This window comes from Carassius auratus, chromosome 32 (genome assembly GCF_003368295.1).
Source record: "Carassius auratus strain Wakin chromosome 32, ASM336829v1, whole genome shotgun sequence".
NCBI classification, from domain to species: Eukaryota; Metazoa; Chordata; class Actinopteri; order Cypriniformes; family Cyprinidae; genus Carassius; species Carassius auratus.
The window spans coordinates 1,249,784-1,371,679 of NC_039274.1; the positions used below are offsets into that span (position 1 = coordinate 1,249,784).

The following is a 121,896-nucleotide window of genomic DNA, read 5'->3' on the forward strand; positions in this document are numbered from 1 at the left end:
CATCCACATCCAGTACCAGACTTTCAGACCTTCCATAAGCTGGTATGTATTCTTAATTATTTGATCGGACTACAAAAAGTGTAGATTTTTTTTTTACACAGAATTATAAATACGAAATAACTTTCTTTTTGATAACACTCAATGAATTAAACATGCATTTACTGAGGTCATGTAACATAACATACTATTGTTAATAACTATAATGGTAAGTAAGGGTGAGGAAGCAAGTGCAAGTAAAATAGAAATAGGATTTATTGACCGAGTCCAATGAAGAGAGAAGAGTGGCAGGAACAACAGGTATGTGGAGATGTCTGACGGTGATCCGGGAAGTGTCGATCAGTAGAGGCAGCAGAAGAGCATGACACAGGAACTGAGAAGAGCAGTCCGTGGTGGTGAGGAGTGGATGGGGTTCCAGAGGTGCGAAGATCCAATGATGAGATGAAACAGAGAAGAAACAGGAACGAGAAACAGGCATGCGATCGGGAAACTTCAAACAATGCTTTGACAAACACAAGACGAAAGACAGGGCAATAAGTAGGGATCGGGTAATGAGTGGTAGTTGAGGCAGATTAACAATTAACCGAGTTCCCCACATGAAGCGATCAGTCCTGACCAGAGACACACAAAACTCCACCCACATAGTGCAAACCCGAGACTACGGTTTACCAACCATGAAAATAACATATACAATTAAACTGTGGTATGCACAGTAAATACAATACAATATGTTAGTATTAAACCACATTGGGTGAAAAATACTCCTCTCTCATCATGTCTCTTTTCCTTTCAAACCACCACAGAGCCATTACATTCCATTTGAATATGCAGCATGTGTGTGAGAGAGGGAAGTGTGAATGGGTGTCAGGGCAGCAGTCAGAGCTTCTGGCCATGTGCCAGCATGGGATAGTAGGTGTTCCTGTGCCAGCTGGCAGGCCTCTCCTCCCATCTGTGGAGGTGCAGCAAGTGTGCAGTGATGTCAGCTAGCGCTCTGCTCAGCCCAGACCAGAATTACAAAGGGAACCTCCAGCTGGACCAGACAGATCTTAGAAATGCTACTGCAGGGCAAGACGCTCAGCATTTATTTAAGTAGCATTGGGGAATGTGTGTTACATGTGTATGGAAACAGGTTAGATTTTTTGCAGTAAAAATGAAGTAACATGGTACTTTTGGACCTTACAAAATGACAAAGTTCCTCCAATTACAAACAAAAAAAGCTGTTGACACTGAATGTGGAAAAATAACTATACAGGGGTGTTATGGCTATAAAATAATAACAATAAAAATCTGCAAGCGTAGGTTTAGCCTAAGTGTAGGGCTACTGTTCTAGGGTGCATTTCCTTAAAGCACTGAAAGCCAACTGTGTAACAACTCGGAGGCAGGATGCAAATGCAAGGAGATTTAATGACAAGATATTAAATATTATTGGTCAGACAAACAGACAACAAAGCACAAAAAACAAATGGAGAGTGGCAATGATCACAAGCTCTGATAGTGGGTGATGCAGGGACATTGGTGGACAAGTGATGATCCTCGGTGACCCAGTGCTGTAATCCCAGTGAAGGTGCTTGTGATTCCTGTGCAGGGAACAAGAAGGCATGACGAAGAACAACAGGGGGAATCCACGATCCATGCGACAAATATAACCCAGTAATTTAAGACGATTTATTTTTTAGGTCCAGGGTCACATTTCAAGGAGCTCTTCGGCCTGAAGATTGCTACTGTCTGTACAAACCAACTTTTTTTTAGTAAATTAATCTCAAAAGGGAAATGTATATAAATAATTATAATTAATTATGATTAATTACAATTATTAATATGAGCTGCCAGTCGTAACTGTAGCAGAATTGAATTGCCATCAACTAATCTGTTCATCCTGCAAACATTTAGTGTAATTTCATATAAACTCTAAGAAAGGATATTTTCGTGGCCACAAAAAAACAACCTTCTTACGGTAGCATAATAATGCATTAGAGCATGTAGCAAGGATCAAATAGTAAAAGGATAATTAATGTGCAAGCAGAATCAGAAACTCGTGTAATTTGTGCATAAGAGTTTTATTAACTAAACACCAACACAAACAGAGAATAAAGCTATAAAAAGAGTCAGTTAACCACCTAAGTAAAACCATCAGCGCCGTTTTAGAGAGGGGTCTACAGCTTATACTAAACCTCTGTTTAGTTTAATAGTTGAAAGTCTTGATGGTTTGGAGGTTTGGTGATGCAGAAGTCACAATCACCTTCTTCTGGGTTTGAAGAGTGATGAATTCCAAATATGTTCTGACTCGATGGTGATTGGGAGTTTCTTCCCAGTGGAAAGTGAAAAAGAACTAAGAGAAACATCAGCTGAGATCCTATGATCTTTGGTGAATGGAAAGTCAAAGCCGAAGGCCTAACACATGCTTAGGGGTCCAAGAGAGTCCTAGCTCATCCTCCTCATCCTCTTAGGATCTAAAAGAACTGCAGACTGAAGGTGGGTCACTGATGTGGCCTTAAAGGCCTTAAAGGTCTGAGAAGATTCATGCTCGAAGAATGGGCTTTGTCCAATGAGAAAAGCTGAAATTCCCAGCGGAAGGTTCAAAATATGGGAGAGTTTTATTTGTGTGATGACATGGTAATTTGCAAATGGAAGCCCTTTTTACTACAAGCCCTTATTGACTCTGGTTTCGCGGGGAACTTCATCACCCCAAATTTCAACTCAAGAGAAAACCCTGTGCTCAACCACATTCACACCATCCTGGGAACACTGCTGGGCCGTGGACGCATCAGTTACCGCTCACCCACAGTCATGCTCTACTAAAACTGTCTCATCTATTTTGAGACATTCCACATCTCCGCCTAGATCTCAACTCTTCACTTCCTGCAGGACTGTAAACCTTGGATCCACCACTGCTGAAAGTCCAGGCCACCACACACTTACCACCACATTGGTCATTGGACTGCACTATTGACCTACTGCCTGGGGCAGTTTTACCCAAGGGTAAGATCTGCCCACTTTCCATCTTGGTACCAAAGGCTATGGAGGAATATATTAATGAGGCTCTCTCTCTCTCTCTCTCTCTCCAAAAAAAAAAAAAATGCCCATCCACTTCTCCAGCTGCTTCCAGCTTATTCTTCGTCTGAAAAAGGATGGAGGCTTGTGGCCCTGCATTGATTTACCATGTGTCAAACTCTCAGACCATTAATTACAGATACCCACTTCCTCTTGTACCTGCCGCCCTCATGCAGCTCCATGGAGATCTTCTCCAAACTGGACCTGTGTAGCGCATATAAATGGAAGACCACTTTTTATAACACCACCAGGCCACTATGAAAATCAGATCATGCTGCATGGCCTTTTAATTTGCCCTCTGTGTTCCAGGGGCTCATGAATGAGGTGTTCTTCCATCAGTTTGTTATTGGTGTATTGGTGACATCCTTATCTACTCCCGGAACCTGGCCAGACATCACCATGTGAAACAGGTCCTGATGAAGCTTAGGAAATATCATCTTTACATCAATTTGGATAAATATGAGATGATCCATCATGGCATGGTAAGTCATTGACCATCATGGCATTCACATGGTTACAGGCTGTAACGGATTGGCCTCAACACCTCCATCAAATAACTCCACAGATTTCTAAGATTTGCTCACTTGTATTGTTGGTTCATTGCCAACTTCAGCCAGATCTGTGCTCCTTCTGAAAAATAAGCCCAAGTCTCCATCCTGGACACCCGCTACCGTCCAAGGCTTTCAACAGCTCAGATAAGCCTTCTGCACCATTTCTACTCTGGCCCATTCTGATCCAGAACTTCCATTCCCTGTAGAAGTCAATACCTCTACAATCAGGGTAGGAGAAGTACTTTCCCAATAGCAAAGAGAGCCTCCTGTCCTCCATCCATGCACCTGCTTGTCCAAAAAACTATTCCTGGTGGAACAGAAATACAGCATTGGCAAATGTGAGCTCTTGGCTACTTAAACTAGCCTTGGAGAAATGGTGTCTCTGGCTGGAGGGAGCCTAGCATCATTTTGAGGTCATTATTGATTACCGCAACATGGAATACCTCTATGATGCTAAGCATCTTAACCCTAGACAAGGCTGCTGGGCCTTGTTCTCCACAATTCAATTTTATTGTCACTTACTGACCACGATCGAAATACCAAATGGCTGATGAACTCTCCCACATCCATCAGTCTGATCAGCAACTTATCTTTTGAAAATCATATTTCCAAGGTTACAAAAACAGCATTCTTCCACCTTAGAAATATTGCCAAGCTACGAATGCTTCTGATGCAGAAAAAGCTATTTCTTGCATTCATGACCTCTAGACTATTGTAGTGCACTGCTAGGTGGTTGTCCTGAATCCCCAATAAACAAGCTACAGGTAGTTCAGAATTCAGCATCTAGAGTCCTTACAAGGTCAAGAAATATGATCATATACTGACTGCCTATTAAGTTCTGTATCAGTTACAAAATATTATTACTTACATATAAGACCTTTAATGGTTTAGCTCTTCTGTATCTAACTAGTGTTGTACCACGCTACAATTCATCATGCTACCTAAGGTTGCAAAACTTTTGGTAGTACCTAGGATAGCAAATTCCACTAAAGGAGGTAGAGCTTTTTCACAGTTGGCTCCCAAACTCTGGAATAGCCTTCCTGATAACGTTCAGGGTTCAGACACCCTCTGTTAAAAATCTAAATTAAAGACACATCTCTTTGACCAAGCATTCAAATAATGTATCTCATAATCTTGTACTGAAGTTATATCTGATCAAATGCACATTATTATTCTTTAGCTTGGGTTAAACAAATAAATTTTTTCTAATGCTAATTATGTCTCTATTTCTTTCTCTGTTATTGCCTATTTACACAAGCTTCAGTCTGAATCCAGCACACCTGGGAAGAGATGATACCAACCATTCAGAGGACCTCAGATGATGCCAACCCTGAAACAACATACAGGGCTGGGTTTCCCGATAATGATTTATCTTATCCCTTAAGAATGTTTTCTACGAGTAATGTTATGATCATTCGTTATTGTTTCACATGCGTTTCCCAAAAATGCACGTAAAGGAATCGCACATATCTGTGCTTTAAATGCTACTTGGAGTTGTTATCCGTTTGACAAGTGCTGAAATGTCACCTTGTAGAATGGCTCTTAATTGTAGTACACAATCGTTTATTGATGTTAACCTAATGCTGCATTCCAGACTGACAACTTGGATATAATAACAATAATACAATACAATATTACATTATATTATAGTGTATAATATTATACTTTACATAATAATATATAATATACTTTATATACAGTACAGAGAGAGAGAGAGAGAGAGAGAGAGAGAGAGAGAGATGTTATTTCCGGGTCTAATATATAGTTGGTTTTCGTGCACTTGTTTTCGTGCAGCTAGTCATTGACTTTCGTGCACTGGTTTTCATGCAGCTAGTCAGTGAAGCATTCCCCACATTACTCCTTTTATTTGTTTTCATTTGTTTATTTAATTTAAATGTGTATTTCTATATTTTTCTGCCATTTTTTATAATCTCATTTGTGAATTAATAAAAAAATAAAGAAAACTAGTCATAAAGTGTACAATAAAGCACAATCAAATCCTTATATTATAATCACATTACACTTGAATCAAGTTCTTCTTACGATGCACTTAGGGCTTTATGATTACTTCAGAGCACCTGTAGATCTATGATGATTTTCAATTGCTTCTTAAGTTACGATGCTTTTGGGAAACACAACGTAATATTAAGATCAGTTGTACAATTGTTTTTACGAACCTCTTAGGCTTACGCAGCTTTTGGGAAACTCAGCCCATAACTACCACATTTTGGCATAATTTTTATTGCAGCATATAATAGCATATAATAATTCCCTCTAAGTCCTTCACTTGGTTCTTCCCCCTTAGGATCTAGTGAACCTGACAAACCTCCTCCTCTGACAATGAATAACTCCTCTACCGTGTCAACACCATCTTGGATTTCCAGGGACAAAGTAGGTGTCTAGAGCACCTGGTTGACTGGGGAGGATATGGTCCGGAAGAAAGATCCTGGGTGGGTTTTAGGTTTACTTCATTTACACATTTGCATAATTTCCAATATTATTGTGTACAGAAGTTTACAGCATGTGATGAGTGGGGCAGGGCTGATAGCTATGGGAATGGAGCGAGGCTGGTGGAGTAAATGATCATTAGCGTCACCTGCGCTACTCACCTGTCTTGAGTCTCATGGAGGAGCACCAGAAGGATAAAAGGAGGAGTAACGATAGTGAAGGATGAAAGAGAACCAGGCCTAGACCATTTATGTTGTTATTCTATGCAGCAGTCGACCTTGAGGGGCTGCCGCTTTTACTTTCGTTTTGTGTTCGTTCATTTGTTAATTAAAGTTTTATGTTGAAATGTTCACCGGTTCCCGCCTTCGTATTCCCGATATACAAACTTTGTTATTCAGCATTTCACCAGTATTCTGATTAAGAATCAGAAAGATTTTGGATTTAAAAAAAATAGTTTGAGGGTTTGAATTAATTTATTATAACTTTTTTACATTATTATAATATGAATTGAATATATTATTACATTTACTAATGCAAAATGTAAAATATTTACTTGCAGATCAAGTGACCATTAACTGATACCAGAGAACTGTAAACATGGAAATCTTTGAGATATTGACCACTAATCTCAGTGGGTACTTCAATTTAATATTTTGCATCTAACGAATTTGGCTGACAAAACATTTTGGGAACCCCTTATGTAATGCATTTCTTTCAAAAGTGACACCCTCAACATTGTACACTATACCACAATCAAGTCATCAAGTTGCAGTAGCTTTACAGTAGCAATAATAGCTTTTAGACAACCTTTACTATACTACAATTTTAGGGGACAGGGAAACATACAGCACAAGAATCCATAAATAATTGAACTGATTCTCAAGAGCCCATGCAGCACCACAAAACTGGACAAAGACATGAAGCCACCTACAGATCATTACTAGAACATAACCGTCACCAAACGTGTGACTTTGTTGTATCTATGAGATTTTCAGTCATATATACTTTGAGAGGTCGTACACTTAAACATTTTGAGTGTGTACAGAGGAAGGAAGCTTCAGCACACTAGCTGCAAATTGCCTGGTGTGCTGTGCATGCTGAAATCTGTAAACACATCAACACACATGCATACACAGTATTGTCTTTGGCAGCCGTATTGGGCTGTTTGTGTTCCTATGAGCATCTGTCCTTGAATGTAGATGGGATGCTTATGTGTGATGTGCTTCTATGTGTCTGCATATGTGTATGCGTGTGTGGCTGAGGTGTTTACTGCTCTTTAAAAGCAGCAGTGGGTGCAGAGAGATTAATAAACAGAAGGTAATGGCAGAAGGAGTCTATATTTATTTTTTATCTTAAATGGTGCTTGTTTGTCAGGCTGAATGAATATTGAGTGTGAAATTGCGATCATGGGCAACACATGCCAGTGCTCAGCCTTATCTCTGTGCTGCAGGCAGACACAACTGCTTTATCGCCCTTCTGCAGGAGCGCTACCTCTCTCGGGCGCTCTCCAAACCGCCACATTCCCTTTGTGTCAGCCTGGAGAAGCCTGTTTACCTTTCAGTGGCTTGATATTCCTATTAGAGCTACTCCTATTTACTCGTTTCCTTTATGCCGTATGCAGTCTCTCATCTTTTTCGTCTTTCTTCTTTTTCTTTTTTTTTCTCACTCACTCCTTCTTGTTCTCCCGCTTCAACCTCCTAACACACCACTTGGTGGCTTGTTTTGTTTTGTCTCTCTGAAGGGACCCCAGTGCAGCCTTTCATATTGCTTCATGTCTTGTCTGTCTGTCTGTCTGTTTGATGGCTGAATACATGGCATTATGACTTCAGGAACGTTGCTTCATGTCAGCCTTTAATAATATTCAAGCAAACCAAAATTAACAAATGAACATTGTCTCTCATTGTTCAGCAGTTTTGTTCCTCATTAAACTGTCAAGTTTAGGGAATCTCTGGCCACTGTGGCAGGCTGAGGGGAAAACAGAAACAATAGGAGTAGTTTCAGGCCTCAGAGAGACATTTATTTTAAATAAAATGAACACAAAATGTTAAAAGGGGAGAATGTATTGTTTGTAAGAATGGGGATTTGCTGCAGCCAAATATACTAATGTGTTTTAATCAAATTATATTTAAGTCTTTTGTTTTAATAAATGTGTGTGTATTTGTTTATTTAGCATTTTAAGTGGGCAGTGTTAATTGCGATATAACATTTTTACAAAATACAGATGGATGCCAACAGTTTAACTGTTTAGTTCAGGTTTTTTTGTGTGTGGATTTATTAGAAATTTTGTCACAATCTTCAAATCCTAGTGGTTTTAAAACATGCTTCATTTTATTTATGTAAAATACTAATACTATATATTTATATATATATATATATATATATATATATATATATATATATATATATATACATATATATATATATATATATATATATATATTGAGAGAGAGAGAGAGAGAGAGATATAGATATAGATATAAAGTGAAACTAAAGTGCTTTGTGCTTACAAAGCACTTTATAATCAAACTGCATTGCTGGTCTCTAAGATGGGCTGATCAAAATAAACCCGGAAATCTAACACCATGTCTAGAACTGTTCATTTAGTTGATTAGTAAAAATAAGCATTTATGAAAGTCCTAATTCAAAGGCAAAAATATTTGAAATGTTTAGGCAGATGCATGAATATTAGAGTTAACAGAATTTCTAAAGGCTGGATTGTGTAATTTTAGGAGGAACAGTAACTCTGGTTGTCAGAGGTGCTCAAAAGGGTTTATTTATTTATTTATTTTTGTGTGTGTGTCTGAGCTCTCTGGAGACTTAATAGGACATGTGCGCCCCAGGACCAGCAACACAAACCCCACTTGTAAAGTCTCTCTGTGGCTGAGATCACAGATTTCTGCAGCCCTTTGTACAAACAGAAAGGGAGTCAGACTGAGAGGAAGTATAGAGCCATGGAGAGGTTTATAACGATAATATTGTTAAGTATTACTGTAATTTAAAAGTTTTCTAATATATGCCAAATGTGTTGATTCCTGTAATGGCAAAATCCATTCCTCGATTATTTACACTACCACTCGAAACTGTGAGGTGAGTAATATTTAAAAAAAATAAATAATAATAATACAAACATACAATACATAGTAGTCTATTAAAGTCTATTTAACAAACATGCATTAATTAAATTGGTCCAAAGAGGAAGTAAAGACATTTAAAATGTTGTAAAAGTTTTCTATTCCTAAAGGTTCTTTGGAATTTTCTATTCATCAAATATCCTTTCAATTATATTATATTATATTATATTATATTATATTATATTATATTATATTATATTATATTATATTATATTATATTATATTATATTATATTATATTATATTTTTGCATTTCAGTTCAAGTGAAGAACAGGAGAATTAGATTCCTATCCAACAAAAGTATTTGCTAACAGTGTATTTTTTTTATTTATTTTTTTTATTTTTTATCTCTGGACTTATGATATATGATTATTTAATATTTTTTTTACTTAAATTAAAATGAGAAAAAAAATGAGAAAGAAAGAAATTGCTTAGAATTTTTTTTAATTATTATTTATTTTTATAAGAAGATTGATCATCTTGATACAATGCCAATATTGATGGTGTTAATACTTGTTAATAAAAGTTCGATCTACCCAACCATTAAGGTCGTGCGTTAAAGTGAATTTAGCAAAGTATTGAGTTCTTTCTTACTAAACCGTCTTCAGATCAAAGAAATCATGCAAGAACTTGTGCGACATTCATGCTGCAAGTGTGTTGAGGCAGTGATGGCATGTCAGCAGTGTGTGTTAGAATGCTGTGCTCTATCTGTTAGTGTGAAGGGTATTCAGATTCCTCTGGCACTGGGCCTGGTTGGCTGCGGTCTGACTGGCTGTTGTTTTTATCTGGCTTCTTCACACCAGGCCTGACTCAGGGCACACAGCCATTGATAAGTGAAACAAACACAGCCTGTGCTTAGCAACACTGAGCATCATGGCTAGAAGGAGCCTGATAACCAAACAGCCAGAAGAGCGGCCTTCGTGGACCCCACAGGGCAGACACTCACACTGCCTCACAGACAGGGCCACAAGGAAGGAGGATGTAAGCCCTGAAATAGTGAGACATAAGAGGATATGTCTATGCCTTTCATACAAATTCTCCAAGCAATCTTAAAACATGCTGCTTATGACAATCAAAACACCAGCAGCATATACAGAGAATTTATTAACTAATCCTGAATGAATGTATGAAATGAAGGTATTAAACAAATGAAGGCATCTAAAAGTATCTCAATATAAATTTGAAGCATTGCAATGATGCAAAGTATAAATAATTCAATAAATAAAAATAAAATAATTACGCTACCAGTCAAAAGATCTGAATAAATACAATTTTGTGCTCTTCAAAGAAGTCTTTTATGATTATCAAGGCGGCATTTATTTATTTTTTTCAGTAAAAACAGTAATATTGTGAAATATTTTTACAATTTAAAATTCAGTTGCCATTAATTTAGCCTTCAGTGTCACAGGATCCTTCAGAAATTATTTTTGAATATGCTGACTTGTTGCAATTATTGACAATTATTATTAGTTATCAATTATTATCATTTTCATATCATCATTATTATTAATCAATGTTAGAAAGCAGTTGCGCTACCTTACATTTTTGTAAAAATTGTTTTTTTTCAACTTAAGCAGAATTTAAGTTTTATATTCATTGCCATTTTAGATTGTTATTTCATTGTGCTTAGCATTATACTGTGCAATATTCAGTAATATTGCATTATTTATTCTGTAATTTCCTGTTTATTACTCTTTATCTGCTTTGTATAGAGACCTATATAAAAGTGATGTGACTATTTCAATAGAAAAAAAAACAAAAAGTTATTTATATAAGTATATACAGTATACTGCATATACATAAAGACCAACTTAAATGAAAAAAGATTATAAAAAAAAAAACCTTAGATAATGCAATTTTCAAAGGAAAAGCTCTAGTAAGTGTACATTAAGATACGTTAAAAGTGCTAATTAAATCTCAGTTCAACTGCTCATGTACTGTAATGTCAAAGAAAAGCATTCCACATCTCTGTCTGGTAGCTAAAAAGAGTGACTCAACACTTTTCAAAGTTCTTAATGTCAGACTGGCTGACTAGGTTCAGTGAAAAACTAAAAAGTATTATTTCACTCACTCTCTCTCTCTCTCTCTCTCTGTCTGTCTCTGTTAGTCAACAGTTTTCAGACAAGGCTTTAATCCAAGGCTTTAAATGTTACAGACATTTAAATACCCATACAGTCAACAGTGACTGCGTCACTGGTTATGTAGTGACCCCAAAATGTTAACCAAATCAACAAATCAAATCTTACATTGCCTTCTTAAAAGCCACTATCCTTCTAGGTTCCGGATTTGCACAATCTGAATATTCACTCAACCAACTCATGAGGTGCAAGTTTTTAGATGATGTCAGAGGAGTTTCCATGGACACCGCTCTTCTGTCATCCAAAAGATCTACAGTAGTCCAACACTCAACTAACCCTTTAATCTATAAATATATTGTATATCCACCATTTTACACAAAATTTAAACACAAAATTAAATTAAAAACATCTACGCAGAGGCTTTCAATTACATTTAAAATGAATATCTAAGTCTAAAAGAAGAAGGAAATTAGCAAGAGGTCACAATCCCATAAAACTGGTGATGGGACGATGGGATGGAAAGTTCTGCAGGTGATCAACTGACGATGCGCATTAAAGAACAGGGATGCAGCCAGACCATATCCATAATGATCAATACAATCTACCAAGAGCATCAAAAACTAACATATGCACATATAGGCTTGCAAACTAACAATAACACAGGTGCAAAATGGGTAAAGACATATTTTGTGGGATGTTAAATAATGGAGCAAATTCCAGTTAATTGATTACTGCAAATTTCAGTAAATGATATTGCATGATTTATTTAAAAACTGTCCTCCCATAAATTTTGCTTCTGAAAGGGAAACCTCCACAAATGCTTATGCAATAAAGTTAGCTGCAAAAATAAAAATATTCACGCCTTTTCATAGCAAATTTTTAGGGGCCAAGCACCGAAGGTGCTTAGGCACCTATTGTATCCGTAAGCGTAGTTGTTTTTCTTTTGCAGCAAGTCTATGGCAGCCCTTAGAACCGCTTGCAGGAAAGTTGTGAAATTTGGCACACTGATAGATGACATCAAGAAACGTTACCATAGCAAATTGGGAGTATCTCACTCAAACTCTGTAGCGCCACCACTTGTCTAAACTATTAAAAATGTTATGTCTAACTCCTCCGTTGGTCCAATTTTCAGCAAATTTGGCTTGGATCATCTTCAGACCAAGCTGGCAAAAGGTTATGGATTTCGTGTTGATACACAAAACAGTTTCCATTCAGTGCATGAACGTGATATTGTGATAAAAGTTCATTATTTTCTATAATATAATGATACAAATTAAACTTTCATATATTTTAGATTCATCGCACACCAACTGAAATATTTCAGGTCTTTTATTGTTTTAATACTGATGATTTTGGTATACAGCTCATAAAAACTCAAAATTCCTATCTCAAAAAATTTGCATATTTCATCCGACCAATAAAAGAAAAGTGTTAATACAAAAAAAGTCAACCTTCAAATAATTATGTTCAGTTACGCACTCAATACTTGGTCGGGAATCCTTTTGCAGAAATGACTGCTTCAATGCGTCGTGGCATGGAGGCAATCAGCCTGTGGCACTGCTGAGGTGTTATGGAGGCCCAGGATGCTTCGATAGCGGCCTTAAGCTCATCCAGAGTGTTGGGTCTCCCGTCTCTCAACGTTCTCTTCACAACATCCCACAGATTCTCTATGGGGTTCAGGTCAGGAGAGTTGGCAGGCCAATTGACCACAGTAATACCATGGTCAGTAAACAATTTACCAGTAGTTTTGGCACTGTGAGCAGGTGTCAGGTCGTGCTGAAAAACAAAATCTTCATCTCCATAAAGCTTTTCAGCAGATGGAAGCATGAAGTGCTCCAAAATCTCCTGATAGCTAGCTGCATTGACCCTGCCCTTGATAAAACACAGTTGACCAACACCAGCAGCTGACATGGCACCCCAGACCATCACTGACTGTGGGTACTTGACACTGGACTTCAGGCATTTTGGCATTTCCTTCTACCCAGTCTTCCTCCAGACTCTGGCACCTTGATTTCCGAATGACATGCAAAATTTGCTTTCTTCCGAAAAAAGTACTTTGGACCACTGAGCAACAGTCCAGTGCTGCTTCTCTGTAGCCCATTTCCTGCACACACCTGTGCACGGTGGCTCTGGATGTTTCTACTCCAGACTCAGTCCACTGCTTCCGCAGGTTCCCCAAGGTCTGGAATCAGTACTTCTCCACAATCTTCCTCAGGGTCCGGTCACCTCTTCCCGTTGTGCAGTGTTTTTTGCCACACTTTTTCCTTCCCACAGACTTCCCACTGAGGTGCCTTGATACAGCACTCTGGGAACAGCCTATTCGTTCAGAAATTTCTTTCTGTGTCTTACCCTCTCGCTTGAGGGTGTCAATGATGGCCTTCTGGACAGCAGTCAGGTCGGCAGTCTTACCCATGATTGCGGTTTTTATTAACGAACCAGGCTGGGAGTTTTTAAAAGCCTCAGGAATCTTTTGCAGGTGTTTAGAGATAATTAGTTGATTCAGATGATTAGGTTAATAGCTCGTTTAGAGAACCTTTTCATGATATGCTAATATTTTGAGATAGGAATTTTGGGTTTTCATGAGCTGTATGCCAAAATCATCAGTATTAAAACAATAAAAGACCTGAAATATTTCAGTTGGTGTGCAATGAATCTAAAATATATGAAAGTTTAATTTTTATCATTACATTATGGAAAATAATGAACTTTTATCACAATATGCTAATTTTTTGAGAAGGACCTGTATATACCAGTTGGGTGCATACAACATTATAAGGGTTAATCCGTTCATAAAACTTCCACCTTCAGTAAGTGTATTTCTCTCTCTTGGTGGGCTGTCATCATTCCATGGCACTATGGATGGCACACAGCTGTGGGAAACCTCTCAGCAGGGACACATCATTTCCATCTGTCCCCTACCCAGGGTGGTGCATATCTAGAGCAGCACAGCGGCTGTGCATGCTCTGAGAAAGTAGGGGGTGAGTGTATAGAACAACAGAAAGAAACCACATTATGCACCTGTTCCAAATTTTCCAACTTGTACAATTTGTCATGGTCATTTTGTGCCGCTAAAGGAATTTTACTCACCTGCACCTTGTTTAAATGGAGTTGCACTTAGAAGGGGACACAGGCAGAATTTGCAAAAGAAAATCTCCAGCTGCTTCATAGAAATATGAATGACACCTGTTAACTGCATTTTGGCTGGTGTACCTTGTAAGGGAATGCACATCTCAACATCTGCTTGACTATCGACAGATGAAATGATAGATGCTTTGCTACACACTCACAGAAAATAGCGTATGGACATCATCCAAGAATAGTATCAACACTGAGTGAAAGTGTGTGTTATGTAAATGGCTGTTTGGGAGTTTGTGTATGTCAGACGACACACTCAATTTAGCAGGTGTGCTTCGACAGACTTGAATTTGCGCCAAGCCGGCGGTGAAAAAACACAGAGAAAGAGGGAGAGCGACAGAGATAGAGAGGCCATGCATCTGTGTGATGTGCTGACAGATGGGGACGGTTTAACTTCTAGAGTTCGGTTAAGATCCCAAGCTTCCTTGGGCTTGTCTGTGCCAAGCAGGTGCACACAAAAATACCAGAGAGGAAGAAAATTGCAGCTGCTTTTCTCAGTGGTTGTTAAGGAGTCATTCATAAAAGCTACCTTCCATTTGAGAGCCTGCCAAGGCCAAGAGTGCAGGTATTCTTTAATGGACACTCCATGTCTTGACCATAAGAATGGCTATATACATAAACAGAAGCACTTACCAAGAGAGAGACCCTTTAACAGGGCAACAAGGTCATTACCTTTATCTGCCACTTTATCTCTATTTATCTTATTCTTTAATAGCAAGGTTGTCTACTGACACATTGGATGAACAGCGGCTCATTTCTAGACTTCTGGCTATTTGCATCAAGTCTGGTCCACACCGCAATTTATTTACTGCAAGACCTGGCACTTGCCCTTTACATGATATTTACAAGCAGGTAAATATGAAATTGGATACAATCCTGAGAGCAATGCAGAATTTTTGTGCGTGCTCAGTGTGCTCTTGTTTACTTAAACAAAACTCTTGAACATCTGTCAAAAATCCTATCCAAACAGTTATTGTTTCTCATGGGTACATCTGTAGAAATCAATTTGCATGGCAAATCAGTGATAAAGTTCATTAGATGGCGATTTATTCGTGGAGTATGAGTGAGTTCCTGAGTTTGTGATCCTACAAACCTGGGAACATATTGTCAGTTAAATTATTGTCAGCTATAAATAAGTTTTACAAAATAAAAAATATAAATAAAATGTACAGAATTAATAAATTCATATATTTATCTATTTGATTATAAATGTTAACTTTTTTAAAAAAGAAAGAAAATGTATATGCTTTAGTTTAAATGGTTTTCGGTTTCAAAAGGAAGGATTTCATTTTACAATGTAGAAATTAGTAGAAATAAGTTAAAGCAAACTCTTAGGTCCCCATAAGAGGCGAACGCCATCTGAATAGGGCTAAAGATCCTCTGTTATGAACTCTGTAACTTTGTGAAATTAAAATATCGCTTCTTCTTTGTAAGTTTTAATTATATCAGACTTGGACCTTGGTTTCCAGCTTTGAAACTTTGTGTCTTTGTTTCTCAATGAACTGATCAAACCAGTGTTTACAAAAATTGTGTGAAGCCAGCCAATCAGGTCGGCGTTTGCTGTTTTGAGAAAGATTCTTGAATTTTTTTTTTTTTTTTTAAGTGGTGTTTGCATTATACAATCTGTGAACTACAGTACAATATCAGATGCCCAGACAACCCTAGACTGTCAGGGTTACTGAGGTAGAGGACCCAGATGCAGAATGAACAAGGGGGGTTTATTGACAAACTAGACAAGTACAATGGGGGGGGGGGGCGGCTTGAACAGTCCATACAGTAGGAGAGGGCATACAACAGTGAAAGTCCAACAGGAAGGGATACTGGGGCAATGACTGGATAGCTGAGGGTGACCACTGGAACCAGCATATAGGGAGGCAGCAGCTAGGACCACTGCTGGGAGTTGGCAAGACCAAACATAATGTAGATGACCAGGCGAGAGACAAAGGAGCAGAGAATTGCAGCTTGAAGATCACTTGCCAGAACCGATACAGCTGCAAGGGTGAGGGAACCAGTGGTCAGGGTACCACAGACGGCCAGGCAGGACTGGAGGGGGAGAACACAACAGACAGACAACACAAGACCGGACAAAACAACTAGCAAACAAAACAGGGAACAAGAAATTCCTTCCCAAAAAAAACAAGAAAAAAGTAAGAAGTAAATAAATAAATACCAAGAAACTAAGGGAAAACACAAATAAAAGTTTAGGCCCTTACAGGAAAAAGCTGAGGGAAAAACTAAACTAGAGATTTGAATCTAGCAAAAGACTAGAAGGATAACTCACGGGTAATAGGTGAAAATAAGCTTAAACTAAAAAGGAACTAAAAGAGAAGACCTGGGGAAAAAATAACTCTTGGAGAAACAAGTAGCTGGGCTCCACAGGAAAGTCCAAAAGGCAAAAAACTAGATTTGACAAGAAAAACTTGAAACTGCAAAACACACGTAGTCAAACATTCAATCAAAAATGAACCGGCAGCTACAAGAGGAAAGAGAGCACAATAAGAAGCATACAGCGACATGAGGAACAGGTGACAACACTCTGACTAATGAGGACTAAACAAGGGGGCGTGACCCGGGAAAACAAGGAGGTGGGACAAGAGGAGCACGTGGCAGACACAAGAGACACAACCATGTGCTCAGGCACAAAATAAACAAAGACACCTTGAACAAAGACAGTACAAACAAGGCTGACAGGGCAGGATCCTGACATAGACAACCATTTACAGAGATCCTTACAGCTCCTTTACTTTCAGAAGTCTTCCCATGAAAACATTGATCTTCAATAATGTATAGAATAACAACATTATTAGACAGAAGTGGGTTTCCTTGCTGGAAAACTATAAACCTTGGTCATTTGTATTTTTCCCTGTAACATAGCAGGGTATATTTAGAGCCTTCTCTTTTTAAAATACACTCACTTCCCGCTAGCTCAACATGTGCACTAACGGAAAACTGTATTATTGTGTCATTGAGCTCAGTCGCTTGGTTAAAATCCTAATTAAGCTCTCCCCTGTGCTCTTGCTGTATCTATTTGCTGAGGAGAGCCTGTATGCCGCTGATATGCGGATCTCTCTGACATGACTAGTCTAGTCTGGTGCTGCAGAGGGCTGGGAGCAGCAGCCGCTAGCTGAGATAAGGGCATGCTAGCTGCCTGCATAACGTTCCCTTCTATCCTGACCTTATCACCGAGAGCAAAGCAGGTCTGGGTCACGCCACAGCCACCATCACACCAGTGCAGAGGAAGACAGGGCCACAGAGATTATAGAGAAATCATTATCTTCCTTTGTCCCAAAACTTATTTAATACCTGACAACATCTGAGGACTAAGAGATACACTCACACTTAAAAGATAAACACACAAATATACACTAATATATACAGTATACTAACATACTCATATACAGGAGCATCTAAAAAACATTTTGAATATCATGGAAAAGTTCTTTATTTTTTGTAATTTAATTAAAAAAAGCAAACTTTCTTATATTCTAGATTCATTGCTAATCACAAACTGAAATATTTAAAGAGTTTTTTTTGTTTTTTTTTTTGCTTGTTTGTTTGTGTGTTTTTCTGATGGTTATGACTCACAGCTTAGGAAAATAAAAAAATTCTGTATCTCAAAAACATGCAGCGTGGCAAGAAGATGATCAGCTTGTGGCACTGCTGAGGCATTACTGAAGCCCAGGTTGCTTTGATAGCAGTCTTCAGCTCCTCTGTATTGTTTGTCAGATGTTACTTCTCTTCCTCTTCACAATACCTCATAGATTCTCTGTGAGTTTCAGGTGAGGCATGTTGGCTAGCCAATCTAGCACAGTAATATCATGGTCATTAAACCACTTGGAATTGGTTTTGGCACTGTGGGCATGTTCTAAAGTCCTGCTGCAAAATGAAACCAGCATCTCCATAAAGACTGTCAGCAGATGGAGACATAAAGTGCTCCAAAATATCCTGGTTGTTGGCTGCATTGAGTTTGGACTTGATAAAACACAATGGACCAACAACAGCAGACGTCACAACACCCCAAATCATCTCTGACTTGGTGAAACTTCACACTGGACTTTGGATTCTGTGCCTCTCCAGTCTTCCGCCAGACTCCAGACCTTGATTTCCAAATGAAATGCTAAATTTACTTCAAGAGGACTTTGGACAACTGAGACACAGTCCAGTTCTTTTTCTCCTTACCCAATTTGAAATATTTCAGAAATTTTCTTCTGGTTCAGGAGTAGCTTGGTTCTAGGGATGTGACAGCTGTAGCCCTTTTGCTGAAGACGTCTGAGTGTGGTGACTCTTGATGTGCTGACTCCGGCTTCAGTCCACTCCTTGTGAAGCTCTATTAAGTTCCTGAATCTGCTTTTCCTGACAATCTTCCCAAGGCTGTGGTCATCCCTGTTGCTTGTGCACCTTTTCCTACCACACTTTTTCTTTCCAGTCAACTCTCTATTAATGTATTTTGATACAGCACTCTGTGAACAGCCAGCCCTTTCACCAATGACCTTCTGTGGCTTACCCTCCTTGTGGAGGGTGTTGATGATTGTCTTCTGGACAACTGTCAAGTCTGTAGTCTTTCTCATAATTGTGGTTGCATGTTCTAAACTAGCCCAAGAGTTACCCAGTATTTACACTCAAAATTAATCAAACTAATCAAACTCAAAACGGAATATTCTAATATATTGAGATACAGATTTATTTATTTTTTTCCTAATCAGTAAGTTTTTACCGTGAGAAAAAAAACCCTCTTTATTTCAGTTTGTGTGCAATGAATCTAAAATATAAGAAAGTTTGCTTTTTTTATTCAATTACAAAAAATAAAGACATTTTTCATGATATTTTAATTTTCTGAGATGCACCTGTACTCATGCATTGCACTGAAAATGTATTGCTGGATATTCCTATTTGATATCTTCCATGAATGTAGCAATATGTTGTCTGATGTTCGGAAGATGATGTATGAAGGAACAAAATGCACTGCTGTTAGATTTGCAGAAGATGATCATACCAAATTTTATACTTCTGTCTCTGCTAACATTTGTTAAATATGTTTTACGATTTCATACATTTTATTTGCTGTGAAATCTATGTATCCATTTATCCAAGTGCCACCATGTCCATGTGAAGAAACTTCCACATCTATGCTTAACTGAGATTGAAAATCTATGCTTGAATTTCAAAGGTGGAAGCCAACTTTAAGTGCACTATCATTTTTTAGGTACTATGGAAGTATGGGAATTCATGCTTAAGACATCAAGCTTTGAAGTACAGAAGAAAGTTGCATGCAGTTTTACAACAATATACAACAGCACAGGTGCAAACACACATCTGGCCCATTCAGGTTCCAGCAGAGCAATAAACTGTGTTGTTGTGATGATTATAAATGACTATATTTAAGCCATAATGGTTCACAAGAGTCTGGCTGTACATTGAGCATATGTATCAACCTTTATCTCGATAGAAAAAGAAAAATCACAGATGAGATCTCTGATCAATATCTCAGATGTTTCTTCTAGATGGCAGTGACATTGTAACAGCAAATGTACTTTTATGCTGAAGTCTCTTAATTTTCTGTCAAAAAAAATGTTTAAGGGATCTCTAAAATGTCTCACACTGGGTTCCGATTTGAGTAACTCAAAAGTCAGAAATCTCTACAATGTAATCTGTTATTACTGCTTTATTTGGTTCCAACTCTTATTTGACTCTTATTTTAATATTGTACCATACTTTTAGTTTGTATTTTGTTCCTGTGTGTCTGTATTTCCATTTCCTGTGGTTATTTTCTTATGGTTTCATGTCAACATGTGCATATAGCCTTCATTCTTCGGTTCTTATTCAGATCTTTTCTTATTGTGAGCATGATTTATCATTAGCAAATTAAACTGTGACCCAGTAGTCTTTGATTATGCTTTTCCTGTATTCCTGTACATGCTTTTTTCTGAGTTTCTGTTACTTAAGCAGTTTTATATTTCTCCAAGACAAAATATAGTGGATACATGTGACAGAGCACTGATATGTAGATTCATTTGAAAGAGCAACCCCTGCGCGTAACAGTTTCCACTGTGAACACACAAGGAAAGTCCCTAAAGTATTTTGTGGTTTTGGGGGATAAAAATATTATATACTTAGGGCTCTGTTACAAAACTTCCACCTGCAACACATGGCCAAACTCCCGCACCCACACACATACACTATTCTCATATCCACTCTGCTGGCCACCATCTGTGTGAGTTTGGCAAAGACAGCCTGTGCATCTGTGTGCACATCCCCTTTCACTTCTGTCCTCTGAATAAGTGCGTGTGTGGAGGCCAGTGGGTCACAGCTGTGCACAAGCTTATTTCTCAGTACCAGCATTACTGCAGCGGGCCACATGCAAGGCTGCTACTCTCCAGCCTTTAGAAGAACGTATGTTAATTTTCTAAAATCTCTTCTTTTTTTCTCTCTCTCTCTCTCCATTATCTCTTCTAAGAAAGTTTTTTTAATTGTGTTGGCCAGCTGTATTACTAATACTAATTCTAAGAATTAGGGATATGAAAACTTTAAGTTTTTGAGATCATTTTCTAGTGACTAATTTATACAAGAGACATTTGACCTAAGTCAGTCAGCAACATAAGGAATAATCTGAATCTACCAACCTAAACCTCTAGCAACACATATCAATACCAGGGCAACTATCAGTGCCCTAGCCTCACATTTTCTTCCCAAAATGCAAAAATAAAAAGTTAATTGGTGGCACACCTGTGGATGCATATAAAGGCACACCTCAAACACAGAGCCTTTTTCTTTGACATCATGGGAAAATCAAGAGAAATCAACCAAGACATCAGAAAAAGAATTGTGGACCTCCACAAGTGTGGCTCATCCTTAGGTGCAATTTCAAGGTGCCTAAAGGTCCCACGTTCATCTGTTCAGACAATAATACACAAGTATAAAAAACACGGGAATGTACAACCATCATACCGCTCAGGAAGGAGATGGATTCTGAATCCCAGAGAGGAACGTTTTTTGGTGCAAACTGTGCGAATCAACTCCAGGACAACAGCAAAAGACCTTGTGAGAATGCTAGCTGAAACTGGTAAGACTATGTCATTATCCACAGTAAAACAAGTCCTGTACCACCATGAGCTAAAAGGTTACACTGGTGCACTTCACAAAATAGATGGCATCATGAGAAAATTTTTTTTTGGATATATTGAAGCAACATCTGAAGACATCATCCAGGAAGTTAAAGCTTGGGTGTAAAGGGGTCTTCCAAATGGACAATGACCCCAAGCATACCTCAAAATTAGTTACAAAGTAACTTAAGGACAACAAAGTCAAGGTATTGGAGTGGCAATCACAAAGCCCTGATCTAAATCTCATAGAAAATTTGTGGGCACCACTGAAAAGTCGAGTGCGAGCAAGAAGGTCTACAAACCTTACCCAGTAACATAAGTTCTGTCAAGAGGAGTGGGCCAAGATTCCAGCAAACTATTGTAGAAAGCTTGTGGACGGATACCCAAAATGTTTGGCCCAAGTGAAACAGTTTCAGGGCAATTCTACCAAATACTAAGGAAGTGTATGTATACTTTCGACTTTGATGAAAGTGATAAAAAAAGAATACATAAAAGTTCTCGCTCGCTTGATTCTGACATTTAACAAATGCAACAACAACAAAAAAAATGTTCATATTTATTGATCTAAAACAGAAAAAGTTTACTCTGATTTAATGTATGACAGTAAAGAAATAAAAGTTTTTGTGTTTTCTTTCAGAAGTGTATGTAAATATCTGGTTTCAACTGTGTGTGTGGGTATGTTTTGTGACATATCAGGACACAACTTTGTATAATGACATTGTATAAAACACTTATAAATCATACAGAATGTGGTTTGTTTTTTTGTTTTTTTGATAAAGTAAAAATGCACAACGTTTCCTGTTAGGGTTAGGTGTAGGGTTGGTGTAGGGAACATAGAATTTACAGTTTGTACAGTATAAAACCATTACACCTATGGGATGTCCCCACTTTACACAAAAACAAACGTGTGTGTGTGTGTGTGTGTGTTTGTGTGTGTGCGTGCGTGCGTGTGTGTATTTATTTATTTTATTTATTTTTTTATTCTGCAGATGCCAACCACATAACAGTATTATAACATAAACAGGGCTCTGAACAAAGGAAACGAAAACGAAAACTGGAAACAAACAACATTTTGGCAGGAACAGAACCATAAACAGAAACAAAATTACATTTTATAGTTCCAAACAGAATCGAAAACTTGAAATGGCCATTAACCGGTTAATAACGTTATTTTATCGTTCTATTTAATGTTTGAAATTTGCTGTCAACCAATCACGAGTTCCAGTAGTAAGGCATATGCAAATGTAACGCTTTAATGTTGCTCAGCTGTGAACTCATCATAGGTAAGTCGCAATGGCAATGCACCGCCCTTCGAGTTAATCTGAGGATAGTGTGAGATGAATTCAACAGATCACACGCACCTGCAGCGCTTCTGTGAATGGAGAAAACAGAAGATGTATAGGCTTACATTAAAAGGAATATTGGCATATACACTAAATATATTTTACTTAAATCATATTGATAGATCAACGGAACGAAAGAAAAAAATTGCTAAATTACGGTTCATTGTGACACGTTCCAAAGTTTTCAGAAAGGAAAACGAAACAGCAGAGAGTTGGCCCCTAGTTTTATGTGATAAAAGTACAAACACTATATAATAAATCATTTTAGCATCCAGATATATCGGGAATATATTAATTTGTTTTTGGATTGATGTTTGTATAGTCTAAACTTTAGATGATTTGTTTTGGAGAGAAACTAATAACTGTTTTCAGAATGTTTGTTAACATTGTGGTTTAGCCTAAAGGCATTTTAGCCTTCATTAATTCAGAAAGTAATAGGGCTAATAAAATGCGACTTGAGACAAGACTTATGCGGGGGCTTGTAAAAAGTATTGTTTTTATTATTATTTTTTTATTATTATTATTTTTTTTTTTTTACAATGCAGCAAACTTTATTCAATAACTTAAAAATACTTTAATGTCTTTAAAGAGTTGACTGATTTTTTTTGTTTGTTTGTTTGTTTGTTTAGTAGCCTGTATACTGTACATTTGGCCAAAATCTAGAAAAGAAGAAGTTGGCTGTGACTTAACTCAGCGGGTTATTGGCTAACATTACCAGATCTCTCTTTTTTCCTTTTCTTTTTGAGTAAAGAAAATGCTTTACTTTATTATTATTATTAGGCAAATTATAGGCAAATAATATATATATATATATATATATATATATATATATATATATATATTTTTTTTTTTTTTTTTTTTTTTTTTTTTTATTACGTTATTAACCGGTATTTCTTCCACCCAAACCAGTTTCGGAATGGGAATAATATCAGAGGGACGCAGGAACAGAAACTTTAAAATATTGATTCTGCTCAGAGTGAACCTATTTAATTTTAATTTTTTTATTTTTTTCGTTTTCAGGCCCTGAACATAAATATGTTAAGCATATGATTCTGTGGACTTAATCAGATGAACAAATCTGAATATAAAAAACGCCATGATGAAATGAGCAAAAACAGTATATTGCAACAGTATGTTGCAACATGCCTTCAGACTTAAGAAACATGCCTTCAGATGGGAGTCCTACAGAGATTCTCGCCCTTGAACCTGTTTGAACTTGTGTGCAGACCAGGAGGTGTTAAAAAGGAAGTCCAGGAGGAGCCCTACTGTCCAGTAGGAACAGGAAGCATGATCTGCCCGCAGACACAGCTGGTTCCTGCTAGAGGAAGCCTGGATGTGAGCTACCACAGCCACTCAGCCCTGTTTACTTTCGCCTGGGGAACCACCTGCTCACATGGGGACAGGACACACACACACACACACACAAATAGCTTTAAGCAGAATTAAATATACACATATATACACACACACACACACACACACACACACACACACACACACACACACACATATATATATATATATATATATATATATATATATATATATATATATATATATATATATATAAATATGTATATTTAATTCTGCTTAAAGCTATTTAATTCATACATTATTACAGACTCACCTTACATTTTTAGAATAATCAGCTTTATGTAGTATTGCCACAACTTTGGTCATTATGGTTGTTCCAAAAAGGAGACTTTGTTTAAACTCAATTCTGGAAACAAATGCATGTAATGTAAGGCGTATGTATACGCATTGCCCAATTTAAGTACAGTCTCAGCCCACAGTCAGGCTGACCTCGCTGCCACCCATACCACCCCTTCCTTTTTAACTGTTGCAAAGAGAGTGAAAGAGATAAAGAGAGAGTGAGAGAGAGAGAGAGAGAGAGAGAGAGAGAGAGAGAGAGGGGCTAGTGGGAGGAACATGTGCTCACTACATGTTCCCTGCTGTGACAGAGAATATCACTGTTTGTCCAGAAGCCCATACATTTTGGAGAACGATACTGGCATTGCTACCTGAGCTAAAGAGAGGAAAGGAAAAGGTTTGTGGTCAGCATTTGAAAGGAGAAGAACTTTGTTTCAGTTCTGTGAGGGCGTGAGTCTTGCATCTGGTCTTCTCACTGAATTGTGCGATTGTCCATGCTTGAAGACATTTGCGTTGGTTACGGAACTGGACAACATGACAGACTATTGAGGGTGGAACTAGCTAACTGACTGTGAGTATCCTGCGGTCCTCTGGAACTCTATAAAGGAGTTGATTTGTGGAACTCTGTCAACCAATGCATTGAAATGAGATGGCTGGAGAGATCCATGCAAAGAGACGTAATAGGTCTGGGATCAGGAGAGTGTCTTCCACTGCTCTCCATACACCCAGAGTGCCAACATTCATGCTGACCAGCCACAGTGTTACCCTGGATAAACGAGCCCTTCGGCGATTGGCCCTGCCTGCTCATATGTCTAAAAGACACTCCACAGGTAAGTGAAAGAAACACACACATTTCTAGAGACAGCATGTGCAGTGGAGTCTAGGAAAAAACTGCAAAATACAGTTGATGAGAGTGAACAATCAAAATGGCCTTTTTTCTGTGATGCTGGTCAACCAAACAACATTAAGTATTGTAGTAGAGAGGTCTGGTGGGATGCCATGCTGGCGCACAACATCCAAAACATATGCTGGTAACCCTATGCTAGCCTTTTTAGCCGGGCAAACATAAACTGGTACCTCTGGAAAAAAGGTCTTGTTTTTACTTTGTACCCTTTTTGGTGTAGTCAATAGCCGGGTAATGAAGGAGATTTTCATGTTGGGTGATAGCGGCAAACCATCCTGTGAGGAGGCAGATGTGGTGCGACTTGGGCAACAGCTGTGGCGAAATGATAACCGCAGCGGTGGAGAGATGTCAGAGCACTGGCTTCTCTCCCTTTGCTTTATCATCACACACACACACACTGCATACACACCAGTCTGAAGTGGAAAAACAGCCACCTACCACACATATAACAAGAAAGGGGAGTCTGGTCTGGTTCTCAGCCACACTAATCCACAGCTATTTGAATATGTATGCTTGGATGATATGTTGGCCAATGCTTTAGCATCTTAGCATAGCTAACAGTGCTGTATGTGTGTTAAGGGGAAATGAGGACAGAAGAATTAAATTGTTAAGAATGTTTTTCAAGCATTGACAAAGAATGATGCTCCAGATGCTCATGGAGGTGTTGTTTTAGGTGCATGTGCCCCACGAAACATGATGATCGGTAGAAGATGGATGGGTTCAGCATGGCTGCAACAGAGAATCTCAGTTCCAGAACTTAATGCGCTACAAGACAACATTTTAAGGCTTCATAGTCATATTATGCATGGAACTCAGAACTTGTAATTCTCCCTCCTCCTCTTTCCTGAAAATAACCACTAGAACATCACTCATACATCTGACTCGTAAAGTTGAGGTAGAGTACATTAAGTGCTGCAATGTTGACATTTTTGTAAGCTAACCTGGAAGTTAGCATCACCATGGTTCCTTTGACAAAATCCCAATTGATTTTTCCATTATCTTTGGATTATTGCAGAAAATAATCTCTGCGAACAACAAACGTTTATGACATTTTGTTATTTTGATAATCTGAGAAAAGGAACAAAACATTTATGAATTTTGAAGCCTAAATACAATCGGCAGAAGCAAAAAGCTAAACGTAGGATATAAATGAACTACACCACAGTCACACATCACCACCATTAAACTCCCAACAACTCCTTCAGACTTAATTAATAATAATAATAATAATACAAAATAATAAAATAAAATCCCTGAAAGTTTGTTTTGAATAGTACGCAAGAGCACATATTAACACAATTTGGCTGTGAAAGCGGATTATGAGTTGAGAACGTATATAAGAATGTCCCTGACAACCTCAGTAGTCTCATTTAACTACTTATTAGCAACTGGCTTTTTCAAGACAATTAAAAGCTTTTTAAATATAAATAAATCACAAGGGGGTATTCCTTAATGCATTTTATGTCATAGAATAATACATGAAAAAATTGTTTTTGTTACCCCCAGACCTTATTTCAAACCCATTCAAAATCACTTTAGGATGATGCAACTGGAAGAGCTGAAATACTAACTTCCGGATTTTGGATTACAAAGAAACAACATCCCTGCAGCACTCTATAATAAAAATAATACCAATGTCAAAATGTTTTGAACTCAAAGAATTCAGTGAATTTAAACTTGAATGTGGCATTGACATTGACCACACATTCTTTGATGTGTCCTTTGGTTAAATATTATTTAGCAAAATCATTCAAGCAACCATTTGACAGTGTACCACTATAGTACTTTCTAGTAGTCTGAGCATATACAGTATGTGTGAATAATGTGAGAATGCAACATGGGGAGGACAGGGGAGGGAGAGATTGAGACAAAACAAGTAAGAGAAAGAGTTAGACAGAAAGGAAAAGAGCAGTTATTCTTCCAATTTCCCCTGCACCAGCTTTGTGGTCTCTATGAGGAACAGATGTTCACATCTTGATACTGTGCATCAACCCTCTCTTCTTCCTATCTCTAGTCCCAGCACTGCAACTGCCTGAACGCACAAACCCAAAGTCAGGGTTTAACTATCAACACGCGCACCTGCGAGGGCACATCCATGAACAGATGTGCACTAGCAAATGAATACTCAACTATTTCTACAATTCACACTATTCACATTAAATTTATTTAAAGGCTTTATTACGTTTCCATACATGAGTTACAGTACATGAAGTGCACCTACCTTAATCTGCATTTGTGGGTGTCACACACTACCAAAAGAGACAGATACAAACCGACATTTTAAACTAATATCAGTGAGCCAAAAAGTGTACAGTAGCCTATAGTGGCTGTTCTTTTGCTAAATGAAAGTGCTATCGCCAAGTGAAATAAATGAATATCATGGTCACTGTGTTTCTCTACTGCATGTTTTATTACAAATCTTGCAATCATACTCACAAATAAATCACAAATTTTGAGTCATATTTACTTATCCTTGCCTGTCTATTTTCAATAGGGATAGTCCACCCAAAAAATGAAAAATTCTATCATCATTTACTCATCCTTATGTTGTTCCAAAAATATTTACAACTTTATTCTGTGGAACATAAAAGAGGATATTTTGAGAAATGTCTCTGTGTTTTTTACCATACAATGGAAGTCAAAGCGCTGTTTGGTTCCCGGCCACCTCCTAAGAGTCTTCTTGGAAGAACATATTCTTTAAAAAAACCTGAAAAAAAAAAATACTGTATGTATTTCTAGACCTTATTTACAGTACAGTATGTGACCTGTAAGCCCCCTGTCTTCCATCCCAGTCCCTCTAAATCAGAGGTCTCCAAACTTGGTCCTGGAGGGCCGATGTCCTGCAGAGTTTATCTCCAACTTGCCTCAACACACCATCCTGGAAGTTTCTAGTATACCTAATAACTAATAAGGCATTAATTAGTGGGTTCAGGTGTGTTTAATTAGGATTGGAGCTAAACTCTGCAGGGCACCGGCCCTTCAGGACATAGTTTGGAGACCCCTGCTAAAAAAATAAAATAAAAAAAAATCAATACATTTAGCTGTTAACACCACTAAACATCTGTGATTACAGTATATACGGTTATTTCACTATGAACTCTCTGTTTGATAGTTGTTAAAAATCTAAAATTTATAACATTACATATTATCTTTTCACACCTTTTCACAGTAAATGGCTGACCTGGTCATAGTTTGAGAACGTTGTGCCCAAAACATTTTTGTAGCATCAAATGCAACAGATTTTTGTAATTCTGCATTATCGAATGCAGTTCATTATCTCTTGCTCATTCTTTCTCTAACTTCCTGTCCTACCTCACGTCCTCTCTTTATCAGTGTTACCCTGTTGAGAAATGACAAGCTCTTCATGCTCATACACACATTTCACCATCGCATCTTCTTTTAATCTCTGCGATTCAGAACTCTGATAAGCAATGAAGAAACATGTTGACGACACATCTGCTTCCGCAGTGCACCTTGTTCCTTTCTCAGTGTAAAAGCAGATGACTCCATTCCTCGTTGCACTGCCTGTGGCATCCTTCTCATTAGATAAAGTCCCTCTCTGAGCAGCCGTGCTTAAAATAACTTTCATTTACTGCAGTCTGTAAGGGTGACTCAACAAGGCCGTTGAATGCCGGAGCTTCAGTGGGAGAGGACAAAGGGAGAGGACAAAAGAGCTGTGTTTCTCTAGCAGCAGCCCCGTCTTATCTCTTTCCAGCACTCTTGATGGTGACTGCAGCCACAGGAAAGGATTTATAATGTGCAAGTAAAAAAAAAAAAAGAAAAAAAAAAGATCTCCCTTGCTTTCTCTTTTGCTCTATTTCTACCTCCGCAGAGACCGTCATTTCCATATGAACACAATAAGCCCAATCAGACGGGAAAATCTCTGCCACTTCATCAGATGCAGAGGAAAAGAAAGACAGACAAGGACGTTCTTAATGTCACTAGGTGAGGGTCAGAATATGAAGGGTGGTGTAGGTATAGAGATAACTGCTCATAATGGAGAGGTGTGAAACCATCCTCAAAGTGATCACTTGGAGGAGTGTAGACAGCAGTGCTATAGTCACATCAACAAAGACCTAAATGAAGCTAGGAAGGAGGACCTGTCAGGCACTGACATTGACGGGCTGTCTATGGGCGTACACTCATGAGAGCATTGCAATGTCAGTCAAACTGCTGTCAAGACGCTAAGAAGCCCATGCTGCACCCTCTGCTCCAGTCACTGTTACACTCTAAGACCAGAAACAAATGTAACTCTGTGTAACCATGTGTATATTGTGAACGCACAGTCCCATTATACATACTTCTGTTTGCGTTACACTTTTAAAAAAATGCATTGTTTGAAAATAACAAGGCAACAGTAATATTCAAAAGCTGAAAATTTATTGGTAGGCAAGAACACCAAGAAATTGACAAAAACAAGCAAGATATAGCATGTACATACATATATGGCTGAGAAAGTCCTAAAAGAATGGCATTTTATTTTATTTTTTTAATTGCATCTATTACAGGAAACTTATCATAGATGTGCTCCCTGTGGCAACATGTTGTCCAAATGTAATGGACCATAAAACCGGGATGTAGTCCGTTTCTGGCTTCACCCATCTATTATATTTAACCCTTTCTATTCAGCCATAGTTTCACAGCAAGAGGCGTAACAGGATTGTGTAAACAGCACGTGTGGGCATGGAAGGACCTGACAGGGTAGGACATGCAGGGCTATAACTCCCCAGCAGGGAAGAGAGACATAAACACTACATCAAGACCCAGGACAACCAGTGATCCATCTTCTAGACAACCAGGAACTTATAAAAGGAAATATAAAAGAATTAGATGAACAAAGTTTGAACCATATCGAAAAATGACTTCGGTATCTTGCCAATCTGAACACAGACATTGCTGAGATCTTCTTGAGATCTCTTTTGAAACTCTCTAGGACATGGAATTCAATCAATCTTTTTCTCAGTAGACAAATGCAAGAAGCAGGGGACTAAACTAAGCCTCAGTTTATTACTCTTGTTTTGCTCAGGCGAGCATAACTATGACTAGTGTTCATACTTTTTTTGTGGACAATGTAATCACTGGGGGGATATATATATGTGTGTGTGTGTGACTGGGTTGGTCTCTTTATTGCAAAAAAACAATCAAGAACCACACAGACTGCTGTAGGTATAAAAATAAAAATTTTTAAAATGTGTTGCTTTCCCTTCAAATACTTTTAATATTAGCTGTCATGTTTCATCAAGTATATATATATATATATATATATATATATATATATATATATATATATATATATATATATATATATATATATATATAGTTAGTTAGTTAGTTAGTTAGTTAGTTTTATAATATTGGGAATAGTCTCAAAATATCAATTTAATACTTCAACACTGTATGCTTGTTAATAAGGGCCTTGAGTCTCTCAGACCTCTCAGAACTTGTGGATTAAGTGCAAGGTCAGAACACTTTCCTGACAGATTTTTTTGTAAACCAATTAAAATGGCATGTTTGTCAGCAGAAGTATATCAGTAATGATGATGTATTTGGCTGCATATTTAGAGAATGAGAGCCTAAGAATAAGCTCTTCCCAGTGCTGTGGTCCATTACTGATTAGAGGGAAGGATAAAATCTAATGTAATGAAATGTAAAGATTTTCAACAAATTATGCAGCCACTATTTTCTGGGATTATAAATAGAAATCGTATAATTAAAAAAAGTGTTTTGCTGTCACAAATAATTTTGCTCGTTGTCTCTTACAAAAATAATCACTTGACTAGTGTCATCCCTCATGGAGCATCTAGTTTTTCAATTATTAGCCCCAAGATCAGTGGTTCACAGAGGAATCCAAAGTTGTTGTTTTTTTAAGCTAAAATTTAAAAATGCAGCCCATTTGTGTGTTTGTGTGTGTGTGTGTGTGTGTCTGTGTGTGTGTGTGTGTGTGTGTGTGTGTGTGTGTGTGTGTGTGTGTGTGTATGTGTGTGTGTGTGTGTTTAGATGAATACATTTATTAATGTCCATTTTTTATCAGTGTATAACTCAATGTTTTACGCGGAACACAGCACTTAATATTTCTTTTGGTGTCTATAAAATGCATTCAAATTTGTTGTAGACCATTAGACATGATGTTACACTGCATTGAAAGCCCGTTTGATTCCAGATTTCTTAAAAGGAAACTTCATACAAAAAAACAATGGCTAACAAGGCAGTAAGGCTGCTTTAGGTTAAAGCAAAGCCAGGGTGTATGCACAGGAGACAGATCCTCACGTTTCACACTTGATAAATTTAAGACATTTGCCCTTGCAAGAAAAGTACAGACTGACACATCCATACATGTAGCCAAATTGCATTTGGCTGTAGAAAAATCCTCAAATATCTGGGCAGATATTTCTTTTCCACACCAGAGCTGACCACATATCAGTACGGTGGATTAAGAATAATGGGTATAGCAGAGAACTCAAGTCATGAAGAATATCTTAAATATCTGTGAACTGGGTATTAGCTGTCATGAGAGAAAGAGAGGTGGAACTAGTGTAGTGAGGGCTACTCTTTTTACAGAATTCCTCAAGGCTGAGAGTTTTGATCTAGTGTAGTGTTCAATTCTATTGACATTAATTCTCTTCACACCCATACGCTAAACTCTGCTCCACTCCCACACTCCGACACACACACACATGCTTTTTCTCACACACTTCCCTTAAGTCTGTGAAGTGCATCTAAAACATTTTACTTCAATAATGTGACGTATATTTAGGTTAAACATGATAATCAGGAAAAAATATATACTGTAGGTAACATTTTGTCATTTTATCCATCATTCAAATAATAAAACAAACATTATTTGTTTTTATTTTTGCAATAACGTGCACAACTAATCTGTTGAAATACAATCATAAAGTAATTATGATCTATGCTTTAGCATTATCTAAGGGGCCACTGTAATAAAATGACTTCCATTTATTCACCATTTTCCTGGTGAAAATCTGTAACCATAACTAGTCACAGATTTATGTTCAATTTGTGATTTTCTGAGAGTGTTTTGACTGGAGGCTTCTCAGGCTGACCAGGCGAGTGGTGGGACTAAAGAAAGTATGGGGCAGCTGTCTCTGTGTACTTTCCAACACCGGTGCTTTCTCCAACAGCAGAGTAGCTCTAACCATGTTTGTTTACATGTCTTTGCATCCCGTCATTTCTAAAAGGGGTGGGGGAAAAAGGCAGATGTGCGTTTCTCATCGGCTCACCTGCTGTGACACCATCAGATCCTCCCCCTAAAACTGAGTTACAATGCCAATGAATGGCTAGCAGGTGCGGTGATGGTTAAACAGTCAAAAATGGGGGAATCAACTGAACAAAATTAAGGGAGGGAGGTTGAAGAAGAAGTCGGTCATTATTTAGCAGCAGCTGTATTTACTAGATCTTTTCCGCCAACTCCTCAGAAGGAGGAATATGTTTTGCGATGAAAACTCTGCCCGAAACCACAAGAAAAAGTCATATTCATATTCAAATACACCTGAAAATGTCTGTGGAAATGCCATCTCTTATCCATATTCATAGCTGGTGCACGCAGCTCTTTTAATCACTCAAGTAACTGCTTTGCTATTCAGTTGAATTTTACCTTAGACTTAAGCTGAAAGTTATTTGTCAAGGTCTCAGAATAAGTCATTAATGTAAATTATAATTTTATAAGCACCTAGTAAACAGTTTCAAACACAATAAGTATCAGGTCGGCTATACAGGGGCCTAATATAAATGTCAAATTAATGAATATCATTGCATTAGATGGCAAAGTATCAAAACCCATTGCCGTGTATTGCTATTTATTTTAAATGAAAAACATTTTACAAAATATTTAAAACAATAAACCAATGAATATAGCCTACAGTTCAAAATGAAGACAAAAAGTAGTTGGACACCCTGTGATTGTCAGATAAGCGGAATATATCCATGATGAACTATACCTGCTTAGACGTCTTGAAGAACTCATTTTTATCCCCTAAATATCACCTTGGTACTAGTAAAAGGATGAGTAAATGTGGTACATAGCCTAGCCTACAATACTTGAAATTACCTATACATATAGTTTTATCCCAGAAATCGATGTAAAACGACATATCGACAGTAGACCAATTACTAAAAGTAGGGACCATCCATCAACCGTCTAGCCTACACTTAGACAGATTTTTTTTTTTTTTTTTATGCAACACGATGCTCTAGAAAAATGAAATGCTCAGTTTGTAACTATGTTACAAAAACGTCATATCTTCCATCTGATTTGAATGAACTCGATCGGTCTTCGGGCACCAGCTGTCTCAGGCTGTCAATTGCCTGACGAATGCTGATATGGGGAAACAGCGGCGACTAGCGGCGTGAGCTCAAACTGCGTTTAAAAACCTGGCAAAAACACCCGGCGTTGTGGAAGGACCATCAATACTGCTCTCATGAGAATTAATATGGCATTTATATCAGAGACAGGGACAGTGCTTACGATCCCTCAAGAATTGCAGAAAATTGTGGGCACATCCTAATTATGTTAATAGCAGTCTATTTAAAATGTGATATGAATTATATTAGGAATCCTCAATATCAGAGGGAGTTATACAGCACAAGGGAGGTAGGCTGTCAGCTTGTGGTTCTGATGAGCTGTCAGAGAGAGAGAGGGGGGGGGGGGGTGCTGTAGCGAGAACGAGCGAGCGAAAGAGAGAGAGAGAGGTTAGGAGCGCAGGAGAACGCTTCTCTTCTCCAGATGGTGTTTTAAACGCAGACAGAAGGATCATTAGACAACACGCCGGCTTCCAACCACCGAAAACAACAAAAATAAACCAAAACGCGAGATGCTGCAGAGAGAAACAACGCAGAATGTGTAGCATCAGTAAGCTGGGACACGAATGATGTTTTTAATGGACCGTTTTTTCGCGTTCAGTGTGGAGGGAGTTCGCGAAGAACAGTTGGAATATTGACGGGAATATCTCCGAAACACTCTCTATCTGAATCATTATCTGAATCTGTAGACGAGGACTTTCGGGATTTACAAGAGATAATATTCACTACACTTCTACTTGGAAACATGGAGCATCAGTGGCAATATTAAAAAGGAAAAAAACATCTATCTTATAGGAGGGATCACGGACATCTACTGTGGAATACGATATTGAAACCACCAAGAACGCGTGATCTGAATTGGAGGACTTTGCCATTTTATTGTGATTTGAGAAATCGAATGGAACTTTTTTTTTCGCCCTGTGCATTTTTCTAAGAAATTTGTCAACACGTTTCAAGATTTCGACATTTTAAAGGAGCGTAATACCAAAGTCTCACTACTTTAATACTAAAGCTTTGCTGTGTTCTAGCTTTGTATGACATATTTTCGATTTCTCGAAATTGAATTACCTCATTATTTATTAGCTACTATAGCGAAACGTCAGCATCGCGTGCAATCCAGTTGAGAACTCTCTCTCAGACACTCTTTGATAAAACGTTATATATATACGATTCTTATTCATTTTGGAAAGTTGTCACTTTTTTACAGTGATATTCAAGGCGAAATAATCTCCTTTTATTTCTATTTTAATTTTTCGGGTGGATTATTTTTTTTGCTGCAAAATACCTCAGTTTGACTTCGACCTTCAAAAGTAAGTAATGCCTCTGCTTTATCTATAAACACTTTGTTCGTTTAATATTAACGTTTATTTCTCAAATAGCCTACATGTTAGACTGGACTTAAGTCTTAAGCGAAGACTATCAAATGCTTGTAGCAATATAGAAATTAAATTACCAAAGGCAACAACTTACCTGCTCTGTTTCAGTTTGTTTTTATATGCTGCATAAATGCAAAATTCAATTATATGAAATGCAAACATGATTGTTAAGATCATGTTTTGTTCTTTCAAACGAGTTATTTCATATCAAATTAGATGCTTATTTAAGATTCGGGTGGCGACTTAAACTCAACAGAAAGCCTGCTATTAGGCTATGACTAAAATTATTGTCACTAAAACGAATATAAACAAAAATAAAACATTTAATCATGCCACATTTATTACTCCATCTTTCTGTAATTATTTGTTTAGTTACGTTTTATGAAAAGAACACGCAAAATGCAACAAACATGAAGTTCATATTTTGCCAAAACAATCCCATCCTCTGAATTGGAACTAATTAGAGATGATCTAATTCAGTTAGGTCTGATCTCACAGAAATGTGCCAACACTGAGCTTTTAATTGTTTAACAATTTCTGAAGAGAAAGAGACCGTTGTTGTTTAATGTAAAATCATATTTATCTGAGAGTATTAATAATAAATGGGATTGAGTAGAAATTACAGCATATAAGCAGTCTTCAGCCTGGCAATCTCACCACCTGTTTGTCTAATAAATGGTTAGTCTATACGAGCACAAAAATGAAGATGTGATCTAGTGCATTATGATGAATTGTTCATTGCATCCTTGCCAGCACACTGATGGATGAAACCACAATATGCTCTGGTGCAGCATAACTTGCCTAAACTGTCCTTCAGTCCAGCCCCGTCAGCATCCGTTGATGTTACTGCCATAGCACTGCAAACCACCTCTTTACTCTTCAGTTGACCCCAGTGAAGATCAGCTGAATTATGAATGAACAGATGGTAGAAGTTCTCCCAACAGCTAAATGCTTAAAGGTGAAACCGCGCTGTGGCCACAAACTATCCTTAAGCATTACCACCAAATAGCCCTTTTAGCTTTTACAGACAAATGTCCCTGGTACATCCACTAAAACACCTCCACTAAGAGAAAGTCATTCAGTAATCTTGAGTGATTATTCAATTTGCTTTCATGCTTATTCATGCTTTAGTAGATTTGTATAGATGAATTAGAGTCAAATGTCTCTGAGGAGACACTGCCTTCCATTGGTTGGGTGTTGAAATGGAGAACTTATTTGATTGCTTTTGCAGTTTCTGTAATGACGAGGTTTTTTGAAGTCAGTCTTACCTGCTCACTGTCTGCACTTAACAAACCTGGGCTGCGTTTTCCAAAAGCATCGCAAGCCTAATTTGATCATAGCTCCATTAGTGACTGGTTCTTCAACCAACTTATTAGGCTTACGATGATTTTGGTAAACACAACCAATCTTAGAATGATGGCAAAGCCTAAATATATGTGCTTAAAATATTAAAACAAACTGCTAGATTAGAGAAATGACTATAGTATTTTTTCTTTTTTTTAACAAAATTCATACACATTATTTTAGTGAAAAACAATATTTTAAAAAGCTATAATGTAAAGTTGACCATGGTTCTGTAATCCAAAAACACATTGTAATTAGAAGTTGCCTTAGATATTACAAAATGAAACTTTATGATTTGCACTCAATGCAAATATAGTTTAGAAACAAAAAAATTTTGATAATTTATAAAGGTTTATACTGGTACATGCAGTCAAGAGTTTTTCGTGTGAATGGTGTCCATTTCAATGATTGTGGCATATGTCTTAAATTTGCTAGTAAATAGGACGCCCAGGAGTGTGTCCTTCTGACAGTGCCCTGCAATGGGAGCAGGGACATGGTGTGCACTGGAGGTAATTATTGTAATTTGAGTGCGGGTGCAGGTGAAGTTTGCCGTCTCGTAATTAACGAGAGGAGCAGATGGTGGTGGGCGGGAGATGGGTGCAGGCAGACGGCCGGCAAAGCAGCAGGGGGAGGGAAGAAGAGAGAGCGAGAGCACTAGGGGGGTGGGGTCAGGCACTGATCAGTAAACACAGGCACATGATCGGCCAGGTAGCCTGACTGTCACCTGCACAAAAGATGTCACTCACACAACTAACCCCGCGATATGTGCACATAACACACAGCTCTGCACATAAACGCCAATTTACCTCGTTTGGCACAAATCAATACTATGTGAAGAATTCATCGAATCATTTTTTTTTTTTTTTTTGCAGTTGCACAGTGGGTTGTGTATTTGGTGACATAAGAAGGACTTTGCATTTGACTACTTCTATGACGTATTTGCTGTATTTGGCCCAAGTGTTCAAGTGAGGATGAAGACCACAAGTCTTTGTCAAACTTTTCAAAACCTGATGGGACAGACTTAAAGTACTGTAGAAATGCAAGTGTTTACATAGCTTTATTTGAATTTTAAATACTTTGCATTTTAAAATCAATTTCTAAATGTCTGTTCAGTAGTAGCCTACCTATAACATGACAATTTTAATTTCTAATTAAGTGATAAAAATCAGTTCCAAATGTTGTACAAAATATACTAATCTATGCAGCAATAAAACTTGTAGCATTTTGTTTTACTGTCGAATTATATGTTATATCGAATTTTTTATAATATTTAACTTACATTGGAAAGGTTTCCATGACCTCTCGTGATCTTGGCAAAAAGTCTCTGGATTTATTTCATGATGCATGATAGGATACACAAATATTCAAATGGCAAATTAATATTTTGCGCTCAATTATTTACTTATCAGGCAAGTGGCCACATGATAAGCAGGAAAATTACTCTGTGTAGTCTTTATCACCCAGCTACGGAGCCCCGCACATGACACGCAGGAAAAAATATAAGGCTAAGTTGTGTGCACGATTTACTAATTCGTTCCATCAATGTACTAAAATGTGCACACTATTACTATAGCGTTCCCTCAATTTACTATTGGGTTCACTCGATTTATAAACTGTGCGCACAACTTAGTAATTTGTTCCCTCGATTTGCTAGATCGTGCGAACGATTTAGCAAATCGAGCAACGCTATAGTAATCGTGTGCACATTTTAGTAAATTGAGGGAACAAATTTGTTAATTGTGCGCACAATTAATTTATTTTTTCTTGCATTTCATGTGTGGGGCTCCGTACCCTGCAGAGGTTTCTTTTGCAAAATAATCTGCTGACTTTAACACTATCCTCATCCTTGCTGTGACCCCAGTTTGGGAGCCACTAGTGTAGGCAATTTGTGCTGTATTAAATGGTCTGTTACGATAATCTGTTTGTTTGATTACTAATGCCTGTGTAGCACGGCATTGCACACAGAGGACAAAAATGTTCAGCCTTCATGATTTATCGTCATACGTGTTAAAATTGACAAAGCATACCAAACTGAACCAAATGATATAAATGCAAAATTATGAATTCATGAATATATAACGGTATCCACGGTAAAGCAAAACATATAATATGGAACAACATAATACCGGTTGTAATGTTCATACCGGTATAGCACCCACCCCTATTTGCTATCTAGCCATCCCAGCATCTAGAGATCACACACTGATCCTAATTCCTATAATGCATTAATGTAGTTGTGCAGTCACATGAGTCCTGAGCAGGGTGGGATATCTGCAAGCTTCAGAACAAGTTTTTTTTTTTTTTTTAAGTTGCGTGTGTTGAAAGGAATGCCCTCCAGATCCACACTGGAAAAGTGCATAAAATAAAAAAATCCAATACTGCACAGTGCACACACCACAAAACCAATGTGTATGTCATAGATACAGGAAGAGATAAGGTTATGTTTTAGTGCTCAATTCTGATTCTAATTGCTCAGATCCTTTTGTTGTCATTGTTGTTTGTTTGGCTGTTCACATTATTTTAAAAATGTGGCCAATATCAGATTTGAGTGTAAACTGGTCAGTCATGAACTGACCTGCATCCCCAAAAGAACCATAACAAACATGTCACGCACGCAGTATGCTGTCATACAGAAGTAAACATGGAAGCCACAAAAACTAGAATTTATGTTTTCATTTAGAAGCTTATGTGTCACAGAAGACAGCAATTTTGTGCACAAGTGGCAAGGAGAAGTAAAGATAAGGAGTAAGAACGCAAAATTTGTAAATTATAGGTCTACTTTTCCTTGAAGTTATGCTTGTAAAGAGCCATCATCAGCGACCATATATTTACTGCTATGTAAAATTATGTGAAAGTGACTCCTATCAATACAGAATTGTCACATGAATTCCGATATGACTGTTCAGACTAAGATCGCATTGCAAAACATTGCACCTGTATCTGATTTAGGACCACATATGGAAATGGCCCATATCAGAGTTGAAAAGATCAGATTCCATGTGGTTTGTGTTGTTTACAGTGTTGAAAAAAAAAAGGAAACACAGATCTGAGTCACATGTGACTAACAAAATATAGGATTTGAGCCACTTTTCCCTGCGGGCTGAATGTACTGTAGACTAAGAGAAGAGACTCAATCAGTCCAAATTTAACAACAGATGAATGTCATATTTGATTAGCCTTCTAGCTAGATGAATTGCTGATAAAAATATCACATGAGCACAACATGGGTATTTCAGTGTGTCTTAATACTTACTCAGGAGTGAAGGCTCTATAAATCCTGCTGTTATGGCAAATTGTCCCAGCAGTCCTTCCGGTTGTCCTACCTTGGCAACCCCAGGCTCCCAGCGGGAATGCCAGTGAGAAGGAGCAGCAGGGATGGCCAAGGGGGCAATTGCCATGGTTTCTACCCTGTTTATCACTCCAGACAGTGGGAAAGATGGCGACAGTGTGGTGAGCACACGTGTTTGACATTATTGTGACCTGTTGGCCTCTCTCAGGAGAAGGAGAATGTCAGAGAGCAGAGGAGCCGGCCAACTTCCAAACATCTGGGGTAACAAAAAAACACATTTACGCCACATTGTAGGAGTGGGAAGTTCCCTCTGAGAGAGAAACCACATCACTCTCAAATACATTTACTCTACTTGCTCTTTCCTTCTCACAACTAAAGGTGTTGTCCTATCTTAATTGCACAATTGGTCAGATTTTAAAGATAAATACATGTAAAATGGAGAATTCTGTATGAACCAGTGTAGATAGACTTTTGGCATTCAGCATTAAGTCTGGTCCACACTGCAACTTATTCTGGCCAGTGCCTACCCACTTAGACAGGAAGATACTGCCTGATTGCCATGTGAATGTTTTTACTTAATTGAAAAGAAGTTCGCAAACATATCAAACGTAATAACTAGATCTTGAAGCACACATTGTCTCCCATCCAACTGTGAAAATAGCCAATCAAGTTAAAGCTTGTATTCTCATGAAATGAGAGACTGCTCATGCTGATGTTTCTAGATTGCTGGATACTCATTTCTCTGTAAAGAAAAACAGATCTGATCTGATGTGATCAAATATGGGGCATTGTAAACCACTTTGAGAAATGGCTCCCACTGATTTGGTTTGTTTTGTTTGAATGATAAGCAAACTTTTACTAAATAAGATGCTGGAAAAAAAGATTGGAGGATTTAAGGATAAATTGCCAGCGGAATTATTGCTGAGAGACAGGGTACCAGCTGGAGTAATCCCTGCTGGTAGAGGGGTTTATTAATCAAATAGTGTGGAAGTTCATATCACAGCCTCTGTCTGTGATAAAGCTAGTTCCTTACTCCCTCTCTCGCCCTCAGCCAGTAAGTTATCTCAGTTCTGAGTGGTAACTACAGATGAAGTTCAGTTATAAAGCCCTCACACACACACACATACAATTCTCCCCACAATGATGTTAAAGTATTGAGAAGGGGCTCTGGGCTGGATTGGGGCTGGAAGACGTACGATGTAGTTTATTTGCACAAATTAAAGCAGCCGTTATCTTATGGAAACAGAAGCAGAGCGCCGGACTATCCTGTCATTCTTGAAATGGGTTTGAGCTGAATTTCACTGCAGCTCCTGTCTATTACGAAGACCTTAATCTAAAGCAGGGGTCTCCTCTGATAAGTTATTGTTCCACAACCAGGGATCCACCAGAAGGAAGTTTCATTTCCATACAAAAAAAAAAAAAAGGAAAATTTTCAAAACGAATGGAATTAGAAGAAACATTTTTGTTGATACCAGAATGTTCTAGATGGAGGAGGGGTGGATACTTTCAAGAGGATGTTTCTATAAGGAAATTAACACAAATTTCTGTAGACTTTATTGAAAGTGTCTATTAAGAGGGATGAAAAAGAATGCCGAAAGCTGCATTAATCCCACTCTTGACACAGAGACAGAAAAGGAAAGTGAATTCATTTTCTTTATTATTAGGCACATGCAGTCATTTACAGTGAACCTTAAAATGTTGCCTACTGTATATAGGCAACTCACTAGGTTTTAGAACAAATACTTTATTTTATGTTCATTTATATTTATATATTTAGATTTTTTTTACCGTTTTTGTGTAATAAATGTAATTTCCTTTTTTTGTTTGTTTTAAATTGTCACTTTGTTTATGCTGCAATGTTTTGTTTATTTCATTAGATTTTATAAAATTATATTATTTTGTATTTGTCACTTGTTTAATTAATTTGTATGTTATATTACTTTAAATCTCAATATTTGGTGTAAAGATATGGTATAAAGTGGAACCTTTACGAAGGCTATAGATAAACAACGACTTTAAGGCAACGTCAAATAAGAGCGAAAAGACAGAAATGTTAGTGGCTGAAAGTGAGAAAGATTTTAAAATGAAAAGGCTTGGGTACCATATTGTATCAAAATGGTCAAAGTATTGTCCTTGGGTATCACTTTAGCAATTTCATCGAAAAAGAGAAAATTAATAAATATATGGATTTAATGTGTTTGTGTGTGTGTGTGTGTGTGCGTGTGTGTGTGTGTGTGTGTGAGTTAGGCAGGTTTTAGTCTTTTGTGCTCCACAAATCAGCAGGCTGTAATGATGCAAGAGCCAAAGCAAACAAGAGCAGTACTAGTCTACAGCTGGCCATAGCCTAAGAGAAAGATAGAGAGAGAGAGAGTGAATGCTGTGGAGAGACAGCAGCTGTCAGGCCCCGCATCTTGCACCTGTCACACAGGAAGTCAGGGCCTGCCACTATTTCCTGGATACGCCTCCTCAGCCAAACACTTCTGCTGATTTCTCAGAGGATATAAGGGACAGGGAGAGAGAGGGAGGGAAAGAGAAAGAACAAGTCAAACTAGTCAAGGAACCAGGATCAAGAAAGGAAGAGGAATAGAGTGTGTTAGTTGTGTGTGCTGTCTGCACATATTCAGTAGATCTACAACCTGACTTATATCGGGACTGTGAAATAGAAATATTTTAAAATTCAGTACTAGCACATCGCATACTGTATGGTATACGGTATTTTTTTTACTGTAAAAATCCTTTGAGAACTATGGTACAATGCTATTCACATTATATTGCTGTAGATGAGAAACACTGACCAGCAGAAACGCACCCAAGCACTCTTTGCGCTCGTTTACATTTTCATCCTTCTCCCAGGTAATAGTGTGACAGGATGTGACATCACTTCTACCGCCGTAACAGATGGTGAGCATGGTGGAATGGCATTATAGCCACTCTTGTTTTTCTTCCAGTCATGTGAGCAGGGGATCTGTGGTGTGTGTGTGTGTGTGTGTGTGCGTGTGTGCGTGTGTGTGTGTGTCCAGGCCCTGTGTGTTTTGCTTGGAACGTGTCCTCTTTGTTTGTTAGGATTGTCAAGGCGGGTCCTCTGGAGGGCTTCTGTGTCTAATTCCCCAGCCACCCCTCATGCTGCCTGTATGCAATTAACAGAGTAATTAAAAGCTTGATGAGCTAATTGGTGTTGGGTGAAGCTGCAGGTGTTTTGATTGGGGAGCTTGGTTGTGGAAGTGCGGAGAGCAAACAGATTCCTGCCATAGATCACTTTGTCTCTTTTTTCCCCCCACTATTAAAATAATACATGAGTTTAGGGAAAGCATACCTATTATAACTATTTATCAGCCTTGATGGGAAAATTGCAATTGTTCCATAATGATCATTCTTGTAGGGCCGAAGAACAAGAATGTCTTCTCATTTGTCCAAGCACCAATAAAACAGTCATGAGAATTATGACTCTCCCAGAAGAACGAAATTGTTTCATTATTTTGTTTATTTTTATATTGTTTCCTAGCTAAATTTCCAGTATGAAACAGTTTATCCACAAAACGGCTGCACAATTTGACACAATAATCGAAAATCTGAAGTTGTTGTTTCATCATTATTTTGATGTTGGATGTACAGTTATGAAGAATGGGATTTTAGTCCAGTGAGATTCTACAGCTGGTTCACAGACCCATAGAAACCTCATTGCTGGTTGCAGTCCCTTCTGTCAATTGGTGTTGCAGTGAATTTCATTTAACCACTGTGACAAGCAATGTTCAACAAAAACATTTTGCCCATAGTGACATCTTACTAGCTCAATATTTTGTTACACATAAATGTCAAACCTGGTTTGTTTGGCTTTGATTTTGTCACTGTCAGTAAAGACAGAAAAATTACTTGATGGTCAAAAGTTTCTTTATGACACATCCAATACAGTCTTTCACTTTCTTACACTTCTTTTACACATTGACTTTTTCTTGGTTGTCGTAGCTTTCCCCTCTCGCTAAAGAACTCTCTCTCTCTCTCTTTGAATATCAGTTGACAGATGTGTTGGCGTTGGCTGTAAGCTGGCATTACTCTTGGTCCCCAGGTGCCTGAGCTGAGGACGTTCCTATGTGTGTGCTTGTGAGAGTGTGTGACAGTTATTGATGTCCAGGTGTGTGAGAACAGCGACAAAATGAGAACACACTGCCTCCGCCTCACGCACAACGGTTACTTCAGGCAGCACAGGAAACAACTACAAATGCAACAAGTCCACAGAAGGGTGGAGGGACATGAGACTCAGAAGGTAGTCTTGGACTGTGAAACAGACAGATTTCTACACTTTAAAACTAAAAAACTCAGACCACTTACAAGAACCTAAACAACAAGCACCTTCTTTTGTGCTAGCCTGTTCCATATTCCTGCAGAAGTGGCCATACACTCTCGACTGGTGCCCAGTGCTGTCCTAACACACTCCAGATGGGCCGAGCTGGGGAGTTGTTCTTGGCACGTCCCGGCTCGGCTGAATGTCACAAATACTTTCCTTTATTTAGGAATGGCTAAGGCCAGGCGGCTGAGGAGAGGATAGGAGGAGCAGCTCGGCAACATCTGGATTTTATTAGCAGCCATTGGGAGAAATCTGAAAAGGAAGTTTTTTTCTCTCTTGCCTTTTGGGTAGTACTTGGCTTTCCAGAACCCTGACCACTGATAGAGCCTTCCCTGCAGAGAACAGATGGCACAGAGACTTCAATACAATTGAAGTATGAAAGAAAGAGAGACATCTACTATGCTAGCTTGAGTTTTGTATGCTGCTCCATAGCATGAGATGCTTGCACCCCATGTGTCTTAACTTGCCTGACCTTCAATACTCCTTCAGTCAGCTTTCCAAAAAGAAAATGCTGGTAGAGTTTTACCAGCAATATTCAGGATGGTTATTCTGGTCTATCAGCTGTATTGAACACACACCACACCAGCCTGGACCAACAGGGTAAGAGGAAAGAACTTACTGAAGTAGACCATGACTTTGCCAGTTAGGTTCCTGAATCAACATCCATGTTGGCCAGTGGGGTCAAGGTTTGGCAGGTTAGATTAAACAACTAGTCCATGCTAGTAGATGCCATAATGAACCATTCTGTCAGTGGGAATGCTAATGGATAGCTTTCTCCAGATGTAGCTTATTGCTGTGACTTCAAGGACAGGAAAAGATTGGGAAAAGGTTGTGGTTAATTCTAGGGTTAGAACTAAGTCTTTCTCCCAGTAAAGTTGCAAGGATGTCAATACAGCAACTCACCCTTCTTGGCTAAATCAAGGTAAACTCTCTTGAAAGTCTGTTTGAGTGGAAAATGATCTGTCGATAAACATGTTTCCTTTCGTCTGTTCATAAAGTGTTATACTCGAGCCGAGTTGAGATATTTCCCTCTTACCGCTGTGATTATGTCTGCTTCCTCATAACAGGAGTATATGAGGATCTTTTTGGAACTGCCATAAGAGAATGTGTCGCTGCACTCTTTAACACAACTGTGGTTAAACATGCACCATTTTTGGTGACCCTAACATTCTTTCCCACACACTGGACACGCTGGACATCTCTCTCACACACATACATATACAGAGTCTCAATGCCCAGGGGTCTGTTCAGCTTTTGACTAAATATGAATTTATTGCCATCTGAATGTTTGTTTTCTCAAAACATATTTGCTCAGCTGAAGACTCCTGCTTAGACTCACAAAGAGTGTGTATTTGTGTGTGTGTGATCTTTCACTCTTTTTCTATTGTATTATGAGTGAAAAAGTTGAAAATAAGTAAAGGATAAGCTCTCTTGTCCAGTATGGAGACCACATGATGCTGGCAAATCAGATATGGACAAATTTACTTTCTAACTCTGTTTCAAAACCTAATGAGCTGCCTTGCTGTCTACTACCTACATAGGCAGGTTCCTTCTAAAGGGGCATCCTAACTGGAGATTGATGTTAGCAAGAATCCATTTGTTTTTTTATTAGAAATGATTTAGATCTAGTTGAGTAACCAAATATACCTAGTTACTGTAGTTACCTCCCACTATAGTTCCCACACTAGTTCACGCTGGCTCCTACAAAGGCCATTTTAGGGGCAGACTCATGTCTGTCTTGGGACATTGTCCAGTCAGATCCAAGTCTTGTGGCAATGTCTGTTTCTTCACCATAAAATATTAGAACGTGGGCTCCATTTCAGGGGTCTACTGAGGAGCTTCGGGTGATGATGAGGAGAGATGGTGGGATGGCAGGGGAGAGGGATAGCAAATGGACAGGTCTTGAAGTGCTGGCCAGGGGTCGAGCGCTGTAATCCTGCTGTTTTGATGAGATGCCTCTGTCTGTGTGGACTCGGCAGTGGCCTGATGGGGAGCAGATGTGGGAAGGCAGGCGGTCGGGCACAGAGCCAGAGCAGCTGGGAGATATTAAAAACAAGAGCATTCCTAGAGACTGGGGGAATTACAGTGGAGTGGAGAGGAGGGGGTTAGATACAGGGACAGGGAAAAGAAGCCATGTGAAGACAGAGAGAGGGTTACCTCAAGGGGCTTTTCACTGTGTTTGAGTGAAAGGTAGCTTAGTACAGACCAATTGTTGGAACAAGTGCCTGTGTGAACAAGGAATAATGTCTCGCACACACACATTTACCCAGACATCTAAATGTTATATAGACATCTGTTGTTTTTATATAAATCTGATTATTTTGACAATAGAAAAACCTAGCCCATAATCCTTTCCCTAAAAGAGAACTTTGTCCCTTATAGGTCTATACATTTGCATCTGTCGCTTCTATAAAAAGCAAAATACATTACTTTATGAGTTATTTTATATTTGAGGATATCCCTAGAAATCCCCAAAGAGTACTTTTGCCATATTTAACTAAGATCTAGCTAAGTATGGCTAAATAGAACCCTACACATCTCACAAACTCTAAAAAGAGCAAATCACAGAAACCAGAATTCTGGGCTTGTCATTATATGATGGATTCTTGTGTGTTTGGTCCTTTTACTGAAAGCAAATGATCTCAAAAGACTCCAAAAAAAGCTTCAGAATTACAAACTGGAGCACTTTTGTGGTGCGCTTTTTCAAACTGATTATAGCACACAAAAGCAGATGGACAATGTTAGTTTAAAGTGTGCATTTTTTTTCTTCAGATATCAAGCACATGGCCAAGGCAAAAGCCCAAAGAGAATGCTTTAACATCATTACAGAATCACAGCATGGAGGATCAAATCACATATCTAGGAGGTCTGTTAAAAGTGCATTGCACTGCGAGCTAGATCTATTTGACTTATTGATCTCTCAGTATGGTTCCTCCATCTCATAGAGATATAATTGACTGTATGTGTATGCTTTTCAAGACAGGATTTTCCCCCTTAAATGGTCTCTTTATAGCTCTAAATTAAGCTCTCAGTCATTTGATTTAAATATAAATTTATCTCAGATGTTTCTTGTAAAAGAAAGTTTGCTTTGTCTAAAACGCATTTCTAAAATAGAAAATTAAATAGGCATTAAGCATGGAAAAATGTAGACCGTCTACTTCCAGATCTGGGTAAAGTCTTGAGTAAATACAACCATAAATCTATCAAAATAAACAAAAAATCACCTCTGAAATCTAATTATTTTAGTGAGGAAAATCACTCTCTGTTTGTTTTACTATCTCTTAGACTCAAGTCGGTCTTGGAGAAATAACTGAGATAAGAAAAAAATATTTTTTCTTTGCTATAGGTGCACAGATACATAGTTTTGAGCAATTCATTGTGCTGCTTTTACACATGATAAAGCTGTCATGAATTTGAATCTTATGTTCAGTTAGTACCTTACCTAAGTATTTTTGGGAATTATGGAAGCACAGATGGTCACAGAAGGGGCTGATACATGAACCTTCTAATGTATTAAAAGTGAAATCCAGTGCCCAGTGTGTGTGTGTGTGTGTGTCTGCGATGTCCTTTAGCTGGTCAGATTAATCAGTTATCTGTAATCCCAGTGTGGATACAGGCAGAGCATTGCATATTTGCCTCTCTCCCCTTGTGTTTACTTATATTTGACAGCCCCTCTGTCTAATACTCAGTCCTGTTGTTGGAGTTCATGAGACTGCAGCCAGGTCATGGCAACTTCCACAATCCACTGAGAAAGCATGCAGGAATTACCATGTGTTGCTTCACTAAGAGCAAATTAGAAAGAGTGATTATGGCCTGTTTTTTTGTCAGTTAGTTTTAAACCAGAAGCCTAGGGAGGGAAGGGATGTTATTTATCTTTTTAAAGGGGGGGTGAAATGCTCATTTTCACTCAATATCCTGTTAATCTTGAGTGCATATAGAGTAGTACTGCATCCTTCATAAATCCAAAAAGTCTTTAGTTTTATTATATTTATAAGAGAAAGATAGTCTGTACCGATTTTTCCCGGAAAAACTCGACCGGCTGGAGGCGTGACGTGTGGGCGGAGCTAAAGAATCACGAGCGCGAATAGGCTTTTGCGTTGAGAGCATGTGGAAGCTGTGACATTACCGTGAGGGAAAACCCATCATCCAAAACAAACCATGGCTTACAGTCAGATTCAGCCGTTTATTTATGATCCAGAATCAGATCCAGAGGCTGAAACTGAACGAAAGCAGCAGCAGCAACGACTCGCTCCGAGCGGGGCTCCAACCCGGGTCTCTGGCATGGCAGGGGACGCACTAACAAGGAGGCAGAGATATTTGAAGCAGTTTTACTCACCGCCTGCGGTTCCAACACACGATCGTGGCCCTTTTTCCTTGGGATTGCATCATCCTTAAGAAATAAACGATACGCAAATCCATCGTCAAACTGGGCCTTGTGAACAAGCATCTTCGAAATGCAGGGAACAAACAAAAACACTTGCACAACTCCGTTGATGCTCTGTAAAAATAAACTCCATCCACTGGTTCCTTAATGCTGGTTTTTTTTTGGTAATCTGTGCAGGGTTGTCTTGCCCTGGCAACCAAAAACACACTTCTTTTGTGACTTTTCGCGACGCTCTCGCTCTTATCAGTGAATCGCTCTGATCAGTGAAATGTCTGTGCTGCTCAGCGCGCGCTCTTCCGGCAGAAGTGCCTTAGGACCCATATAAGGAAATTCCGCTCCATCTAACGTCACACAGAGCCATACTCGAAAAAAACTTTCCGAAATTTGTGACAAACCGGAAGGAGTATTTTGGGAACAGAAATACTCCTTCAAACTTACAACTTAATTTTTGAAACTTTGTCCATGTTTAGCATGGGAATCCAACTCTTTAACAGTGTAAAAAACTCAGTATGCATGAAATAGCATTTCACCCCCTCTTTAAGCTTAAATAATGTCAAATCACAGAAATGGCTTCCTTCTTATAACTCCTCCGATATATATCTCAGTACTGTATCAGCCATTGGCCACCCTGCTCACTAGATATTGACATTGGTGTGTGTGTGTGTGTGTGTGTGTGTCTATATATATATATATATATATATATATATATATATATATATATATATATATAACAACATATTGCCTGACACCTATTGAATGCTAACATTAACATTACCTCAGGTCATGTGTGACTGATTTGTGTCCGTGTGAATGCTTGCTGGCTTGTTCTTAGTTTAATGGCCCCTCTGAGGCTGCAAGCTGCTGGACTGAGTGACAGATGGACAGGCAGTGCTTGTGGCCTTAGTAAGATCTCTCTCTACCTGTCTACATTTGGCAATGACTGGGACAGTGATGCACAGAGCAGTGCTCCGTTAGCCCCGCACGGCAGGCCAGCCAGTGCCTATTTTGGTCAGCATGGCACTAGTCCTAATACATTGTTATGTTTATTGCCCTGGGCCACCAGTCAATCTTTAAATGAGAATTAAGAGCTAATTTCTCTTTTCACACCCCGTTTGCACATATTTAATGTTATTGCTATTTTATTGTAATTGTGGTGTTCATATAATGTTTTACATTTATCAGTCTTTATTAATGTTTCAAGACAATTTCTTTGTCTCAAATGTTGGTGATTGAAAGAACCCCAAACCAAAGTTCCCATAACATTTAACAGATTGCAATTTTTCTGAGTAAAACAATAAACTATAAATCATGTCTTTTGCATAAAAAAGTGGTCCTTACCAGGTGCAACTGCAATAATCAAGATTTTGTTGGTTGCACAAATTCTATTTCTGTCACAGTGCACTAGGAATCATGAAATGTAATTGGTCTAATTTCCCATTCATTACAGGTAATTAATAAATTAATGCACCCTTCAAGTCCTCAAAGTTCCTTCTTTCAATTTTTGTTTAGCCTACTTAAAGGCAGCATACTGTAAACATCAAATATGTTATAATTAGCTGCCATTATGACTTGCCGGTTTAGAACACGGTATATGACAAAGGATTGGGAAAATACAAAATCAGCAGAAATGCTGTGCTCTTCAGGACCCTTTAGAATGTCCCATGTGTCGAAGTGGCCCCTAACCCACAGACCAGCCTCATACCTTGTCACCCTCCTGCAGCTGTCATCCCTCTAAGGTCGAGCACCAATTATCTGGCTGTTAGTAGTTTGACTACCCTGTACATTTAGTTATTTTTGCACATGACATCTCGACCAGGCGTTGGGGGATTTTCTCCGAACATGGCCTGGAGCCTCGACCAGTCAGGGTGGTGTGCTTGTTTTTCGGGAGTTCTGTCGGACTGAAGGTGACAGTGGAGAGAAGTAAGGGCAACTGATCCACAGTAAGTTATCAGCATTGAGACAAGAGCGCCTGTCAGAGAGCCTGCTGCTCAACACATGCTGCTCTACAGGTTCACACACACATCGCAACATATAGGTGAAACCTGCATATGTTTATTGTTTACTTTTATGCATTTAGTTAACCTATGCTAACAACAATTGCCATGTGTTTTTTGATACATCATTGTAATATTATGTTTTTTTGGATTCCACTGGTTTCTCAAATACCATAAAGTACTCAGTAAATACCAAAGAATATGAATTCGGAAATGATTTTTCAAGAGAAACGAGTTACAGATTTACACACAAAATCATTTCATAAGCATGAATTAGTCATAAGCATATAACATTTTATAAATAATACAGTAACACAAAGATACATCATTATACAGTAATTAAACAATCCCCCCCAAAAATAAAAAAAGTACTACCACACACAAGTTTTTTACATTTATCAGCTCTTTAAACAATATTATGGACTCTAGAATAAATAAATGAGCATTGAAGTTCTTCCCTCTGTGTTTGTGGCATCTAAACTGTCCTTCTTGGCGACAGACAATGTTGGGAAGTAGCAAATGCAAACTGTCACCAGTGTTGCTGTGTGCTAATCTCAGTACCATCTGATAGTACTTCTTTTGAAATATCTGTGCTTTAAAACATAAACACACACATACACGTTAGCTTTTTGTGTTTTATGTGTACTGTATCCTGTACAAACTTTATTGTGTGATTCTTTGATAAAAAAAAAAAAATAGATACATTTCAGGCTTTATTATCCTTGTGGGGACATTTGGTAGGACACGATGTAACGAATACCTGAACCACACATACACAAATTATATCTTATCAGTACTGACATATACATAACCTGCCTAATTCAACTGTCGTAATTCGGTGTTTTCTGGTTTGTTGGGACAGTTTTGCTTTGACACTGAAGAGAAAGCATGAACTCTGATGAACTACATTTCCATCGCATGACTGACAGCTATGAGTGTGCTACTTTACATGTGAAGATAGAACTGGGAGATCAGCATGTGATACTATGGTTAGGGACCTGGGTAGACAAAAGGATTGTCACATGACCAATGCAGGCCAGGCAGACAAGAGTGAGGAAGACTTGCCATGTTTGGTCCCTCAGCGGAGCACAGATGAGGGCCGGTGTGAACGCAGCCTTGTTGAAGTGTTCAGCACTGTGATGGACAGCAGCAGATCCAGCTGCACTTGTCACTAGCTGTCAAAAGCCTGTCCATCGCACAAGAGTGGACAACAGGCGTGGGAGCGGGTGGGGGATGGAGGACATTGATGTGGATGTCAGGGTGATAGAGGGGTGGTGGGCAGAGGGGTCCCGTCAGCAGCAGCTGAGTAGCAGAACAGGTGTGACTGGATGTTTCCAAGAGCAATGACATTTACCCTCTGCCTCAGTCTGCCAAAGCCACACTTTATCTCTATCAGCGGGAGACTGCTCAGATTTACTGCTATGAAATATTATAAGTCTGTCTGAACGACTCACTAGAAGGGTACCGCTGGAAAAAGAATGCCACACACATGATCTAGCACCGTGAACAACACAAAACATATGTGTCAAACATGATACAGTTTGAACAAGTGCCATGTAACTTTCATGTGTGTGGAAAGTAGAATTAAGTATTGGCCAGAGCTGTGGCTTGGCAGTTAGCCATAGCATTTTACATGGTGATACGGGTTTGAATGTACATGTTGTTGTTCTTATCACTGCTTGTCTATCTCACTACTTTTGCATATAATGGCAAAGTGCTAAAAGAATACAACTGTTTTATGTCATCTGCAGGTAGCACACGACAGGAGGCTGGAACGATGCCAGATTCACCTGCTGATGTCAAAACCCAGCCCAGGTCAACTCCGCCCACAATGCCACCTCCACCCCCAGCTGTCAGTCAGGCAGTCAATCGCAACGCATCATTCACACCTACAACAAGTAAGTTATCCTATAATACAAAACATGCAAATATTTGTTTTTCGAACTTGCTGCATTCATAACACTCTAAGACAACAAATTCGTCCAATTGGCCATTGTGACGTGTAAAGTGTATGTGTGAATGGCAACTTTTTATAGGTAGCTACTAGCTAACTTAATAATAACATATTTGAGGCAACTCTATCACCAGCACCATTAAAATGTACAATGGGACAGTACACTTAATAAACATCTTCATAAACATTTTATTAGAGCCCTGCCAGAACATAGAATAATTTAAAGGAGTCTCTATTAGATGAATAGTAGTAATTGTCATGTTCTGAGTATTCTTATAGCACAGAATGCACTTGTAACATGACCGAGAGTGTTTGAGAGTGTTTGTGTATGATGGGTTGAGCCATTGTCTGGGTGTGTGAGTGCTTAGGATACACAGCAAGAGATTTGTTTACTGCATACGGAGGGATTCACAGGCAGCATCAGGCTCGGCAGGGCTTGGCAGATCTCGTTACCCTATATAGCAATGACGGGCCTTGTTGTTTCACCTGTTCAATGGGTAGTAGTGTAGCCTGCTCGCCACTCTAAAACCAGAACACAAGTGTGGGGGTCACATGGTAAACCCACATGTGTCCAGCCTGGAATGGCGAGATAAAAAGGGGCACAAGCGAATATGAAAGACTGTGAGTGTGTTCTGCAACATGAAGCCATGCACACACTCACACCCAGCAGTGTGAACATGCTTCAAAACCTGAAGAAAAGCTACCCTCTGAGGTGTGTTTGTACAATCATATGCTTCCCAATGTCCCAGAGGATTATGGTCTCTAACTCAAAGCACCTCTTGCTGTGTCCACTGCTCATGTAATGTTTGTTTATCTGTGGTCATGGCCTCGGGCACAGGTAACATAAGATATAAGGCCTACTCTTAGGGAGATTGAACCAAAGAACCACTCGACCATCAGAAGGAAGAGGAAAGAGAGCAGGGATGAGATGCAGAAGTGGAGATGGAGTAGACGTCTCGATGGGACAGCCTGAGCTCAGAAAGCTGCAAATCTGCTCTCAGCTGGTGGACATGTGCACAGTCTGATTTAGACACACACCTGCTATTGGAATAAAAGTAACCCGGTTCAGGGGGCTATTTTTGGGACCTCTTTAACACGTTCCTCTTATAGTTGTGTCTTAGTGAGTGAGTGAGTGAGTGAGTGAGTGAGTGAGTGAGTGAGTGAGTGGGTGAGCAGTGGGGAGCAATAGACCGGGTGGGCGGCATGTGTGTATGTCATAGAGAGAGAGATAGTGAGATGTTGCCGATGGTCCCATTCGCGGTGTGTTTGTTCAACATAGAGGATGAAATGAAGAGTACAGAACAATGTGCTTTGTTACTGTCATAGTGTATCTGTAGTTTCAGTCTGTTTTTTGACCAATCTCAGAATGCATGTGCCCTCTTCGTGCTATGTTGAATCTTCCTGGAGAGTGCTTCCTAGGACTGATATGGAGAAAAATGAAAGCAAGAGCACAGGAGTCTGCTGTGACTTAAATGATGCTAAAACAAACAGTGGCTATCTTTCCTCAGTGCTGAACGGGAGCAGCCACTCTCCAACGGCGCTAAACGGAGCTCCCTCAACCCCCAACGGCTTCAGCAATGGACCGGCCACCTCTTCTACTGCGTCTCTGCCCACCCAGCAGCTTCCCCCTGCCTGTGGAGCCCGACAACTCTGTAAGCTTAAGCGTTTCCTCACCACACTGCAGCAGTTTGGCAACGACATCTCGCCCGAGATAGGAGAACGTGTACGCAGCCTGGTTCTGGGGCTAGTGGTGAGTGACTGATGGCTTTCTTTATCATTAACAGTATGTGCTGTCTCCTGTTCTTTTCTCCATCGGGTGTAAAATTGTTTTCTATTTCTGTCTTATCAGAACTCAACTCTAACTATTGAAGAGTTCCACTCCAAACTTCAGGAAGCCACAAACTTTCCCCTGCGTCCCTTTGTCATTCCATTTCTCAAGGTACGAACAGGCATAACAACATTCATCACATACACACAAAGTTCTTCTGCCAGTAATCTTGTGTAGCCAGACTTTTAACTATTTGGATAACGCTAGATCCACATTGCATTGTGTTCTGGCCAAGAATTGTCCACTTAGTAAGGAAGGGGCCAACTGGTTAACTATACAACAACAAACCTAACCCAGGAATAGGTAAATCACATACAACTCTGAGAGAAAAGTGGAATGGTTGCACTTTATTTTACAGTACGTGTACTTCCATGTACTTATAGTGTACTTACAGTGTATTTATCTAAGAAAGTTCTGGTAATACAAGGCAACTACATGGGGTAGGGTTAGGTTTAGGGGTAGGTTCAGGGTTAGTACCTAGTTATTACATAGTTATTGTAATTACTATAATAAGTACATAGTATGTACATGAGGAACAGGACTGTAAAATAAAGTGCTACCAGTGGAATATACAGTTACACTTAGGGGTATCTTGTTTACTTTCTAATAACAAACATCAAAGATCATCAAGATTTGAGAGCATGAACCATTCAAACTTTGTCCAGCAATCCAGAGTTTGTCTTTGGAAGCGCTCTTTATAACAGCCAGGGAATTTTGATTGCCTGCAGACTGATAAAACTGCATGCACCCTGCCTCATAAAACCAGCCAATCAAGTTGCTTTTTGAAAAATCTCTTGCCATATTTATGCAATATGCATCAGACAGTGGGTGAACAGTCTGTGGATGTGCCATCTGAAGCAGAGACTACGCCGCCGTAGTTCCTAAAAGTCTTTCTGTATCTGTATGAGGAGCTGTTCCTTATGGTGCACCATATGGGAAGGTTTGCTGGAGGAGGGTAGAGGGACTTTGAGAAATACAGGCAAAGTGACAAACAAAAAGAAGGTAGATAGATGGCAGCCAGAATCGGCACACACATAAGCAGACTCACTCTGCATTTTCCTGGCCTGACCACATACATGTTTTTCCGTACATGTGGATGAGTTAAGTCCTTTTGATAAAGCATCCTCGGCCCCTTCCAACCCCCACGCTCTGCTGTGGCTGGGCTGATCTAGTGCTCCATATGGCCATCATTTGCGATTCATTAAAATTGGCACACTTGTGTTTACCCAGAGTAGAGAGGAGTGGTGTGGGCCAAAGAAGATTTCCTGGCAGATGTTGCAGCGGGTGCCATAAGCAGCATAGCTTTCCGTTGCTCTGCTGCTGTTGTTTTTATGCTGATCCCTTTCTGTCCACAGACATTGCATAGATCCAGGGCTCAGCCAAATACACAGATTCTCTGATGCATTGTTATTCTTTCTCAAATTATTCTGCATTGATGCACACAAAAACATAATTGACTGCATATTTAATTACAAAATATTGAGTTACAAATATATTCTGCATTGTGACTCCCTGAATTAATGTCAACACATCTTTAACACGCATGTGAATACATAGACATAGATATGTAATCTCTGTGACTGGTAAACATACAACCTATTCACAAAACATATTTACAACTGCAGTGAAATACATATAGTGATAACACAGAGTTAAACTGTCAGTCCAAAGTTGGGTGCTGAAATAATGTTCTAGTACTGAAGGGGCATCAAGTCATATGCCACACTCCCCTGACCAGCTTAAAATCTAGGAATACATTACAAAGAGAAAATAATTCAAAAACACATTCACACATTTAAATCTCAAATGTCATATATGTATATAAGTTGCCATGGAGGCCCCCACCCCCCATCTTCCACTATGCTTGTGCGTGTGCTAGTGAGGTATAGACTACACAAGACATATCTCATAGTGTGAGTGTTTTATTCAAAGCAGAGCACTGTGGTACATGGCACCCAGCAATTGCTCACAGGCTGCTGTCAAAGGCCTGCAGAGTGTTGATGTTACACATCTGTATCATCAGCAAGCTGTGTAGCGTTATACTGACAGCCAGAGAGAAAAGGACAACAAGCAAGAGGCAGCAGAGTTCTCCTGCAGACCTCAGCAAGGCACAAACACATGGTGGGCCAGAGAAAGTGTCTGTTTTATTTCATCCTCGTTCTTTCTCTCGCTCTCTGAACACAAAGCCTGTAAAAAGACCAACATAGCTGGTCATCAGAATATGCTGTGTTTTAAATACTGGTCTCCACTTGGTATGCTGATGTCGCCACCAGACTAACTAAACTAAACTGCTAGAATTCTTTGGTTAACCAGCTCCATAAAAAAAAAACAATTATACTGACCTGCATAATCCAATGATTGCCCCCACCAGGAATCTTAACTTGCTTAATCATCAAGACTTACTTTATTAACTAGGAAAGCCATTCTGGTCAGGATTCACCATAAACAATAATTTCCATCATAAACCATAAGAAAGAACTGGTCAACAAGCTTCATTAACCAGTTCTGTTAGTGGTCCAGTGGCACCAAACCAGCCCTACTGATCCTGGAGATTTGTGTTTGTCTTTATAAAAAGAAAAGCTTTTCTTTCTGAACCACATTTTGTTTTCTCTCTCTTTCTGTCTGGTAGGCTAACTTGCCCTTACTGCAGAGGGAGCTTCTTCACTGTGCTCGGATTGCTAAGCAGACCCCAGCACAGTATCTGGCCCAGCACGAACAGTTGCTGCTGGATGCCAATGCCAGTTCTCCCCTGGACTCCTCTGAGATCATGCTGGAACTCAATGAGCATGGCAAGAGACGTACCCCGGACAGGTATACACACTTTAACACACACACAAACTTGTCTTTCTGTGTACCATTTTCATAACAAATACCTTAAGTCATAAATATCTACAAAGTCAAGCAAAAGGCAAAAATGTAGACAGCTATGGTAAATGTCAACACAACCTTGCCCTGGGCATACTTCTTCCTGTGTAGCTCTGAAATGCACGCACACTCAATGTAATAAGTGGAGGGTGTGGGAAGGTTAGGCCACACAGAAAGAGACTGTGAAGAGGATAGAGAGAAGGTAAAGATGTATGCGGCGTGTCTGCCAGGTGCTGCCAGTTGTCTATGGAGCAGAAACGGATGCTTTAACATCACACAAATGCGTGACATTTAGAACTCTTAACAATCAGAAAATTAATAGTGGGATTTAAAGCACCAATATTTCAGTTTGTCTCCTTTTGTTGTTTCTTCTACTCTCTCAACCACATTGTCTTCTGTTAGTTCCCCAGTAGCTGTCCATATGTCAGTGATGTGTCCAGATGGTGATCTTGCTGAACCCCTGCTTGAGCTGATCCTGGGGGAGGGATGAATAGAGAGAGAGAGAGAGAGAGAGAAAGAGATGGGTGGGGGTAGAGGAATGGGCAGTCCCCTACTGTAATCCATACACCTCCGTCTCTGAAGCCTAGGCTTACCATATCACGGCAGGAGCCCCAGCTGTTGCTTTGATTTGTGGGAAATCTGGCCTCAACTGCAGAAATGCTGCAAAAGGTTGGAAGTTTTGGGGTTGGTTCTGGAGGCGGGCATGATGGGGTGTTGAACATGCAGCCAGATTCAGATGTCCATGCCAATTGCACTCTACTCTCAAGTGCAAGAAAACAAGCTTGCACAGTCCTCGCACACACATGTATTTCATGCTCACAGAAGGGAGAGGAGCTTTAGCCCTGAATGCCTGGCTGCTGCACTCAGCTAAACAGATTATTATCAACACTGCAGCACAGGCCAGCCAGATGGCTCCAAAACGCCAGTGTCGCTGAACATCTGCCAAAGGGAGCAGCTCTCACAGTACAGCAGCTCAGGAGAGAGAGAGAAACGGGTGAGAACGGGAAAGATTAAGGGGTTGGGATTTAAGTCTGTTTCTTGGTATATTAAGGCTAGAATCCACAAATGGCTCACAGCTGGCCTCAACATTTGGACACATGAGTGGAGGGGCAGAGAGAAAGAGGGAGGTGGGATGGGTTAGACTGCAAGAATTAAAAACTATCAATAGCCCTCCTAACTCTCAAAAATGTAATTTCTACAGCATTTCCAAGCATATCTAAAATCTTTGTAACAGGACCAAAGAGATTGCAGGGGACAGGGATGGCTTGCACCCAGAGCACCTGGCCAAACGTCCATGCACAGTGAGCCCCAGTCAGCGCTTCAGCCCCAGCAGTGGTTTACCTTCTCACCCTCCCCCCAACGGCCTACCGACGCATCCACCCAATGGCCTTCCACATCCTAACCCTCCTGCCCCACAGCATTACCGTTTGGAAGACATGGCACTTGCCCACCACTACAGAGATGCTTACAGACACGCAGAGCACAGAGATGTCCGGGATCGTCACCGGCAGACAGGTCAGAGTGGTGTAGTCTGTAATAAAATAAACTAAAAAGCTACTTGAGGCCATAGTTAAGTAGTGTTGTTAACCACAATGCTTTAAACAAGAATTCAAATTCTACACAGTCACAGGTGTATTTATATACAGTACATGCAGTTTTACAACAAATTTAAATATGGCTAATCCTAACAGAGGTTATGGTTTAGACTTTTGAATTTGAGTAATATTGCCAAATGCAGAAATAATGGCAGGAATGCAGAGCATTGTAGAATTGCACTTATATGGACATGGATTCTCTATGAGTTAGTGCGTATGCTAATGTAGCACTGTGCTTGTGTTACAGCCGTGCATGGAGCACGTCAAGAGGAAGTGATTGATCATCGGCTGACAGACCGCGAGTGGGCTGAGGAATGGAAGCACCTCGATAACGTATGTGTGACCAGATGCTTGGTTTTTAATTATCTTTCATACATAAAGCAGAGAGCATAATAGTTGCTAACTCTGATGGGGGGAAACAAGTTATATTAGATTAATGTGGTTAGAATGATTTTTGTAATATGGTAGGTTCCTGTCCAAGGTGATCTAAGAACCAAAACCAACTTGACCAAGATGGTGCACCAAATCAAAAACAATGTCAACTTATGGACATAGTAAAGTGGTACAGAAGGGAAAAGGTGTAAAAGAAAAAATTGGAGAGCAACTTAGTGAAGGGGATGTTGACTGACTTAAGCTGTGCCACATTTTGATGGCACCTGATAGTAGATGACTTAGTTCAGACCTTTTCTGGATGACAGTTTGTTATGCTGTTATGCTTTGTTATGCTTTTTGCTCACCTCACCATGGCCTCTACACAGACTTACACTCAAACACATTAAATAAAAAGGCCACAGATGGAGGGAGGAACCCAGTGGAGGACGTTCCCACTGAAGAGAACAGCTGAGACACGGCTTGCAGTCTGTGAAATCAGGCTTATTCTGGACCGTATCCAAATCTGAAATAAATACAGCCAACAACATACTCAAAGAGTGAAGAATGGCATCACATGGATGAGGGGAGAAGTTTTTGTGGGTAGGTGGGTGGTTGGGGAAAATGGGAGGAAAGAGGACAAAAGTGAAAGAAGGCTGTAGAAGCATGGGGGAAGATTGAATTGTTTTGGCTTCTCCCACTGGCAGTACAGCTGTTGTAGGGCTATTGTTGCTTAACCGCTCAACCGCTCACTGCACCATTGGATTACACACACACTCAAAAAAATAGCTCACTAATGCATCAAATTCAAATAAAATATAGCATATTTTTTATTAGTAATGGCCAAAGGTGCGATATGGAATTGTTAGTGTGGACTTTAGGATGTAAGTCTTATGTTGGTTCATAATATCATTTTCTACTATTTTCCTTTCCTTTCTATAGTTGCTGAACTGTATAATGGATATGGTGGAGAAGACACGGCGTTCCCTCACCGTGCTGCGACGCTGCCAGGAGGCGGACCGCGAGGAGATGAACCACTGGATCCGTCGCTATAGCGATGTGGAGGATATGAAAAAAGGTGGGAGCTCCGCCCAGCGGCCTCCTCCTCTTCCTCCCCACCACAACTCTTCCTCCTCCAACACTCCTAACAGCAATGACACACAGCCGCTAGGTACATGCACCATTGCCGATGCAGGCACAGATGCTCGGCATGCAGCATGTCTCACACATTCTTAGCGACTGCAGACACCACCCTCATCTAAATGGTTTGCGTCAGCCAACACACCACTCAAGATGAATGCGATTTAAAACTAAATGAAGCGACTTCAAAAAAATCGGATCTGTTTTTTTTTAGGTGACCAGTCAGCATTGGGATCCTACATTTAGCCCACTTACCTTACCTTACAGTTTGTCTTTACCCTACCTTTTCTAGTCTACAGCCAGGGTCATGGTGCAGCTTATCCTTTCTGTCACAGCATTGTCCGAACCCACACCGTTCCTTAGGATTCACAGAACAGTATTTGGGTTTCTCTGTAAGAGTCATTAGTACAGTGATCTATGATTTTAATTAGGTGTCATTTAAGGGAGACATCCAAAATGTGGAGAACTGTAGGTTCCTGGTATTAGGGATGGGAAACACTGTCCTAACTAGACTCAATAAAGTTCCCAGTAATGTAATTTTTCTGTTGCCATTGAAAAGAAAAATAAATGCATGACACTGGCAGTCATAACATATTCAATGTTTATTATGCAACTATGAGGAATTTTGTACTGATTATATTTCACTGTGGAAGGGTCTATCAGTGTTATGAGACAGAAAAATTAAACACGCATCCAACAAAATTCTCAATATGATTGCTGTAATCAGGACTAAATCTTTTTTTTTTTTTTTATTACATCTGGTAGTCAACCTCCAAAAGCATGTCATGATTGTTTTGGTATTTTCCACGTCTGAAGGAGTATAAGAAGCTTTTCTCTCATCCAGGTAAACTCAAGTCGCTTTTTTCATGTTCTTTTACAGAAATTCACAGAGACTTCCTGCACCGTCCCCCATCAGGCTACCTGCCCGAGGAGATCTGGCGGAAGGCTGGTAAGTGCATTGTCTACTGTCAACTACTTCCACGGCGTGCACAAAGACATATGCACACTGGCCTGCAGGGCCTCACAGCCATAGTTATGCGAGGCCAGGAGCGGGAAAGACCATTGAATGTCATTATTGTTAAGAGCTCTCCATCTGTCACGACCATGTTCACGACCATGAAAGACAACTGCAGTTAAAGCTGCAGTGAGAATGCAGTAACCTGCCACAGTCAACAGCAGAGCAGCACAGGTAGGGCCAACAAACTTGACCCTGCCCAAAGAAAGGATGAAAGAGAAGTGAGGGAGAAGCACGGCTGGATTGTTCTTGTTATCTAGAGTCTGTTTTATTACTGTAACTAGATATAAAGTAAAAAGTTAAGGGGGCTGTACAAAAGCCTGGTTGCCATGTAGGTCACACACAATACTGATGGGGTCAGCCAGAGCACAGGTGGCGTCACTCTCCCAAAGGTCAGAGGTCAAAGGGCACTTATTAACTGTGACCCACACCAGTAACATTACAGCTGAGTAAAATCAATATACCATTACTAATTTAAAATGCTGGAATAATGCTGCTGTTGTATGCAAAACTTAGCTGCATTTTCACTGTGACAAAAGCCTTTTTAACTTCAGTTGTTTTCATACAGGTGCTACAAGTATCCCGCTCTCGCCAGCATTAAAGCAACTTCAGAACAAGCAGGGTGAGTAACAGCACCTGCATTACAAACCAACCTGCTATTTTTTACATTTTATTGCATAGATGGCCTTGTATTATTGTTTTAGTTATGTTTATTTTTACTTATTAAATTTTTTTGCAGGTGTTTCCCCTAAAGTATCTAATGTAAACAAATGAGACAATCATTGACATTGACATGTATTAATGTGGATAGTATAGCTCAGATGAATCAGACTTTGAAGTATTTGATGGAAAATGTTTGAAATCATATTTGGTGGCAGACTGAGTGTAAACCATAGTTTAAAGCATTGACAGTTCTCTTCTGAAACTTCCAGAGGTAAAATGAAAACAGATTACCAAAAGTGAGACTACTAGGATATTTTTCAAAGGAGAACATTTGAAGAAACTGCTAATTCATTTATTCATTATCCATTCATTGCTGTCTTTGTGAAATAATTGAGATATTAAAGGGGTGCCAAACATGAATTTTCTTGCCTGTGGGTGTCCAGATTGTCATGTCCTTTTGTCTTTGGTGAGGCCTGTCTTTGAAAATGCAAGAGAATAGCAGAAAGAAAGAAAAAAGACAACTGTCATATCCCTGTGGGATTAAAATGTTAATATTGCCGCCCCATGTTTTCCATTATGTGCCAATTGCTCTAGCATCTGCTCCCAAGTCTCCCTGATAAAAATTAATTACATTTGCAAACTCATTTTAGTGGTGCATGCTCCGATTCTGATTAAGCAGTTTACTGTTTTCAAAGATACAGAAAAATTGTCGAGAACCTAAAAGATGAAGAAAGAAAGCAAAGAAGTGAAGAATGAAGGCAAAGACAGGATGAAAATATGAGGAAATGTGTGTGGGAGGTGCGGAGAGTACAAACTGAATACTAACTAGTTTTCCAGCTGAGACAGTAGTGATGTAGATTTGAAAACACACACACATACACTTAGTCAGTTAGTACCCTGAGGCAGAACTCTATGGAGAATTGAATGGAGGGTGTTTTATGACAGATATTTATGACCGGGCTCCTCATAACCAGCTTTCTAGAGTAAACACACTATGGGGCAAAGTGTATAGAGCTCAGACATATGAAAAATATGGAATGTGTGTGTGTGTGTGTGTGTGTGTGTGTACCCCCTGCAGCAATACACATGCATTCACCAAGCACATCATATCCAGACAGATTTTGAAATCACCCACATACCGTCTAAACCATAGTTCCACAAAAAATAGTTATCTTCAAATCTAGTGAGCTGTGTAGTTGTGTACATAGACAGCAACTTTTTATGCAGCTTTCTAACATAACTGGAACTTTAAAAGTTACTGTTTTTTTAGACGCATAGGCAACTTCTTGTGAGAGGCGCAAGAGAATTGATTCATTTGGTGTTAGCATGTTGCTAAGCTAACAGCGTGATACTAAGTGAATCACAGAAAAAAAAATCACTCAAATATTGGGCAAAATAATTCACTTTAATTTGATTGTACAATGTTTATGATTATTTTCAGTACTGAACGCAATGCAAGTATATGTGTATAATCATTTGTAATCTTGAAATCAAGCTCACTAGGTCTTAGAGTTTATGTTACATGTTCACATTTAAAAAAGGCCAAGGAAAGACAATGGAGCTCAAGGAACCCTAATGTTCAGAGCACTAATGAGTCAGGTGTTGGATTTCTATTTTAGACAACACCCGTACACACTCACACCTGCATGTCCTAAAAACACACAGATATAAGTGCAAACACAAACATTTAGTGTCAAACTGTGTCATTTGTAGAACAAGGTTTACCAGAGGTCATTCTGGTTTCCATCTTCTATATGGAGTGACCCAGCCTCAGTAACAAAGCCATGCATTTGTGCTGTAAAAATATTGTTAGGTAAATAGGCAAGCTTGTGACTAACCTTTCGAAATGTCTACTGCCTATAAACTCCGGATATAATTATAACATTGTTTGGATCAATTATTACCGTAATAGCTTATTTTTCTGACAAAATGTTTTAAATCTTGGATGATGTACATCTGTTTGGAGAGATGGAACAAGCTGCAAGCTTTGAGTGCTTCAATAAAGAATGTTGAGAGGAACAGCAGTGGTCTACAGGGGTATAATGTCTTTCTTTATCTCTTGATATTCCCTTCTCATTTCCAGAGGAGGCAGTAAATGAAGTGAAGAGACAGGCCATGTCAGAGCTGCAGAAGGCAGTGTCAGATGCTGAGAGGAAAGCTCACGAAATGATCTCTGCTGAGCGCTCCAAGATGGAGAGAGCTCTGGCCGAGGCTAAGCGACAGGCCTCTGAGGATGCGCTGACTGTCATTAACCAGCAGGAGGACTCCAGTGAAGTAAGTACCACATGTAGCCATGTTCAGAATGGATGACAGCTACTGTATACCGCATACTGCCTACAATTGGATATTTCCTCAATTCATTTGTCACACTGAAAACAGTGTGCTCTGGATGTTCACTGCTCATTTTGGCAAAGGCAGCAGGTCAGGAAATCTACACATACAGAAAACTCACATATTACACTGTATACACTACAGTGCACATACTTAATAAGTAGTACAAGTAGTACTATATGAAAGTTTGGCATTTGGAAACATGCCCTCATATAAACATGCTACATTAAACACAATAAGCTGCTTTAGTATGTGTTAGAATGCTTTTTTTATCATGGTATGGATGTTGATATTTATTTGTTTAGCAAACATAAAACAGTTCTTGTTCGTCTTACTCCTACAGAGTTGCTGGAACTGTGGTCGCAAGGCGAGTGAGACGTGCAGTGGATGCAACACAGCGCGCTACTGTGGCTCTTTCTGCCAGCATAAGGACTGGGAGAAGCACCATCATGTATGCGGCCAGGGCCTGTCCGGACGTAACAGCGTACCACTCGGGACACCATCTACCACCACCATCTCCTCGTCCAGCATGCCCCCCACACACTCTGAGAGCACCCCTCCAGGGCCCCTGTCCCTGGTGGGCCAAACCAGCAGCAGTGGCAGTCCTAAAGAAGCCAGCTCCAGCAGCATTTCTCGCTCAACTACTCCAGCAACACCTGCCCTGATGGATTCCTCATCCCGCTGACTAATGAACCCCAAATCTTAACCCATGCCCAGCCATGTCTACTGCTGCTACAGCCTCCTTCACCCAAAACAAGCTGAGGAACCTCCACCATATTTAGCCATCCTCTACAAATGAACTACTGCAACCTGACCACACCTGCATTAAGAGCTTGTTTTCTCAATCTCCAACTCAGATTCCTTCACAAAAGGGTCTACTGCGTTTAATTTAAAATGAGCAGGGTCTGTTATACTGGATGCCAACAAGAAAGCCAGGAAAACATTACATGTTTTATTCATGTATAAGAAAATTTTAGGCATAGCCTCAGTTACCTACACCCTTTAAATGAGGTGTACTCTGTGTGAATTGGGGTGGCACCATACTCTGAACATGTCTTGACCCAGATAGGATTTAATATATGTAGGAAAGTTTCCCTCTGAGATGTCAGTAATGGACAAGAGCTTGTTGCCGCTCTGAAAATCTTCCACAGAGCTACGTCCTCACAACATGACAGATTGCATTTCCTTTTTTGGCTTTAATTAACACAAAAGAAAAGTCCAAAAATCCAAAAGAAATAATGATGGCGATAAGAAGAAGAATTAAACCTGTTAACTACCTTGCTAGCGAGCCAAGAAAATCTACACCAGACTCACCTCTCTGTACCGACATGAACCCAAATGAATTTTAAGTGAAAAAAAGAACATGATCCAAACCTTTTTACTACACTGCCAAAGTTACTAAGAAGCACTCATCTTGTAACCAAACGCAAACAACTTCACCTCCTCAGCAGTAAAGCCAGCCCAAAGCTCTAAAGTCTGTGGAGAGGTGGCATAGTGACTAGACACTCAGACCTTCACTGTGCCCACTGTGCTACTCACTCAGATCCTGGGGAACACCCAATTTAGCCTGAATCCATCACTACAGCAAGGGAGGATCGCACCTGGGATCTTTAAAGCACATCACCCAGTCCGCTGCAAAGAGAAATGACATGAAAACAAAAGAGAAGGCGAGGATGAGTAAGCGAAGAGAGACACATTGGCCTCAAAAGGAAATACGAATGGCAATGGAACTGCCAAAAACCTCATTGGATTGTACACAAAGAATGAGCCTATTCTTCTCAAACATTTTCGTTTGGTTTTCCTAAATCTCTCTGAATGCTGAGACATTTCATTTTGTCGTACCATTTCATTCACCCACGTTTTCCAAAGCATGACAAGACTGTAGGGTCTCACGAGACTGGCGTAGGCTTGGTTCTCTTTTCTCTCGCTCTTTCTACCTCCCCCATCTTCTGTATGTTCATCCCTTTTGTCTCCTGACAGAACCTCTAAGCAGATATCCATGAAGGCATCAAACGTTGCTTGTAGATATTACTTTCCGTTTCTGGATGTCTCTGTCTTCAATATCTGCTTGTGTGCGTACTCAGAATGAGGAACGCGTTCTTTCTTTGTCTTCTTTTAGGTTTCAGCCGAACATTGGACAGAAAAAGACACTCTAATGGGAGAGAAGCTGTGTTGTACCTATTGTTCGATTTGTTGTATCAATACTGATGATGAGAATCCTCATGTAGAATATTTTATATTATATGTAAGACAGTGAGAGAACAAGAGGTGCAATATGAAAAGAGAATTCAGCTACTGAATGGAACCTCAGAAACGGCCCTTAGGGCATCTTATAATATAAATATACATATAAATATATCTAAAATTACCACAGTAAATTAATGTGAATGTACATAGTATTTAAAAAGAGGTCCAAAAATGAGTTTGCCAAATAACAGAAACCTTTAAAGTATAATGTCCAGAATTTTATTTCTCTCCATTTAATATTTTCTGTCTGAATGATCATTTTACAATGTCTGTTGTAAAATTGGAGGAGGAAGTGGTGTTCACATCACTGCTCGTGTCGATAACTGCCTGAGGACTCTGCTTACGGACATGTTGGGCGAGACATTTTGTAGCCATAAAGGTGTCGAAACAAATGGCATCACATTTTTACAACACGCCAAACCACAATTGACTGACCTAGCTCACCCCTCTGAGAAGTTCCCAGAGGAGGGAAGTCGCTAGAATGTGTGTGAAACATTGCCATCCTTTGGGCCAAAGTGTCACTGCATTGGTCCAATGTGTAATTTGCACACACAAACACACATGCATGCACATACAATCACAAAACCAAACCATTGAATTTTCATTATCCAGCAAACACTATCTGGTTTTGCTTAAGTACATCAGGTTGTGATCCAACATAACCAAAACATAAACCGTATTTATTATAGTCTGGAAAATATCAATAGAAGTTGCTGTGTGCATCGAGCAAGCTCTGCTGATCCCAACATTCATGTTCCTTAAGGGTTGTTTGTGATGGCAGTAACAATGGACAAGACTACCCCTCCATGTAAAAATACTTCGAATTTTGCCACCAGCTTACACTTGCGGCCCTGTTTACAGCCTTTGTTTTGGTCAGTTATCATTTTCTGCTGTCTAATTGAATCGCCAGTTTTGTTGATTACGTGGCGTACTTCTGATATGGACCAAACTTGAAAGGCCTGTTAGTTACTCATTCTATTTTGATGTTGCTTTAGGCATGAGGTGGGTCGATGGTTTAATTTTTCACATGGCATAAGCGAATGATCTATTACCGGATTTCGAAAGTAATATATGAACTCATCCAGAAAATAACAGCAACACATGATCTCGAACCAGTGAATTACGAGAGCTTCAGTCTGATGAAGTAGGTTTCTCTCTCTCTTCCGACAATTTGAGGATTTTTCATACATCATCCTACTTTTCCTTACTAGCTACCTCCTGTACACAAATCCAAGACAGTTTGAATGAATGAAACTAGCAGACATGCAAATATATCATCCTGCTCGAGGTATACAAGACATTTCAGCATAGAAACTCAAAAACCTTTTTCTGAATGTATGTTTTGTTCACATTTTCACGTGATGGGCCGACAAAGACCTTTTTCCATGGGCTGTTATACAACATGTTAAGCCAAAAACACTCTACAGAAGTACGTAGCAATGCAAAAGCATGCACCCTTGTGTTACTGTTGTGTTACCGCGGCAGTAACAAACCTCAGTTCTCAAGGGTGTGATGAAGTTTCTTTCAAATGTCTGTGCCGTTAAATCGGATGTGTTATTATTCTGGTTGCTAAATGTTGACAGTTAAAACCTACTTAAACTAACTTGCACAGCAAAATATCTTTAAACTGTTGCTCTGCCATGACTTCAGTTTATCTGACTGTACAGTAGAAGAGTGTTTACATTCATGCACGCTATAGTGCCCCCTTTGGCAACTCTTAGAATTGTGTCATGAACTGTGTTCTGATACATTGGGAATGCAACAACGAGTGAAATTAAGCTAGCATTGTTGTAGTAGCTTAGAATGTTTTGAGCCCTGAACATAAACATATCTTATAAATATCCAAAATGATAAAAGCACAGACCAAAGCATAACTAAGCATCCATAAAAGCCGTTTGGATATTGTGTTGCCTAAAAAAAGCCTGGGTGAGCGGCAATGTCCATAAACCAAAGTGTTAAAAAAAGACCATACTGAAAGCACAAGACGACAGTATACACATCATCGGTACTATAATTCCAAGCCAGGGGAGTGCTTGTTCCTGGCATCCAAAGCATTAAATAAGATTACAAATGCTTCTCTAACATTTAAGCCAACCTTGCTTAAAGATTTCATTATGAGAATGCATGAGTGTGAGTGAGAAATAAAAAATAGAGTGAGAGATACTTTCTATTAATGATTTTGGCCATTCTGTTACTAACCAAAATCAAAAAATATGCAAAGACATCTTCCACTGTGTGCTGTAGTTCTGCTGTTATCTGGTATTCTGAAGGGCCGTCATTCTCAAAGCAAATTTGTGGATGTCTAGATTCAGTCAGCATTTGGCCTTGTCAGTGAACCCATTTGGGCAGCTGCTCCGTTCAAAGATTGATATTGGGAAAGCGAGAGAGAGAAACTACTTCCTGCACATTAAGTGAACATACTCTTAAAGTAAAATGGATTCTGAAGGTTAACTAATCAACATCTTGGTTTAAGTTATGACATCTTTATCCTGAAAAAACAAAAGCGCTTAAACCAGCCTAAGGTCGTAAGGTTTCTGGCTGGGAGACTTAAACCAGCTATGACAAGACCAGCAAACCGTTATTGACTGATTTCAGTCATTTTTAATAAAATATTCCTGCACATCAGTAATGTTGTCCAGTTTCACAATTTTTTTTTTTGTATTACTATACCATCCACTAAGTCTAACGAGAAAAAACAAACAAACAAAAACAAACACTGTACAATTAAATCCTTTTAACAGAGAACACACAAGGCTGTAGTAGAAACCTTACACTAATATAGAACTGAACATTACTTTGACTAGCAGATTAGGCCGGGCATTGAAACGCACATGATAAATGTTATAACAGCAAGATACATATTTCTGTAATAACAAAATCTTGGTTCGATACATTCAGGCAAACATGATGTACTGTACTGTGCAATACATCATTATAGGAAAAGGCATTGTTTCAATAGGAAAAGTTGGTGTGTTGAAGTTTTTTTTTTTTCTCTCTCTCTCTCTTTCAAACTCCTGTTATCATTTTCTAGATGATGTGAACTGTGCCAGGAGAGTTTTATTTATTTATTGCATGCTCTTTCCCCCTTTGCAATTCCCTCACCCTATCTTACTGTGCGCTTTGTTGGACATGTGACGGTGTAAACATTCTAAATCAGGTTATTGTCTGTGTTGGGATACGTATCTGTGTAATTAAAAAGGCAGTAAAATATGACTAGTCTCTCAATTTGTGCATTCTTAACATTTCAAATCTTTCTCCACAAAATGTCACATAAAAGCACATATACCTGTCCATTTATCAAAGGCATTCCCCAATGAGGTACAATTGAAAACATGTTTAAAAGTTTATAGATATCCGTTAAAAGTATGAAATCTCACCTATCATAAGAAGGAACATATGTCTTGGCCTCTATATCTATCAATCACATTCCTAGTCAAAGAATCACACAGGAATCCTATCAAAAGAAATTATTCCAATGCCATGAGTATGTCAAAATACAAAATGACGAAACTTAAAAGGAATACTCTATATATTCCTATGTCAGGTATTCTTTTTGACTATTTTGACTAAGGTTATTTGGTAACATTAATCTTTAAGGTTTTTTTTCTTACTGTCAACTTTCAACAACACAGTTTATACTTTTTCATCTGTAATATCAAAAAAATCCAATAAAAGGGTGGAGAAGCTCATAGCCCAAGTTGCTTGAAGTCCAGTGTTAAGTTTCCACAGTCTGTGATGATTTGGGATGCAATGTTATCTGCTGGTTTTGGTCCATTGTGTTTTTTTAAAAACCAAAGTCACTGCACCCGTTTACTAAGAAATTGTTGAGCTCTTCATGCTTCCTTCTGCTGATCAGCTTTTTGAAGATGCTGATTTTATTTTCCAGGAGGATTTGGCACCTGCCCACACTGCCAAAAGCACCAAAAGTTGGTTAAATGACCATTGTGTTGGTGTGTTTGACTGGCCAGCAAACTCACCAGACCTAATCGCCAAAGAGAATCTATGGACTATTTTCAGACGGAAAATGGGAAACAAGAGACCAAACAATGCAGATGAGCTGAAAGAGACTGTCAAAGAAACCTGGGCTTCCATACCTCCTCAGCAGTGCCACAAACTGACCACCATGCCACGCTGAATAGAGGCAGTAATTAAAGCAAAAGGAGCCCCAACAAACTATTGAGTACATGTACAGTAAATAAACATACTTTCTATTTGTTGAGAATTGGTGGGTTTTTGTTAAACGTGAGGCAAAATCATCACAATTAAAAGAACCAAAGACTTCAGTCTCTGTGCATTGAATTTATTTAATACATGAGTTTCACAATTTGAGTTGAATTACTGAAATAAACTTTTCCACAACATTCTAATTTATTGAGATGCACCTGTATATAGGCCTACCCTACTACAGTTTTTGTCAGTTTGTCAGTCTCATTGGGAATTTCTACACAAAGTCGTTGGCAATTTGGTAATGCAGCCTTAGGGATTTTTAAATGTGTTATTGCACTCAACAAATCAGTTGCTACTAAACATTTACTTATTGTGAGCCGTGTCCCGGGCACCGATCAGCGTCGCCCTGGCAACAGAGGAGATCCACCTGCACACAATCACCGCAGTCTGATCGGTCCCAGGAGAAACCGCTCAGAGGACGACTACAAAAGCTGCACCCGAGAAGACACGGGTGAGAAAGCTCTCCAACAGAAAGCCAGCTAATGTTGTATCTCTTATCTCTCCAGAAAGCGAGTGACCGACCAGCCCGCCACCTGAGCACCGGACACTGATTCCCCTTGCACTCAGTCGGCCAGAAAATAAATAAAAATAACCACACACAACTAATAAATAATGATAGTCATTTTTTATTTTTTTGGGTGAAAAAATAAATCTTTTTAAATAGTACTATATATATTTTTTTTTTTACTCTCAAGTTCATGTAGCCTAGTGTCAAAATTAATATGGTCATAGAAAAATAAATCATACAAAAATTATAAATACAGTTTAAAATTTCATCCTGCAAGAGATGTCGTGTCATCTACCAACACACTTTTTTTTTCTTTGTACATAAGGAGCTGTGTTTGTGTGAAAAATAATCTTGCTCCTTCTTGAGCTGGATACAGTTCAACTCTTGTGCTGGAAATGGACGAGTCTGACATGCAGTATGAGGTACAGACCGTTTTCCTACAGCCCTCAGGCAGGTGAGCAGCCAGCTGGCCCACACCTGAGCCCATCTGCTGGGCCTCAGTGTCTTATCACAGCCCAATGAGGCATGCCCCAGAAAGGCTGTCCTACAGCCTGGCGTGTAGTCTTATCTAAGGACATCTCTGCTTGCACAGGGACAGCCTTCTGTGACAAGTCTGAACCCTAGTTAAATGTGCCAATGACACATTTACAGAGTTTCTGGACAGTACTTGAAATTTAGATTTAAATGTGTACTATATAATATGTACAACCTAGAAGAGTGTCATCTGTCTGTTATCATGCCATGCCATTGAACCTTTCCCCTGCACAAAAGCCTGGTTATAGTGGACAAAGATTCTTCAAATTGTCCATCAAGGGGGAATTTCCCAAATAATGTATTCTTTCCATGGCATCATTGTAATACTTTCTTTTAGAAACTTTATTTTTAGGTGCATTTGGACGATTTAATTAATAAATATTCTCATTTAGGCCATTTTTACACTAGCGTTTAAAACCAACACAATTATAGCCTCGGTTACTGAATTATATGGCTTAAATATAGCACTAGCCCTGGAGCTCCCTATCATGTTTCACCTTAAATTGCGTTCATTATTAAAAATATGTTAATATTTTATAGGATTATAATTAACTTCATAATCTTGCCTTCCTCAGGATTATCTTTCAGTGTGACCCATGAGGAGAAAATAAATTGGGGAATGTAAACTTCTTATGTTCTTTAGTTTTCCTTTGCCAAGTGTAGTTATCGAAATAAGTAGAAAAGATTTGAACTTTATGACTGGTATTGTATTTTAATAATGTAATATGTAACTCAACATGTTTTAATTTATTACAATCTATCCAAATTTGTTTCACTCTATCAACATAAGTAGGTTTGTTTCAAATTACTCATTTCAATTATGGACAGTGGTTCCACACAATTAGTTCTAGTTACTTTAACACAATATTTTCTATTTAAAGTTACCCCCTTCAACAAAGCATTTTTTTTCTCTAAAATTACATGAAAAAAAGTCAGTCATTCATCTTCTTATGGGAAATCCAGGCAAGCAGTCAAGATGGGATTCTAACAAACATTACACTGGAAAACGGTACACACATCTGGACCCTGTACGGTAAGCAACACAACTGGAATGTTCCCGGACCCAGAAACATAGTAAGGACATCAGTAAAACCATCCACGTGACATCAGTGGTTCAACCATAATTTTACAAAGCTACAAGAATACTTTTTTGTGCAAACAAAATCAAAACAGCGACTTTATTCAACAATTCTTCTCCAAATCGCATCTTCCACCATTATCAACAGCACGTAAATAAATCATGCGCATGGTGCTGCTGACCTAGAACACGCATGCACTGAGCTTTGATTACACGCAGAGGAAAGCAATGTTCATGCCTCTTGTTACTCTCCATAATGGCGGCATATGTGATTTGTAGAAGAATTGTCAAATAAAATGTATTATTTTTGTTTTCTTTGTACAAAATTTTTTTTGTAGCTTTGTAAAAGTGTGGCTGAAGCATTGTTGTCACATGGACTGTTTTACTGATGTCCTTACTATGACTCTGGGAACATTTCAGTTGCATTGCAGCCTTTATGGAGGTTCAGAAATCTCTCGCATTTTCATAAAAATATTAGGGATGCATCGGTTGACCCGCCATCAATCGGAAACCGGACATTTTTGGTTAAAATACGCGATTGGTAATCGGCCGGTCTTTGGCCTTTTTTTCGGCCGATTTTTCCGGAAGTGCGTCCACGTGCTCAGACTACATCTACATGAGAGTGAGTAATTAATGACATGTTTATTTTTAGGTGACCTAGCCATTTAAACACACCTGAACCTGCTAATCAAGGTTCTTGGGAATTTTAACACAATAAATTATTACTAGAAGTTCCAGGCAGGTGAGTTAGAACTAAACTCCACACAACACTGGCTTTCCTAGAGCAGGTCTGGACACCCCTGCCTTGCATCAAAATGAATGGTTTTTGGGAGGCGAATGCATTCATAATCTGTAAGTTTATAGTAGTATTTTGTATTTATTGTATTAATAAACCTAATCTTATTCTATCTGTGTTTTGTCAATTTCCAGTGGCCAGTGAGAGAATAATGTTTTAATACAAGGTTGTGTTGAGTGCAGTTGTTCTTACCTGTGCAGTGGGCACCAAGAGGGTTTCAGTATTTGTCCAAGGACTCTTCTTCAGTATGCAAACATCTTCATAACTTTTGTAGTGCGGATCCAGTTTGGCAAAGATTGTTGATTCTGATGGGCCTAAGGTAATTCTGGATGCCTCAAATCTGTAAACACATGAAGTTCAATAAAAAATAAAAAAAATAAAAAGGTTTAACAGCAAAAACCAATTCAATTATCAAAAGATTAAGTGATTTATTTGTGTGAGTGATGAATAGTGTCATGTTTACCATTCCAAAAGGGAGGACCTGATTACATATCTGGAGCATATGTATAATGTGAACAGCTCAGAGTAGTGTCCGGTTTAAAGTCATTGTATGACCACACCGCCATGTTCATAAACAAAGCTTCAAATACTTTCACTGTGCTAAGCCAGGGCTCTCCAAACTCAGTCACATGTCATGGTTAGACATTTATTGATTATTTAGCTTTTGCAATTAGTTAAAATATACATATTCTAACAAATAAAGGCAATTACTTCCACTTTTGAAAGTCATTATGTATTACTAGTATACAATTAATTTATACAAATAAATATATTTTGCACACAAAATGAGATAAGAGAGAAACTCCTATTCGCCATTTGATTAGTTATAGGAGGAAGTAGCTGAATGACGAATCATTCTGTCTCTTAACAGCTCTTATTTTAAGCCATATGTATAATAAAAGTAAAGGTAAGTGATAGGACGTTTTATTTTTGGATAAACATTTTACTAATAAATACAATCTCTCTTAAAATACCTTATTTGGTTATGATAATCAAAACAGTTTGGTTTGATCTAGCGCAGAACTAAAACTTTAATGAAATAATTGTATGATTAGCTAGCTCCACACCGGAGAGCTGCTTTATAACAGGAAATCAAGTTATAATTCTAGCGACATTGACATTGACATTGTATTTTCATGTTTAATATTGAAAAGCTTTCTATTGCATATTGAAAAGCTATCTATTGCATAAGGACTGTTATATAAATAAACGTGACTGGACTTTTCTTTACTGGAGTGCCTGGACTCTGGAGAACCTCAGAGTTCGTGCAAACATCCACATCGCTGTAATCAAATATGTTCTTAAGAGCTGCTTTTACATCGCGGTCAGTTTTTGTTGAGTTCATGCAGTTATTGAGAGGGAGGCGTGCAGTATATATTTACATATTCATCCAAGTTTCGGATCGGATCAGTTTGCCTCAAACTGAAGTGCTATCTTCTTCTTTTGAATTGAATCAGGAGAGTGTATTACAATCTTGCGCTATAGCGCCACACTGGTCAAACTGCATTATTGGAGGCTTTCACATTAGGCCTACGAGATCAAACCACTAACGTTACTCAAAAACATTTGCCGGATTTTTTTTTTTTTTTTTTTTTTGTCGTCGACGTTGTCGATAATGTCGAGTAATTGTTTCAGCCCTAGTGTAACGTTATATATATATACTCAAGTCAATACTTTACAGAGAGTCGTGTGCTTTCACATCTCCCAACCGATTACACAATACAAGACTGCAAAACAAAAGCACCCCAAAACAGGAACTCTAAGAGAAATTAAAGACTTTGACTTAACACAAGAAAAACTTTAGATTTTCTTACCTGACTGGTACCTCTTGCTCTCCTTCGCGCCGTCATCAAATGCGTTGGAAATCGTCACTTCCGTTTTTTTAATTACGAAATTAAACACTTTACGTTAGTTTAACGATTGATAATTAAGTAAAATTGAAAATGAAACAGTTTAAGTTGATTAAGCACAATACAATTGTGTTTTGGCGGAAAACTAAATATATTTGTGTCTTTTTAACAAAACATATCTGTGTAAAACGAACAGTGCCACAAATTCAAATTTTTTTGAGTGTAGTATTACATACTTATTGTAATTACTATAATAAGTACATAGTATGTACATGGGGAACAGGACTGTAAAATAAAGTGCTACCAATATTTTAATAATGATTCCATCTTAAAGGGAAGTTCACTCAAAAATGAAAACTGTCATGTTGTTACCTGTATGCACTTCTTTCTTCTGTGGAACACAAAATATGGTATTTCAAATGTTAGTAACAGAAGTTTAAAGGTTCACTTCAACTGTATGGACAACTTCAACTGTATTGACATTTCTCAAAAGATCTTCTTTTATGTTCTACAGAAGAAAGTCAGGGGCTATTTACACAACGGAGAATGTTTTCACCCAAAAACAGGTAATTTTTTATGCATTTGGCCTGTTCGTTTGTTTTCTTTAAAAAAATACATTTAAGTTGCTTTTAATTGTAAGAATGCTTTGGTCATAATCATAGAGAGTGTCATTGCAAATGTGTGCGATTTCAAACATTTATGACATGTTTTATGATCTAGTATTCGACTGCTGGTCTTTCAAGGTCTTATTATACCTAAAATGAACCATTAAAGATGTCTTAAAATAGAGCAGAAAGACTTTATTAATTTAAGTAATGCTATTGATGGTTGCCAGCATTACAAAAAAAAATATCATATTTGTAATCTTTTTCATTAACATTATCAAAGACTAATAGATACTGTAACACATAATGTATTGTTCATTGTAAGTTCATGTTAATTAATACATTAACTAGTGTTTACCAATGACACCTTTCTGTAAAGTGTTACCTCTTAAATTGACCTTCATATGTCTTAATATGACTTTTTGGGGACATTGTCAGTGAGAAGAAATTCAGACAAGAGACCCACTTCATGTGGCTAGAGTATCTTAATTATCTGTTTTTCTTTCTCTGACGGACTGTATAGCCCTCAACTGTAAAATTTTCAAATTGAAAAAAACTTCAAAATTCAAGGCCATGCCAAGCCAACCTAAATTTTGACTTGACAAACTTTATTAATTTAGTTGATGTTAATGCTGGTTATAAATTAAATCTCTTAGGTAGTTTACAGCCACCCAAATAAAACTTTTTCTAACACCATGCTATGATATATCTAAAAATACATTTAAATATTTTCCTTGTATGGCTCTTCTGCCTTTCTTCAAAATGATTTAATATTGCTTTAATATCGTTTGTTCTTTTATGTAAATTAGGTGTCATGAACTGGAGTGTATTGTCTGAACAATACAACCAGAGTTCCGGGCATCATGTTCTCTGACCAAGTGCTCCGAAAGATCACTGTCATCAGTTTGGTTATTTTTTTTTTTTTTGAGGCACCATGCAAAAAATGGGATGCAGACACTGAAAATATACTGTATGAAGTCAACTGAACTTAAAACTACTTTATTGGCTTAAATGTTTCACATGCAGAATTGCCAAAGCAAAAGAAAAATGTCCTTGGTGACAGGAAACGGGCCAATGAATTTGGGAGTTAACTTGTTAGACACGGAGCGAAGAAGAATATTCTTGGTAGAAAGCCACACTCTTTGACCCACGACATAAACGGGAGGCTTTGACCGGTGGCGATCGGCCTTGGCCTTCATGCGCCCCCCTGCTTGGAGTAGAGTCTCACGGGCTCTAGTCCAAGTACGGCGGCACCTCTGGACGAATGCGTGAGCAGAGGGGACCGCGACCTCGGATTCCAGACTCTGAAAAATTGGTGGCTGGTAACCTAAACTACACTTAAATGGCGAGAGGCCCGTGGATGACACTGGTAGCGAATTGTGGGTGTACTCCACTACTTCTTGGCAACCAAACATCGCAATTCTCTCAAGGACCTGATTGGCTCGTTCAGACTGACCATTACCAGTAACTTACAAAATTCTTGCCAAAATTTGAATAGGAATTGGGAACCCCTGTCAGAGACCACGTCCATCGGGAGGCCATGTAACCGAAATACGTGATCTATGACTGTGACCGCTGTCTCCTTGGCTGAAGGTAATTTGGGCAAGGGGATGAAATGTGCCGCCTTCCAGAACCGGCCCACTACGGTTAAAACAACCGTCATGACAAAATCTAGAGCGATATGGGACCAGGGTCTTGAAGGGACAGGCAGTGGTCGAAGTAGCCCGTCTGGGGGTTGGTTAGATGTCTTACCAGTGGCACAGACTGAGCAGGCCAAAACAAAATCGTGAATGTTGTGAGCCATTAATGGACACAAGAATGGTTGCTTACCTAGAAAACTAGTGCGAGTCACTCCTTGATGACAAGCCACGTTGGAGCAATGACCCCATCAAAGAACGTCGGCCCGTAACCCCTCCAGAACAAACAAACGACTCGGTGGGCAACCAGGCAGAGGCGTTACCCCTTCTAAGGGGGTCTTCTAAGGGGGTCTTGACCTTCGATTCGACCTCACATACCAGAGTGAAGACGACAACTTTCTCAGGTAAAATACACTCGGGAGTGAACGTGTGTTCGGATGGATCAAAAATACGAGACAAAGAGTCAGGTTTGATGTTTTTGGACCCCGGGCGGTACAAGAGAACAAAATCAAAATGTCCGAAAAAAGAGGCCACTAAGCCTGCCTGGATTGAGTCTCTTAGCCGATCTGATGTATTTGAGATTCTTATGATCGGTCAAAACGAGAAAGAGTACCCCCAAACCCTCTAACAAATGACGCCATTCCTCCAACGCTAACTTAACTGCCAACAACTGCCTGTTACCAATGTCATAATTACATTCGGCAGGTGATAGTTGATAAGAAAAAAAATGTGTAGGGATGCATTTTGTTATCTGAGGAAGCGCGTTGTGAAAGCACTGCTCCTACTCCCACCTCTGACGTGTCGACCTCCACCACGAACTGACGTGTGGGATCAGGGGTGACAAGAATGGGAGCCAAAACGAAGTGACTTTTGAGGTTGGTGAACACTGCCTCTGTAATGTTCGACCACCTGAACGTCGTTCGGGGGGAAGTCAATGCAGTCAGAGGTGCGACTAGTTGGCTGAAGTTGCGAATGAAACGCCGGTAAAATTTGGCGAACCCCAGAAACCGCTGTAGGGCCTTACGGGAATCCGGACTTGGCCAATCTACCACAGCCTTAACCTTGTCAGGATCCATGTGCACTCCCCCACAAGAGATGATGTACCCTAGGAAGGGAACAGACTGTGCATGAAACAAGCATTTCTCCGCCTTGACAAAAAGACCATTCTCTAACAGTCTCTGGCGCACTCGTCTGACATGTTGAACGTGTTCCTGAAAAAAAAAGCCCGAAGGGCATAACCAAATATTCAAAGTGCCCCTAGGGGTATTAAAAGCGGTTCTCCATTCATCCCCCTTCCTGATGCGAACCAAATGATATGCATTGCGTAAGTCCAGTTTCGTGAAAATGGATGCTCCCTGCAACCTATCGAAAGCTGAAGACATCAACGACAAAGAATTCTTTACCGTGATGTTGTTCAGCTCTCGGTAGTCAATGCAAGGTCGCAGAGAACCATCCTTCTTCCCAACGAAAAAGATTCCCGCCCCCGCAGGAGAAGAGGAAGGCTGGATGAAGCCAGAGGCCAGAGAATCAGAAATATATTTCTCCATGGCCTGCCTCTCGGGAACTGAAGTAGAGTAAAGTTTGCCCTTAGGCAGAGTTTTACCTGGCAGTAGATCTATCGCACATTCATAGGAACGATGCGGAGGGAGAGAAGCAGCACGGGACTTACTGAATACCTCCTTCAGGTCGAGGTACTCCGCGGGCACGTTAGACAAATCCGCTGCCTTACTCTGAAACACAGAACCAGACACAGAGGGACAGGCAGACACTTAACAAGATTCATGACAGTGGTTACTCCATGTGGAAATAGTGTTAGTGCACCAGTCGACCCGGGGGTTGTGTTTGGAAAGCCACGGGTGTCCCAAAACCACTGGTGCAAGTGGTGAGTCCATGAGTAGAAATTAGATGATTTCTGTGTGATTGCCAGAGATGATACTTTCAGTGGAATGAGTAATCTGAGGAAGTTCTTGACCATTGAGTGCGTTGATGGTGATCTGGTGCGAGAGAGGAGTGATTTGGATCTGATGTTTAATAGCCCGTTTGAAGTCCATGAAATTACCCTCTGCTCCCTAATCCAGAAGTGCGTTGGTGCAGTGTGTCGAGGTTCGCCATCTCAGTCTTACCGGGAGGAGGGTCGATGGTGGTGATAAGGTCTTCTCGGCGGAGATCCCACCCGATAGCAGCCTCATACTTACTACCGGGCCTGCTCTTTTACAGGACAGGAGTGGATGAAGTGGCCCGCCTGGCCACAGTATGGACAAAGTCCCTGGGATCTCCGCCTCTCCCTCTCCTCCCTAGAAAGCCGAGCTCTCCCCACCTGCATGGGCTCGTGGTCGAATGTGGGGCTGACCACGTTCACACCACCGGCCTGGTGGTCCTCTGTGCTGGGCTGTGGATGGCTGGAGTGCGTCAACCTGGTCACGGGATTCAGATGAGCGTCAACTCTCAGAGCGAGTTCTATCAGTCTGTTCAGCGTCTCTGGTAAGTCCATGGCATAAATCTCCTTATGAACGCGGTCAGCCAGCCCATGCAGAAACATATCCCACTGCGCCTCCTCGTTCCAACGGCACTCTGCGGCCAGGGTGCGGAACGGAATGGAAAAGTAAACCAAGCCTTCTCCCTGTCGCAGTTCGGCGAGTAATCTTGGCGCCTCCTTACCAACCACTGCACGATCAAAACTCTTTTCATTTCTTGCATCTCGTTACAGAGTGCCTGTAACGAGATGCAGCAGTTGTGTCCGTTCTCCCACACTGCCATTCCCCAAAGCGTTAAATACAAAAGGTTAATACAAATACTATCTTTGTCTGTTCGCTCTGCAAATTGCATGGCTGTAAGGCGAAATGCATGGAACATCTCGTGAGGAATGCTCTGCAAAATTCAGGCTCACCGGAATATCCCTCTGGTGTGGGTAGGCGTGGCTCTGGTCCCTCTGCTGCTGCAGGCGCTGGTGGTGGGGGAACGGGCGGCATGGGGAGCACAGTGGGAGTCCATAGTAGTTGTACCTGTTGGGTGACACCTGCTTCACGAGTGCTTAAACCGCACGACCTGTGCCTGAGATGTTCTCCTCTTGTTGGTCCATATGTGAGATGCTGTGAGTGATGAAGTCCTTGAGCTGGGACGTGCTTGCTGCATCCATGGTCTGGTCAGATCGTTCTGTGCTGAAATAACAGGAGGATGCAAGATGCAAGTAAGCTCAGTTTATTGAATGTAGGTCAGATGCAAAGACACAGGTCGGGGACAAACACTCAGGTGGCAATCGAAGCAGGGACGAGATGGCGATCCAGTGGTGGTACAGTGAAGAGCGGGACGCCTACGTTGACTATACTATATTACAATCAAATTTAATCTAATCTTGACAAACTATATATCGTTGGAAAGGTCCAAGACTCCCAAATATATATTATACCAATATTTTTTGTTAAAAATTATGTAGGAAAAGTAATTGATTAATTTATGACAAGAGTGCACCCTCAGAAATCTACATTACAAAAGGAGCTTTGACCTTTGTTTAAAAAAAAGACTTCCTCGTTGCCTTTTTCTCTATCACATTTTAGAAATCATCAGACGTTATATATAACTTGAAAACATAAAATCTCAAAATTCATTTTAAAATCAGACATTGCATTACCATGTAAATGGCACATCAAAATCATGTTACAAAATATTTTCAGACATGAAATATAAAAATTTAGGTGTGTATCATGCACATTCAAGTCTATCTTCAAAAACATGACTGACAGTTATCAGGTTAATGACGGCTGGTGACACTAATCAACGCAATGAGTAACCACACCCACAAAATTACACTAACGCAGACACATCAGTATGAGACAGCCGATTCATGAACCGTGACATGGAAGACCCATTTTCAGTGTCTGGCTGAGAGAAGGAGGTTCTCATCCAAGATTTTACAGTACATAGCCACGTCCATTTACCCCTAAATGCAGTGAAGTCGTGCAGTGAACAGTTCGGTTCAGATGCTATGTGTCAGTCTGCTTCATGCTAAATCACATATGTGCAGTATCATCAGCTCCTCGGTTCTGGAATCAAACGCGTCTGACAGAAACGGTTCTTGACTCGAGAACGAGTCAATCTTTTGATCGTTATCTGGCTCTGCTCGGTGTTCATCTTCATTTCTCTCTTCACAGCAGTTCAGTCAGTGTACTGCTTGAGTACATGAATTACTCCGGGATATTGGATTATTTTAATTCAGAGGGAGTATCAGCCACGTTAAAAAAGTTAACAGTTTTAAGTCATTTGTGGATTAATGCTTATTGGAGACGCGAATCATTTCAAACGATTCAGTTTGATTTGGTGAACTGGTTCAAGAAGATCCGGTTACATCGAATGATTCATTCACGAACCAGATATCACTACACTGCAGTGTTTTGAAATCTCACAACAGACCCGGAAGAGAAGACTATGCTAAATAAAGTCGTAGTTTTTGCTATTTTTGGACCAAAATGTATTTTCGATGCTTCAAAAAATTCTCACTGACCTTCTGATGACACATGGACTACTTTGATGATGTTTTTCTTACATTTCTGGACATGGACAGTATACCGTGCACACAGTTTTAACCCTTGTGGATTGTTCAAATTCACTGCTCTTTCGGGATGGTCGGGATGAAAATATCCACTCAATTAAACTGCTGTAAAAATGTATCAGATTGATATTCTTTTCACATTTTTTTGCATAAATCTGTTAATCAACCTCAGTCCTGATCAAAACTACCAAATGTTTTTTAAAAATCCAAGATTTTAACTCTTTAATTGCCAAGTTCATAAATGATGTCACTGATTTGGGGGGAAAAAACCCACACAAAATTTCTTATTTTCAATATAAAAGTAATGGTGCCTGGATTTATTTTGTACTTTTTATAACAGTCTTGGGCATGTCAAAGATTAGTTGCAACATTGGCTTTGATGCATTTTTAGTTTTTGTGCAGCATTAAATGAATTTTTTTTCTCCCTAATTTGTTGTTGGTGGCTGTTTTTGCCCCATTGACTTCCATTATAACAAAATGTTTTGATTGCAAAGCCATGACACCATGTAATCATGCATTCTTGATTGTTTGTGGTTTTCCCTTTTGGGAAGAGGTAAAATGTGTTAATTTTACAGTTGATCACTAGGTGGGACCATTAACCCTTTAAATAGGCCTGTGAAAAAAAAAGGCTTAGTTTCTGGCTTGTATATGGAGTAAAACAGCAAATTATAGTGTTTGTGTGTGTGTGAGATTCTTGATTGTTGGTGGTTTTCCCTGTTGGGAAGAGGTAACATTTGTTATTTTTACAGTTGATCACTAGGTGGGACCATTAACCATTTAGATAGGCCTGTGCAAAAAAAGCTTAGTTTTTGACTTGTATATGAAGCTATATGGAGTATAACAGCATATTTTATTGAGTGTGTATGTGTGTGTGTGTGTGTGTGTGTGTGTGTGCAGTGTTGGGAAAGTTCACTTTCTACATTAACTAGTTCAAATTTCAATTCACAAATTTTAAAATGAACTAGTTCAGTTCATAGTTCAAAATACAAAATTTTGAACTAAGTTCACAGTTCCAAAAATGAACTAGTTCATAGTTCTTTTTTTCCATATGTTGCTGCGAGCTATTATTTTTCACAATTATTGCCACAGCCCATATAGAATCACAGACAGCAATTATTTTATCAGTTTTAACAATGAAGCTATGCGTCAGATTTCATCTTCATATCCAATTTTGAATCTTTATCCAACCAAGGTTTACATTAGCATTGAGGGGACAGCATTTCCCCATTGTTGCTTTAATGCTTTGTCTCCCATTCTCACCGACCTTGTCATAAACATCATACAATTATTTTAAATGATCATACGCCTTCATGCTAAATGCTGCTGTCGCCTTCCATGCTTTTTTTTTGTTTTTTGATGACGCATCAAGCATGTGGCGGACGGCGGTGCGACACTCGTGGCTGGTGTTGCCAGATTGGGTGTTTTTCCGCTACATATTAAGACCCGTTTACTGTGTGTTTTAGCCGGGTTTTCACCCGGAAGGCTCTATAGAAATCTGGCACCCTGTTGATCGAAGTTAACCTGAGAGAGCGTGCCATTCACAGACACCAGGATGAACGAGTTGACAGTAATGTTCATCAGGCAGTAATACAGCACGTTCAGTTCACGTTCGCCCAAAATATGAACGAGTTCATGAACTATCGTTCAATGAACGCGTTCAGGCACAACACTGTGTGTGTGTGTGTGTGTGTGTGTGTGTGTGTGTGTGTGTGTGTGTGAGAAAGAGAAAGAGAGTGTGTGTGAGAGAGACCTTTGCGCACTTACCTTGCTGTATTTCAGAAAATCACAATGTACACCTCAGCTCTTAGAACTACATGGAGAAAACAAAAGTTTATTTATGCACCTGCTGCCTTTTAATGGTAGAGAAAGTATTCGGTTGTTAAGTGATGACATAAGAAGCGCTGTTTCCGAGTCCAGGCCTCAACTCGCTTCACTTGAGAATATGGCCTCAGCAGCCGTTTATGAGCACTGTTTATTCATATTGATAATTTAAGTTAAACGCTTTCAAACTTACGATATACACTACAGTCTCCGTGCTCACAGCATCCCAAACACAAATTATTTTTATATTGCTTTTTCATATTTATATTTTCATTGTCTGTCTATCTGGTACTTCGGTATGGAGTTAAAGGTTAATATTATAACTTTTTTGCTAGTATTCTATCACATTGTGAGTTTATATTAGCACCTTTTGTTGTTTTCTCGTGGTAACTGATAGAGCGTTTGGACACCGAAGCGCTGCTACGTGACGTCAGACTTAACAAGTGAATAGACTAAACAAAAGCAAAGTACATGGATTTATACACTTGCATGCTATTGTGCTGGATATTTGATGGTAAGAAGAGCAGCAAGCAACGCGAGAAAGGGCTTGACTTGTACCAAAGTTTTAGAAATGATTATGTAGCGTGACCCCTCCTGCGAGCTGCAGCTTATTTAAAGTTGGTATTGCAATTTGGTTCATAATACATTGTTCATAAATTTGATGCGAAGTAGATTTTTTTACAGAATTTTAAGGTTTTACACTGGCTTTACCATCAATAAAAGAGGAGCATTTCACATATAGGCCATCTGTACTTTTCACCATGAAAATTCAGCAGGTGCATAAACACACTTCTTTTTTTATTGTTTACTCCATGTAGTTCTGAGAGCATGAGGTGCATATTTAGATTTTTCCAGATACTGTACATCAAGGTAAGTGCACAAAGGTCTCTCTCACACCCTCTCTTTCTCTCTCTCTCTCTATCACACACACACACTATAATTTGCTATTATACTCCATATAACTCCATACAAACCAGAAACTAAGCCTTTTTTTGCACAGGCCTATCTAAAGGGTTAATGGTCCCACCTAGTGATCAACTGTAAAAAATAACAAATGTTACCTCTTCCCAACAGGGAAAACCACCAACAATCAAGAATCTCACACACACACAAACACTATAATTTGCTGTTATACTCCATATAACTCAATATACAAGCCAGAAACCAAGCCTTTTTTTTTTTGCACAGGCCTATTTAAAGGGTTAATGGTCCCACCAAGTGATCAACTGTAAAAATAATTTTTTTTACCTCTTCCCAAAAGGGAACACCACAAACAATCAAGAATGCATGATTATATGATGTCATGGCTTTGCAATCAAAAAATTTTGTTATAATGGAAGTCAATGGGGCAAAAACAGCCACCAACAACAAATAGGGAGAACATTTTTTTATCTAATCTAATGCTGCACAAAAACTAACAATGCATCAAAGCCAATCTTGTTACTAATCTTTGACATGCCCAAGACTGTGATAAAAGGTTAAAAAAAAAAAAAAATCCAGTCCACAATCACTTTTCATATTGAAAATATGTAATTTTGTGTGTTTTCAGTGACATCATTTATGAACTTGGTAATTAAAAATATTTTTTTTTTTTTTAAATGGTAGTTTTGAACAGGACTGAGGTTGATTAACAGAATAATGCAAAAAAAAAAAAAAAATTGAAAAAAATATTTATCTGATAAATTTTACAGCAGTTTAATTTAGTGGATGTTTTCATCCATGAACATCCCGAAAGGGTAGTAAATTTGCCCATAGTGTACACTTGAGTTTTTGAAAAATTTCAAAATATGGGTCAAATGATTTGTCACCAAAAATCATTCCATTAGCACAAACACAGAGAAAGTTGTGGCCAAAATAAGACTCAACTTTACCCCTAGTGGACGAAAACGAAAACCCATGAGGCAAGATCTTGCACAAAGCTCCAGACCAAGGCTGATTGATGGTTGTTTTGTATTTCTTCCATTTCCGAATAATCTCACCAACAGTTTTCTGCTTCTCACCAAGTTTCTTGCTGATGGTCTTGTAGCCCATTCAAGCCTTGCGCAGATCTACAATCTTGTTTCTGAGCTGTTTGGTCTTGCCCATAGTGGTGGGAGAGGTTGGAATGCAAGATTGTGTGGACAGGTGTCTTATTCACCTAACGAGTTGACATTAGGAATAACAACTTAAAGTTACAGGACTAATCTGTGTTCCACATGGGCACATAAACAGTCTGTGGGAGCAAGAATTCTTGCTGGTTGGTAGGGGATCAAATATTGATCAATTTCTAACTTTATATGTGTTTTCCTGGATTTTTTGGTAGATATTCTGTCTCTATCCATAAAAAAATGACAGACCCCATTTCTTTGTAAGTGGGCAAAAAGAAAAATCAGCAGGAGATCAAATAAATATTTTCCCACTGTACTGTTCTAACTGTTTTATTTTAAACCAAAAATCTAATTCACACCAAGCAATGTCACACGTTTGAAGCGCAATCAGGCATCAAAGCATTTATAATGGATTGGAAGGGATGAATTGAAACATCATCATCATGCTGATACTGTAAATACCAAATACAGTAGAGCATTGTGCTAGCAACACCAGGGTCTTTGGTTCGCTCCTCAAGAAATGTACAAACTGATCAAATGTATATTTCGATTGCAATGTTTATCCAAAGTTGCTTTGGATAAAATTGACCCTAAATGCATTAAAGGGAGGGTGAAATGCTCGTTTTCACCCAATATCCTGTTAATCTTGAGTACATATAGAGTAGTACTGTATCCTTCATAAATCCAAAAAGTCTTTAGTTTTATTATATTCATAAGAGAAAGATAGTCTGTACCGATTTTTCCCGGAAAAACACAACCGGCTGGAGGCGTGGCGTGTGGGCGGAGCTAAAGAATCACGAGCGCGAATAGGCTTTTGCGTTGAGAGCATGTGGAAGCTGTGACATTACCCAGAGCTGTTGGAAAACATATTAAAGGCTCTGACATTACCGTGAGGGAAAACCCATCATCCAAAACAAACCATGGCTTACAGTCAGATTCAGCCGTTTATTTATGATCAGATCCAGAGGCTGAAACTGAACGAAAGCAGCAGCAGCAACGACTCGCTCCGAGCGGGGCTCGAACCCCGGTCTCTGGCATGGGAGGGGACGCACTAACAAGGAGGCAGAGATATTTGAAGCAAGTTTACTAACCGCCTGCAGTTCCAACACACGATCATGACCCTTTTTCCTTGGGATTGCATCATACTTAAGAAATAAACGATACGCGAATTCATCGTCAAACTGGGCCTTGTGAACAAGCATCTTCGAAATGCAGGGAACAAACAAAAACACTTCCACAACTCCGTTGATGCTCTGTAAAAATAAACTCCATCCACTGGTCCCTTAATGCTGTTTTTTTTTTTTTTTTGGTAATCTGTGCAGGGTTGTCTTGCCCTGGCAACCAAAAACCCACTTCTTTTGTGACTTTTCGCGACGCTCTCCCTCTGATCAGTGAATCGCTCTGATCAGTGAAATGTCTGTGCTGCTCAGCCTCGCTATACGGGAGCGCGCGCTCTTCCGGCAGAAGTGCCTTAGGACCCATATAAGGAAATTCCGCTCCATCTAACTTCACACAGAGCCATACTCGAAAAAAACTTTCCGAAACTTGTGACAAACCGGAAGGAGTATTTTGGGAACAAAAATACTCCTTCAAACATACAACTTAATTTTTGAAACTTTGTCCATGTTTAGCAATCCAACTCTTAAAAACTCAGTATGCATGAAATAGCATTTCACCCCCCCTTTAATATAAAATAATGTTTTGGGGACTTTTTTGTACTTTTGAAACCTGGCATAGTTGGATTAATATGTTTGTTTTGTTTTTCACCATAAATAAGAAGCATGCTCACAACATCTTCTCGGTTTCTTTCTGCAGATGTGTTGGGTGATTTGGGAGTATTTGGGGAGCCCTTCAAGGAAACTCCAAACTTGGATCTGATGGGTGCTCAGGGGATCTTGTTTCCAAACTTCTACACTGCCAACCCTCTGTGTTCCCCCTGTATGTGCTGCTTCTGGGTTTACCTTTATCTCTCTATCACAATGTCGTCTTTGTTTGGAATATTAACATACTGCTTACTGCACATTACTGCATGATGCAAATTATAAATGTTTTAAACAATAGTACTGTGTAGGCTACAATGCATTGCTTATTAATTCAGACAGGTTAATTATTTCATTTAGGTGTTGTAGTACGCCAAGCAGTGTGCTTTGCTTATACAGTATACTGCACATTTTTGCTTTCTGGGTATTTCATGCATACAGAAAATTTGCATACTGCCTACTGTAAAAGTGGTGTGAGTTGCAATATGCTATTATAAATATGTCTGACTAGAGTCTAGACAGGGCTGTTCAGCTTTGATTCTAGTTGAATAGGCCTGGTCTAGACATAAGAAGCAAATGGACTTACAAAACATTGTTGAAAGTGCCAGAACTGATCTTTTCCCTTTTTTACATCTTTTGAATGTGAATACAACACCATGTTCATTAACACTGATCAAAGTAAATGAAACATTCATTATACTGATTTTAAAAACATTATTGAACTTAGATTTTTTTTCTGCAGAAATAAAATACTCATTTTGTTTGAGGTGATATATGAATACATCAATTTACAATGCATTTGCAAATATTTTCCTTCTAATTCTCACTTTTTTATTTTTTTTTATTTTGATATCCTGCTGAGGAAATAATAATAATAAAAAAATCTTCAAATGCTTCAGCTATTTTAATTCCATTTGAGAACCCAAGACGTGTGGGGCTGCATGATAGTGACACGACAGCTTATTATGCTAATATGGATAATACATCAACAGTACTGAAATATGCTAATTATGCATAATTTGGGAATTTGAATCAACTTGCTATGCAGAGCAGATCTTCTATTAGTCCTCTTTTAGATTCTAATAAATTTTTAAGCAAATAAGGCTTAATCAATTGTTAATCTCGAATGTGTGAGATGAAGATGCCTGGAGCACTCATACCTGCCGCTGTAGAGAAACGTTATTATAGAGCTTTGATTAATTACAATATTAATCACAAAGTAGATAGTGGAGAACTTTGTAATCACAATATCCAGCTCTCTCATGTCCAATGTCTCTTTCCTTTCTCTCTCTCTCTCTCTCTCTCTCTGAAAGTCTTAAATACAACATGATTTAAATTTCAGCAAATGAGTAAGTGTTATGGAAGAGCATCTTGAACTTTAATTAGATTCAAACTTGTGCAGTTTTGTACAGGGGTTGGAAAAGATAATGAAGACTTGGAAAGTAGCCAATATTTTATTAGTAGGTTTTGCAATTAATTGCCTTTAATACAGCTTCCGACCTTCTTCGTATAGATTCATACAACTTTGAATAGTCTCTAGTTAAATGTTGTCTGTAAAAACAACTTCCACTTGCAGAGATGTCAGAGGAGGGCATCGGAGGACTTCTTTTCTCCAAAACGGTCTAACACCTGTATCTAATAACTTTTTAGTTGGTGGTGCTTGATGTTGTAAAATAATAACATTTTGTCTTATGGGTACAGGTCTTTTGTGTCTTTACTAAATGTTTGTTTACTTCATAAATTGTCTGTACTCTGCAGCCAGGGCTGCTTTGCTTACTGGAAGACTTCCTGTGAGAAATGGATTCTACACCACCAATGCTCATGCTAGGAATGGTATGATTGTCAACCATTTCCTTCTTTCCTCAGCCCTCCTTCACTATTATCCTTTTATCTACTACAACTTTATGTTGCACTCCAATAATGGATTCTCTCTCCTACAGCGTACACACCTCAGGAGATAGTGGGGGGAATATCTCCAGATGAGATCCTGCTCCCAGAACTGCTGAAAAAGAAAGACTATGTCAGCAAGATCATGGGCAAGTGGTGAGATTCCCTGCAGCCTCTCTCATGAGATGTATGATGCAGACTGCAAAGTGAAGCAACAGTAGAATGCATTTTTAATTCCACAAAAATTCATCTAGGTTCACAGAACAATGTTTATTTTATTATTATTTTGCAAGTTTATTCCAGTTTTAAGGTCTTGACTTGATTGAACTATCTGTTAATATTATATTTAATAAACTTTTCCTTGATATTGTGCTTGTTTAATGAGATTTCAAATTAGAGAGTTTGTCACATTTGTATTTTATGTTTAATCTTTATTATTAACTGTAATTATAAAATATTTGTAACACAAAGCAATACAGTAATATAGCTTATTTAAATACCAAATAGTTGAATTTTTAAATCTAAATACATTGCTTGATATATATATAATTACATTTTTGTTTGCTGCATATTAAAAATGTTCTTTTGAAACATTACATTTTGTCTTCTACTTCAGGCACCTTAGGCACAGAACTCAGTACTTACTTCTGAAGCATGGCTTTGACGAATGGTTTGGTTCACACAACTGCCATTTGGCCCTTACAATAACAGTGTCCGTCCCAATATACCTGTCTTCAGCAACTCTGAAATGAAGGGAAGGTGAGGTACAAACATGTTTTTCATGGTGAAACCGCATAGCAACATGGTGGAATTTTGAATGGGGAGGCTCTCGAATTTTCTTCAGGAAATGTAAAAATCGAGTACTGCTTCCCATGAACGTGCGTTTGGCAAAGTGATTTTTCACTTTTTTCTCTTTTTATATCATCTGCACTGTAGTATCTCATTTTCTGCCCATTTGTTCATTCCAAAACAGTCATATATGCATTCTGGGTCATCGGCTTTGGTTATAGGGCTGGTTTTGCGCTTAGCAGTGGGTTTAATCAGCATGGCATGGCCAGATAAACACGCACACACTCACACCCAAGAGATGGCAGGTTGCGTTAGCGGTATGTTAGGACACCTGGAACAACCGGAGCATAAGAGAGTTGCCTCTACCATTCCATGCCTCAGCACCTTCTCACAACGCGTGTGTCTTCTGAGACACAATCTTGCAATTTACCTTCTTCAAATTCACTTCGTGGTCACACCCTGCTGCAGCACTTGGTTAGGAAGCTTGTCATTTGGAACAAGAACTCGTATGGTGTTTGATACAATAATTTGTAGGGATGGTCTCATTTGTCGCATTGATGAGCTGTGGATTTTGCAGGTATTATGAAGAGTTTGAGATTAATGTGAAAACGGGAATCCAACCTCACCCAAATCTATTTGAAGGTGAGTTTTCCTGTTCATTGGCTTGATTAATGTTTATTTGTGTGGATCAGCGCAGTTTTATGTGGATAGATGTGCATGATATTGGTTTCAATTTTATCTCTCTCCAGGAAGGATTGGACTTTATCTCTCAGCAAGCTGTGGCCCAGCGACCCTTCTTTCTCTACTGGGCTCCAGATGCATCCCACGCGCCTGTCTACACTTCAGAATGGTTCCTGGGAAAGCGCCAGAGGGGGCGGTAAGTGAATATTGCTAAGTTCATAAGCGGAGCATGTGTAAGGCTGGGGAAGGCTTAGGGACACAAATGCCACTAAATTGAACAAAAATGCTCCTGCACAAACAATTTAAATCTATTACGTCTGTTGCCAACAAAGTGAAAATGAACAGATAGTGTCAATTGTGGCATCAAATTAAATTATGCTCATGTTGCAAGGTATTTCATTTTAGGCAATTGTGAAGTTTTCCACATTTTTACCAATCACACACAATTCTGTTGAGTTTAGGAATGCAATGGCTAATTAGAGGTGTTCAGATTAGTCATCGATGAAACTCATCAGTTTTGAAGGCGGATTCCGTGGATTGTCTCATCATAAACAACAAAGCGCAGATGCATGTTCAATGAAAGTAAGAGAATCATTTCACAGTGTATACAGATTTAGTGATCATAACGATAGATTTTTATTTGGAGAGTTTTTTTTTAAACTCGCGATAAATCTTCGCTGTTTGAATAACCATGGAAAGGAAACGTTATAGCCTAATTATCAATTTCTAATGTTCTTATTAAACATTAAATACAAATTAAGTCCAATTAAACATATTTTATGAACCTACATGACACCCATGTCTGGTTCTTGCCTAAAAAGACATGTTTATGATGTTTAATACATTTGGCTGCTTTTAGCCTTACCCTGGAGTTGGTTCACCCTCCGTCTATTACTTTAACAAGACATCTATCTACTAAGCCATGCACCTAACAACATCAGTAACCTTATAGAAATACAGTATGCCAGTAATCCACAGAATAACCACCTACAGTAATATATACTGTATTAAAAAAATCCTTTCTCTGGTTGCCAGAATTTTAAATAATATCATATTTTTAAACATCTGCCACTTACCTACATCAAGTAATGGCCATGTTCAGTCAGAAACTATGTTGGTATTGTGCAATATTATTATTAATATATAATATTCATATTATTTAATTGAAATATTGGAGTCTTTCTGATTAGCCAACATACTGTATAGGCCTGTATATTGGGAGCAGATAACATATTGCCATGTTTTTCATAGAGATATGCATTGTAATTCATAGAGGTTTATTCTTTCTACACCAGATTTCAACTGAACAACATTATCCATATTTTCTACTTGATATCATATAAGTGCTGTTTCTCCAAATATTGCAAATATTAAACATCACACCACTAATGCAGAGCTCGTCACAACACAGAATGATTTTCAAGTGGAGTGATTCAAAAAGTGCTAAAATTTCATAATTTGCTTAGCCAAATAAATTTGAGGACTGGAACCAACTGTTGTATAATGTACTTGAAAATTTGTATTGTGTAATTTCATGTATAAAAAAAAAAGTAGATGCTAGAATGCTTTAAGGCAATGCACCACAGGTGAATAAGGTAGAAATTTAACTAATATTTAAACTAATTATTTTGATTGGCATTATTTAATTAAATATACACTAATTTGCATACATTTCTAGAACAGAAATATGAACATTGGATAAAGCTAGGTTTTTTTTTAGCAGAATGGATGTCATATTATCAGTCCATACATAATGAAAATAATGTCAAAAGAAATTATTTTTTTAAAAATCACCATGTTTTTAAGGATAATATTTGTATGAAATTAGACAAATTCTTTAAAAACATTCAGAATATAGATAGGAATTAAACTATAAAATATTGGTGTATTGAAGTGGAGATTTCCAGCTCAGTGCAAAAAAAAATAAAAAACATGTTCAGGAAATGACCTTTAAAGGAATATATTTTATTTGAAATCTAATTAAGATCAAATAGATTAAATACAATGAAATGAACACTTAGTGTAGTTTGCATGTATTACTTCCATTGGTCTGAAAACACTTTATGAAAAGTCAAATAGTCAAAAAAAAACAAAAAAACATTGATTTTGTCAAATCTGCCATTTTTTACTCTACAGCCATAACATATTTATTGTTTTAACCAACATCATTGTGTGTTCCAGTTTTGTATTGCATATTGGTTAATGAGATGGGATTTTTTTCTGCTATGAGGCAAGAATAAAGGCTAGAGGCTTCATTGGAAGTCTTGTCTGCAGCTGTTTAGTATTCCTCCCAGTGCTTTGGAATACTGGGGCTTCAGTAAGCATACGTTTCTTCAGAATGCTAAATGAGGTTTGTGTTGACAGAGGAATGGATCAAGGCTGAGGGGTATTAGCCAGGTGCTGGCAGTGCAGGGATTCAGCCTGACATGCCACATCTTAAAGTTTTATTACCAGCACACATCTATCTGAGGCATCTGTCTTCCTCCATATATCACATCCATCAGTCACAGGAACAGTTTCAAATGTGGGATAATTTGACAGAATTTGTTATGCTGTCTGGGTTAGAGCAACTGAACAGGTTATCTGGGGTCATTTTAGTGCTTTGATTGCTGTGATTAAGGTGGTAAGACAGTGTGTGATTTGTCTTGTAGTTATGGTGATGCAATGATGGAACTGGATGACAGCATCGGTCAGATTCTGGCTCGCCTGGTCAGTCTGGGAATCCACAACAACACACTGGTGTTCTTTACATCAGATAATTGGGCAGCAGTGATGTCTGGACCACTTCAAAGAGGGAATCCATTCACACTATTCCACCTTAAAAATTAAAACACCATAGAGGGCTTATGCCATTTTTGGGACATTTATGACACTCTTTTTTATTATTATTAAATAGGAGAATTGCAATAAATTATTTGGATTTTTTTTTAAATGTAAATTATTTATTGCAATTCCTTGATGGTGCTGAAATTACATAAAAAAATTAATATAATTAATTTGAGCTTAATTTGAAAGTTTTTTTCCATCTGTTTATAAATATAGATCTTCATATATATATATATTTATCACTCTGCCTGTTGCATAAATTGCAAGTTTAAAATGGATAAATAAAACAGTTAAATATGTAACAATATATTAATGTTGTTATTATATCTATATTATTATTTAGATTTTAGGGATGAAGGGTTGCTCTGAGCTACACTGCGCTACTTTTATGTTACGGATAAATTCAATTAAGTTAAAGCTATGCTGTGTAACTTTTTTTTTTATTTAAAAAATTACAAAATGTTATTAATAATGAGGGCTTGCCAAAAAATCCTCCAAACCATGACTTTACTCAAATATACTTTGATAAACCTATAATAATCATTTAGATTTTCGAGCTTTCAGGATAGATTTTGCATGAAAATGCATACATACACTTGTGTTTGCTATCCTCTCTGAATAGGTGTATTTGTATATACACCGATGCCTCAAACCTAACTTATTATTGTAGGAACAGAACCGAAGTACAACCAGGGTTTTTTATTTATTCATTTATTTTTTCACAGTTACACAGTCTATCTTTAAATGTGTTATTAGTTTTAGTTAGTTACTCTCCCCGGGAACGGTTTTTAATTTATTCCTAATAAATATTTAGAAAAAGCTCATTCTTATTTGTTTTATGTGGCGTTTAATGAACCACCACTAAACACAAGCCTAAATCAAACTTGCATCCTTTGCACTTTATTCTTTCTTATGCTATCTCAATTTATCTTCATTTACTCTCCCAATACACCTATTCAGTTTTTTTTTTTGTGTGTGCGTGTGTGTGTCAAGAGTGTCTTTTGTAAAGATTATTTTTTTAGAGATGCATTGCCATCACTGTATTTAACAGATGAGGCTTCGAGTTTGAAATTTTCTCTTCTCTGTTGTTTCATCCTCAGGTGGCAGCAATGGACCATTCCTCTGTGGGAAGGAGACTACATTTGAAGGCGGCATGAGGAAACCAGCCATTGCCTGGTGGCCTGGACCGATCCCTGCTGGCACAGTAAGAATGATCCTTAGCCATTCGATTTAAATGTAGAAGTCCCAGTTGTGCTTTCCAGTTCACTGTATTTCATCTTTCCACACCCTCAAAACTGACCTCATAGATTTCTATCGGTTCAAAAACTCCATCAGCGCCTTCTAAAGTGTGAAAGGCACTTTAACATAAAATAGTGTCCTTTGTCAGGCCAATGATTGAATTTGTTTCCAAATACCTTCTATTTATTCTTGAAATTCCTAATGATTCCCACCCCTGGTCTCTTTATTTATTTATTTTCTGTACCAGAGGAAGCCTTCTTTTCCAGATCCGCTGAAGCTCTGTGCTCCGCAAATGACTCTTAATTGTATTAGGGGCAGCTGTGACATGGGGCTATGGCGTGGGGGGATTTGTGGAGGAGGGAGCGCGGGAGCCGCGCTAAGCCTGCCCCCGGCTCATATCTGAGGGGTGTGCGGGGCCCTGATAGCACGGCAGAGTGACGAGGGAGAGGGGGATTGGGAACGTCTTAAGCGGCTAATCTGTTTGTGTGTTTGCTGAGGTTGGATTGAGCTGTAATGAGGGCTTCTGTATCTGAATATGCCAGGCGTGCCGGATAAAGAACAGAAAGGGAGAGCAGAGCAGAGAGGAGTGCTGGGGTATGCGGCTGGGATGGAGGTGTGTGGTGTGCCAGGTGTCTGGGCAGTGCCAGAGCAGTGCAGAGTGGGATAAGCAGGTGTTTCAGACGTTAATATCTGTCTTGCAGCAGCAGGCTGGCTCTTTGTGATATGTGTATCTTCTTGGCCATTTCTGTCATGGGAAGCATCGATGACCCTTTATGTTTTAACAATTTATGTGTGGTTATATTTATTCCAGATTTACAATTAAATCGAATCAAACTTATATTCACAAACAAATGCAATTAAATTTACAAATAAAAAATCTGAGATTCTCAATTCACAAAAAAAAAAAAAAAAAAAAACTCAACAGCAAATGTGTAACCCTAAAGATGACCCATTGCATTCGTAAACCGATAAATGAAATACAACAGAATTCAACTCAGGAGCCTCGAGGTGGGTTTTAAAATGATTTTTAACTTGATTATGGCATCACAGCTGATGTGCACATCCCAGTCTCTCCTGTTGTGTTTATCAGTTTAGAGACACAAAGACTGATCAGACAGGGTTTGCAGCTCTGTCTGCTCAGATAACTAGCATCAGCCAAAGACACAGAGACGTAGACAGTTAGAATAAGAGGAGGCGGAGGAAATTAACTGGAGATAAAAAAATTCCCATTTCCATTTTTACCAGTCCCATGTTTTTTGTGTGTGTTGCTGGATAAGAGCAGTTGGAGGTAGAGGCTAGTTACCATTTATTAATTGTTCCCTTTGATTTCTCCTTGTCCTGTGTGTATAAGAATGTATTTGGGTATGTATCTGTGTGTGTGAAGGCAGAGAGTGAAGATAATGGAATCTACTGCCTGTCTGGCAGTGGTGAAGGGAATTCTGGGAGGCTGAAGCAGGCGACTTTCTCTGTGTATGTGTGTGTGTGTGTGTTTGCATGCAGCAGAGCCAGCTGCTCCGTGCTGATAGCGCTATCAGATTGAGAGCGTGCCGTCTCCCTCAAAGCGCCGCTCAGGAGAGAATAGAATGGAAGATCAAGGATGACAGCGAAAAAATGGCATTTTATCGGAAAATAGTTCAAAGTTTATAAATAAAATAAAGCTTTTTTTGCAGCAGGACTGGGGATGACTGATAAAGCAGCAGTTCCGGCCTCTGTCCCAACTCTCCTTTCGGTTCATTTACAGAGATGTTAGTGTGGTTTATAATAAACCTGCGAGCACAGATTAGAGTGGGAACTGAAGAAATGCGTTATTGTGGTTCTTCTCTTCTATACTGGCATCCTCGCCAGTGCTTGTGCTCTGTGCCATCTTGACAAGGGTCATGCATGAAGAAGATTTTTTTGCATGCTTGTGTTTTTGTGTATATGTGCATGGTTTGATGTATCGCAGCTTAAACAATCTTGAGCTTCTAGACCAGTGTTGGGAGTAACCCAGGTTACATTAACAGATTACTTTTTTCAAGTAACTCGTAAAGTAACGCATTACTTTTTAATTTACAAGAAAATATCTGAGTTACTTTTTCAAAAAAGTAATGCCAGTTACTTTTTCCCATTTATTGACTGACAAGTCTCCTGTCCCCGTATTTGGGAGGGATACAGAAGTACAGAGAGGCGTTGTGTGCTCTGTGTGAACATGAAGTTCTAGACTAAATGGGAATGTGCATTAATTCATCCAACTCGCAAAAAACATATTAAGCATTCATCAAAATGAATTAAAACAGTGAAATGCAAACTCAGAATATGATGGAAGCTTGCAATAATTAAACATGTTAAATAACCAATGTCTTTGCTGCTAATTTGTGATGAGTTCAGCCATACCAATAAGCAAAAATGACTTTAGATAAACTTGTGTAAAATTGTGCTTCATGGTTTTTTTATTGCTAAAGAGTGTTGAATCCTCCTCTCCTGCATTCTACAGTACAGATGTAAATGTACTTTTCCTTCAGTCTGACGTTTATGGATTACACTTTTTGATGTGAAAGGGCTTTTACATGTGCTATAAATAGAATTTATTTTATTAAAAACAATTAAGCCCTGCTCATATTTAAAAAGTAACGCGAAAGTAACGCAAAAGTAATGTCAAGCATTACTTTCCATAAAAAGTAACTAAGTAACTTAATTAGTTACTTTTTTAGGGAGTAACACAATATTGTTATACATTACTTTTAGAGTAACTTTACCCAACACTGATCTAGACTAAGATCAACACGATCAAAACTGTGCTGAAAACATTTTGTTTATAAACCGTCTATAAGCCAAAAAAATATATATATTTTTTTTTTGGGGGGGGGGGGGGATTTTGACTAAAGTTCCAGTGAACTCTTTCATTTCAAAAGCCAGTTATTTCATGAGTCAAAGCATATTTCACTTGTTTCAGCCAGCTTTTTATTGTTACAATGCCGGTATTATATATAAAAGAATGTGTCTTTCTTCAAGTTAGCTGCATGCATATCTCTTGGTTTATTGATAAAATTCTAAAATATAAAATTCCAATTAATTCAAGCCAAAATAAAACCTTAAAATGGCTAAGGCACATGTGTTATATAGTGTGGAAGATTTACCAGCTTGACTAAATCATTGGTTATCTTTCAATAATTATTCCATTCAGAGCTATGCGTTCTGTGCCTGATACCAGTGTTTTGTCATCAGATGAGTTATCAATTGGGCAGTGTGATGGATCTCTTCAGCACAAGTCTGTCTGTGGCTGGTGTTCTTCCTTCATTCCGTCATTGATGGTCTGTCCTCTTCAACAACTCACTACTAGACAGGTAACCACCTCAAAGCAAGTGACTTTCATTCACATTTGATTAATTTGTTCAGAATCAGAATCAGAATGAGCTTTATTGCCAGGTATGTTCACACAGACGAGGAATTTGTTTTCGTGACAGAAGCTCCGCAGTGCAACATAATAGCGACCGAACAAAAAACACAATAAGGAATAAAAAATACAAAAAAATACAAATAGGTGGGTAAGGAATGACAATATACAAATTGACAATGTATGGTAAGTATATTACAATGAGCATTTATGTATGTACATGTATATTATGTGCAAAAAATTTAAGTGTACGCTAAGTATGTGTGTTAGATAAATGATTGCAGGAATATAACTAAAGACAGGACAAACTAACAAAAACAACAAAACAACTGCAGCGCACGTCACGGAGGCAGCCATCCTGTATCGGCGCCAGTCCAAACATTCTGCTTTTTGATCAGATCTATTTACCCTACATATAAACATTTTGGGAGCTCAGTCTCTTGACAGAATTTTCTCTGTTGTGTAAGCGGTTAGATGCCCTTACTTTAGAAATGTATTGTGGCCATTCCTGTCTTAGTCCACCTCCAAAGGTGATTTGAGTGATCGTATCACAGCGCATCTTTAAGATGCATTGGACGCTATTTCTTTATTTATCATTGTCTGCTTGGGACTGATGTTAACAGCAGGTGTAAACAAGGGCAGAGACACTGCACAAATACAGTCTGCAACTCTTACTTTGCTGCTAGCACACAGTTTCTTGTAAGTGCTCCTCTGGATAAAAGAGTGATTCTGAGGAAAGTTAAGGTCTCCTGATAAAGCCACTACCTGGAGGCTTTGAGAAAGAGAAAGAGACCATCCTTTCGAAAAGGATGTTTTAATGAACGCATATTGTCAAAATGGGATGAGACACGGTGGGCAGTATTGGCAAACGGAATGTCTTATCATGTCATACCCAACAGACCCATCTTTTATTATCGTGGCAACCAGATGATGGCAGTGAGGATCAGACAGCACAAGGCACACTTCTGGACTTGGAGCAACTCATGGGAGGAATTCAACAAGGTCAGTGGTTGCAAATTCTTCTATTTCAGATTCTGTCAAATTTATTTGTATAGTGCTTTTCACAATACACATAGGTCAAAGCAGCTTTACAGAAAGTCATACTGGTACGTCTGTAATGCTTTTAGTCATACTATACTTTACCAAGAGCAGGCTTTAGGGCTGGGCAATATTTTGATATAGAACGATTATACAGGTGATCCTGCTGATTTATATCTAGCTATAATGTAGTTATAGTGTTGTTTAGCAAATATAAAACTACATTGTGTATGAAAAGATTTTGCTCATATAGTCCACCGCTAAGTAGTTTAAACGGAGCTGCTAGAGAGTCACATTATGCTTTAAACAAGAGTCGACAGTGGCAGAGAAAAAATAAATAAATAAATAAATAAATAAATAAATAAATAAATAAAATATAAAATATTTTATATATATATATATATATATATATATATATATATATATTACTATTACTATTACAGTTGTTCATAATTAGGGTTAAATATTAGGGATGCACCAATTTTGGCTAATACAGTTTATATAATTATTTTCATGTAATGGCAGATAAACAGTAAATTGTGTATATATGCATTTCATAAACATTTGTCTAAATGAATTAAAACGCCAAAAATAAAAAAAAAACACTTCAACATTATATTATTCAACATGAAACATTAATATTTTCAGAATTGCTGAAGACCTTTGTCAGCGTTATTAAATTAGTTGTGTTTTTAAAAAAATAATTAACAAGTGTCAGATCATCGCAAAATGTATCTATATTTAAATATAGCTGAAGTAACTTCTACAATTTATTACTTACCCTCATGTTGTGAAAGATTGCATGACACTTCATTTTCTTCTGTGAAACTATTTTATTTATTTATTTTTATTTTTTTGGAGTCATTGGTAACATTCTTACACATATATGCTTTAATGTTTCACAGAAGTCATCAGTCATATAGGTTTTGAACAACATAACGATAAGTACATGATGATAGGTTTAAAATTTTTGAGTGGACCGTCCTATTATTTAATAACAGCCACTGTATATCAAGTGTCAAACAATACAGTAAGTTACAAAATCTGTAACATCCCCTGAATAACAGATATGTTAAAGCTATATCATACATACCTTAAGGCATTGTTTATATATTTTTAAACCTCTCATCATTGTTGTTAACCTCTTCCTGCGACGTTTGTACTATAGACATGAAAGATACCTCAAACTGTCTGGCTTTTCTTTTTGGTTGATTATGACATTAAAGCAGGCAAAAATATCCAGTTGATTTAAAATGGAATACTATTTTGACTTGCACCAATAAGGAACAAACTAGCACCTATCCAGAACACCTTCACATTGTGGTGTCAACCTTTGTGCAACTAATCACATTTTCTTTGAAAATGTCTTGCCTCTTGGTGCAGTAATTGCTTTCTTAAATGCACATTAGCACATTATTGTTATCTCAAAAACAATGCCTTATCAAATAGACTTGAAGATCAGGCAGTAATGCATATTAATGGAGCTAATGGAGCGGGACCACTTCTGCAAGCACGCTTCATCTATTAGCACACAATTCCAGCAGCATCCTTCATGTTGCGAGTTGCATTTTATCAAGCCCTCGGGGACGAGTCTGCCTCATACCCACTACACACTCTCCGTTTTTCATTAAAGTCACACAGCACATATACATGCAATCCCTGTCCGCCGTCAGCCTGGGCCGCAGGCTTCTTCTCCAAATGCAAGGGTTTGTTTTATGCCCCATCGGTTGCTTAAATTGCTCTCTCTGAATCAATAGCAGTCCCCTTTATCAGCTCATGTGAACTGGAGTGTAACTTCACAAATAATGGTTGCTGATTGCTTGTGCTGCCAGTCGATTGTTTGAGCTCGCCTCTCACACCGAGGACAGAGAGGGTTGGAAGCTGGTGTCTAGTCCTGATAGTTAATGTGTTTTCGGGAAGTTTCACCTGCTGCTTTAGAGTTGCACACAAATTTACATGCTTTTTCATCTCTAGTACCATTTGTCACATGGGTTTACCCATAATTTCTAAGCTCAAAGCACTGAAATTGGTTTGAATGATTGTGGGTGACGTCAGAGATTAAGGGATACACTTTTTGCACATATTTAGGCAGTGATCCGTACTGCAAACAGTAAACGCTCTGAAAACAAGGCTTTTCACCCTCTGGTTTGTTTCCTGTTAAACTCGGTTGAAATGATGGCTTAATAGTATCAGTCACTTGGATGAATTTCTCTTGAAACCTGTGCAGATCAGCGAGGTGTGAAATGAGAATTTTCACAGTGTAAGTGCTTTGCATCCGATGATACTCCGCACCACAGTTTTGAGCAACAATATGAAGTATTTTAGTGTGTAAGACCTCACATAATACTTAAGATACCTGAGAATGATTTTTATAAAATACACATTTCACCAGTATCACTGTACTTAATGTTTAGAAATCTGAGCTTTGATTGATGACTGGGCTTGGGGAGGAACTGTTGTTGTTTTTTTGGCACTTCATACAGTGCATTTTGTTTCAAAGCATTATTTCACATTATTAACACAATGTTGAAAAATGAATAAATTATTAAACTAATTTAATTTCAGCTGTAAAACAATAGTGTAGTTTTTCAACTCTGTTTCATCCCTAAATTAAAGTTATTATTATTATTATTTAAAGTGATATATTATTTAATGTACTACATGACAACATGCAGTGTACTATGAGTACATTCATGTATTATGAATATTTTTGGCCATTTCAGAAATAGCTTTTCCTCTTTTTTTAAGTCACTTTTTATAAATATGTCTGCTAAATGCTTAAATGTAAATATAAATTCAGTTCAATAACTATCAGTGTTGCAAAGTTCATCGATTATGAATTGAGTTCAGTTCAGCTGTAAAAGACAATAGTGTCATTATTCAGCTCAAGTCAGTTCAATATTGATTAATTTCAGTTCAATAATACTGAATATTAATTATGTTTTAAACCACAACTCTGGAAGTCAAAGGTGACCGTGCAAGTAATGCAAACCTCATCAAAAAAAAAAAAAAAACTTGGGTGAAACCAGGCTTAACACTTGAAGTGTTGAACAAAAAATTTAAAGCTACATACAGTAACATTGTTTCTTACAGGATTTTGTTTTTGTAACTGCACAGAATCAACCCCCAAAATAAAATTTGGTCCTAAAAATATGGTGAACAATAATAATCCATATTATTATTATTATTATTATTATTATTATTATTATTATTATTATTATTATATATATATATATATATATATATATATATATATATATATATATATATATATATATATTTGAGTACACATATGAATAAGCAGTTAGTTATTAGACTGATATAAAGGGTTAGTTCACCCCAAAATGAAAATTGTGTCATTAATTACTCACCCTTATGTCATTCCAAACCTGTAAGACCGGAACACTTCGGAACACAAAATAAACCTTTCGCATGTGAGTTTAAAATATTCTAGCTGAGCCCCTGGTTTGAGCTTTTTTAGTTGACCCTTATTTAAGAATGTACCACCTTATTGTTTCCATGGCGACGTGTCATGCTTGTCATGTGAAACAACACATCTGGAATAGATCTGTATGACACATGGATCACTTTTATGTAGTTTTTCCTGTTTTATTCAAAATATTCACAAACATGCTCACTATATTATGAAATATCTGCTATTCTGATTCTAAAATATGTGCAAGGAAATATATTTGGTAGTTTATACACTTTTATATTGACCGTGTAAGTTGATCTATACCGGGTGATGGGTGCCACACTGAATCCAAGGTGTGGGATTTACAGCACACAAATTCATCCTCTCCTCCCGAAACACACTAAAGTAGGTCTCCGGTAAACGGGGAAAAGAGCAGAGTAAACTTTATAGTTACCTACACAATCTGTATCTGATATCAATAAAAACATGTAGTCAGATTATATTTGTAAGGATCATTATTGACGTTTCTATAGACATCAGCATTTATTTTACAAACAATAAATGTATGCTTTTGCTTGTGTATTTAAATGTCTGAAACCTAAAATAAGCATTATATGGTTGAAAACACTGAATATTTGTGAAAATATGACAAGCGCCAGCAAAAGCGCAAAATTCAAGCAGTTGATTACATGACAAACTGAAAGTTTTAATCACACCAGTGTGATCGTACATTTCAGGGGAAAAATTGTATTTATTTATTTTTTTGCGCAAAGAAAACAAAAATAACATAATTTACTCAACTAACTTTTTAAGTTAACGAACCACGCATACGGCATGAGTATTTTTAACATTTGCATTGCATAACATTTGCACTTCTCCCCTCCTTTAAAGACATGCATATATGTAATGTCAAATTACATTCCAAGTGCATCTCAATAAATTAGAATGTCATAGAAAAGTTAATTTATTTCAGTAATTCAACTCAAATTGTGAAACTTGTGTATTAAATAAATTAAATGCACACGGACTGAAGTAGTGTATGTCTTTGGGTCTTTAAATTGTAATGATGGCTCACATTTAACAAAAACCCACCTATCCACAAAAATTAGAATATGGTGAATTATGTCAGTCAGCTATTCAACTCAAAACATTTGCAAAGGTTTCCTGAGACTCAAAATGGTCTCTCAGTTTGGTTCACTAGGCTACACAATAATGGGGAAGACTGCTGATCTGACAGTTGTCCAGAAGACAATCATTGACACCCTTCAAAAGGATGGTAAGCCACAAACATTCATTGCTAAAGAAGCTGGCTGTTCACAGAGTGCTGTATCCAAGCATGTTAACAGAAAGTTGAGTGGAAGGAAAAAGTTTGGAAGAAAAAGATGCACAACCAACCGAGAGAACTGCAGCCTAATGAGGATTGTCAAGCAAAACTGATTCAAGAATTTGACTGAATTTCGCAAGAAATGGACTGAGGCTGGGGTCAAGGCATCAAGAGCCACCACACAACTGGCTACTATTGTCGCATTCCTCTTGTTAAGCCACTCCTGAACCACAGATAACATCAGGGGTGTCTTACCCGGGCTAAGGAGAAGAAGAACTGGACTGTTGCCAAGTGGTCCAAAGTCCTCTTTTCAGATGACAGCAAGTTTTGTATTTCATTTGGAAACCAAGGTCCTATAGTCAGGAGGAAGGGTGGAGAAGCTCATTGCCCAAGATGCTTGAAGTCCAGTGTTAAGTTTACACAGTCTGTGATGATTTGGGGTGCAATGTCATCTGCTGGTGTTGGTCCATTGTGTTTTTTTGAAAACCAAAGTCACTGCACCCATTTTTCAAGACATTTTGGAGCTCTTCATGTTTCCTTCTGCTGACCAACGTTTTGTAGCTGCTGATTTCATTTTCCAGCAGGATTTGGCACCCGCCCACACTGCCAAAAGCACCAAAAGTTTGTGTGTGCTTGACTGGCCAGCAAACTCACCAGACCTGAACCATAGATAATCTACGGGGTATTGTCAAGAGGAAAATGAGAAACAAAAGACCATAAAATGCAGATGAGCTGAAGGTCACTGGGCTTCCATACAACCTCAGCAGTGCCACAAACAGATCACCTCCATTAAAAATTCAAAAACACTCGGCTAATATGTTTAGGAAAACTCATACAATTAAAAGTGAACAGAACAAATGTTATTAATAGAAGTTCAGCAAACAAGATTTTGATATTGGTTACCAGCCCCAACAAAATAAAATTCTAAAGAAGTCAAAGCATCCCTCCTTGTGTGGAACCGAGTTTGCAAGTAGAACTTTTTCCACACATTTCCATAATTTTATAATCTGAGATTTGTTTCCCTTTTTCCCCCTCATTAAATATCCGGTTTCACTTGGCAATTCATGTTACAGAAGTTAAATTGGTTGTGAATGCCATTTTATGCTGACTTTAATCCAGGGTAACACTTTAGAATAAGGTTCCATTAGTTAATGTTAGTTAACTACTTTCGTTAACATGAACTAAGCAAGAACAATCCTTCTAAAGCATTTATAAGTCTTAGTTCATGTTAATTTCAACATTTACTAATGCATTATTTAAATCAAAAGTTGTGCTTGTTAACATTAGTTAATGCACTGTGAATTACCATGAACTAACAATGAATAAGTGTATTTTCATTAACTAACATTAACGAAGATGAATAAATACAGTAATACATTTATTATTCATTGTTTGTTCATGTTAATTAATACATTAACTAACATTAACTAATGGAACCTTATTCTAAAGTGTTACCTAATCCAGAATATTTTTAAGATCGCTTTTTTTGAGCATAAACAATTCCAAGTTATTTGATGTTCGTGCACATTTTTCATGTGTGATCCACTTGCCCCCCTTGCTGTTCCTTTCACCATGCTAACCTGCTCTCGCTTTTCAGCAGCACAGAGCCGCCCGCGCTGAATTATTAATAGAGAAGTGCTGTTGCTTTTGCTCCTTGGGTGCAGGCTAAAGCACTCTCTCCAAACCTTGTGGGATTTGGAATGTTTCATGCCTGTAAGATCAGTGCACACAGGCTGCTTCAAAAGACAGAGAGCAAGCCACAGGCCAGATCACAGGGGACTGTGCGCTGCCATGAAAAGTGTGTGTGTGCACCACAGACTTTTATTTATTCACAGTAGCCTCATAAATTACCCTCCAAACATATATGTTCTTGTGAAGAACGCCAACATATTAAAACAGTGTTCATTTGAAAGGAACTCATCTAACTTATCAGTTCCCACAGGGCACAATACACAAATAAAGACCTGTGGTAGGAGGTAGGTTTCACAATAGCCTCCAGCAACTGAAAACACACACAAACAACTCTTCTGTAACCTCATTTGTTTTATTTGTTAAGGGTTTGATTAATTTGATGATGGTTTGCATGATGGTGGCAAGGCACTGTCAAAAGATCTCCAGGATAAAGTTGTGGACAGGCGCAAGTCAGGAGATGGATACAAGCAAAATTCAAAGGCTTTTTCAATGCATAGAAGCACAGAGAAGTCTGTCATTAAGAAGTGGAAGATATTTGGTACAACACCCTCCTGGAAAAAGATGTCATTCAAAACTGGATGAATGAGCCAGGAGAAAACTGGTCAGAGAGGCTTCAAAGAGGCCTACAGCAACTCCGAAGCAGTTGCAGGAATCTAGAACAAAGAGTTTTCATTGTGTGCATGTGACAACAATATCACAAATTTGCCACAAATGTGGGTTGTATGGAAGGGTTGCAAGAAAAAAGCCGCTCCTCAAGAAAAGCCATATGTAGTCATGACTGAGCTTTGCCTAAACGCACCTTGAAGATTCTGAGGCAGAGAGACTAAGATTATGAATTATTTTACAAGTTATTTGACCAGTTACTAAGTTGTCAGTGGGAAGAAGGTTTACCTTCCAACATGAACATTTTTTGGTGCCCACTGTAATTATTTGCAGCATTACATCATTAGATTTTGCTTGACAAGATGAATGCACAAAATCAAAATGCACTTCCATTTATACCTTTGTTAAATGTGGTGAGAATTAATCACAGACCACCTCTAAATGTGCTGACAGAAAGTCCTTTTCACACTTTCAAGAGCGTTTGAGCAAACAGGCACAGGTAAAACATCTACTATGCTTTATTGTCATTCCGTGTCCAATCAACTCAATTCAACAAATTTCAGAAACTTTTTTCGCTCATTTTTTACATTTTATTTTGTTTAGATTTTTCTGATGAAAGACCAACAAAAATGGTAATTTATGTCAAAATATTAATTGTAATTCACCATTTTGAAGAGGGAGTTTTCGCTAGAGATTTGAAGCCAAATTGAAGGGTGTATTTAGTTTTCAGCCTTTGAAAATGTGTGAAATTGAACCATATAGGGCCTTAAAAATTAAGATTACAAAAGAAAGGTTATTTGAGAACCAAAATCTAAATTTGTATCTACTGTTGCCTCCAAGTATTTAATTTAGTCAGAATACACTGACTTTGAATAGTTGTCAAAAGAGAAGCATTTTTGCTCCCATAAGAAATTAAAACCAACAAGAATTAACTGGATCATGCTAACCATTCCCATTGCATACTGTTAGTACTTTACATAAGAATATACAACATACATTTACAAAACTTTGACGCCATGAGTATTTGGAATAGTTGCCTATGTAATGCATCTCATCTTTTTGATTGGATTTGTTCTAATCTAGTTCAGTGTCAATGTTTTTAATCTAGTGAGTTGAGTGTTTTAGGAGGAAGATCAATGATCTCACCTTGTTTTCCAAACAACCTTGTCTGTCCTGGCCAGGAGATTCGTGGTGTGACCACACACACACAAGAGGAACACACCATGCAACCACTCATCTTCCATCTGGGACAGGACCCTGGGGAAAGATACCCAATCAGGTAAGGGGTTGAGGAATGGACACCAGATGTCAAGGAACCACACTATTAAATATGAATTCAGTACCTTAGAGGTATGGTTCACCCAAAAATGAAAATAACTATGACTTAGTCAAGCCATCCTTGATGTCTATGACTTTCTTCTTTCAGACAAATACATGTCCTGGCTCTTCTAAGCTTTATAATGGCAGTGAATGGTGGTCGAGACTTTGTAGCAAAATAAAGTGCATCCATCCATCATAGAAAGAGCTCCACACAGCTCCAGGGGGTGAATAAAGGCATTTGATGTGAGTAAAAGGGATGAGAGGAGGAGTGCAAAAGTAAAACCCCGCCTTCTACTCAAATTTCTGTTTCCGTTAGAAGCAGCTTCTGGTTCATGTGGACTTTAAACTAAATGCACAATGTACCAATGTATCTTCTTTTTTTATGGCAAAATCAATTATAAATCAGATTAGAATCAATTATAAATCAGAATTGTTAATGATATTGTTTTGTTGTAGTTTGTTCAAGTTGAACACAAAATAGACATTACTTGTCGTCACCTTTACATCATTTTCGATCTCTCTCATGCTGTCACAACTGAAGCTGCTTTTAGCAGGTGTTCGGCAGAAATGAGGACTGTTTGATTTAATGTTTATGTTTGTTTAATTTTTTTCAGCTCCAAACCAAGAACCTTCGAGTTTGAGCAAATATCAAGCTTCCACATCGTTTGAAAAGGGCATATTCTTAGTTTCCTAGAGATGTTAATTCTCTTTTAAGCTTTATCTAGTCTAGGTCTATACTTGATGTTCTGTAGGAAACGGAATTAGCTTTCTGCTTTATTATTGTAATCCTTTTGGAGAACACAAATGTATTGATACAAGGTGTATGCTCACACCAGAAACCTTATCGCTGGTGGAATGTATGAACAACAAGAAAGAAACCAGTGAATGTGCTGAAACAGTCATTCCTTCCAAACTGTAATGAAGCACTGAAACTACATGGACACAGTCTAGAATGAGCCCAGGGTCTGTGACATGTTCATCCGTCTTGGTTCTGCACAGCTCTGTTCACATCCACTGACAGAGAGCTGGACATTTGGGGTCGATATTGAGGCATGGCTGCAGTCCACAGAGGGTTTGTTAAATGTGACTCTTTGTGAGCTGAAGATGACCTGAAGCTTTAGGTCATTCATCGGCTGTTGGCTAGAAGTTGAAATGGTAAAGAATAGTTATGATGGAAATGTTAAAGACATCCACTATCCAGGGAAAACTGGAAACTTAATCTGATTTAAATGTATTTGAGGAAGATCAAACTGATCTTCAACTGGGTCACCATTGGTTCAAAAGCATTTCCAAGGCATTGTTATTATACAGTCATGGCAGAAAAATAATAAATTATAATAAAAGAAGGCTGTGGAAATTAATCTGCATTGTTAATCCTTTTGATCTTTTTTTATCACAAAAATCTTACCTTTCATTGGATAATCATAATTTAAAATGGGGGGAAATATCATTATGAAATAAATGTTTTTGTCTAATACAAATTGGCCACAATTAAGGACACCCTTTTATTCAATACTTTTTGAAACCTCCATTTGCCAGTTTAACAGCTCTAAATTTTCTCCTATAATGCCTGATGAGGTTAGAGAACACCTGACAAGAGATCAGAGACAATTCCTTCATCCAGAATCACTCCAGACCCTTTAGATTCCCAGCTCCATGTTGGTGCTTCTTCTCTTCAGTTCACTCCTCTCATTTTCTATACGGTTCAGGTCCGAGGACTGGAATGGCCATAACAGAAGCTTGGTTTTGTGCTCAGTGACCCATTTCTGTGTTGTTTTTGAGGTTTGTGTTTGGATTATTGTACGGTTGGAAGATCTTAAAATATCCCATTATAAGATTTCTACGTCTAGGACCTCCAGCAGAAATATAGGCCCAAGACATCAAAAATACAGCAGTATATTTCATCGTACACATGGGGTACTTTTTATCCCTGTATTCACCAAACCCATCTTGAGTGTTTGCTGCTAAAAAGCACTTTTCAGTTTCATCTGACCATAGAAGCCAGTCCCATTTGAAGTTCAAGTCGTGTCTGATAACTGAATATGCTTGAGTTTGTTTTTGGATGAGCTAGGAGAATTTTTCTTGAAACCCTCCCAAACAACATGTGTTGGTGTAGTTACTGTTTGACCATTATATATAGTTTTTTTTTTTTTTTTTTTTTTGTAAGGTTTTCTGACCCCAGACATGCAGCTGTGGTCTTTTGAGAGTCTTTAGCCACTAAACTCTCCTCACCACTATGCATTAGGATAAAATAGACACATGTCCTCTTCCAGGCAGTTTTCTAACATTTTCTGTTGATTTGAATTTCTTCATTATTGCCCTGATGGTGGAAATGTGAATTTTCACTGCTCTAGCTCTTTTCTTAAAGCCACTTTCACTAATTTGTGAAGCTCAATTATCTTTTGCTGCACATCAGAAATATATTCTTTGTTTTTTTCTCGTTGTGATGGATGATTAAGGGAATTTGGGCTTTGTTTTCACTCCTCTTTATATTTCTGTGAAACGGGAAGCCATGGCTGGATAATTTCATGTTCATAATCACCCTGGGGTGCTCAAAATTATGAATATGAATGGGAATATACTTTCTAGATAATTTCTAGGGGTGCCAATAATTGTGGCCAACATGTATTTGAGAAAAACATTAATTTCATAATGATATTTCCCCCCCATTTTAAAATCTTAATATCCAATGGAAGTTTACTTTTTTTTATATAAAATATCAAAAGGATTAACAATGCAATGCTATTTTTGGCCATGACTGTAGTTAAGTAATAAAAAATAAAAAAAACTTTGACCTTTTTCCCCATCGTTTTTAATACTTGGGTCTAGAGTTAGTGGCATGTCCAGATGGGTGGCATGGAGTGGACCAATCCGTTCCTAAAGTGTCATTGGTGGTTTCCAAAAAATTCTATACACTTTGATTGGCATTTTTTCCTTTTTCAAGTCAGAGGCAGGATATTTAATAAATCACAGCAGGAAGCAGGCAAGGATTGACAGTGGAGGGATGAATTAATTCAACTCAATTAAAATTCATGTTTATTTGTATAGCACTTTTTATAGTTGCATAGCAGCTTTACACAAAATTGTATTTTGTACATTAGACAATCAATATTGTTAAAAATCAGTATTGTCAGGTATAACAGTGACTGTAATAGAAATATCATTTAGCATCTAGTTTATATCAACATTATTATAATTAACGTCATATGGAAAGTTTAACTATAATGTTAATTTATTTGTGTGGCAGTATTATAAACAAAGCTCAGCAAGAATGAAATACCACCGACGATTAATACTGTCCTTCATAAATTAATAAAGACATCAGAGAGCATGCGACCAACATTGTTACACATGTGAGCTGTCCTTAAGTAAATAAAATGTAGGGAAAGTTGTATTTTTGAGTTATATTTTTAAACCATCACCATCACCATATATTTCATGGTGATGGTGTATATGATGGAAGGAGTGTGTATGTGTGTGTATATATACACACACACACACACACACACACACATACACACATACACTCCTTCCATCATCACCATGAAATCCTTTAAAAATGAACAAAAGTGCAATAACATTTGGTTTGCAAACACTTTAAGCAAATAAGGTGCTTTTTTTATAGCAGTTAAAATATTTATTGTAAATGTTAACTTATAACATTAATGTAATTAAATTAAATATAAAACAAGGTATTTGTCACTGGCAGGACATTAAAGTTTTTATAGAAAATATTTTATAGTTTGTTATAGAAAAACAAGTTGTGCTATGCAAGTTATGAGTCCAGAGCCTCGATCGTAACATTATGACATGCACCTTACTATTAGAGACCTGCGCGATCGTGGGACCCATCGCAGCAGAATGCAGCACGAGACAACACTTGATGTGTGGGTAGAGACTAATGTGTGCGGGATACGGGAGAATAATTAGGGTGTGCTCACACTAGGCAGTCTTGACCCCCAAAGCCTGGTTCGATGTGGACTAGTGTGATCACTCCGTTTAGCAGTCTTTGGCTCGGTTGGAAGAGGTGGGCAAGAGCGCAGTTCAGTTATATAAAGCTAGAACAGTGAGTGTGAACGCTAACCACACCGGAGTGCACTTCTGATACATGCTGCATGATTGCGTGAATATTTCTGAGTGGCAAAAGCGATAGATATGTAAAGCAATGTTGTGAGAGGGCCATGTGTTACCGCGTCCCACACGACTCAAAATAATAAACCACTTGGTTAACAAAACAATGCACTCCTTTGCTGACTTCACGTGCTATTTGAAACTTCCTATTTCCCATTTATGAAGTCGTGATTACGCGCTCGCTGCATTCTTTTCTGTTATAAATAACAGCGGACAGTGGTTTGTGAATGTTAATGCTTAGCCGAAATAATATGATCAAGAGTATCCTTTCCTGTGACCCATGATTTGTATTTCTTTCTTTTTTGGTTTTTCAGCATCTTCTGCATATTTGACCACTTTCCAGCAGTGACTGTATGGTTCTGAGATACATCTTTTCAATTGATGGACTCGTACATAACAATTACAAAAGGCCAAAACATTAAAAATCAGATCAGTTGAAACACTTTTCCAAGTGTTTTAGCATGAGGAAAATTTAAAATAGTGTATTTTACAATTTTTTATTTATTTATTTTTTTGTATTTTTTTTTAGTCGATTTTGTTTGAAATGGTGTACAATATTATTTAAGAAAAATGGCATTTTAGTGGCAAAATACAATTTTACAACTTTTTTAATAATGTAATTGTTTCGATACATCAAATATATAAAATATTTTTTTGACAAAGTACTTCAAGTGTATTATGCTATTAACATTACTTACACATTCTTAGTAGCACTTAGTTCACCTGTGTGTGTGCATACCATTATTTTTATTTATATATATATATATATATATATATATATATATATATATATATATATATATATATATATATATATACACACACACACATACATACATACACCATAATGCCTCTTTATCGCTTTCTTTCTCATTAAATAGTAGTAGATTAGATGAAAATAGTGACTCATTTGTAAGACCAGAGTAAGCCTCTCTTTCATCTTTTTTCAGCTTTATTTCTCTTTCGTCTCAATGTTGTTGCTGTTGTCGTTTTTTATATTCCTCTTCTTTCTTGAAGAGAGACAGAGTAATTAAACATTTATGTTGTTTTCGATCTTATCTCTATTCTCTGCTGGTTTCAAGCATTAACTGTGAAAAAAGAAAGATCCATCCAAAAAAATAATAAAAATCAATAGCTGTGTTGAGTGCTGGATAAGAGAGAGCTGTTAGTTTGACCATCTTCATCCTCCTTATCTTTCCAGTTTACAGTGGATGTTTTCGAATAGGTCAGAATGGTCCAGATCCAAACACCAGCCCCCCTCATTCTTCCAGTCCTTTGCTCGTTCTGCGTCCCCAGTGAATCCATGTCAGGCTGCTGACCGTCTGCTCTTCTGTGCACCCAGCTGGAGCGGTCGGCGCTCATTAATCTCTGTCTACACCTAAAGAGCCACTTAAGATGATGTAGAGCCTGTCTGTGCACATACCTCCAGTCCAGCGGCAGACTGACAGCACAGCCACACTGTCCCCCACAAGCCTCACGCCATGCATTAGATATTCCTGAAGAAACGAGGAGTATGCAGTGTTTATGATAGTCCAATGAATTGAATACATTGAACATGTATTTAAGTTTTCATTTATTTATTTAAAAAATTGCAAACTACTTATTTTGCCCACTTCAAAAAAGTTTTACATCCAAAGAAATGAATAGTGCTTTCGGAAAACTTTTTATTTTTATTTAGTTTTATATATATAATTTACAGTACACTCGAATCAGATAAAGACATATCAGTAGCTTAGTTTTTCTCCAGATCAGGTGTTCTATCATGTTGAGATCACATGACTAGCTGTATACTACCCACTTTTATTTGACAACCCCCAACTGTTGGTTATGGTGGGTGACACATACTCTAATAGGGTAATATAATAATTAATATAAGCAGAAGATATAAGTTCACTGTCATATTAATAATTATAATAATAATAATAATAATAATAAAACCCTTAAAGTTAATATGCAGTGGCATTTACAGCCCATTACTTGACCTAAAACAATAGTACAGAAGATTTTTGGTTAAAAGTTATAAATAAATATATAAAAGTTAAAATATTACGCAGGAGCATAAAAAAAAGTGACACAATCTGATAAAATGAATGCCTTTAAATACCATCATATTTATTCTCATTGAAGAGCTGAAGACCAGCTTGTGTAAATAACAAAGCAAAGTTTCTCCGCAATTAACGTTCGGTTTCAAAAAAGGAACACAACGTCGTAATAACTAAAAATTAGTAACAATAACAATATTCTCTTCCTTTGGAGTTTTATGGCCATTTAGAGCTTGTTTGTGCGCGTGTGTGTGTGTGTGTGTGTAAATGCCTCTCTTTCAACATCATTTGTATAAGCAATTATGCAAACTTTTTACTATAAAATCTACACTTCTGCACTTTGAAACAAAGAAAATATGAAAATGTATCATGTTTTTCCAGATTGTTGCCTTGTGGTGATAAAAAAAAAAAAAAATCCAGCCGATGGCCAAAGTGAAGTTGTGGCCTAGTGGTTAGAGAGTATGATTTCTAACCCTAAGGTTGTGGGTTCGAGTCTCAGGCCGGCAATACCATGACTGAGGTGCCATTGAGCAAGGCATTGAACCCTCAACTGCTCCCTGGGTGCCGCAGCATAAATAGCAGCCCACTGATCCGGGTGTGTGTTCACAGTGTGTGTTGGCTGCTGTGTGTGTGAACTTTGGATGGGTTAAATGCAGAACACAAATTCTGAGTATGGGTCAACGTACTTGGCTGAATGTCACTTTACTTTCAAAATGTTCCATACATTCAGAGTAAGAATTCTTAATTTTATACTTAGGATTACCCATTTTTATATTTATTTAGATATTATTAAACTATTATAGGTCAAAGTATGGTATTCACTTAGATTGAGAGAACTGTTTATATATACACAAGGTAAGTATGTATATATATATATATATATATATATATATATATATATATATATATATATATATATATATATATATATATATATATATATATACACACACACACACACACACACATGATCCATCGGAAATCATTCTAATATGCTGATTTATTATCAGTGCTGAAAAAAACAATTTTTGGAACCTGTGAACTAATGACCAAAAAGCACTTATGAGGTTTAATTGGTATAACAATACAAAGACATGCATTCATTTCATTTAGAATATCATGCACCAGTGTATCATGCACATTAAAATCCTGGAATATGAAATAGTCTATTTGGATGTCATGTTGACCTTAAATCAATTTAGAAATCGATAAAAAAATGTCCTGAACAATCTTTGTATATAATTTTGACTCCTTGTGAGTCCTGCTATTATCGACAGTGTAGTCTCTCGTGGTATCTATTGCAGCTTTCATTGACCAAGGCCCACCCATGAGGCCGTTTGACCGACATGTCAAACATCCAATCACAGTTCGTTTCATTCATCGTCATGTTTCGAGGCGTAGAAATGTCCCCACAATAACAGACCGGTGTGTAAAACTCTCAGACATATTTTAAAGATTCTAGGCCGCAAACTTTACAAAATTTTCACATACTATTGAAAATCCAGCATTTAGTTGATCCTGATAAATGATTGTTGTCACAGTTGTAAACACTAGGCTTTCTTCTTTTGTGAGGGGGTTTGGTGCCACGTAGTGCTGGGATAAACGATTATTTTTAAAACGATTAATCTAGCGATAATTTTTTCCGATGCATCGATTAATCTAATGATTATTTTTTTCAGACCGATTCGATTTCGATTATCTCCTCATTAATTGACTACTAACAATTTATACATGTTGATTTACATATCTGAATAAAAAAAACATGAATTCCTTAACATTGCAATATATGTTTATTGCTCTTAAAATTACAAAATAAAAGTCGGACTAAGAATGCATTACTTTGCACTTGTATAGAGATAGCATTCAATAAAACCTTGAAGCCTTGAAAACACATAGCTTACTGAAACAAGCTTACTGAACACATAGGGCCTAGCTTACTGAAAAAAAAGTTCTTCTTTCAGATGAAAATAACAACAAGTTGATGTCTAGCATTCAATAAAAAATGTCACCCAAAATACTTGTTTAGAGCAATTGAAAGAATACAGTAACCAATGTAAACTTGAGGGCTTTAAGCTAATACAGAGAGTGCTTTTCCAAAAAAAAATTATAAATAAAAATTAACAGTGGGAGCCAGCAGCCTGTCATGGAGAAAATCTCCGAATGCTCCACGTGAAACTTTGGCGTTCCGCCCTTTTTCTATCGTATATAATGATTTTGGTTAATATGCACGAGGGAGAGAGAGAGAGAGAGAGAGAGAGAGAGAGAGCAAGCCAGCGCTCGTGTAGTTTGAAGACTGTGAGTGCGCGAGCGCACGTGAAACTTTGGTGTTTCGCACTTTTTATATTTATAACGCGTTTAATGATTTTGATTAATATGCACAAGGGAGAGAGAGAGCAAGAAGCACTCGTGTTGTTTGAAGACTGTGAGTGCGCGAGCAGCCGGGGCTCTCTCTCAGGCGCAGCAGTCATTCTATTCTACATCACTCACCGATCAAATAAGGCTTTGACAGACGCCAAAAAAAAAGATCAATGCAGAAAAACCCCGACAAAATGTCGATCTGGCCATCACGTATATTCAGCGCACATAAGGTAAACGTTTTGCAAACGTTTTTTAGAGAAATAAAAACAGGTCGACGAATCGATGTGCATATTTTGCGTCAACGTATTTTTTGCGTCGACGTCATCGGTGACCTCGATGCGTTGTCCCAGCCCTAGCGCCACGGCATCTTTGTTTCTAGGCGGAACGTTAAAGAACGCAACTCAAATGTCTCGTGGAAATCCTGTAGAATTCAATCAATCTGATGAGGACTTCAACACTCCTTAAGCGTTTCCACTTTTGTGTGCCATATGCATCAGACGTTCAGCCAACAGTCCATGGGCGTGATGTCTGAGGCTGAGACTAGTGGCAGTGCTGTCCTGCTTAGAATGAAAATACATACCAAGCTAACAGGCAAAGGAACTCTCTGGGTCTACACAACCCATGCCATGCTGACCCCCATCTCACGGCCTTCTCTGCCTCCCTGCCTTATCCCGGCCGAGAACACTTAAGTCCCATCCTGCCTGGGGCTAATGTAGCAGGCAACTCAGGCCTCATCTGCTGCTGATGAGCATTTCAGCCCTCAATCAATAGTGCTTGTAGAACTGCTCAATTTCCACATGGGGAATGTTGGGGGGAGAGAAGCAGAGAGAAAAGGCAGGGATATTTGATTGCCTCTTCAGCTCAATTCCCTTGTCTAGCTCCAACAGTGTGTGGGGGACTTATTTTATTCATTCATTCAGTTATACTTGTTGGTGTCTATACCATGTGAATACCGATTCATTCTTGTTTCATTGCATTCACCGCATGCAGAATTGGAGAGTGCTGTTTTGTGCATGCAAGTGTGTGAATCACTAATCAGTCTAGGGACACACCTGAGCAATGCCCCTGCCCCCTGGGTGTCATGCATTATAAATCAAAAGACTGTATTTGCATGCATTGTTATTATTAATCATGCATCTACAGTTGTAGAAAGGAAAGCAAGGTTCAGAAAAATGCTAATGAGCCATGCTGACTATGAATTTTCTATTGTTTGTCTGGACTCTAGGCATAAATAAACATGTTATGGTTAATTATTGATTAAAGACCCAGGGGCATAATACACAGGACATACAGTGAAGGCGGCATACGTTTAGCATATCGAGCGCCAAAGCACCATGCCCCTTGGTGCATCTTTGAGTCTATCATGAATAGAAAACCAGATGTTTCCTGCGTGTGTGATCTAAAGCCTTCTAAATTGATCCAGCATTTTACCCAAGAGGAGATCCATTATTTTATTTTTGACACGTGCAAGACTGTGGACTGCTACACGGCAGCTACAAATCTGCAGGTACAGCTATCCACAGTAATTATGAAAATGTAGGAGACTCCAAAGTCCCCAAAACAAAACTACACCCCCCATAATGTAATGTATAGCCACATAAATTATCTATCCTAAAGCATGTAAATAGGAATAGCCATGTATTTCAGTTTATATTTATTTATGGTGGCTTTTACTTCTGTTTCCATATAAGTAACTATCAGTGTTAAAATAATAATAAAAACCAGCATGCACAAGTGACATAGGGTCACACAAATGGGAATGTATTTTTGTTTCATGCTCGAGAGCTGCTGAGTCATTTAGTAAATGAGTAAAAGAGTGTATATGTCAGCATCATTATCCTGGTTGGTGGCTGGTGTAATTATTTGGTAGATGTAGCATTAAGTTTAAAGGTGCAACAGTCAAATATTTGGAAATGTTTCCAAGAGTAACACTGTGAGTCTGTGAAAGTGATTAGATAAGTTTACCTGTTCATTGTGATGATTTTTAATGTCTCCAACATCAGTCATTGATATTGGCCAACCACTAGATGAAACCTCTTATCTGCTGATTAAGCCTGTAGGAAGTAGGGGTGACATGGTTCAACTTCTTCACGGTTTGGTTTGTTTCACGGTTTTAGACTCAGGTTTCGACTTAGGTTTCGGTATGTGCTATGTTTATGGAGAAACTATTCTTAAAAAAAACTACGAGCAACAGCACAAATAAATACAATAGAGTAAAGATACAAATAAAACAGTGATTTGCAGGGTTTTTATTTTTTTATTTTTAGGGAGGTCTAACATTAGTTTTTAGGTAGAGAAATTGAATAAAGTAATCAAATATAAAACAGCATCGCATATTTGACTGTATAAATTAAAGATTGTTCTTTATTAAAGTTACAAAGCTTTTTAATCAAGAGTAGTGAGTGATTTCTCTGTTGTTGCTGTGCGATTAATATAAAGACTGTCACTTTAAGAGAATGCACTGATCCAGTAGACCTACGTTCAGCCGGCTATGCCTGCTGTAGGATACTTACCAAGACAGGCCTTTTGACATATTTTTTGTGTGAATTTGTTCAATTAAACACAATACTTCAGAGAGAGCTTATATTTGCGCACTTTGGAGTACAAGCACAAATCTTCACACTGCAAGCGCGAGCTCACGTCCTCTGGCTCTTAAATGTTTAATCTGACAAAGCTTAAATGATTTTAGTTTAAACACCGATATCAACATGTGCTGTTCAGGTCTCATCTGTGCACACGGGTGATGGCGGAATAAACGACTGCTCATATTCCAGCATAAGGTATTCACATTGAATTGAGCATGGTTTGTCCAGGTTTCTTGTCTGGGAATCCAGAATGCGCATCCATCAACAGAAACATTATATTAGCTGAACCCTGTTTGTTTTGCGTGTTATTTATAGCAAACCATATTACAGATGCTTTGTCAGATTTAAGTTCAAGTGTGTGGTGAGCTGAACGGTTCGGTTTTTTTCAGCGAACCATGCCATCCATAGTAGGAAGTGAAGTAATGTGTCTCAGGGTTTTGGGGAATGGTCATTTTAAGTGAAGACTGATGGTCCAGGCTGAGCGAGAGGGCAGCAGATGTTGCCCGATTCTCCCGGGGAAGACAGAAGTGTAGAGACCAGGGTTGTAAGTCAGAAAGCACCCAGGGTAATTACTCTAATTGACACTTCACCCCACACGTACACACCCCCTCCCCAGGGGCCAATCAGAAGGCTGCCTTTGAGCAAGGGACAGGCCTGACACAGGTGCTGCCTGCCTTTGTATTACAGCTGTAATTGCAGTGGTGATATTTGTCTCTGTGTGTGTCTCGCACAGACACACGTTCTCTGAAGCCCATTAAGCCTACAGGTCCTATTGAGAACAGCGTTCCTTTGAAACCATCAGGGTCCCTGCACACTATGCAGGGGTGTGGGATAATGTCCAACACAAATAATGAGAGGACACATGACCGCTTCTGTGGAAACGGCAGCCCTGAGGGACCTGTGCGTGCATGTGTGTGTTTTATGGTGGGTTTGTCAGTCTGTCACATATTTATCCATGCATTATCTTGTAATAACTATGCATGAGCGAATAATTAATTAAAACTATTTTATAGTCCATGCTAAGATGAGTCTGTGAAGATTAATTGAAGAAGACGATGATGTGGTTGATGTTAATAAGGAAGTTTCAGGGAAGTCGTGGCCTAATGGTTAGAGAGTCAGACTCCCAATCGAAAGGTTGTGAGTTCGAGTCCCAGGCCGGCAGGAATTGTTGGTGGGGGGAGTGCATGTACAGTTCTCTCTCCACCTTCAATACCATGACTTAGGTGCCCTTGAGCAAGGCATCGGACCCCCAACTGCTCCCCGGGCGCCGCAGCATAAATGGCTGCCCACTGCTCCAGGTGTGTGTGTGCGTGTGCGTGTGTGTTTTCACTGCTCTGTGTGTGTGCACTTCAGATGGGTTAAATGCAGAGCACAAATTCTGAGTATGGGTCACTATCAAATATCAGCTATTGTTTTGAAGTAGAAGCGTAACTGTCTGTAAATTAACTGTAAAATGTGTTTTTAACCAAGTTTTTTTTCTTTTAGTATAGTGTATGTACTATGGTATTATTGTAGTAACATAAATATCATGGTACAAGTATATGGTATGTGTCTGTGTCTTATAAAACGTGTCAAGAACATTGTCAGGCTTTGGATCCACCCCCAAATCAATGTATCTTCTATATTTAGCATGAATAAAATGAAGCAGCTTGTAAATAGCTAACCATTGTAAAAAGAAAAGTAAATATCTCTCATATCTATCATTCATATGTGTTTCAGGTATGTCTCTTTCCTGATGTCTTCCTTTCTCGTTTGCCTTAAAGTGTGGAGTCTAAGGAGTACCAGGATGTTCTTAGACAGGTGACGGCAGTAGTGGAGCAGCATCAGAAGGATTTGATCCCTGGAATGCGCAGGAACATGTGTGACCTGGCTGTCATGGTGAGATGATTGTTGCTTGATTGATACTGTCAGTTGAGATCACTTAGGTGACTGTTTCAGCAGATCTTATTTAACATTCTAACCTTAATTTTCCATTGATCATCATCATCAAAAAAAAAAAAAAAAAAAAAAAATTAATTAATTAAAACTTTGTATAGATTTTAAAATATTGCTTATTACTTATAAAGCCCTGAATGGTTTAGCACCTCAGTATTTGAATGAGCTCCTTTTACATTATAATCCTCTACGTCCGCTACGTTCTCAAAACTCAGGCAATTTGATAATATCTAGAATATCAAAATCAACTGCGGGCGGCAGATCCTTTTCCTATTTGGCGCCTAAACTCTGGAATAACCTACCTAACATTGTTCGGGAGGCAGACACACTCTTGCAGTTTAAATCTAGATTAAAGACCCATCTCTTTAACCTGGATTACACATAACATACTAATATGCTTTTAATATCCAAATCCGTTAAAAGATTTTTAGGCTGCATTAATTAGGTAAACTGGAACCGGAAACACTTCACATAACACCCTATGTACTTTCTACATCATTAGAAGAATGGCATCTACACTAATATTTGTCTGTTTCTCTCTTATTCCGAGGTCACCGTAGCCACCAGATCCAGTCTGTTTCCAGATCAGAGGGTCACTGCAGTCACCCGGATCCAGTACGTATCCAGACCAGATGGTGGATCAGCACCTAGAAAGGACCTCTACTGCCCTGAAAGACAGCGGAGACCAGGACAACTAGAGCCCCAGATACAGATCCCCTGTAAAGACCTTGTCTCAGAGGACCACCAGGACAAGACCACAGGAAACA

General features: G+C 38.5%; 1 protein-coding gene and 1 pseudogene across 4 annotated transcripts; both read left to right on the plus strand.

Moving 5' to 3' along the window:
- The first annotated feature begins 24,701 nt into the window (after window positions 1-24,701).
- On the plus strand, window positions 24,702-69,655 carry LOC113051291 (protein CBFA2T3-like). Of its 4 annotated transcripts, none has more exons than XM_026214893.1 (13): window positions 24,702-25,313; window positions 42,569-42,616; window positions 52,187-52,333; window positions 53,898-54,139; window positions 54,239-54,328; window positions 56,847-57,028; window positions 58,317-58,597; window positions 58,925-59,010; window positions 59,989-60,217; window positions 61,067-61,135; window positions 61,770-61,823; window positions 63,948-64,138; window positions 64,539-69,655. In XM_026214893.1, exons 1-13 carry the CDS (start codon window positions 25,133-25,135, stop codon window positions 64,878-64,880), a joined length of 2,142 nt encoding a protein of 713 aa, XP_026070678.1. In that variant the 5' UTR covers window positions 24,702-25,132; the 3' UTR covers window positions 64,881-69,655. The 4 variants fall into 4 exon arrangements, with proteins under 4 accessions (XP_026070678.1, XP_026070680.1, XP_026070679.1 ...); XM_026214895.1 differs by having other exon boundaries at window positions 59,989-60,124; XM_026214894.1 differs by lacking the exon at window positions 42,569-42,616 and having other exon boundaries at window positions 24,703-25,313.
- Window positions 69,656-79,458: 9,803 nt separating this feature from the next.
- LOC113052365 (N-acetylgalactosamine-6-sulfatase-like) lies at window positions 79,459-121,081 on the plus strand (annotated as a pseudogene).
- The last annotated feature ends 815 nt before the right edge of the window (window positions 121,082-121,896 follow it).

Coding starts and splice junctions, on each gene's coding strand:
- LOC113051291 (XM_026214893.1), top strand. CDS start 25,133: ATGGCTGGAGAGATCCATGCAAAGAGACGTAATAGGTCTGGGATCAGG. Junction 54,140..54,238: donor GCCTGGTTCTGGGGCTAGTG/GTGAGTGACTGA, acceptor CTGTCTTATCAG/AACTCAACTCTAACTATTGA. Junction 60,218..61,066: donor CAATGACACACAGCCGCTAG/GTACATGCACCA, acceptor GTTCTTTTACAG/AAATTCACAGAGACTTCCTG.